Source organism: Maylandia zebra, linkage group LG5 (assembly GCF_041146795.1).
Source record: "Maylandia zebra isolate NMK-2024a linkage group LG5, Mzebra_GT3a, whole genome shotgun sequence".
In the NCBI taxonomy this organism is placed as follows: Eukaryota; Metazoa; Chordata; class Actinopteri; order Cichliformes; family Cichlidae; genus Maylandia; species Maylandia zebra.
The window spans coordinates 12,454,805-12,567,740 of NC_135171.1; the positions used below are offsets into that span (position 1 = coordinate 12,454,805).

General features: G+C 43.5%; 3 protein-coding genes across 12 annotated transcripts; 1 reads left to right on the forward strand and 2 right to left on the reverse strand.

The window, feature by feature from the left end:
* Positions 1–507: 507 nt before the first annotated feature.
* On the reverse strand, positions 508–30,693 carry arhgap46a (Rho GTPase activating protein 46a). 4 transcript variants are annotated; one of them, XM_004571884.6, is made up of 10 exons: positions 30,509–30,693; positions 19,186–19,692; positions 9,646–11,077; positions 6,945–7,587; positions 6,595–6,687; positions 4,506–4,579; positions 4,035–4,234; positions 3,311–3,402; positions 3,048–3,217; positions 508–2,169 (listed from the first exon to the last, which is right to left on the reverse strand). In XM_004571884.6, the coding sequence occupies exons 1-10, from the start codon at positions 30,520–30,522 to the stop codon at positions 1,975–1,977; spliced, it is 3,420 nt and encodes a 1,139-aa protein (XP_004571941.1). In that variant the 5' UTR covers positions 30,523–30,693; the 3' UTR covers positions 508–1,974. The 4 variants fall into 4 exon arrangements, with proteins under 4 accessions (XP_004571941.1, XP_004571940.1, XP_024658148.1 ...); XM_004571883.6 differs by having other exon boundaries at positions 6,921–7,587; positions 30,509–30,692; XM_024802380.2 differs by lacking the exon at positions 30,509–30,693 and adding an exon at positions 19,798–19,881 and having other exon boundaries at positions 6,921–7,587.
* Positions 30,694–32,985: 2,292 nt separating this feature from the next.
* Positions 32,986–79,371, reverse strand: sulf2a (sulfatase 2a). 6 transcript variants are annotated; one of them, XM_076883778.1, is made up of 23 exons: positions 66,077–66,207; positions 57,931–57,996; positions 54,501–54,660; positions 42,789–43,055; positions 41,801–42,040; positions 41,533–41,684; positions 41,018–41,187; positions 39,381–39,531; positions 38,962–39,137; positions 38,719–38,847; positions 38,389–38,445; positions 38,121–38,250; positions 37,522–37,729; positions 36,886–37,141; positions 36,623–36,719; positions 36,432–36,526; positions 36,295–36,354; positions 36,043–36,209; positions 35,711–35,853; positions 35,459–35,567; positions 35,334–35,367; positions 34,762–34,815; positions 32,986–34,395 (listed from the first exon to the last, which is right to left on the reverse strand). In XM_076883778.1, the coding sequence occupies exons 4-23, from the start codon at positions 42,982–42,984 to the stop codon at positions 34,365–34,367; spliced, it is 2,655 nt and encodes an 884-aa protein (XP_076739893.1). In that variant the 5' UTR covers positions 42,985–43,055; positions 54,501–54,660; positions 57,931–57,996; positions 66,077–66,207; the 3' UTR covers positions 32,986–34,364. The 6 variants fall into 6 exon arrangements, with proteins under 6 accessions (XP_076739893.1, XP_076739894.1, XP_004571939.1 ...); XM_076883779.1 differs by lacking the exons at positions 54,501–54,660; positions 66,077–66,207 and adding an exon at positions 79,349–79,371; XM_004571882.3 differs by lacking the exon at positions 54,501–54,660.
* Positions 79,372–108,422: 29,051 nt separating this feature from the next.
* On the forward strand, positions 108,423–109,732 carry id1 (inhibitor of DNA binding 1, HLH protein). 2 transcript variants are annotated; one of them, XM_004571881.5, is made up of 2 exons: positions 108,423–108,900; positions 109,143–109,732. In XM_004571881.5, the coding sequence occupies exons 1-2, from the start codon at positions 108,544–108,546 to the stop codon at positions 109,176–109,178; spliced, it is 393 nt and encodes a 130-aa protein (XP_004571938.1). In that variant the 5' UTR covers positions 108,423–108,543; the 3' UTR covers positions 109,179–109,732. The 2 variants fall into 2 exon arrangements, with proteins under 2 accessions (XP_004571938.1, XP_004571937.1); XM_004571880.5 differs by having other exon boundaries at positions 108,425–108,900; positions 109,140–109,732.
* The last annotated feature ends 3,204 nt before the right edge of the window (positions 109,733–112,936 follow it).

Below are 112,936 nucleotides of genomic sequence, written 5' to 3' on the forward strand. Positions count from 1 at the left end.
TGCTTTCTGTGCAACTTTCACACTCCAATGAAAGCACTCTGCTTTTGTATTTTGCCCAAGGACACTTGGGCACTCAGACTGGAGCACCTAGTGATCAAACCAACAACTTCCTGATTAGCAGATGACCTGCTCTACCTCCTGAGCCACAGCCACCCACATGGTGATAACGGCCCAAGAAAATATCTGGCTTGGGGCCTATCACAGAGTCGTGACCCCTGTGAATGATTCATGGGACATTGTTAACAAACAACAAAAACATTCCTTTGAAAATGGTCAGGTAAAGGATTGGATTGAAAATTAGTGATTTATCATAACCTCTCAAGAAACCCTTTAATACAGGCTGAACTGTACAGTTTTAAGCCACTGCACAGAGGTATCAGAGGACTTTGTTACTTGGTGTTCTTCCACGCTTTTTTACAAACTATTATTACCAGAATAAAGGCAAACTGCCCCAAACCAAAAAAAATCAAAATACAAATAAATTGCACACACTAGGGAATCCAACAGTAATTTTGAACAAATCTTTATTCATGGACAATCATTCCTTATTACGATGAGAAAGTATGCCAACACACATACACGCATGTACAAGGAAAGTGGTTTGAATCATTCCTATGTTCGTAAGATGAGCGGTTACAGCAGAAAAATGATCAGTTAATTACAACACAAAAGTTTTTTTATTGCTCTTTTACAGCAACAGTTAAGCTCAACCATAACCCAGACCATTAGAATACACTTACAGGAAGTTACTACTATTTTACATGTAAAATATTTACATCGACAAAGCCTTAAAGAGGGGCACAAAAAAGCTCAGTTTACATTCTCATAGCACTTGACAGTTAAATCAATATTCAGCGAAAGAGGCTTGTGTTAAGGTTAATCAAATTTTCAGTCTGTGAGAGAGAGAAAGAGAGAGGCCATGTACAGTTCTCACATCGAACACCCGTTTTATAGTAAGACCTGAGCCAAAAAAAAAAAGCATAACATAGGGACCACAAACACAAGAGAACTTGATTCCAATTGAAATTTATCTTACAGATAATAGAGAGTGTATTATCAGTTGAATAACCAGCCTCCCACGTTGTTACAGCGTGAGCTGTAATTAGAATTAACACTCCCGCCTGGCTTAGGCAATCGTTTGAATTTGGAAAAATCAAAGTAGTTCCATGTTTATTTGCTTAGAAAATTGCCACCATCCATTATCAAGAGCTTTCTGCACATCCCTCTAGTTTGTGCTTTGAAATGAAGCCTCTGTAGTCTATCAGAATAATTGCGGTGGAGTGGCTTTATATGCCTCGTAAAATTAAATACGAGGAGACCGGCTATCAGTACGACTACTCAAAACAGCACAGGCAAGCTTATTAACAAGACACCATTACAAGATCTCTTTTACATTTCATATGTTCAATTTTCTGTACATAATAGAAGGCTGTGCCTTTTGTTCACACGCTGACAATCACACACGCACACACGCTTGAATAAAATCAACCAGAGGGGTGGGGAGAGGAGAAAAAAAGGCAGAGCGTTAACACTGCTGCCTTATGTTTTTTTGTGCAAGTAAGGAATTTCTGAAACTAAGTTTGTACTTTGCACAGCCCAGTTGTCCCATGTAACTATAGTTCTACCAATTAGATAAGAAATAAAGGTAAACCCCTTCACATGCAGCGGTTAGAAAATACAGTCATTAAAGTGAACCACTTGTAAGCAGTCACTGTGGATTTTAGTATCAAAATCAGTGAATCCTAAGGTGGTGTGTTCGTCTTTCAGTAAGAAAGCAGGAGAGCACAAGGGCTCAAAGTCCCAGCTAAAGCGGTTTTCGCACTCCTTGTGTTGTAAGAAGTTTAATATCTCACCTCAACAGTTTCCAGTGCGGTCTGAACAGAGAGACAGTATTTTTGCATGCTTCTAATGTATAACTGGACAAGTTTGAGGGCTGATCAGCCCCTGAGGTGCACTCTCTGTGCTTTGCAACCTCTACACCACCCCTTCAATGAAACTGGTGTCCAGGTGAACGATGAGCATTCTCAGGAAGGACATCTCCTTGCGGGTGTTCTCGAAGATGATCCGTGGGTCGTCGGACTGGCATCGGAGGCAGTTGGGAGCCATCACCATGGCCAGGTTGTTCACATCCATCTTGGTAATTGCGACATTGGATGGCTGAGCGAATACCTGGAGATAAAAGTGAAGGAAGGAGAGGAAAAGCAATCAGGAGGTGTGTGAACTGTCTGAACTTAAACCTACAGTCACTTATGCATGAGTCATATTCAATTATTTAAAAAGGTCAAATGCTCAATAGTTTTATTATATAATTACTTTATAAATCAATCAATGAGATTTTTAAGAGTTTACCAACACTCTGTTTTGCTAACTGGTTATTCCAAAGTGGGTCTTTTTCTATTAGCCCTGTGATAGACTGGTGACCTGTTCAGGGTGTACCCTGCCTCTCGCCCTACAGCTGAGATAGGATTCAGCAACTTGTAAATGTGTAGCATTGAACTAAGAGGAATATTTGTTTTTAAATGTATGATCAAGGACAAGCAAACTTGATTAAGAATGTGTAATTCACTGTAAATAATAAAAATGTTTACTATTAGGACGGTAAACAAACACTAGGTATGATTAACACTGTTCAAGAATTTATTCTTTTGTCTTGTTTTTTAATCTGGTGGACTACATTAAAAAGGTCTGCTCATGACAAAGTGCTCTGTAAGACGGCTCAATTAAGTCATCCTACACCTTTTAAGTCAATACTTTGTGTTCATTCTAGTTTTTGATTCATCATTGTTTTTGTTTTGTTCCTTTTACTTCTGCATTGCAGCTCTTTTTGAATGAGTGGTGCTTTCACTTACAGACAACTGTAACCACTCTTAAATGTTTATGTGACGTTCTCCCCCCCCGAGTTTTGTTATTAGTGTAAAGTTCAGTTTTAACTGATCTTTTGTTTTGAACAAAACATGTGTATATATAATCACAATGGTGTTGACTTACTACACCATGACTAAGGACCCTGCGTGACAAGATTATGAATCTGTCAGCTTATTGGTTACCTGCAGGAAGTGGATGAAGTAGCAGAGAACGAGCCGGTTGAGCTCAGGCAGAGATTGCACCACGGCAATGGCCGCCACTGGGTCATCGCAGTTAGTGACGCACTGCTTGTAGAAGTTCATGGGGATGAGGGGTTCTTCCAGCTCCCGATACCATAGCTTCATCAGAGAGGCTGAACGAGACATGACAAGAGATTTTATTTTAATAAAGAAAAACTTCAAGAAGAAAACAATCAAATACTTCAAATTTAAAAATCAGCGCTCACCAGGAACATTGGGGTCAGAGAGGTTCTCTGGAATCCTCCACTGGTCTACTTGGAGCTTCAGTGCATTTACTTCATCAATATCTCCAGGAACCCTGTGGATAAAAAGCAACCCTACAGTTACAACCAGCAGCCACAAGAGGGACCACTACTTCTACTCCGCACATTCTTCATTCCTCACGCACACCCAGTTGGCCTCAAATGTGGCCTGGTGACTCTTGCTTTGTTTGCTGTAGTTGCATGAAACAACACAAAAACAGAATAAGCAATATAACCAAACAACACCCTCCTCAGGAATTTCCCTATGTAGATGTTTCACAGAGAGAGATCTGCGTAAAGTATGTTTAGTGAAAAGCAAACGTTTTCTAAACAAGTCAAGATGCTACAGGATTGCATTTTGCTGGTGAAAACCCTACACAAACACTCGGCTGTGAAGCTCCCACGTGCTTGTAGGCTTAAGCTGTAATGTAAACACATATCATGAAGTATCAAATCAAAACAGTGCTTGTCCTGGGAGTGTTTTTTCTGCTGTCTGTTCTGTGTACTGTGCTCAAGGAGAGAGCGCTGAGAAATACGTGGCTAAAGGAGACCACACACATACGTTTAGATGCACTATACATACAACACAGTGTGCACATTGGTACATAAGATCCCCTTCTAATTTTCAACACTGCACAGTTGCTGCTCGAGTTGAGGCATGTCATTGACTGAGTTGGGTCTGTCTTACCTGAAGATGCCCTCTGTCTGAGCTCCGCCCAGAGCGAGAACGTACTGGGAAAGCTGAACCTGCACCCAGGGCAGTTTCCTGTCTGGGAAGAGTTCACTCTGCCGCTCCATCACCTCCTCCAGAGAACTGCCGAAAAGGGAGGGAGTGACAATAGCCCGTCTGCTGTGGTCGATCTCCTCCAAAGTGGGCTTACGTAGACCCTGGAGGGTGAGAAGGAAGCACAGGGGGAGGATTTACAACCTGGGTATATCAGGGGCCGTGATACTAATGATGGTTGTGTCTGCAGCTGTGCTACAATGACTGGGTCTGTGTTTATGTCTATACCTGTGACTGTAGGCATACCTGTAATTATGTTTCTCTCTGTGACGCTATCTAAGATGATTCACATCAGACCTTTAAAACTGATATGCCTGAACTTTTATCATGTGGAACTGAAACACCTTGATAGCTCTTTTTATTCTTCTAGCGTACCTTTTTGCCACCGGTGATTGCAACCTTCTGCAGCTTCCGGTGGCAGAACTTGGCATAGGTGCTGATGGGGAGGCCTGTGGGAGAAGGAACAATATGTAAACCCCTTAAGCGTCAGGCATTACTGAACACACAAAATAATAAATGATTGAAATTCTTTCCCAAGCTGTTTTTCCCCACTGATGTCACATAGAGTATCAAAGCAGGCACTGGTAATTGGAGAGACTTGTTGACAGTGTGATTCTGGCATATGGGGATTAAAGCAGGCCCGGCTAAACTGTCAGGCTGAGGGAAGATTTACTGCTGCTGAACAAAAGCTCAGAGTCAAGATCCAGCCCACACATCCAATGTTCAGGTGATTCATCAGCACACACAAGACATAAAAGCCTCTGGAGTGAATAAGAAGCACAGAGGCTTCCCGTATGCTACCTGCCCTAAAGCAGGGTCCAGATCTATTCTGGATGAGAAATGCCTAAAAGAAAAAGCTGATTCAAAAAGCACCTGATCTTCCTAGAAATTTTCTACACCTAGAGTTCACGAAAGAATAGAGCGCTGATTGTTCAGTCATTTTTTCAGCTTATAAAAAAAATATATCTACATATTTGTGTAGTGTGATAAATACTTAAACTCTGAAGCTCTAGTGCTGTATTCACACTTCGCTCTATCAAGAACCTTAATCAGGCCCAGACTGGACAAATTTACTGACAATAATTTAAAAAGTAACACTTTCCAGTGCATTCCCAAAAATCCCAAGAGTCTACAGATTTATAGCAAACAGGTGACTCCTATGCAAGTTTGCAACTTCTGCTAATCTGCCCACGTCTGACTATAATTATGTCTAATTAGCGAGATCATACCAATAATTTGCCCTTGATCTTGGCAAAGATTGGCTTTCCCCCCACCCCAAACAGTTCCCAACATTTACAGGAAGAAAAGCAAGAGTGTAGAGCCCCTGCACTGCAGTGAGAAGAAGGGGTTTAAACACTAGCGGTGGTCTATATTTACATCAGACTTGCTGGCATGAAAAACACAACACCCAGGCAACCAAAGCCCGGGAGAAATATGAGCTCATTAAGAGCTTGAGTGTACCGTACCAGGCTGAGAACGGCATGACACCTGTCTACACATAGACTGAAGGGAAACTTAACAACAACAAAAACAGAGTCATTAAAATAAAGAGAAGGCTTATGTCTCGTTTTCGTCATTATTTGCAAAATGCTCCTCCAAGTGCTGGCTGAAAACAGCCCTACTTCTGATCCCAAACGTGTAGATGTTTCCAAGGCCACACTAGGCCAGACCTCAGCTTTAGTTCCCATGTTGGACTCCCACACCTGCTGCTCACAGCTGCTTGTTGAGCTAGTCAAAACACAAAGTGCGTTCCAGCTCTGTAACCCGCCACACAAACAGCAGCTTTCTTCATACTGTTTTTCTGCTTGTTGGCGGTCATCGGGATTCTTTTTGGCCATTAGAGTTACTCAGCGAGGTTCAGTGGGCTTTCTCTTTGACCCATTAGTCAGCTTGAGGTTTTCCAGCGTAAAGCCCTGAGTCAGTGAAGTACAAAGCGTGTAGCCGCTGTTGTTGAAAAGATTGGGTTCCTCTCTGGTGACATCATCACCAGAGCTGGCAGTGTGGGTTGGTCTAATGAGGGCACGTGCTGATGAGTAGCTATCCACTTAAAAGGCCGTCTGACAAACAAGTGGCAGGGAGAGAGAGAGAGAGGCCGCTGATACGAATCACAGTGTGGCCAATTGTGTCCAGGGCCCCATGAAATTCTCATCCTACTGTTTTTCAGCTCAACTCTCTAAGAAGCCATTCATGGTGCCGGCAAGTACATCAGCATGTACTCGACCGACAAACTGCACAGTGCTGCATTTTCCATCCCACTCAGAGTGGTCACTCTGCAGGGACTGATATATTTGATTTGTAATGGCTTGCTCTGCTTGGACTCCAGACATGTTTTAAAGAGAGTAGAAAAACATCTTTAAACTTATTCCCCCGCCCTGTCCAAGAGATAACCATGACCAAGTGGGGAAAACTGTTTCAAAAAGTAATATGTTGGACTGAAAGGGACATAAACAAAAAAAAAATGTACCTTCTTCCTCCTCTGAATTCTGTTTTCGCTTCTTTCTGGACTTTGAATTCTTCTTAAGCTTTAGTTCCTGTTGTTCCAGTATGAATTGGGTCACTACGAAACACACACAATAGCAAAGGTCAAATAAATATCAGTTAGATAAAAACAGAGCCAGTAGTAAGATCACACCTCATCATACTACACTTGATCATTTGGACAAAACAGAAATATAATCCGAATGGGAAATAGAAGGGCAAGGAGGAACACATGAGAACTATTAAAAAAAAAACAGGAACTACTTTAATCAGACAACACAGGGAGGTACAGAAGAAAGAAAGGTGACCCACCCTGCTGCTCAGTCTGAGACTCACATTTCTTGTCGCTGGTTGGCTCCGTGTGTCTCTGTATGTAGCCTTCCAGGTAACAGCGGAACTTTGGGGAGGGGGCAAAGAAGGCCAAGCTGACGGCCATCAGCTCCCAGCCTGCTGCCAAACTTCTGGGGCTGGAGTTGCCTGTGGTTTGTCTCACCAACTGCACGTACAGTTCGTCCCGCAGCCCCGGCATGTCCCAGCACTTGGTAATGATAAGCAGGGCGCAGTGACGGCGGTCGAGACGTGAGGGCCTGTCTCCCATGTAAGCTTGGACGAGCTTGAACATCTCGCAGGCCTCCTTCCTGACAGCGCGATTGCTGGTGATGAGCATGGGCTTTTTGATGGACCCGCGGTTCCAAGACAGCATGTTGGCGATGGAGACCCGGCGCCGGAAGAGTCCCTGTGTGTGCATGTTGAGATGCTTGCTGGCCCAGTCCTCCATGCCAATGTCAGGAGGTGGGGGCTGCCGCAGGGTGGCGTAGGAGAGTTGGTAGGCAGACCCTCCTACTCTTCCACCCGCACCATCACCTCCTTCTGCGTTGTCGTGGTTGGTGGGGCGGTGGGGGCCCAGGGAAGCAGTCCGTCCATCCACCATGCCTTTCTTTCTGCTCTCCAACTGAGCCTGCAGCTCTAGGGTGCTGGCCTGCAGGGAGGACACGAGGTGGACATGGGACAGAGGAAGTAAAGGAGAGAGGATGTGAGGCAAGAGTGCAGCAAATATGCAAACTGTGTGCATGCAGCTGCAGCCTTTGAGAGGCAGGCTGCTTTCTGCCTACTATGCTCGGCTCTGCAGTGCTGGGACTCGAGGGGGGACTGTTGCAGGACTGGCACATTTATTCCCTAATGCCAGCAAAGAACTGAAACAGGAAGAAATCTCCACAAATCCTTATGAACCCTGTCCTGAACAGTAGGTGAGCACGTAGTGGCACCAAAAAACAAACAAAAAAATAATCTTTTTTTAACACTAACCGAGTTACATCTATGCTCTGCACAAGACTTCCCTGTGATCCCTGAGGTTGAGTTCGTGGCCATGTAAATGTGAAAGGAGCACCTTGGCTCTCTTAATACAGGAATCCAGTAACCGACGCATATCCCCCAAACAGCCAAGAACAACACAAACCCTGAGCCAAAATCAAAGCTCAGATTTACTAATGGGACCTAAAAAGCATTGACATGTCTTTAACGAGACCCTGCGGTACTATGGAAGTGATGAGTGCCAGACAAGCTGGGTTTCAGATTTTTGTTTCTCAGTCAAATAAAGCAGGTCTGTGATTTGGCTTTAAAAGGAATCCACTACAGCTTTAAAATAGTACTAGATGAAATGAACAAATTGAATGCTTGATGAAGTAGAGAATACATTTTACTATGTAAAAGACTCATTTTAGTAAATTAAACTGTTTAGTTAACAGACGGATCAGTACAAGGAACAGTGGGAACAGAAAAGGATTGTTTCTGTAAAAATTGTTCCAGTGCATTCTTTGAAAAGAAAAGAACTCTAGCACTACATTTTCTAGAGTAGAGTTTTTGTAATTACACATAACCAGCTATAATCTGTGAGTGACATAACAGCAGGTCTGAAGAACATTCCAGGACAGACTTAGGGGGCCTTGGCTGTTGTCAAGCAGACTATAGCTACAGTGGTACCAATAAGCCGTGGTACCAGTCCGCCTCGTAACTCCTTGCCAAACATGGGCCATATGGGCCACAGTGGCTCTCCTTCCTGACCAAGGGAAGCCATGTCCTGAATCTTTCTGGCCTGGCATGGGCCCCAGATGCCCAAGCACAGAGCTGGCATGTGAGTATACAGTACCTGCAGGGCAGGGCAGATGGACGGTGGTAAGAGGATGACAGCTATTGCTGGGATTGTGGCCATTATTGTCAGTGGTGCTCAGCCTGCTCACTGTCAAATGTCCTGGGGACATTTAGGCACTCAAGACTGGAATGTAAGAGGCATTACTCACAAAATCCTCTAATTTCTTCTCAAAGAAACAGATTAGGCCTATTGTTTTCATCCCAGACGCAACCGCTGCATCAAACATTAATCACTGTGGGTTGCAGAGGCGAACTTAAACGGCTTTATATAGAGATTTTAACATTTACGGATGCATGAGGTGTGTGCCTGTTGATTAGAAGAAGCAGACCTTGGAACTGGCTGCTATGCTACTTACATTAGTCCAAATAGAGGTCAGAAATTTGTTTTTCCATTTTCACAGCAATTTTTTATGGATACCTTTTAATAAGCCATAAGACCTCATAATAAAAAAAAAAACCCAAATTATGTTTAAAAAAAAATATAACTGGACCTAATAGTAAAGAAGAATATTACTGCAAAATATTGTCTGTCACTCACAGCTCTCACAGAACATACAAACTTGATGATATAAAAGCAGCAGCTAAATATTCATTTGACAGTGAAACTGATTTATTTTTCCTCCTAAGATATTGATTCTCGACAAATATCAGTAACCAGCGCTCAAACTGAACAAAGCTTAATCCAAGCACACCTGCTGAGGAAAACAGACCACACAAAAACAGTTGATCTCTTAATCAAACAGGAAAGTATCAAAACACTGGATAAGAGCCCTTATCTTACAATCGTAAGTAGTTGTTTGAAACAAAATAAACTTTTTGCTGTTTGCGTCACTCATTCACCAACCCACCCACAGACCCACAAATACACACAGAAACATAAGGGGGTTACCTGGGAGGGTGGTCCTGGGGTCTCTGGTGACGACAGGCTGGCCTGGCTATTGACACTCAACTCCAAGGTATCCACCTTTTCATAAGTTCTTTTCTGCCTCCCTGGCATTTCCAGAGGAGTCAGGGCTGGGTTGTCACAGGTACTTGCCCCTTTCATTGTCCGGGGGCCTCCAGTGAGGTCCTCTCGAGATGCGCACCTTCCTGCCGACCCCCGTCCCCCTCCTCCTCCGTACCACCTAAGTGAGTCTGCGGGGGAGCGTGTCCGAGCTACAACAACCCTCTCCCCCATCTCTGGATCCAGCCCTGCTCTCACCTCTCTCATTGTGTTGGAGCGACTTACCACCTCCCTCATTTCGGCCATCAACCTCTCATTGAGGGCGCACAGCTCCCCACTGCTGCCTACTGACCCTGGCCTACCTCCTGCACCACCACCGGCTCCCACCCTTCTCCTGCTCTTTCGCCTGAGACTCGGGGAGGGGCCAGTGGAGTAACCAGAGTCTTGATAGTTTGCTGTGGCCTGCGGGGTCGAGGAGGGGAAGTCCTGAGAGGCCTGGCTGCTCTGCCTGCTGTGCCGAGCCTCCATGGCGCGCTGCACAGTGGCCTCCAGGACCCGCCAGCTTTGTTTCTTGTCCAGTGAACTTGGGCCTGGCGTTCCTGGTTCCCTGTCCCTTAACTGACCTCGACCCTGCTGTAAAGAGTGAGTGTGGGGATGTGGATACGGTTGAGGCTGCGTCAATACAGGGTCTTGCCTGGAGGTAGGTGAAGGGGAACGCGTGGGCACAGGAGAGCTGGATAGAAGCCCCTGTTTGGGGTCCACGTTGACCATGTGCTTGATACACTCCAGGCCAGCTGGGCTGTAGTCGGAAGCAGAAGGATTTCTCTTGTGTCTGGACCCTGGATGAGATGAAGCAGGTTGCTGGAGGAGTCTGGGTTTCTGGAGACTATGGGTAGGTGTCAAACGAGACAGAAGTTGTCCATTGTACAAGTGTGCCCCCTCCACCTCCATGTCTGTGGGGGGTTCATCATATATAGGGCACTCCGAAACTGGCTCATCATAGATTGGAGCAGTGCAGCCATAATGGGGAGAGACGGGGCGTGGTGTGCTCGTCTGTGACCTGTGAAGGAGTGGACTGGGATGGCTACTGTCTGACGTCACCAAACAAAAGCTGCCGTTGCTGGCTTTTCTCAGGTGATGGGCCTGACGTGTGTCACCTGTCATTTTGCCGGAAGGGGCTGTTTTATATCCCTGTGCAGAGCTGAACTGTCCCCCTTGGGCCTTGTTGCAGGAGGTGTGGAGGGTGAAGGTATTGGCTTTATTTTGCTGGAGGTTTTGCTGGATTGCTGGGTTGGGCTGGGTGCGGCTCATGCTGTTCACCTTCACCAACATGGCTGCCTTAGAACCAGGTGCTGGCTGCCATCTTTGAGAAGTATCCCTGAAAAGGGGAAAACATGCACACAATGAGATCAGACAAATAATCAAGTCTAAATATAAACCCAAACATCAAGAGGCAGTAAAAATCATGTAATCATATGTATGCAGTCATACAGCCACTGGCTAGGTTTCCTCTACTCTGAAATATTCACTGCTGACAGGGCTGGGGAAAAAAATCTGCAGCAATCCACACATTCTTCTCCAAACATTTCACTGACCTCCAAATACTTAACTCCATTTTTAGTCTGGCAGTCATAATAGCCATGCCAAAGCATGAGAGAATAACTTTAGTGTGTGTTGTAGCTAAAGAGGCTAAAAATAATGACTCTCTGAACATATTTCACTGAAACACATCCATTCCTCCTCACGCTTGTCTCAGATGTCTGGAGAACATAGTAAGTTCAGTTATGTGTAATATTTGATATTTTTAAGGATTGAAAAACATTTGAAACACTAGAAAAGCAACTGTGACCATGGGAAAAGAGGTTGATCTGAGAAAAGTCAGGATTGCAGCAGTGGGCAGATGATATCTTGACTCGGGTTCAAAGTGCAACTTACTTAAAGTTGAACTTGGCTGAGAGGCCAGGCTAACTTATAAACCAATGACCCACTGCTAATCCCAGCAATGTAAAACAATCTGCCATCAATCTGGTCACACTGTTCTGGTCTGCTGCTGCCTCATAATCTTCCACAGTAATCAGGACTTTTCATTCCACAGTTGATCAGAAACTTGCCCTCTTAAACCAGTGAGCGTCTAAAGCCGGCACTGTTGCACATACATGCATGCTTGGACACAGACGGTGCCTGGTCCGAGGAAGTCATGTGTAGCAACACTAAACAAACAAGCTCAGAGTATCTTCTTGCTTAATCAATGTTCAAAGAGGTAAATAAGTTTAAAGGTAGGCAAAGAACACTTACCCTCCTTTCCTTTAATCACTACTTAAGATTCAGCGGGGTAATTGATTACATCAAAGCTAATCGCCTTATGTCCCGGTAAATCCAACACAAACGCAGATCAGTGGAGAGACAAAACCAATGTTCAATGGCTTCCCTTTTCCAAGTGTACTGGGACTCAGAAGAAAGTCTGGCTGTAACGGCAGGAAGAGGACGCAGAGGGAGGAGAGAAAGAGGCAGAGGGACCCCCCCCCTCTCCACCCCACAACTCTGGAACAATACTTAAACGATTCCCCTGAGGTCCTCCAGCCAACGGCAAACTTCCTTTAGTTCTCCTAGCTACAGCTCAGTCCTCTCTCTCTTTAGACCCTGTGCCACCCTCCTCTATAGTGTGAGTCACACCATCTCAGCCTTTTGAATATAAACTTGTTTTCATCTTTGACCAGTCCCACAGACTCACCATGCGTGCAGAGCCTGTAAACAGCTGGGACTCAGCCACCTGGCCCCAGTGTCTGCCCCCCACGACCCAAGCACTGACGGAGGGAACGCCACAAGATCTCTGCATTCCCAAAAACAATCGAGACCCTTTACAGCCTAAATAAAAGACTCACAGACAGACACGTGTGAAGACGAGCTCTGATGGATGAGAATCACCCCACACCACCCAGTGGTGACAAGGTGACAGCTGTAAACATGTGAAACCCCTGTGTGTGCTCTTTGAAACAGTCCGTGTTTTCTCACTCTGGGGGAGGTGACACAAAAATGATTGCCACCTCAGTACGTGACACACAGGTGACGGTTTAGCACTGGTATGCTGTAGCAACACCTCTCACACATGAAACAGAGCTTTTAATCACAACTGGTCTTCGTATATACACCAGTCTAAAACATTAATCTGTCTTCTGTATTCCTTCTGGGAGAGTCACAAACTTAATGAGGATTGACTCTGACATAGTAGTGACCACTACTTCCTGCCTGGGGAGGTTTGGAGAGAGGGTTTCTCCATATACAATACAAACAGGAAATGCCTAATGCAATGTTCACATGCTGTGCCAAGGCCGGAAGAGGGCTTATAAAGACTTTCTAATACGTCTGACTTTATAGATGGAAACCAAATAATCTTTAGACCTAAGCAGCCCTGTACACTTTTCTTTATCTTCATGGTCAAAAGCCAACTTTATGTCAAATAAAATATTACCCTTTACTCCTGTATCCACACATTCAATAAAACACAACAACCTCTGATTAATTCAGCAGCATCCTTTCCCTTGTGGATTAAAACAACTGCCGACAGTTTGTAGAAGTGAACAACTGTCAAGATAAAAATAATAACAACAAAAATAAAAGCGAAACCTATCAGTTCTCTTGGCTAAGCTCTTCTTTCTTTTTTATTTGCCTGCTATTGTTCCACCCAGGCTCAGAAAAGGTGTAGTACATGCATCGTGTGCTGCCCTGGCGCATTATGTTAGATGCCAACAGGGTTCGGTGCGACAACCATCAAGTTCGTGCGGAGGCTCAAACTCCAATAGAAAAGCTGTACAGTGCTTTCCATCTCTGTTTAAAACCCTTAATCTCATTACACAACTCCAGCATTTGCATATCAAAACAGCTCTAGTGAGCTAAAGTATGAATATGACATCTGAACCAAATGAAAGACAAACACAGTAAAATTGTGAGAAACTACAACAGCAACAACTGGCTTAAATGGGAAGACTTTTGCTGGTGATGGCTGAGGGTTGAACAGACCAAGAGAGAATAGTGTGAGCATGTGTAAATGAGAAGGGGTGGGGATTAGTCGTGGGAGAGTGCAGCAAGGGAATGAGCGGGAAGGCTAGAATTCCTCAGGGCTCATTTAGGGGCCTTTGTGGCATTGTGGGGGAGCCTAACACAATGCATGGCTGTGCCATCGTCAGGGAAACGCCTCTGTCAACGACAGCCATTGAGATCAAGAAAGGGGAAGACAACGACCCATCTTCCACCTCTAGTCATTCGGGCTCTTACGTAACACTAAACAGGCCTGGACCTCATTTGAACAACAATCAAAGTTGTTTAAAAAGGGTGTGTTGCCTGCTGGTAGCCTGCTGGTCAGGTGTTTACTGAACATTAGCTGCAGGAGGGGATTATGCACAGCAATTTATCACAGTTGTTAGAAAGACATTATAATCATCATTGGGAGTGTAAGAGCTCTCTAGATTTATTAGAATCTACCAGTGTTTGCAAACAGGGAATTTCCATTTCAGCTACGTCATGGGCACAAAAGATAGCTGCATGCGACGCATGTTAACACATGAATAGCATACTGAATGCATTTGAAAGCCTTTCCATCAGTTAGCATGTGAGACTTACAAGAAGACAGAGATATGTAAAATAACACAAGGTTATTTTATTCTGCCTTTGTGAAAACAACTGCATAATCTGACCTGGGAAACAAATCAGCAAATTTGAATGAGTGAAGCAGCTCTTTTGCCTCCCCCATATACACAGTCCAAGACACCCCTGTCACGTTTCTGAATACTAACATTTGTCCCTGTGATCTTCTGTGCTGCTACGGGAACACAGCTGTCAGGAGATCCATTTCTCTTTTCTTTTAAACATAGACTAACAGTTGTTGGAAAAGCCATCAGCTGAGTCATTTTGCCGGATATGGATTTGGAAGTTCTTATATTCCTCCTGAGAATAGTGGGGGTCTGAAAAGCACGGGTTATTATTAACATTGGCTGGACAGGAAGAGGAAATGAGGTCGCACAGGCCAAGCTTCTGCTACACAAACACCTCGGAGCACAGACCAATGGGATCACTGCGATCTGCGTGGAGGAAGGAAACTAAAAAGACAAAGATTCGCAAAGGACAATGCTGTATCCACTACGTCAGGGTTCAAAGCTCATTCTACGTCCCGCTTGTGAATAGCCCATCATATAAAAAAATAATTAAATTAACACACATGAAGAGCAAAGCTTTAAGCATTTCACTTCCTACAAGATACCTTGAGAGAGCCCAGTTGTCCTGAAACAGCTGAAGTGACGCACGTCCCTACTATGAACCAAGACGCCTACCAGCTGTGTCCATCTGTGGCTCTCGAAGCCTGAACTAATGGGGAGTGCCGGGATAGGTCAAAGGACAACCACTAGATTCGTTCTGAGGGGAAAGTGTAAGGCCAAACCCAAGTAAATTCCAGAGAGACTCGCCCCAGGAATTTGAAAGTATATCTGCGACTCCTTTTCTGAGGAGTCAAATTATAGCACAGCGTGTATGACATTATTAAAACAGCTGCCTGTTCACGCATCTAAACACACACACAGACCCTTTCATAGTCAGTCTCTAACAGTAAAAGATCAGAGTGATAAAATAAAGTACTATAGTGGAAACTCTTTAAGCAAAAAACCCAACAACCCATCTTTGATATTTCAAGTCATCTGAGAATCTGAGATAGTCAGAATTATGCCTCAAGCAGCTCACATGTGCTGCCTTGAGTTCTTTATGAAAACAGTCAAAATATACCATCACAGAACCCGAGAGGAAAGTTAACATAAAGGAAGGCTTCAATGATATCTCAAACAGAGCAAGAGAGACTTTTGTCTGTGTCAGCGAGACACACAAGGCTAGCTCTGTGATTTAGTTCAAGAAAGCCATAAATGTATGGAAAACACAGAAGGAAACCGTAAGAGAACGAGCGTAGAATAAAACTAAACAAGCACCCTGTCGATGCTAACCAGACCAAAGTACAGGATTACAAGTTCAACCTTTTTCCCCACAGTATTACTTTTATGTAGATGTGGGGAAAAAAGAGAGAAAACCTTTATTGTTACAGGCAGACTTACAACACCATCTGCAAAAATCTTTTAAAAAAAAGAGCTTACCACACCACGAGTGTAGAGATGAAACAAGTCTGTCCAGTATGTATGTTGTGGCTACATCCTCACAGTGGCAGGAGATGAAAAGCATAAGGAGCTTCTGCTCTGGCAGTCAACAGGCACACAATGTGTGACTCATTAAAAAACTTAAAAACGTTATCGACCCTATAAGACGTCTCCTCATTTCCTAAATAAACCCACTGGTGATTTCTCCCACATGATTCACTGCCAGTGAGTCACAACTATATGAGGGGAAGCCGGTTGTGCTTTTAGCCTTTTTATGCTTTTGCTTTTGAGTGTGTGGTTAATTTTGAAAAAATCCCTTTCAACAAATTCCCAACACAAAGTGAAAGAGAAATTTAAAGAAAACGTTTCCAGTTCTGTTTTTCACTTCTCATCAGTTCATGGGGAATATTTTTAAAAGTTGGTCCCCTGGCTTCCTGAAAATAAATCAGACTACAAGAAACCCAACATCCCTTTAAGTAAAGTCAGTGCACACTCGTAAAAGCAGCTGTGCCGACTCCTCTTTGATGTGTAGAAGCTTTGGTATAAGCTTGAACATAACTGCGTACACTCTGGTACTCAGATAGAAAATGGCATTTTTCTGCATCTTCACAAATCCAAAGCAAGGAAAGGCGACTTTTAAGTGTCTAATGTCAACGTGACATGCTTTGACTGAATTGCTGGTGCACCGCTATATCATTACAGGGCTAAATGAGAGGGCACATTCAAGTTATTGGGCGTTCTTCTCTAGTCAGCATACCTACACTTCCAGCTCAGAGAAAGCATTCAGTTGACTGAGGGGATAGCGGGGTTTTAAGAGAAAGCCTTTGTTCCTATTAGTGGTCTATTATACACCCCAGGGTGGCACGAGAGGCAAAAGAGTGCTGCGACCCTGATGTGAACCACCTCGGTTCATTTCTGGGTTGTCTGGCTGTCACGTGTCCTCTGCAGACTTATAACATCTTCCCAGCCTCAGCAGGTCTCCTCCATGGAGGGAGCCCACACACATACACTCAGGTCACACACACTTTCTAGAGTCAAATCTCCCACACATGTTACCTGGTTAATGACAGCACAGACCTGCACATGCATTAAACAGCTAAGTGAAATTCAAGACAGATGTTTTAAGCCATCTGGTATATGACACCTTTGTCTGCTGCATCATGAAAAGAGATCAGTTAGTCACGCCTTCCTGGCCATAACTGAAAGTAGTTGGCATGTTTATCTCTGAAGAGCTCGGTACTTCCCAGATGAGCTCTAGACTAAAACACTTTTAAAAAAAAATTCCCATGACATGTGATAAGACTCGGCCAATGAGTAACAAATTGGGCACGCAGGTAGTTAGTTCATGTGCTTTCACTTCCTATGATCACAAACTAAGAAAAATACAGATATGAGCCACACAGTAAGAGGAAACTGTATCTATCAGGCTGGAATAATATTATAGTACAGGGTGTGTTGTTTGAAAACTTTGGAAACTATTTTGAACAGATTTATTAATAGCTTGAAACAAAAGCCCACCAGCAGTGGAAAAACTGGAACAGACCCATCTCTGCAATGTATAGCATTGTTTTCAAAGGTCAGAAGTGAATAAAAACCCTCTGAAAAAGAAGAAAACTATGATGCAAAAACAGACCTAACGCAATGAACGCAATGTCTTAGGAAAGTGACAAGTTGTGACAGGTAGGAGAATGGCAAGAAAGGGAGAAAAAAAAAAAGATGGGTGTTAGATAAACTAGCTAAGCTCAAACTTTGGGTTGCTCGTTTATGGTGAAAAACAATATTCAGATTTGTTCAATATGTGCGCCAACATTTAAAACAATTACCAATCCCTTTCAGAGGTTCATACATTTAATGAGCTTAAAAACATTACTTTTAAGAGCTTATTTCCTCAAACTTGAAAGAAAATTCATATGAAAATAAATGGAAAAAAGTTAAGAGACCAGCAGAGGAGATCTGTGATTGTGGACAGAAGCCACATTGTGAAAATAAATGTGGTACAATAATCACTTTATCTCAATTATCTTGTTTTCAAAATACTTGAAATCCAGGATAAAATTTCATGACATGACTCCAACCCAACTCAAACCACTGTGCCTCCCCCAACTCTTCTTCTCACACATTTCTTCCTGTCATTATTAATAAAGTGCACCGCTAATTGAAGACAAGCATCTCTCAGAGTTTGTTTTTATCCATTTTGAGTTGTCACATTCTACCCTCTTTGTGTCTTTTGTCGTGGTTTCTCATTACCTGCTAAGAGACACAGGCTGGTGAGCACGTGATGGGCCATATGGCTAAGTAGGGTATCAATCCCCAGTGAGCTAAAGACTCCTGATCCTAACTCGGCTGAACACAGCTGGCCAGTGTTTTAAGAAAGACAGAAAGGGTTCTGGGAAAGGTTGAATCACTGGGGCAGAGTGGGACCCTGTGAGGAGTTTTAACACTGCCCACACACAAAAAACAACGGGGCCGCCAGCACTGCCGTTCAGCAGCAGCGCTTAACTAATTAGTTTCCCCACCAGCTTTAATTACTCTTAAAGGGTCAAAGGAGCAAACTCCTGAAGGCAAAAGTATGGCAGAAGCAAAGCCTAGAACCACAGAAACCTGGCAGGGTCAACCTTGTTTACAAGCAGTTCGAATATAGTGGCTCTGCTTGTTATTAACCACAGACAACACTCTCTCACATGCCTCTCATGCATGCACGTAAGAGGCGTTACAGTCTATGATAACCAGGGGCTGAAATTTGTTTTAGGAAAATGAAATGAGGGCTGGGGCAGAGAGGAGCAGAGCGCAGTGGAGCAGGGTGGCGGTGAGCGCACAGAAGGACACTAAGATGGCCTCAGTGGCCATGTGCCAGGGGAAACAGAAGTGGCATGTGTGGAATCCAGCTTGGAGGGAAGAGACGGTGGTTTGGATGAGGCCACAAAGCAAAGCACATGATGGGGTCTCTGAATGACTTACTGTTAGGGCCCGTTCTGCACCAGTAACCCTAGCGTGAGGGGAAATGTCATGCTCTGTAATATAACTGACCATTTTCCCCATTTGGTAGCAATTTGCTGAAATGGCTGAGCATGGTTCACAGGCAATACTATGGAAACATGGGACATATGGAATGTTCAGATAAGTGAGAATGAAAACAAGAAAGCAGTTTGAGTCCAGCCCAAGTGGTCAACAGTCAAAATAATCCTGCAAGTTCTCATAGCATAACCGTTTGAAAGCCTTTACAATTGGGTATGGCACATGCACTGATGGCTATCACATTGCACCACTTTTCTCTAGGTAATATGAGCCGCTAATGATTAAGCACAATTCTCTTTCCAGACATGCTGTAGAAGGCTACTTAAGGTTTAGTCAGGCTTACCTCTGCGGGTCTTTACCACCATCTGTGCTGTGTTCGGTGCTGCTACCATCTCCCTGAGATCTGCTGTCTGCTGCCAGGTCCAGCTCAGGGTTGGCAGTTTCGTCGTTGGACTCCAAGGCTCGAGGGAGAGGGCTGTCCCTGTCCCGCTCAGGTAGAGGGGTGCAACGCCCCTGGCTCCCTACGCTGCTGACACTCCCTGAGGTCCCATGGTGGTGCCTATCCACACCCGCTCCAGGCTGCCTGGCCTCGCTGCATCGTTTCATGGCCTGCAGCTGGGAGAGGGGCACTATATCAGCTCCCTGGGGTCGATGCCAGACTGTGCGGCGTCCTGCGGAGTTGTAGTAGTAGAAGCGGCCACTGTGGGGGTCAAACAACTCCCACCACTGGTTGCCGTCTGCCTGGCGGACAGAAACACCAGGCGGAGGATCCCAGCCGCATTCGCCAGTGGTTAAATTCACATACATGCGCTCACCGGAGCGTGGCTCCAAGATCTCCACCCAATCACAGCTGAAAAGAAAAGAAACAAAAGCACAGAGAGAAAAGCTGTTATTAGATGCTTAAAATGGCAACAGATCACCTACAGGATATGAGGACATATTAGAGGCCACATGCCTGAGTACTAATCAACTCGACAAGCAGTAAACAACTCGCACTGTTTGACAGACGAGAGGCTCGAACCTGCCCACTTGTCCATATGGAGACTGTGTTAATGTCCCTGTTCCCTACATGCATCCATCTGTATGTGTGTGTTAGCGGTGATGTCATCTCTATGCAGTGGAGCGGCAAAAGCGATGGCGCAAATATGTATGTCCCGAGTAAGGAGACAGGTGGACATACTCAGTGAGGCACCAGGCACGGAGTCAGCAGGGCCCAAAGAGAACCATACGCTCCGAGTGCTACTAACGCAAAAACCACAAAGCTCAACTACAATCACAGACTGACAACAGCCAGCTCAGCACAACACACGCAGACAACGAAAACAGAGACAGTGCAGAGAAGAGGGAGGGGGCAGAGGCAGAGAGAGAGAGAGAATCAGAGTAAAAGACAGCCCTGTTTGCATAAAGTAATAAGGCAAAAGGGTACAGATTAAGAGGAAAACAGATTACATATGCAGAGACCCTGAACTGAATTTCAGTGAAATGACAGGACACTACGTTAACGAGTCGGACACTGAAATAGTATTAACATGCTACATTAAGGTTATGTGGTGTAGCTACAGTACCTACATAAAATCAGCGTCTATAAATAAGTCGGACCTTAGCTCGCTGTTTCTATATATCCAGGTCATGCAACTCTTTAGTGAGCTAGTTTATGTCTCCTTTGATCTAGTTCCCCAAAGGAGACCTTAACTGTGTCAGCAAATCCATGTGGGAACAGGAACGCTACAAACAGCCACGAGGAGACCGTTACCAAGGTTCAGCATCACAGTAAACGTCTAGACGAGAGCCAAAGGAAGGACTCAAAATAAACTCACAAGGCGCCCTTTTCTTCTTGTACTGAGCACTTGAGGGTCCTGGCAAGGTTAGGTCTTTTCTATTCTTTAGTGTCCCACCTAACACTAGTCTAGTATCTTTGAGAGCAAAGTATCAGTTGGGGAGGAATTAGTGTCACAACAATCTGGTAGAGGCTTGGATATTTTCCCAGCTTTCTTAGGATAGAAAAGCTTTTCTTCTCCCTGTCACGGTTGTTAGAGGTACGACTCCACCATCCAGGCTACCTGGGATGATCAGAGCAGGCAAGAAGCTTAGCAGGGATAAGACTGCCTACAATGTTCACCAAATATCCACATTTGCTTCAAGGCGCCTGCCAAAACAACCCTGTGTGCAACCCTGTCTCAGAAACAGAGACAGAGGAGCACGGTGCCAGGCAGCTCTGCCACATTTACAATGTCACCCAGTTGGCCGAAACTCACTGGGACGAACAGCTGTTCCCTGTTAACACTGATGTACCTGTTCATCAAGCATAACGTATCAATCACTCTCTTATGTGCTGCCAGAAGGAGCCACAGGCTCTTCATATCTTGATTTAACAACCAGGTAAACATAGAAAGGGCATGGAGAGACTATAGGAGCCTTCCACATACTGTCTTCCCATGTGTCCCAGTGCTTTATGCTGGGAAACCATCTGGTCCAATCCTTCACAGCAGTCAAGCAGCGCTAACCTTAGTCCACTCAACAAGCAGGTTCTATTTATACAGCATTTTAACTCTACCTGAGATCAGAGCAAGCAGAAACTCAAAAAAAGGGAAAAAGACACGACTGTATAGAGCAGGGAACTGACTACAGTGTGTCTCCCCACAACGAGACGCAAGTATTACAAAATTATTTTCTGAGCGATGAGATCCACAACACTTAATGGGCGGGAAGCCTTGCAAATAATGGGGGCATTCAAAGCAGAGGCCAAACAGTCAATACCACCCCACACATACCAGAGCCTTCATCCTTTCACTGCTCCTGTCTGTATTCCAAAAGAGGCGTTCCCAAACCGAGAAACTGATCTTCCCATGCCGCATTCCCTGTTATTCAGTTCGGTGTTTGTCATTATTCTCTGTAAATGGAGTGTTTGGATGCAAATAAACCTATTTCTTACAAACTGCTGAGTTTCAAGTAACATGTTTCAAGTAAGCCGACACGGCATTTTTGTGTGTGTGTGTGTGTGTGTGTGTGTGTGTGTGTGTGTGTGTGTGGGGGGGGGGGGGGGGGGGGGGTTTATCTCCCAGTGTCCCACAGCTGTGATGACGGTGAAGTAACCAGCATGGGATTTTGCATAATGGCCTGCATCCTACACACCCTGACAGGACACGAGGGTTTCATGGTGCACTGTGAACACCATACATGACAAGTTAAGCAGCACGGGGTGTAGCTGTTTCATAAGGACTGTTCCCTCTGGGTAAATAAACAGCAGTTAGAGCTGAGAGCGAGCCTGCTGTGCTCTGTTGACACGACCTGATAAGCAGGAAGAAGGGCCGTGTTCAGGTTTTGAAATCATTTTGGGGAGCACTCAGAAAACAGAGACACAGCCATTACCTGGGTTTGCCTAATACAATGGCACTTTTCTTCAGTGGGACATACCAGGAGTGAGGTCGAAACACTTTGATTTCTCACTAAAATGAATGAAAATGAATATTTATTCACTTGCACCAAAGAAAAACTTTTAAAAAAAATGAATAAAAGTGGACCAACTAACATTAACAGGATCCTCTTTGATACACATTTCTGGTGAAAAGTTGCTTTATGTGGTGCCATGTAAATCAATCTGAGCCTGCACAGCTTTATGTGGTCTTTCTGCAGAAGAAGCAGACAGAAAAGTATAGAGCATGACTCTCCAAACAACTGAGGCAATCTGCCTCACGCTGTAAATGTTCATAAATGGTTTGGAATGCAGTCTGCACAAGCTCAGTGAAGTTTAACTCCAAGAGGAATGTTTTATATTGATCTAAAATTAACTTGTTACACACATGGACCTATGACTAAAGCATACAGCACCCGGTTTACCTCTGGGGAGACTCAATCTAATTGAAGCAGACCTTTATGCCACAGGCCCATGTTATGACTTTGCGCACTCTGTAACCAGGAGTTGACTGCATTCAGTAAACACTTTTTGGTGGGGTTAGATTACAGATTGCAACATAAAGAATAGTGTTCATGGACAGTCTAAGGTGCCTGGAAAGAAAGCGACTGGACCTTTTTACGTTTCTTAAAGACGGTTCACCCCTCATTCAAGAAACTTCTATTCCTCATAAATAGACTTTTTAAACTGCATCGGTTTGCCTCTTCACGTGATGCCCATTGGCAGAAAGTTTTGTGAAAATATATGAAAAATCAAGTATGAAATTCCTCATCCTTTATATTCCGATGTGTGATAACACATTACAAGGTCTCTGTCTCCCATGAGGAGTCTAGGAGGACCTTCAGGAGCCTATGGTTATCCACAGTAACTAAGAATAAAACTTGTCAAAGTGTGAATAAAGACTATGCAAACATAGCCCACCACAGAGACCAAGAGGCCAAACCCGAAACATGAAAACACCTTCTTGACCATCAAGTCGCTCACATTCACATAGTGCCAGTGGCTTTTTTTTTTCTTGAAGGAGAACTACTACATCTATCATCCATCATCCACAATTTACAGTCATCTCCCAAAATAACTAGAACTGAGAGCGGTTTCCCAGAGTTAGGGAAACAACAGAATATAGCTCATGGAATCTGCCCCATTGTTCAAAGGCAGCGCCAAAGTGTAAATGGCACTTTTCCCAGCAGCGGTAAACACAGAGGACTGGACAATGCATTCACTGGAAATGGGGCAGCAAGCAAACCTTGTGTCATTGTGCAGCTTTGGGTTTCAAACAAACTCAAATGCTAGTGTGGTTGTTGATTTCATCAGAAAGATAAACCATATAGAAAGGAGAAAAGATTGTTTTCCCCGGGTGGTGGAGAGTTTAGACTAAGCGTTGTGTCATCAGATAATCTCATAACGACTGAAATGCTGTTTTATGCTTCTGTGCTATTGTGGCATTCCTGATGGAGCGATAGCACACCTTCAGAAACACGGTGCTAAGTGAAGGTTTTAGTGAAATCACTGGTCCATAAACTAGACAAAACTAAGATAACAACCCAGTGAGACAATTATGCTCCCATCTATCACGCTGTACTCTTAAAAGGTAACCGCCAACCTTTTTCAGCAACCAACTATTCTGAGCTGCTGCTGCTCTACTGTTCCTTGTGGACCGAAGCAGGCGGAGCGCTCGCACAGGGCCTGCCATTCATCTAGGAAACCATACCACTCCGGTCACAGCAACAAGTGCCAAGGTCCCCCCTTGCCGGTATATTTACAGAGCTGCTCTTTCCTATTTAGAGACATAAAACATCCTTTCTCCTCAGATACTGGCATAAAAATAAGTCCTCACTCTGCAGAAAGGAAGAAATTCAAAATCACTTGGCTGCACACACCCAAAACTATAAACCTAAGTCTGAAAATGCTGTGAGGTTGGATGAAATGTAAATAAAAATACAACGCAATGATTTGCAAATCTCATGGCCCATATTTTATTCACAACAGACCACAGAAAGCATTAGATATTGAAATCGACACCTTTAAAAAAAAGCATATGAAAAATGCAACACAACTCATTTCAGGATATAAGGACAAAGCCATGTTTAGGACTGTGTTATATCCCTGTCTTGAGAACTGAGGAGACCAGCTGCTGGACATTTGGGAGAGGAAAGATGTCGCATTATCTGATTGAGGCTTCTAGATGCTCAACTGTCCTGGGGTCTTCTTTTGTGTCTGACCTGCACAAACTCATATTTTTCATTTCATAATGTGACAAATGTTTTCAAGTGGTGACAGGTCTGGAGTGCAGGCAGGCCAGTGCAGCACCCAGACTTTTTTACTATGAAGCAGTTGTGTGGGAATAGGTGCAGTGTGCAGTTCAGCATCGCCTTGCTGAAATATGCAGTCTTGCCTGAAAAAGATGTTCATCTAGATGGGATGTTTTTGGCAGATCAGTAAATTGGCCTCGAATATTCTTTACTTCAGAGAAACTCTAAGATGGACATTTTATACCTAATAATGTTAACTGGCAACAGGTTAGTTACAAAATGTTGCTCCAGTTGTTTCCAGTTAGGTATTCAGCTTTTTCCTCCCATCCCATCCAATTCAGAATGAGCCATTTCTGTTCATTTAATTTTTGGGGGTTTATTGTGAATAAAATATGGGTTTATATCATCGCATTCTTTTTTTTTTTATTTACACTTCACAAACACTCCCAAACTATTTCAGAATTGGGTTAGTATTAAACATTTTGCAACTGTGAGAAATCTCTGGTGATTTACTGATACAGAGCAAGCAGAGGCCTGTACCTCAATATAATGCATGGAGGGACCTGCCAAAAGACTTGTTTGATTATGTATAAACCATGTACAAAGTCTATTCAGCAATGCTGCTAGGCAACCTGCTTATCTAAATATTGTAAAACAACAGCAGCGACACGGGCTGACTGCTAAGAGCTTGGCTGGGTTTCCAGTAGCTGTAACTAACAGAGAACGTAACCATAAACCGGGCACGTTGAGTGCTGTACCACTTTCCCCGTATGAAGCAACTTAAACACGTGCAACTACAACAAAACTCAGATCAAACAAATAACCCAAAAACAAACAAACAAAAAAACAACATTATTATCATTTAACGCATCTGACTTTAAGCTTTATCACAAGTATACTGAGTGTCCATTGTTGAAAACTGAGCTGTGGCAAGGTGTACGTGGCTAACCATTGTGGAGGATGTGGGAGCAGACTCCACCCTGGTAACCAGAACAATAACAGGGAGAAGGGAGCGTGCACATGTTTTAGATGACAGAAAAAAATGTCCTGCACCTGTCACTAACACATTCTTTCAGCCTTTTGTTTAACACCTCTCGTTCCTGCCGTGTCACCACAAGTCAGAGGTCAGTAAAACACATGGCACAATTTCTCTGTGTGCACTGAATGTATGTATGTGTGTGTGTGTGTATATATATATATATATATATATATATATATATATATATATATATATATCAACAAGCAAATTGGCAGTTTGTTTGAGAGGAATAGGCTCCTGCAGCCCTCATTAAAGCTAATGCCAAGGTTTAGGATGCTCTTAACTCATCTTATACTCAGACTTTAACTGTGATGTCTTTTATACTGGGGACCCACAGGGCTCCACAGCACCCACCCAGTTCTCTCCTGCGTACTGTGTACAATACCACATCACTCTATAAACCCCAAGTTTATACTATGGCTACTCAGATGATCAAAAGGTTGTGACTTTTAAAATCCTGCTTAGGTTCCAGATCTTCTCTCTGCTCCCCTTTTCCTCCTAAACTTGGCAGCAGTTGTCAGTGTCACTTTCTTACTCGCCGTGTGCTGACATGGGGAAACAAGTTTGGAGGGGTATGTGGGAGTCACCTTTCACAGAGGGACACGTGAGACGCACTGGAGCCGACCTTATACGACTTGACCCGGGAACCAAGGCAGGCCAGGTGCCAATGAGGGGAAGAGAGGTAAAGAACCTTAAGACCAAACAGCGGGGCAGCTAAAGCCTGGCAGAGAGAGGAGACGGCTGGTATGGGAAGATGAAGATAAACAGGGGGTTAGACTCCTGAACGCACCCTATTATTTGATTCACTTCCAAAAAGTCCTGCAAGGGTCAAACAAACTGGGATAGACAGAAGACCTCCCCAAAGAAGTATACAGACCCTTTATACGTGCCTAGGTAAAAGGAGAGTTGCTGATAGTTCCTGTTGCAAAAGTAAAAGTTAGCAAACTGAACAGCAACAGCTGACAACAACCCTAACTTTGCTTTCTTTCTACATTTTTGTAAACAAAAGCAGCACCATTCTGCTTAAAGTGACTTCTCAACCACTATATGTCGTCATCACTCAGCCCGGGTGAGTAAACCTAATTCCAAGAACCTCATTGTCTCGTATCACCTGAGAGCAGACTGCCATTTCTGAGTTACCGCAATGACTCAGGTACAACTGCACAAACCAGACGGTCCAGTTTGGTCTGTGTGCAGCATGATCACCCTGCACGAACTGAGCTGAACATGGGTCTTTTAAAACAGTGGTATTGGGGGAAAAAAGAGCAAAGCTGACAAACAAAAGATGTTGACTGCTTGTAAAACTGGAGGGCACAAACACACTCATCTGACTTAGGAGTCTGAAAAAAAAATGTCTTTTTACCACAGCTGTATACAGCACACAGGCTCTTTGGGAACAGAAAATCAGTAGTACACAGTTGACAAGAAAGTCCCGCAATGACTCAGCTTCATATGCATTACAAAGCCTGTGAAATGCACCCTATTCTGAAGCCTGTAATAGTACAAAACAATGCTGAGTATTGTCGGATCAACAGGCAGACTTCATTCAATTCTTTGTTGCGTCCACACAGGGGATCACAGCCAACGAGTGCTGCGATGAGGCGGAGCTTGAGACATGTATAGGAGATGTGGGGGTGACCTCCTTCAACAGCTGCCCTAATCCATGACTAGAAACGGCTTCCCCTCTCTACTGGCGCTGGATTAGACTGGATCTCACAAGGTCACACAGCCAACCTTCAGCAAGGCCAGTTTTTCCCATGCTGCGTTCCAACTACCAATTTTACATGGCCCCCCAATTCATTCCATATAGATGCCAAAGCATTCACCCCCCTCCACACTGCAACAAACCGATTCTTCATGAGGAACGAGATAAAAAAAAAAAAGCCTACCTCACCACCAGCTCCAGGAGAACATTTTTGTGTTAGCTGTTAAATGTTACTTCAGATACCCTTGCTGAAATCCGCCTACAAGCTAAATGCAGAGAAGCGGCTCTCTGTGATTTCTCTATGGGGAGTATTGTCTTGTCCCACCATCTTGCCACGAATCACCCACGAATGCTGCAGCTCAGCAGAAATGCCGGGAACTTCCGGCCCCCTTACTGCTCTGCTGAACACTCACTGTCTGTCCGAGGTGACACTCAGCCAAAGGGTCAATAAACTCCCTTTCAGAGAGAGCAAGGCCTGCCCAAACACAAGTCCCCGTCCTTCCTAAAAAAAACTTCAGCCCTTCCCTTAGTTCAGGGGTGGGCAACTCCAGGCCTCGAGGGCCGGTGTCCCTGCAGGTTTTAGATGTGTCCTTGAACCAACACAGCGGATTTAAATGGCTAAATTAGCTCCTGCAGTTCTCCAGAGGCCTGGTAACAAACTAATCATGTGATTCAGGTGTGTTGACCCAAGGTGAGATCTAAAACCTGCAGGACACAGGCCCTCGGGGCCTGGAATTGCCCACCCCTGCCTTAGTTGGAGGGTGCTTCTGAGGTCACATAAGACTCTGGACGAGAGCGAACATGTGCAACAGAAGCTGCAGCATCAGGGTGTTTACCACATAGAAGATAGCCTTTCTATCAGCACACCAGCTGTCAGAGTGGGAACAATGGGGTTACTTGTCCAAACACACACACAAAAAAAGAATGACCCTATTACGAGGTAATTGTGCTTAATAACCACAAACATTCATCTCTAAACATTATCTTGTAAAATCATTCAGGGTTATCGATGAATACATATTGTGCATCGGCCCTTTTATATAAAATAAACTCAAGAATTCCACCTGTGCTATCTGGGTGCTGTCAAAACAGCAGTTTTTATTAGTATCTGACCTGCTTGCCTACAACCACCAGCAGCAGCAGTTTGTAACTTCATTTTGGTCTAAGCCCACACCATCCCCCGCGAATCCTCCCCCTGCTGACATGACAAACGAGGCCAGAGTCTAATCCCAGAGCGCAGCTACAGGGTAAGCAAGGGGGTCAGCGAGGAGCCACGCAGGAAAGGAACGTCCGGATTGTCCTCTAGAGGAAGTGAAGGTGCAGACGGTAGACTCTCTAGGATTAGAAATGCAGAGCAGGCCAGTGAAGATGTTAACGCCAGGCCCGCGCAGGCCTGAGGGGAGGAGTGGATTATGATTTAAGAGGCCATCGCTGGGGCTCAACGTGTAGGGAAGGATTAATATTTCACTAACAACAATAGATCTTCAGGTCGTGGCAGATTCTTTGTGTTCAATGTGTTAATTGCACTTTGTGGGTTTCATTTGCACCTTAGCTCACTGACGTTACATAAACTTGTTCACCTCTTTTAACTCTTGAATTTGTGTCATAGACCTAAAAAGTACAACAGGATATTAAGCCACGTAATGATTCTGAGCGACGATGAGCATCTGGTTCAAACCAGTGGATGCCTGCGATTTAAACCTGTCTGTAATCCCCACAGTTCGCAGTGTGAGTGGTTGCTCAGGTACAGATAAATTTGTTTGGACAAATCACCTTAACCTCATTACAAAGTCACTGTGGCAGGCCACAGAGAATCAAAGTCAGGTGAAAAGTGCGTGCTGAGTGTTAAGAGCACTGATCCTCAAGGGATCAGAGAAAGGAAAGGAGTGAAAGCTGGAAATGTGTACGTTGAAGCTAATGAAATCACAGCGATTATTAACAAACCATGACTCATAACATGTCAGTGCAGGACAGGCTTCACTTCCTGTCAACAGGCAAACAAACTTCCCTATTGTCTGTCTGGGATGGACGTCCGGTCTCTTCTTTGCAGAAAGCACAGTTTAGAGTCATCTTGTTGAAGGGGATGTGTTGCTTGTTCTCGATTGTCTGCCCACTGTTGTGAGCTTGCAGAGTAAACACCGAGACAACATCCTCATTTTCAACTCTGGTTCCTACATCTCACAGAAAAAACTCATGAACTATGGAAACTTTGACCAAACGACATCGCTGTCCTCTGTTATAGTATCTCATCTATCTCTTGCAATTTGCTGAGCAGATAGAGAAATTTACACCAACGCCACGCAAATGCAAACACGCAAATGCAAACAAAAGTCATCAGATGAGCACCAGCTGGGCAGGGAGATGGTGAAAACTGCTGCGCCCAGGAAGTCAGGTTGGCATGCCCTGCCAAAATAAACAGCTTTAGGCTATATAAATGACAGCTGACTCGAAAACTTGCTCGTCAGCTACTGTCTAATGGACTGCACTCAACAGCAGATACAGGACGAGGAATTGGACTTTTTACTGCATGTATCACAACACTAAGGAGTTCCCATATGAAAATCTGTAGCCAAAGCAGTAAGTGACTTTAAATAGACCGTGGGGACTAAAGCAAGCAACCGATGAAAGCTAAACAAAGTTTTAATGCACATCTGCAGTGAAAACAGATGGCGAAGAAATTAAGACACGTGGAGCTGAATCTGAGAGCCACAGCAGTAGTAGAAACAGGAGCAACAAATGGACTGTGGAACATTTGCCCTCTTTTTGGGTTACCGGGCTCCTAAAACCACAGCAAAGAGCTAAGCCCGTGAAGCCCATTTGGAGACTAGATAGAATTAAGAAGTAGCCTCCGTCTCCCACCACAGCCACCACACTGCAGCTTCTCCCTACAATTAAAAACTTTGGGCGGATGTGTCAAACCTTTGCCACCTAGCTTCCCATGATAGGCGTTAGCGAGCTACAGTGTAATGTTTTACTTTTAACTCACCGACGATAGATAATAATTAAAATCGAAAATAAAAAAAAAGAATAAGAACATTTCGCGGTTTAAATAATCTGTTAAACTTAGAAGTCACCCCTAACAGACTTTGGTAGATATTTTAAAAAAACGTTTTATTTTCAAAGGTTTTAAAATACCCACAGAGGCTTAAAATAATGTTACTATCCCGCGAGCTGCGGCTCCGGTTCAGCGTCGGCGGCTTCTAAACTTTCTCCACTTCATTTCGCGCCGCTGTGAAATTAAAGAAAGAGTCTGCTTACCTTGTCCCGGCCATGCTCTTCACATTTTAAACGAGGCTCCAGCGAAAGGAACTGTACAGTTGTTGTTGTTGTTTTTTATCTCTTCTTGCTTGTAAGGTTAGTTTTGTGAGCGCACTGAACTGTCCGAGCAGTGAGTAGTACGGGACGGCTCTCCGGTGGCAAATCCCGTACGCAGTCTCCGCCTCTGCACGTGAGTCATAGGTTGCGATGGGGGTCACCCAGTCTGCACCCCCACCCAGTCTGCTCCCCTCCCTCTTCCACGCCACACCACCCATCCTGAAGCCTTTCGACTGGCTTTCTGGAAAAAGCGGCACTTTTTTAAGATAGCCAAAACATTTAAAGGCTCAGCTGGCTCAACAAAGTAAAGTGATAAGATGTTAAAGGTTAGAAGGGGGTTTTTGTGTGCCAACTTACACAGGAACTTCAATTCACTTCATATATTAAGTTAAATAAAACTAAGGCTGCTATTTTTTAACAAATGCGGTCTATTTATTAGAAGGTTTGTTAAGCAAGCAACAGATTTGCATTGCATGACACAGCTGAAATACATTATTCGATTCATATGTGAAAATTCAAGAGTAGTTGTGTCTAATATATAATCTATATTCTCACTGGCTCACCCTTTGACCAGTCCCTCCCACTTTTTTTCTGACTGCTGTGAAGGCATGTCCAGGCAATGCCCTCAGCACAGTCAGCATCGTGCACAACAGAGAGCATGTGCAGAAGAACAGGCGATAGCCAGTACTACTAATTGTTGTTCATTAACTTTTGGCCAGAGAAGCTGTTGCATGCTCTTTTTTAAAGTTACCTGGCTAATTTAGTGCAATACCTCCACCTAGACTCTGGTTTCTTTAGGGCAGGTCTGACTGAAGGGCTTTGCTTGCACAAAGTATCAAAGCGGATAATCCTGTGCTTTCTCTTAAAAAGCAGCGTATTAATGTTTTTGGAAATTGTTAGAATAGAATAGAATAGAATAGTCTTTTATTGCCATTGTTCATCTGGTTATTTAAACTGTGTCTTAAACTACATTTTAAGACAAAGAAAGAATATTGTCTACTTCCACAAATCTATAATAAAATCAAAATATACCGTGGCTATTTTAAAGGCACAGTGTGTAAAATCTTGCCTAGATGTCAGTAGATTGCAAACTGCAGACAACTGAATCCTCTGTGGTGGCTGCCATGAGACAAATAACTCACCCTGCCATTTCTTCAGCCAGGTGTCCACGTCTATACATTGTGGAAGAGCCTGCAAAACTTTGTGAAAGGAGTCTGATAGGAGTCAATGGGTCTGTGAAGCTCACTTATGCCCGATGACAGTGGTGAGTTGTTGAGGATATCCTGAACCTTTCTGTTGGTAAGACTGCTGTTTTCGTTGCTGCTCTAATCAAGTAATCAAGCTGTTTATCAGAGGAAAAGTGAGAATTTTAGGACAGTCAAGCATAAAAGTAGCAAAATGTTAGCTTATAAGCAGCTGTTGTTGTTTAGCTGGGTCTTCTCAGCTGTCCAGAGATGGAAGAGTGGCATGTGTAATCTGTTGAATATGCAATTGTGACAATATCAGGAATAAATAAGCATGTTTATGCTTGTGTTGGTGTTTTAGAGTCTTAACTGCAGTTCAGAAGACGAGGTTTGAGATGAGGAGGAAGAGGATGAAATGGAAATGAGGGAAGAGAGAAAACAGAGAAAACAACAAGACATAATGAGAAAGATGATGAATACACAATGACATACAAATGTTCACATATATGGTTTGAAAGGGAAAGAAGTAACTTATAAGGTGAACGATGTAAATTAGCCAGTGTACAGGCACAAACACCGGGTGTAATGATGGTGTAATGTCTTTTTCGGCCACTGTATTCAAGAGGCTGGGAAACATGGCGGCCTCCACAAAGTGGAGCCTGCTCCTGTGTATTTTTAATGGCTTAATTCCAAGTTGTGTTTAAATCGCAGGCATCCACTGGTTTGAACCTGATGCTGATCATCACTCTGAACCATTACATGGTTTAATATCCTGTGATCTAACACATTATTACACACTAATCAACTTATATTCATGAGCACAATATATTATTTCCTATTAAATGACCTTAAAAAATTACCTAAGTTCACCTTTAAATTTTAGTTTGTTAGTTTGATTAAAGTTGTGCATAAGTGGGCGTGCGTTCATGTTTATTCAGACTGAGATGCCAGCGTGACTGGAAATAACAGAGTTAATTTGACTGTGCCAATCAGAATGCTATGACTATCAATTTAATGATCTCAAGCTGCTGGGATTCCACTGTTGAGATTACATTAAGTACAAACCCTCCTGATGCTACAGTGAAAGGGACATTATTGAGAGCAAATAGGTTACAGCTTCCACATGTCACTGCACTCACCACCATAGGTTGTCCAAAGAAACGGGCAGACAGAGACACCTACTGGACATGAAAACAGTAAATTACTTAACAATTTCAAAATAAAAGCCTGGTCATATTCATGGTCAAACAACACTTTATTCACATTGACTATCAGCACTCTATTAAAAGGAAGTATTGGCTAAAAAAAGAAAAGAAAAGAAGCTAACAAATGCAAGAAGTAAACTTCACATCAATGAGTATTACACTGTTTTGTTTTTCTTCCGGCGCAAAGCATACTGTCCATTAATGTACATGGCACAGCTCTTCACAGTGAACCCTTTAAGTGCTTTTCTGATGTAAATAAGGACAAACATACAAATCTCAATGACAATGACATTTCTCAAGCTACGTTTCTCCCTATAAGTTCATTTTATCAACTCGTATCATACAATGAGGTTGCCTCTCCAGTATTATAAAAAATATTGTAAACATTTATATTAATTGCACAACATACATTCAAATACATACTGTACTGTACAGCAAGATTTCAGACTTGTATTGTTATCTTGTAGCACCATGTATAGCAAACTGAACAAACTATTTGGATACTTCTACAGTGTGATACTGACAATACAAAGGAGTAAAATGGCATTCACAAATGACACATTCTGTTACAGGTCACGTAGTCTGGAGGATTGTATCATTGTGAGATGGTGTTGTTAATTTAGACCTCTTCAAGGGCATAAAGAGACTTTTGTTGAATTCTGTGTATGCATTTAAATCATTGCAGGCAAACTCAGGTCATCTCAGATCGCACAGCTGTGAGGAGGATGACCTGTAGTAACAAAGGACATTCATCGGTGTTAAGAATAACTATAATACAAAAGAGTATGGCGACATGTTTGATGCAGTTGGTTGTTTGTTAAGTCCACTTTACTTCCATGTGCAGACACGTTGGTGCAGAGAAAGAATACAACATATGTCTTAATGTTACTCCAAGTGTGAAATAGTTAGCTAATCCACATGTGCCGCAGAGACATCACAAGGCCATGACGTCATTGTGTAGCAGCAGAAGTGACGTGTTACTCATCATATTTCCACACAGTCTCACATGACATGAAAGAAAGCTGATTAAAGCTGAGACATTGTATATTATCTACAAGCATTAGTGGTATACTGAAAGGCTTGCAGACACCAAACTGTTCCACTTGATTTACAGAATCTTGTTGTTGTTGTTAACAATCCTGACAGCTGGGGGTGGCAAAGTTTGCAAATGGATATGAAATATGTTCCAAAATACATAATTGCTGAGTCTTTAGACTTATTGTAGGCCTTAGTATTTCCTACACCCCGGTAGGAGGCTATGAGGAGCAGCTCCCCCGAAAATGAAACCCAGCTTAGAGTGGTATCCCAGCATATGGTCTATCAAAGTCGAGGTCTTCGGGTTTTCTGCACTCTCCATTCTCCTTCCTTCTCTGGAGGAGGCCGATGCGGTTGGTTGTGGGCTGCAGGTGGTTAACCAACCCACCCTTCCCAAATCTGCCCTCTGTGCAAGAGAAACAATTACTGTAAGTTAAATGCACTGCTTGAGGCATTCACTGGAAACCATGGCTCCAGCTGTGGTCTGTTCCTACCAACACTGCGAGGAAAAGCAGGAAATGACAATAACAGAACAGAAAACGCAACACAATGTGACAATGACATATCTGCATTGCTGTAATGAATTTGAGCCGAGAGAGTGAATGAAAATGGTGCAGCAATGCAATGCAGGGAAATGTAAATACAATTAGTAGAGGAGTACAGAAATACAGTAAATAGGGCACCATGCTGTTAAGTCATCTGACCATGCTAAAAAATCTGGATGGAGATGCTGGCTGAGTACAAAGGAGCAGATGGGTTATGACAAACTCACAGCGATTTGGAGGAGGGCTTCTTCACTTTTGGCCTCTTTCGGCGATGAACTGGCCTGAAGCATGCACAGCACGTATACACGCGCGGGACCAATGCACGTGCATGAAGACAAAACCCACAGGTATACACACACACACACACGCACACACAGACATAGATGCACGCAAGTACACACATGAACACAACCCCGCACACACACACACACACACACACACACACACACACACACACACACACACACACACACACACACACACACACACACACACAATTAGGGTTGATTACAAAAAGGCAGAAGCTGAAAAGCAGCCTTGCATTTTAGCCCTCTTTGGATTTGACTTCTGCATGCTACAATGCTTCAATCACAACAGTGAGGAACCATGGCAGTTCAGAGCTTCCGTTTCAGAGAAACGTGTCTGTATTTTGTTTCCTCAACTCCCTAGATGACTGGCAATGAGCAGAAACATAACCAAAGACTCAGCAGTAACCTCTCTGAATTCATATTATAACTTGAATTCCATCTGTGATGGTTGTGAAAGCAATCAGCTGCAAGCTGTTTAGAGGAAGAGATACCTGTATTCACTGAAGTAGTTTCGCTCCTTTCCTCCTGAAAAGAAGCAGGGGTAGCATTAATCTTAGTTTCAAATGACTGTTGGCGCTACAATATATGATATTTACCACAGAGATCTTTTACTGACCCTTCTCTGGGCTGCACTGCTTATGTCCTTTGCAGCCCCGTAATTCCATAAGTTGTTGATGCATCAAATTCAGAGCGTTGCGGTCAAGGGTGTTGACAGCATTTATCAGCTGCAGGAATGATAAGGACAAAATGTCAGCAAGGACTTTGGAAATTTTGGGAACTATCCCATGTGCACCATGAATCATGTAGTGGGATTATTTTAAACGTATTATTGGTAACTGCCATTCTGTGTGTCTGTTGAAATAAATACCTGGTACGGGTCAGTGTTGAGGTCAAAATACTCCAGGAAGCCCGTAGCAAATTCACAGAACAGGAAATTGTGTGTGTCATTGATGGTCCTGAGGCACCAGTATGTGTTGTTGTTGGCACTGGTGCATGCACAGAATGGACCCACTGAGGATCAGAGGAAGGGGGAGTTTATAAGGAAGGGAGGGGTGAGAGTGGAAAACAAGAGTTTGAAAAACGTGATTCAAAATATTGTTGTCATCATTTCTGCTCAGGAAAATAGTGCCAGAAACAAAGAGGTATGTTCCACCATGATACTCTTTGAACAACTTGCTAAATCCATAGACTATCCCTCACTTGTCCAGAAGGGAGCAGTCTGCCAATGATGGTTGTCATGTGTGAAGCAGGTCAGGCCGGGCATGCTGCACGTGTCGTTGTTCTGAAGCCTCTTGAGGAATTTCCGTAGTTTCTTTCTGCGTTTCTGCTCCTTCTGCAACCACTGAGTCTTCTGCTTTGATGGCATTCTAATAAATACAAAACATACGTCACAACTAGCCTGAGTGAGGAATTCAAAATTACTACACAGTAAACGAGTGTTATACATTTTACCTGAGTGAGAGCATTCGTCCTGCATTAAGTTGGAAAGTCTCCTTATTCGTAGTGAGATAACTGAAAAGACAAAGTCAGCTGTCAGATGTGCTGAATCTCTGTGTTGGTGCTTATCTGTCACCCTTAAATTCTCTCACCTGGGACTGTCGCACTGACATTCCTCTGGTCGCACGTTTTTTAAATGACCTTTGACCTCACGCAAGTTCTTGATTTTTGTCTGCAAGGTTTCGATCTAAAAAGGAAAGTTGCCCCAAATCTAATTAGACACCACAGGCTATAAATAACCTACAATATGTATTAAATATAACAATTAAAAAAGGAACAGTACCTCGTGCTCTATGTGCAATTTGTGGTCTTTCCATGCTTGAAGGGACTTATAGAGGCCTCCATCACATTTAACTGTGTCATTCATAAGAATGGAGCATCTGAAGGGCATAGAAACAATATATATATACATATATATATGTATGTATATGTATATGTATATATACATACACACATATATATATATATTCTAACAGTTGATTTCTGTCTTTTACCTCAGGAACATTACACATTCATGTGGAAAAATGTACACACACACACACGCACCTATATGTGACTTTAATAGCAGCAGGTGTAGCAAGTTTGTTGCTGGTGGTGGGTTTGACAGTCACTTCCATGCCACTGAACTCTTCATTGTCTTCCTCATTCACTCCTCTCCTCCTGTCTCTGGCCCAGCTGCTGTTCCTGGACCCCAGTGGCCAGTAGCCTTTTTCTAGGTCTACAGCATACAGGTCACCGCCCAGCTCAAATGATATAGAGCGGGCCCAACGCTTCCTACTTGTACCCTTACTGGACTTTATCTCTGCAGAAGACGAGACAGATTAATGTAAGACGTGTTTTTGATTCTTTATGTCAGGATAGATGACATAACAGCAACTAAACAGACTGATATAAATCAAAATTCCATGCAAGTTGTATCATATTCTGGGAATCCTTTACAAGCTTCTGCTATTTAATTGGTAATTTGTCTGTTCTATTCTGCCACTTGATGGCAGCACTGACATATCCTTCTGGTCTCATGAATACTTCAACAGCTGGTTATTTTCGCTTGAGATAAATGGCCCCATTTGGAAAGCTTCATAGGCTACTGCAAGGACGATTCAAAGTAAAGAAAAGTTTCTTTCTAAACAAAAGCATCTATTTATAGCAATGACAACAATGTAAGCGACAACAGGAACTGACTCTTTTTGGTGAGAAGCCTCTTCCTCTTCATGATGGATGGTTTGAAGCCGGAATTGCTGCAGTCACAGCTGTCAGAGCTGGATGTGAGAGACAGCTGTGAGGCACCGCTGGCCATCAGAGCCTGCATACGTGGGGCAAAGAGACTAGCCATGCCCTTGCACTTATACAGCCTCAGCTTGCCAGTCGGGTCCTCCACACACTGCCACTTCTGAAAGAAGGCACAGGGAAATATGGATTAACACAGGTCTTTGAGATTTTATAGAGTATAACATAATTTTGACCCAGTCTTTATAGCATGACGATAAAAATCACAGACATCTAAATGAGCACAAGGCATATTCAAGCTGAGCAGTAATAGTAATAATATTAATCTTCTGGGATGAGCCTTTTATGAGTCTTATTCAAACTGGAAAGCTCTTTATACACACGTGCACATGCTCTTCATTTTGGAGGATTAAGAAAAAGACTTTTATGTTCGATGAAACATACAATGACTGCAGATAACTCGGCAGATTGCAACCAGAATGTTAATTATCTCTTAATTTTGTTCTATTCAGACTTCATTAACCTCTCTGTTCGAGATCTTACAGGTCAAGTACCTGTCCTGGCTGCTGGCAGGAGGTCTGGTACTCTTCTTTTTGGCACAGGTCCTTCACCCTCTGATATTTTGGCAGGAAGTTCTCTTCCTGGGCCATTTCCTTTCCATCGGCTCTCTTGTGCGGAGGCTTCCTGAAAGCACAGATAAACAAAAAAACAGAAAATGATTTTTTCTTCAGCCAACCAGACAAGAAGTCTCATGTTGCTACAGGACAATTCCTGGTTTGGGAACAGTTTTCACAAAAGATAATACATTACAAGAAAACATACCCTCTCTCCACGAGGAAAGAATCTCTCCATGTTTTACCCTTCCTGCTCAACTGGAACCTGTAAAATGAGACGTTTTCAGAAATCCTGTTAAACCACTTTGTGATATTTGCACAGGATAAACATGTACTCTATTTTAAATGTCATCCTTGCATGGCACTGAGAAGAAAGTGGTGTTCCATTTTTATGTTTGGATTGCAGATTTCATTATGCCCATGAAATAAACAGAGTTCAACTCTCAACCTTTTTGACACATTCCTGGTATTTTAAATGCTATTCAAAAATACGAAGAACACGAAGATAGTGAGTTTATAAAGTAAAGTAGGTACTCACCTATTGACTGGTCGGTCTGTGTCTAGCAGCTTGAGGATAGACTTGCCGTCCATTTCTGCAGGGATATCAACACCAGCCATGTCCAGCAGAGTTGGTGCCAGGTCAATGTTCAATACTATGTGAGGATTACTGCAGGACAACAAGAACATTTTTTTCTATAGAACTAGATAGAAGAAAATAGTCACAATGGTATTTACCTTTATCCCTATACTGAATGCAAGAGAAAAACAACGAGTCTCTTACACAGCACCTTGCTCCACATTAGGTCCTCGAATGTAGAAGGGTACACGGATATCAAACTCATAAGGCATTGATTTGCCCTTCACAAGACCAAACTGGCCAATATGGTAGCCGTGGTCTGAGGTGTAAATGAGGTACGTGTTGTCCAGTTCACCTGTCTCCACCAACATGTTGTACACCTACGGAGGATATAGTTCATTGAACACTCACACAGTGTGAAAAGTTTTACTTCTGTTTGATAGCTCAAGTCTCTTGTGCCAGATTGTGGGAAAGGAGGATTGAACAATTTACCAAGTGTGTCAGTGAATACATTATACAGTCCCAGTCAGAACAAGCACAGATCTCCCAGGATTTAAGGCTGTCAGATGAGATGTGTGTGTGTGTCTGTGTTTAAGCATATGTCTGTCTGCTTGTCTGAATACCTTCTCCACACTGTCATCCACCGACAGCAGAGTCTGCATCCTCCTGCGCTGAAGCATGTTAGTGAACTGCATGTGGACAGGCTTCATAGGTCCAGTGTAGCGTAGGATCCAGTGCTTGTCTGGGTTAGGGGCATAGTTGTAGCTGGGGGTTCTAAAATGAAAGATAACAACAAAAAAGCTTGAAGCTTGAAATTATGTGGTGTAATAAGCATTTCACTTATACCGATTCTACTTACATTTTAAAGGAGACAGAGTTCTTTTTGTACTAGTCACCGTACATTTGCACAGAGATGTTTCCATATTCTTTAGCTGTAAATTGAATCATAGAACCAAAACGCATGCATTCACAGCAACATTTTCTTCCTGTGCTGGCTAATGTCTCCAATCCTTTTCCCCCAAAGTAGCCAGAAAACTGTTTATGGAATGCTAAAGTGGAGGTTACATAAACCATGTAAAATGCAATCAATAGGTCTGCACACAGTGAGCCCAGTTTGATCAATATTTAACTCCAAGCCATACAGAACTGTATTTGGGAATAAAAACTGCTAAATAGCTAATGAGATCCTAAAAGAAAATACCTTTAATGTTTAAAGTGGATCGATTTGGCTTTTAAGAAATGCTAATGTCCCGAAGCTTATTCTGCAGCGAGAAATCTAATGTACTGTGAAGATGTGTCTGTAATGTGCCAAGGTGAGAAGAAGGTTTACCACTAGAGGAGTGCAGGACTTTTACTGCCTCTCTCTCTTAGTGTGGTTGATAAGGACAGAGGGAGATGGAGTGAGAAAATAGCCAGAGAAGGCTCTCACAGAAAACATCACCCGAGGGAGAGGAAATTTATGGAGAAAGAGCAATTAAAAGTTTGCACAAAGACACTAGGGCTGAATTTTCAGAATATTCTATGTGTTTAAAGCTTGTGTGGCACAGGTTAATGGTGCTGGAGGGATTAGATGAAGCAGCAGGATGGTGTGAGGGGGTAGAAATTGGAGTCTCATTACTGGCCTTGGCTACATCTCTAGAGGCTAATAGCAGCTCTGCCATTAGCTAGCAGCACTAGGCAGCCAGTGAGCACAAAGGGTCAGGAAGAAAAAAATGGAGGTGTTGGGCGTGTCTGTGTGTGTTTGTGTGTGCACATGGCTTCATCATTACCTAAGCTCTATACATACATCATTCCTCTCTTCTTGTACCACTGACAAAATGCTACAAATTAGCAGGTCTCATTACGGTGGTACCACTAATGTGAACAATGCACGAGCCAAATAAACTGGAGCAAAGCATTGGCAGTGGAAGGAAAGGCATCGGCTGCCAACAACATTCTGCAGGCAGAGGAGGATGAGATTGAGTCGAGATTATGGAATTTGTGTCATCCTGGGTCATAGAAGCAGAATGAATGCACAGATGACTCATATGCAAGCAAATAGGTCTGGATGTGAAAATGTAAAAATGTATCTGTGTACTTGTTATCTTTGTCCCCCTGAAACCAAACACGCTTACATCCCATAGGCAAAGCTCCTGTTCAAACAGCTGCCAATTATCTGTGCATGTATTATCACAGATCATCGGAAAACCTGCAACAATCTGCTAACTCGTAACTTGGTCACAGTTTGTTTAGGCAATTTGAAGCTAACTCATTTCCTTACATGTGCTGTGATGCATTGGAGAAAGCGGAGCTGTACTGCGGGGCAGAGTCCTCTGGACCATGTGGAGCAACGTGACTCAGAACCATCAACACAGGCCGGTGAGGGTACAGCCTCTTGGACGTACGGAAGTAGTCGATGCTGTTGTTGGTAATGACATCTGTCAGATAGTCCTGTAAAGTACATGAAATATTATTTATCATGTACTCAGTGAGTGACAGAGGGAGTCAAAGAGCAGAGCACCAGCACTGTGCGAGTCAAAACCAGACGTTACTGATACTGAGTCAGTGGAACTGCTCAATGTTTTAACCCTTCATCTTGTTAAGCTACTTTAAAGTGTAATTTTCATGTGTATTATGTTGCTTAAACTTATTGAATTGTTGTTTTCATTTGAACAAAAGCATCACTTTTCACAAATTTCATTAAATGATTTTGTATCAATCTCAGCACATGCAGGGATAATTATTCTGTAAAGATACATGTATTTTCTTTTTGATGTCAGAAGAGTGCAATAATACCTTTGTGTAGTCGCTGCTGTGCTTCTCCCGTACACCGTTTCTGCAGAGGGTGTAGTTGTAGAAACGTGAGTTTTTCACCAATGCTACCCACTCCTTCCAGCCAGGAGGCACGTAGGAGCCGTTGTACTCATTGAGGTATTTTCCAAAAAAGGCTGAGTGAAGAACAGGTGCGCAGCAAGTTAATGATGTACTCTCTTTCAGGTTTATTTGCAAATTTCATAACTCAATGGGTACGACTGAAGCTCGATTTGGACTCTGCAACGCTCACCTGTCCTGTAGCCTGAGTTGTTGAGGTGGACAGCAAAGGTGTGCGGCTCGTGGTGGGCCTGCCACGAGGGTGAGGAGCAGTTCTCGTTGTTGGTATAGGTATGGTGATTATGCACATATTTTCCCGTCAGGATGGAGGAGCGGGATGGGCAGCACATTGGCGTGGTGGAGAAAGCGTTTGAAAAATGTGTGCCGCCCTTTTCCATGATGTGCCGAGTTTTGTTCATGGCCTGCATAGAGCCTGGGAGGCAACAGGGGGAAAGGGAGAGAAGGGGGGGGGGGGGGGGAGGGGAGGTTGTACGAGGGGACAGGAGGGTAAGAGCAGATTCAAAAGCCAGCAATTGAAATGAAAGGGACCCAGGGGGATGTAAAGCATTCAAGAGGAATGAGGAGTGAGATGTTGAACATAGAGTAAAGAGTGAAAATATAAATATAACCCATGAGGGGGGAAAAACATTATGGATGTGGGAAGATAAAACGAAAGGGGGGAAATAAGATGAGAGAATAAATCTTTTTTTGTAAAGTAACCCATTTGGTCTACTGTGTACTAAAAGCTTTTCAGGCGGATGGTGATTGTTTGGGGAAACAGATGCTTGACCATAAATTCCTGCTTTTCAATGGGAGTTTTCTCACTGGTGATCACAGGAGGACAAAGGATGTCACTGAGGCCATTATGCAGCCACTCCAGCCCAATACGCTGCTAAAAGACTTAAGCGGGTAGGGAGATGGCCAGGGTTTGGCAACCAGACAATGGAAGCCATAGGCCGCCCTCATTTCATGCCAGCGACAGAGGAGCTGGCAAAGGGAACACATGACTTTGAGTGGGCCAGTTGTTATGGTGCCAAGAGGCAGCATTAGGCTGACTTTCCTTTGCTGATGCTGGTGGATACACATGGACAAAATGTCTGTACCCGACAAAGTGAACAGAGATACAGATGCATAATCACACGGTAAACGCACACCACAGAGGATTAATGGAAACATTTTACCCAGTTCTATGTCTTGATCATCAGTGAGAATGAGAATGACGTTGGGTCGGATGTTGCGGATGTGCCGGTCCCTCTGCAAACGACTCCTCAGGCGATATCCGGAAAGATATCCCGAGCTCTCAATCTCTGGGAGAACTCCCACCAGGACAAGAAAGAGAAGGAGAGGGAGAGGGGCGGAGAGCCTCCGCTCTGCCATCACGCCACCTCCTCAGTCACCTCCTTAGTGTTTCTTTCAACACAGAGGAGTCAGCAACTTCCTTACTCAGCCTGAGGAAGAGGACACAGAGGGAAGCTGATGAGAATAAATCATACAAACACACGCACATACACAAAGCTGCACAAGTTAAAAACAGCAGATGCAAGCCTTGCCTGACCATTATGGGGTGCTCTTCCGTACAAATGCACCCGCTTGGGCTGAGCTCAGCTCGTTAATCAATCATTAATGATGCATTGGAGTGGTGTCATTGGCTGATTGTAATGATCTCTGGTGATGAGCACATGGCTGCGAGGCTGGGGCTAATGGGCCTGGGCTGGAGGCCAGCTCGGGCCTCACCTCATCATAACGGGGTTAGGGTGAATGCGAAGAACAGGGGAAGGAGGAGTTGGGTGAAGGAGTGTGAGGCAGAGGTGAAGGAGAGACCGGATGAGAGGAGGGAAATGAAGACAGGGGTCATTGAGCGCAGTGACAACGTGAGGACAAAATATGACTCTAATGAAAATGTTCACCTTAAATCATAAAGTAGACAAGGCACACTACAACAGAAAATCCCCACAGTGTGAAAATGAAAGTAGAAGAATAAATGTGGATATGACACTAAGGTTAATAAAATAGATAAAAACACAAAAACATTGTCTATTTATTGTCATTGTTGCTCAAAAAAATTGAGCACACATTTAACATAACAATTAGAGCCAAGTATGTGTTAAATAGTCTTTTCTCAATTAATCTCTATATGCAGTTTGCCAAAATTACACTTCAGTCCTATTAGCTTTCTAATAACTCCTCCTCATTAACAATACATCCCATTAGAGTTTACCATGGCAACTGTTGGTTATTGTGCCCATGCAAACCCACAGCAGCGGTAACCTGACTTTCTAGTGTAAAAACTCCAGAAACAATGACTGCAAGAACTCACGAAAAATCAACAGTAGAATTGACAAGCGCTACAAGCACTGTAGCTAATTAAGACACATCAGTAAGTGTTCGAGATTTAAGAGTCGTTTTATTTATCTTCATGCAAAAAAAAAACAAAAAACGCTGTATAACGAGGATCACATTTAGTCTCGAAATGAATAAAAACCTTTTTCTTAGAAATAAAGAAATAAATATTTGTTTGTCGTTTTTCCACCTTTGTTTACATCTGAACCTTTCGGAACAAAAATCTGCCTTATAAAATGTAGCGCATTCTCATTTTGATCAAATCCCCAATAAAGTTTAAATAGCATCTAATTTATGATGACACATCAGCAGCTACACACCCCTGTGACCGTAATTAAAAACCGTTTGTAAGCAACAGCAACCCACTGTGATGTTTCGCTGTCGTGAGAAGGTGGGGGTTAGGTATATGTGCTGGGAAGTCCACAATGAGATTGTGACCAGATCAGTCCTGATTCAAAGACAAATACAAAACCAGCACCTTCGTATGTCCTCTGTCTTCCTCCATCGACACACTCATGCAAGCAAATACACACTATGAGTATATCAATACATGATTAAAATGTAGCAGCAGCTGTTTTTGCTCTGCTCTTCTAACCCAGGGCATGCGGTTCTTCCCAGGAGGAGCACATGAGCTCTAACTTGGGGCTCTGTGCTTTTCTGAATTGTCCCTGCTTCCTTCTCATGTTCCCTCCTTGCCTCCATACCTCTTTCATTTCTGCCAGTGTATGAAAAGAAGGCACCAGCAACGAGGGAAATCATAATAAGGGGGGGGGGGGGAAAGAAACCTGCTGAAAGGACACACATTTAACCAACGCTGTCTGCATTCAGTAGTGCAAACCTCATCACCAAAATCATTTCCAGGACATCTAAAGAGAATAAAGAAGAGATTCAGTATGTTGAAAAATTAAAATCATCCTCTGCCTACTGGCTCCTCTTTCAGGGCGGCTTGTGGTGTAGTAGGTACAATGCTTGCCTTTGATAGTTGTTTATCTGTTTAAAAAGCTGATGTGGGCAAAAGCCATCAGGGAAGGCTACGAAATATAGTCCTGACTTGCAAGAAAACATCCAGTTAGATTTTTCACGCTGCTCTATCAATAGCCAAGTATGTAAATGTTGTGTTATTGTCATGCTATGGTGGTGGATATTTCCTGACATTACTCCCATGAGGCTTCCTCCTTTGCCCCGATACTGAGAACTAATTGGATTTTCAGGCTTTTATCAGCTTTAACCGACACACACGGTTCTTTCTTTCCAGCTTGCTCTCCCTCTGTCTGTCTTTTATCTGCTCGTATTGTTTATCTCTTCGGGTGGTAGATGCTACATGAAACCCAAAGAAAAAGCAGACGCAACCATAACCTCCAAACAGACAGAAGACATTGCACCTTGAAGACGTGTGGAAAAAACAGATGGACGACAGTTAAGGAACAGCAGTTGTCAGCCAAGCTGCTCTCAGTCTCCAACAACATGACCGTGTTGGCTTATACGCATTCATAATGCGAGGCAGGCCATGTTGTGTCTGTAAACTGCAGTGATTTAGAGCTCGTTTTCCTGACAGAGATCTGCCCACATCAGCTCTTTGTACTAAGTGAGCTGCAAAACAACAATGCTGATTCAGCCCGATAAGACAGAATGAAAGAAGAAATTTTGCCATTTAGACAGAAGCACAAGACAACTTGAGTAAATATAACTCTCAGCAAAACTCATTAAAGGCTGGGGGCTTGCAGAGGAAGGCTGTGGGAGTAAGCTAGCAGAATATGAGATCATAGGGAATAAGCTTCTAAAAGCATGTATAAAGAACAAGGATCATCTAAGGTTATACTAATGCCAAGCGATGCCTGAAAGTCAGAGCACAGAGGGAAAGTTTTGCTCTTCAGTCATTCGCTTGTAAAGAGGCTTTAAGAGACAGCAGCACTGCATCACCAGATAAAAACTTAATGCCACGCATCTTTTATTGATAAGACTGAATTATAAATGTAGTGACAACAGAGCCGGCCATGTCATAGCATGGGCATGATGGTAAGACGGTAGCAAGAGTGGAGGGACAAAAACAGAAACCGGATCGGCAGGCAGATATGTTACACTGCCCGGCAACTCACATCTGTACTTTACTAGGTCTGTCACAGTTCAAGTGAGGCAGGGTGGAAGCTGGGAGAGTACTTGATAAATCTTCCAAAGACTTTGCAGAGGCGTTAATGTACTTTTCCCCTATAAATAAAACACCTTGGGCTTTGAAACAGGCACAAAGTATGATTCATCCAATCTGCGATCCCCCGAGAAGGCACAAAACACAGACAGAATATGAGAAAACTGAGAAAAAAAAGACATTTATTACATATTGAAGGAGGACGAGCCATGGCGTACACTTGCAATTTAATCAGCTGTGCTCATAATGGCAATAAAATATGGAGGCGAAAGCCCACAAGCTTAAAGTCAGGCTCCTGGTTTCTTTATCACCAATGTTCTTAGACAGAGAAAGATTGAGGGAAAAAAGACTGTGCGAGGCAGGGGGAAAAAAATTCTAGGCATATAGTCTGGAGAGAACAAAGCACGAGCACTTCCACTGCAGACAGATCTTCACAAAACGCGAAAACTAGATTCATAGGCCAAGGCTGCCATATAAAACAGAGCAGAATAAAACAGGATGTGTCGCAGAGAACCGCCATATTGTCCTCTGCCTCGTTCTTGACAGAGGAATTTGCCATCTACGGTGCTGAAAAACATAAAGGAAGTGGCCAGGAATGTTTAAATAGACACATCCATTGCTGAATGTGGCCCGCTGAAACACTATCAAGCCAATCCCTTTGGTCATAATTGAGCCTGGCAGGGCTTTGCTAATGTGTGACTTTGTTCCCACTGGCCTGCCTAGCTCTGAACAGAATGTGCAAAATCTCCAAGGACCCTTGCATTTACCAACAAAAGTTGGTATTCAGATGCTAATTCTGCAACGGCATGCATCTACGTGAGAGTAACATTCTCTCAGGGAAGTTTGCATTTGTGTGCGTGCGTGCACGAGGGCGTGCGTGCCAGTGGAAGGAGGGGATTGTGATTCTCAATACAGTATGGAATGTTTTTTTCATGATAATAAGAAGCCACGGTCCGTCTCCTTAATCTATTATTCTCTGCAAATCTCTGTTCCACCACCAGATTTGGGAAAATTTTTTATTTTGAGGTATTGGTGGAGCTACAGCAACTGACTTTTGTGGAATTTGATGGCAGCACAATCAATCTGTAAAAGAAGTACTGATATATCACGTCATCTTTCAAGTTGATATGCTGACCTGGGCTTATTTAGAAATCTAGCAGCATTACAATTCTTATGCTTACGATCACTTTATCAGTGTAGGTTCAACACCCACACCCCTTTCTCTATGCATTCAAATCGGCTGTTTTCACATGCAGTCTTAATATATTATTCTTATTATTACAAAACACTGTAGACACCCAACCGTGCAAATGTAGCTAATAAGGCTAAGGTAAGATTTTGGTCATGAAAATTAAACTTGTACAGTTAAAGGTGTTATTTGGTATATGACTTTCAGAACTACTGGAGACCGAAATAAACAAGTGCGTGAGCCAGTTTAAAGTCCATTGAAATGTCTTAATGAACTGTCATTAACTCCACTGCTCAACTATTTGTAAGTGAAACTTCGTGTGTGTGGCTTCATCCGCATGTTAAAGCGATGCGTTCACGCAATCAGATGGGTCACTTTCACGTTAATGTTCCTTCCTTTATTCAGTGACAGTGATGGAGAGAGCTATTTGCGTCTTTGTCTTGTGCTGTCTTGTGTATATCCATCTATTAATGTGACAGCATGCAGTTCAGACTTGTGCCATTAACAGATAAGTAAATGTTCCTAGTGCTGAACTACTAAATAGGTCATCGCAACTTTTGCGGAAAAGTGATAGGGTGCTCATTCAGACACGAAGCCAACACTTTGGAACGTGATCGGATTAATGTGAAGGAGTGTTTGCCTTCTCTGCTCCCCTTTATGAAACACATTGAGGGTGACTGAGGGGATATACATGGTGAATCAGAGAGCAAGGGAAATGAGAAGAAAAAACAAAAACAGTGGGTTAGATGAAATTAGGTACATAACAGAATGCTTCAGTTGTTTTCTGCAGCCATTAGCTGAAGGCTCTGGGCTGCACTCGCCTCTTTCTAAATGTAGATACAATGATTTCATAGCGAGAGAACAGCTAAAACCCACAGAACAGCTAAGCAAGCAACGCACAAATGGAGAATGTTGCTCAGCTAAATTGTTCCATATCAAAGTGTTTGCTGCTCATGTTTAAAACCCTGTATATAGATCCTTTGTCAAGCTGAGACTAATCGTGGTATCAGACTCTCATAATTCATTCTATAAGACAGAATGCTGCTTTCCCCTGTCAGCTGTTTTATGTCTCTATGAACTCTGATTTGACAGTAAAAGTAAAAATGTGGATTTTACGCAGTTACAACTTGTTGTCATTTTTTTGGAGCAGAAGGTCTTGACTCTTGATTCCCCCGTAGCACAGCTGTGTGACCCCAGACAATCTTTTTCCAACACTGACCTCCAAACTAACAACTGATACCGATGCAATGACATCCAAAAACAATGCCTCTTTACTATGACAGAATCCATCACTGGTCAAAACTCTCAGTGCTTCGCTAATAACCCTGAAATCATATTCAATAACTCTCCAGCAGCTCCTTGGTTTAAAATAGAGCCCACACATTCTTCTGATGAATGTGCCTTTACTTCCTAATACGGTAACTAACTTTAACCGTTGAGAATGACAAGAGATAATGCAGAGGCTGATCCTATTCACTGAGAAGATTTAATTTAGATTTCCCTCAGGTTCCGATAAGCTCGGCACACTGCAGACATTTTAAGATGACAGTCAGAACCTGCACAGCAATTTTCTGTTTGAATACGCAGACACAAAAGACCAGTGGTTAGACTTTAAAAGTGAGAAAATTTGATTTCTGCAGCGATGAAGTGACCCAAGTGTGAAATATTTCTTTCTGCACTTAAACTGTTTGTCTTCAGATTTGTGTTTCTTCTCTTGTTAACACATAATATTCTCCCCTCACCTTTAATGCCATGTGGAATGTGCTGCCCAAATGGTGAAATATGAATGTGTGTAATTTTAGCACTTAACACATCATTAATCCTGCAGTGAGTCTGCTGCTCCAGGGGAAGAGGTGAAGTGGTGATGTGCTCTGTCTGGAAATCTCTCTCTCTGCCTCACACTCACTAACAAGCGTTTTCTTTATAGAAAACATATCGAATGCTATACAAGTACAATAACTATATTTGTAGATAAATGTGGATAAATAAACAGTTTTCTTATAGTGTTTTAGGACAACCTCACTGGTTTACACAGACCTCTGATATCAACCCAAATCCAAGGCCTTCAGGAGAACTCGGTACAGGGTTGGGTTGAATATCAGAAGCAACACATTAAGAAAGAGTTCTTGGATTTCCTCCCCAAATTTGGAGCAACATGCACTTCACTTCCTGTATTCTGGTGAATTGCATTTTTTCTACATCTGTTTATGGTGTAAATTAAGAGATGCAGAAAAAACACACATATAAAGCAAAACTGAAAAAAAATCGAAGAGCAGGTGACAGTTCGGCACATACTAAAATATAACACAATGAAACTCTCAGGCATTCTGCATCATTTTCAAATAATTATTCCCCAATTTTCTCACTAATTATCAACAAACTTTTCTCATTAAAAAATTATGGCTGCTGAGTAAACACAGACATGATTCACACCGCTGTCCACTGTTGTCTTCGCCCATTTCCAGTAAGGATGCAACTAATTTAATAGTGTTTAAAACAAACTGACTGTATGACAAAAGCACACAGAAAATATCCAAAATTGGACACAATGGACAAATTAAATATTGGTCATACAAACATTGCATACATATTTAAAAGTCATCTTAAAACCATTAATCACTTCAATAATCGCATTTTTAACTACTGAAATGTGTGCCACCTCCCACTGTGTACAAAATAAAGTCAGATTAGTTTGCCGAGTCAGGCTAATGCTATGAGCCCTGGCAACCTTTCCTGCACACCTTGCACAACCCTGTGCAGAAAGTAGCTACACATCCTGTGTAACACAACATTAGTTGTGCAGTTATATGTAGTTTTATTCTGACACATCTAACAAACAGCTGCTCAATTTCTGCATCCAAGTTTTACAGAACCACGCTGGTTCATGCAGCTTTCACCTGGTTACTTTCCACCTTGCTTTTCACAACTTCCCCTCACACAGAGACAGTGAAGCAGTGCTATAAATGCTACAGCCAAAAGGATACATTTCATTGTACATTAACAAAACAAGAATAAAATACTTTGTAAGAAAATGTTTCTATCACTTACTTTTTCCTTCTTCGTGGTGATCGTCCAGCCTGAGCGTGCACAAAGTGAGACACTGTGTAGCTGCTAACTGAGATAACACCACTGTGAGTGTGTCAGAGATAATTATCTTTACCTCACAACCTTCCGTGGTTGTATAAATGCATAATTCAGATTTGGGGAATTAAAAAAACAAACAAGGAAATAAACTGAACAAAAAAGACCCCAGACCTATTGCTGAGGGAGAAAAGCCCCACCTGTGTCGGAGTCGTTCGTAAATTCTCCTTTTTTTCATGTTTTTACAGCAGTGTTGGGGGTAGTGGAGTAAATATTAGAGTTTTTGGGTCTTTTCAGAAAGCTACATCTATGTAAGTTGCGCTTTATCAGTGACCTCATGCTCATGCCAGGTTATCAAACCTCCTGGAAAGTCTTCACAGAGGGAACGTAGATGCTGGAGGTAGCTAATTACTCCCCATGCTTGCAGAAGGAGACATCGAACAGCTTTATCTGGTTGCCACGCTGTGATGTTTAAATTTTGGCCCTAAGTAAAAGTTACATAAATGTAGGGTAACAAACAAAGATGGCAATAAATTATAAATGCAAAAAAACCTGCCCTCAGTAGTCATTTTCTGGTAGTCACGCTATACTCTGACTTCCTCACAAAGCTAAAGCACCCAGACAGACACAAGGAAAAAAAATCATCGCCATACCTCCATAATCCACAGGGCCCATTATCTTTTAAATGGTTTCAATGCGTGAGGGAGAAAGTGATGGGAAGGTGGGTGAATAGTTTGCTGGAAAAAAATAAGAGGGTGGAGGAGAGAGAGAGGAAGACGAAAGAGAGCGAGGTAGAAAAAGAGACTGTATGATGTTGTCAGTTCAGACAAAAAGCCCAGTCATGATGTGTTCTCGCCAGAGAACAAAGAGCTCTGACAGACTCGGCTCTGTTGACTATAAAAGTACACACAACGTCTCACACGCGCACACACATACTGAGCGGTAGACACACAAACACACCCACACTGTGTGTATCAGACTTCAAACTTCTCTTTCCAATGAGGGGACATAAAAGAGGAAAACAACAGTTAGGCTAATTATCTCTGAATCTGGAGGAAATGAACAGAATCATATTGTTGTATTGTTCTCAAAGGCATTACAGGGACATCACAGATCTACCTTTTGGTCTCCTCGGGGTTTATCAAACTAAATCAGTGAAGATCTTCCCCATAATGGACTCAGCCACACCACAAATAAAAACCTACTGCAGTGAGGATTTCTTTATTAACCAGATTCACTCTTGAACTCTTAAGATGCTACTTTTCACTTTGATTCACACATGTCCACTTTGCGCTTTGTTTCCAGCAGCAACCGGGTGGCATGTAAGGCTAGCGTGGTGGTCTGCAGGATTTTTTGAGGGGCTCCAGTCAGGGACCATTTCAGGGTCACGGCACTTACCCCTCCTCTCATGCACCCCTGCGGTACGCTCCATGAGAGCCCAAAGAGAACACGGAGGTGTTAGAGAAAACACAAACAGAGCCACGATTGTCCCTGACTTGAGTTCAACCCCCCACGGCCCCACCTCCAGGGACTTAAGATTGAGAGAATGAGCAACTGTCAATGGTGTTTTGCAAATACGTAGCTTTTTTCACTTCAGATGGGTTTATTCAGATGTCTGAGGGAAAATCGCCCTGCTTTGCAGTCTCTGAGTGTCCTTGCCTTTCCTGTCCTATTCAGGTTTGTATATGAGAAAGCCATTTGTGATGCATCCGAAAGAGCGGCTCAGTTGCTAGCTCCTTTGACATGGGGGTTGACAGCTGAAACAAGTGAGCACGCTGGTGGACAGGGCAGCCCGCTGAGTGATGACTGTTTCTTATTGGCACTTATTGACCAGTGGCAAAGCCCCCCTACAGTGTGTCACATCTCAGCTAAATGGATAACGGACAAATCAGCTGGGGGCCATTGTTCCACCAACCTAAATACCTCACTGAGACTTCAGAGCAGCCAAATGACTTCTGTATGACATTGTGTAACTGCTGCAGCATTGAAAAATCTAACATCAATCCACAACGTGGTCTGCTAAGAATTGCATAATACGAAAAGGCTTGATGAGAACAATATTGAGATTCCCACAGTGATAATTATCTGCTGAAAGTTTGTTGCTGTTATTTTTCTAAATAAGGTTGTGCGCCTTTGGTTTATGAGTTGCACACATCTTGTTCCACTGGACTCACAGGTTTTAAGCTGTCATCTGTTGTCTTTTAATTACATGCCATTCCTCTCCTATTATCAAATTAGCAGCGGCAGTGGGGACTTCTCCCTCTCCTTATGGCCCAGACTTAATGATGATTACGGACAATATCAGTTTCAACTTTCAGTAAACAACTGTCGGCCACCCGCTGAATAAATTAAAGACAGCTCAGATAAATCAATACGCTAGTAGGAAGTTACAGTTGAGCTGCTGCTGAAGTAATCACTTCTGTAGACTTGCCAATCTTTTACTTAACGGATAAACAATGGTTCTTAACTATTCAAAGAGGCCCTACACAGCATGGGGATGGCCAGGACCGGTGAGCATGGTGAGGACCATCTTATCTGGAGTTAAGCACACCCTTGGGACTTTGAGAGGCAACAAATGCTTCTTTACTTCTTCACTCCTCCCATTCTCTGTCCTTACCCCCCCACCTTTGCTAGCTGGCTTTCTCCTGGCCCTTTTGTCAGTGGATTACTGGCTTATCCCTCCCTCTCCTATCGGAACCACACAGGGGGTTAGGACTAGAGCACAGAGGGGAGATTTCCACACAATGATCTGAATTACAGAGGCTTTCTATGTATGGTCACTTATATTCCCCCCATTTGCTCTACTTGGAAATCACCACAGAGTGCCATTCATTGCTTATGGTTTTCCCAGCAGGAATCTTAGGCTACATGCCCAAACCCGGAATGTTTTTCCTCTGTAACAACACAGTTCACAGAGTGTGTCTTTTTAAGCAAACTCTTTGTTTTTGGTTCAGTTTAAATGCAAACATCTGTGTCTGTCTGTGTAAACATCAGCTTTGGTAACACAGAAAATACTCATGCATTGCAAACAAACAAGCCACGGTTGAGACCGCAGTGTGTGTAACTCCACACTCTCTACACACACAGTCTATATCATCCCTCTATACTGCGAGAGAGCGCAGGCCGTCTCCTCCTCTACAGGTCGGCATCCATCTCTCTCCATCTCTTCCTCGGGACAGCTGCCCAGACAGCCCATCTGTCTGTCCTGACCTGTGTTTGGGACCATGGGGGGAGCCTAAGTGGCCCACAAAGGGGGTCTCTGGCATGGTGCCCACCCAGTAATGACAGTTAAGCTGCCAGCGACTTGCCTAACAGCTTTGGAGGTCCCTTTGTGGTGCTACAGTATTGATATTGTATTGGGTTGCAAAGGGCTTGGCAGCCTTTTAATGAGAGCTCAGATTGATCAGGCAGGAGTGGGTCTCTCTTTACTGTGGATAATGCTCATCAGCTGTCCCTGCAGGCCTGACTTTCCTGTGATTTGAATTACTGACTGAAAAAACCAGACACACACATCCTTACATGTGTGAACAAATATTAGTAAGTAAGAGCAGAAAGAAGGTTAATATTAAATATTCATAATTACAGTTATCTTTGGGGGTTTTCACAATTGATTGAACCGAATTCATCATTGTCTCCTTGTGCTTTGGATCCATATGTTTCATTTTATGTCCAATCAATATGCAGTGAAAGAAAGCTGCTTGAGTGCACTTGGCCAAAGCTAATAACCTTCAAACCTGTTGCTTTAAAAATCCGGACGATTTGTAATTAAGTTATTCTGAAGAAAAAAAAAATGTTGTTGCATTTCAAATACGGCAATAATGCACTAAAGTTTGATGAAATTATTCAAACTTGAAAGTTACTTGCAAAACAAAAAGGTTTTTTTTCATATATATGAATCCCCCCCCCCACACACACACACAATTATAATATCAATAAAAAAACAAGAATAGTTAAATAAATTTTAAGGTAATATATACTTTTTAAAATATATTCTGACTCATGGTGACACACAGACATACACACTTGCCCAATCAAAGGTAAAAAAAAAAAGATTCAGAGAGCCAGAAAGGTGTTTAAACCACCTGCCTGTCAGCTTCTACAATATCACTTCCCTTTTCCATCCCTCATCCTCCTCTTTACCTGCCTCCACAGGCGAAATTCAAGGTCAAAGCAGAGGCCTCTGGAACTCGACTAGTTCCTATTAGGCCTCCATTAGACCCCTGTCAGAAAGGCAGCCGACTGTCGCCCTCCTGTAGTGTGATCATGACCCCCACTCTGCCTCTGGAACCTCTCCTGGGATCTGCAGCAGGGAAGTAACAGGATGGGGGAAGAATAGAAACCCTGCTCAGAGGACATCGTGGTTATTTCACAGTGGCCTTTACTCCTGAAGCAGCCAAGGGACCAATCCAGAGCTGGGCTGGCAACCGATCATACTGAAACAGGATGTGAAAAGAAATTTAAATTCCTAATTGGAAATTGTATATATTCTGTTGATAACCTCTTCAAAATACTCTACACTTGTTTAATTGCAACCTGCTGACTTTTTCTCTTGGGTGATTTCTCTGTTTTATCCCACTTTCTTCAATCAGGCATCAATTAACAGCGCTGGGATGGAGTTCATCAACCTTGTGTCGCAAAAAGAGTGCAGCGCACGACCCCGTTTTACTAAAGGCGTAATTACTGCACCATTACCTCACTGTGACCGCTGCACCCACACAAAACCTCATAACGCCTTCCTATCAGCTTAGACAGAACATAAAGCACCAGACAGGATAGGAGATATGCCCAGTTTTTCAACCATGAAGCGATTAATAGGCACCTATACCCTTTTACTGTGGTTCACACTGAGCAAAAAGGTCAATCACATTCATGAGAAAAATGCTGTAAATGAATGTCTGCATTTAATGAACATCATATGGCATTAAGATCACTGTAACCCTCTCTTGTGCAGTCAGAAATCATTAAAAATAGATGGGGAGCAAAGCCAATTCATGGTGTACATAAAATGGCCAGTAAATTCATAGGGTAAGCCGACAGGAGAGGCACAGGGACGCTGCATTTCTTTCACATAAAGAGTGGAGAAACGCACTGTTTTACTGCTGTAGAAATTCAGTTTAGGCGTTCCTATAGTGTAGTGCTTTACACATTTACTTACCAAACAAAGGATCCATGGTTCAATTCTAGAAGGAGACGTCTTGTTCAAAAAAAGTCTGTAAAATCAAACATGTGAAGCTACCTGCTGTGGCAAGCCTTTGTGGATAAGGGAGCACCTGAAAGAAATTTGATTCCTACACTAGAGTGTAAGAGACAAGACTTCAAACAGAACCACCAACACCTATCCAGCATTTATCACAGACTGGTGATGAGATACTCGGTGTCATCGTGTGTTTTGTAAGCTCCTTTTTAAACACAGCTGTGATTAATATCTATTAAAGCAATTATCTTAAGGGCAGGAAACTGGGGATGGGGAAAAAAGAAGAGGGCCCTTTGTGGAACTTTGCATTCAGCTGAATGCGCCTTTCAGCACCATCGCCCCAGATTGCTTAAGTTAGATGAGAGGTTATGCAAGTGGGCTAAAGAGATTTTTTTCAAGCGTGGACCTACACACACACACACACACACACACACTTTTGTCACAGGCAGCAACTTCCTTAAAAATAAAAAGTGGGCTCCCAGCTAGCTGATGGAAGCTGACAAACAGCAAAAGAATGAGCTGCCTCTGTTTTTACTATAAAGCTTGGCCGGAGTGCCGAGTGGCCTCAGTGTGTGTGGGGCCGCAGGTTGGCACACTCACAGGAGGCTTTATTGGGGTGCCGTCCTGAGCGTCAGGCAGCATGCCCGATGTTGACAAAGCCTGGTATCGCCTGCTGTCAGCCCATTCTGTGTGCACCCGGCGGAAAGAATCAATTAGGCCGTGGTCACAACAGAGCACTTTAATATTTGACTTTTAATCAGTGGGCAGAAGGCAGGATGGTGCATGGAAGCAAGCCGGGAGTTTCTGTCTTGCTGATGTGGAAAATGAGGGTCAGGAAACTGCTCCAAGACCCCTGCTGTGTGCATCAAATATCCTAGGCTGGATGTAAGAAACCTGCACCCACCACTGGCTAATCCAAAGCGGTTAGGGAAAAATATCCTTTTGTCACTCACACGATATCAAAAGCACCTTATGCAATCAGCTGCAAGGAATAGTGGAGATATATCAAACAACTTTGTTCATAAACAACCAGAACTCTGCGGAAAGGACACTGGTTTAAGAGGGGAGGCTGAATTGATGAGGTCTTCATTCAGCGAATGAACTGTACCTTTGAAGAGTTTCTCTAGCAGACTTTTGGTTTTTATCCGGCACTGACTGCCGAAGGCTCTCTCTACCAGGAAGAAGAGGAGGAAGAAAGAGAGAGGTGAATGCTGTCCTCAAACTAGGGGTTTGAAGTGGAGATCAGTCCTCAAACAGAATATTTTAGCAAAGGCACATCATTCACCTGTCTGCTCTTGCTAGTGTCACAGAAACAGAAGCTATATCAGAGCTGAGCTGCCTTAAATCGTCTGTCAATACAAGTTTCATAATGAGGCATATTGTCTTCACAAACAAAACAGTAAACTATTGCATGTATATTAGGAGCCCTTTGTAGCAGTTGTTTGTTAACCAGAAAGGAGAACTGCCCTGCATACTGATGTTTTTGCAAGTGGTAATGAGACAGCTGTACACAGCTGTGCAAATAATATACCCACATGTACAGAGAGCAGTTTCTTCTGCAGCTATCCAACTGATCACACAGAATGACTCTGATCATAGCAGCAGCACGACTATGTTACTGGAAATCAGGACAAAGTAACAGTGACACATCTAACAACTAATTTAAAGCATAAAATGTGTCCAGTCCTATCATTACTTCTTTAGATAATACATTAATCTAACCCAAAGCTACAGGGGGTGAAGGTGATTCTTCATAAAAAGTCTACACTTTATAACCAGCTCATTAGTCTCACCTCACCCAACACTCTACAGCATTCATTTCACTCTTTTTTTCCTATTCATAACTACCAATTTCTATTGACGAGGGTGCATCTGCTGTGGCCAGCAACCAAAACACCCACAGATTTCTTTCATCATGATGTCCCTCTCTGCAGAAGCAATAACAACCGTGCCTTTATTTGTGCAGAACCAAGTGGTAATCACTGGCATTCAGATCAAATGAGCTGATGTGATTAAGGGACTGGCTGAAGCAACGTGGTGTCTTTGGAAGAGATGATTTCATCCCCATTGTAGGAAATAAAGTGTTGACACTAACCGTAACCTGCAGTTTTCTCAGGAATAAGGAGAATCCACAGTAACGGGAAAAAGTAATAAGTCAGTCCCTGACTTATTTCTGAAGATGAAGGTGTGATACCCAAAAAGTACAAAATCAGATAACCAGAAAAGACCAAATCTGTGTGATTTGATTTCATGAAGAAACGTAAAGACATGCACTGATCCACATCTTTAGAAACCTATCTGTGGAAACGCGACAAAACTCCATCCACGGGGATGTTAACAGATGGAAAATTCTCTTTGAGAGGTGAACATCCTTACCTTCTTTTCTAAACAAGCTGCCAAAGATGTTCTCTCCCACAGAAATCAGCCTCTCACTGCCAAATCCTGTAAGCAAACACAAAGTCCAGAGTGGTTGAATACTTGGAACATATATTACTTCAGTTTAGAAGCTCAAACAAAGCCGGATTATTCCATATTGTTGCAACTGCATTATTTTTTTTAACAAATATTTTTTTAATGCTTGACCCCAGCTTGATTTGTTCCGCTCCACCCTAAAAAATGCCATTAAGTACTCTGTCTAGATGCCACTCTGAAATGTTACTCTTCTTTCACACATAGCCCAATGACTGAGAACATCTGGTGTACACACGGTATTCAAACAAGATAGTCCATGTATGATGGATGTTGTGACGCCTGAGGAAGCAGGCAATAGTTCAGGAGGTGGTTTAATTAGACCTGTACCAGAATATAAATGATCTGATTTTAACATAATTACCTCTTACTCTCTGGGACATTTTTAGCAATAGTGATAACAACCCGTTTGCCTTCATAACACTATGAAATTGCTGCTAAATTTCAGCCAGGCAAACAATACTAGGTGTCAGAAGCAGTGGAGCTACAGAAAAATAGCTTTTTTCACCCTCCTCTTTCCATCAAGCTGCCATCTAACACTATCTACATGTCTCCAAATGTCTCCAGTTGTGATCTTGTAAGCTGCAAGGCCTTGTTTGGTGTCTGTCTGTGAAGACATGCTGACAGGAACGGAGCTGTCTGATCCCTGTTCTGATTGGACAGGTGTCAGTGTCCAGCATGTAAACATCTGAGGCAAGCCAAAACCAACTTCGACATCTCCATAACACTCTGTGAAATCTTTGATGAGGTGTCTTGCACACGCACAGTGGTGATGTGCATATGCACGTGCACACACACGCACACACACAAAACCCTAGCCATTTGGTATGTGAAGCATAGCTAAGAATATGCTGGAAAGCCCACTGTCATCTCGCTGCCAAGGCACGTCTCTGACCCCAGCTGCTCTCTGCCCAAGCCAGCACTCCTAGCCACTCATGGGCATCAAAGAGAGGTGAGTCTGTGCACCTGTGCCTGTTTATCTGTCCATCTAAAAATGTGTAGTAGTCATACAAGTAACCGGAATAGGCATTTAAAGCTAAGCATTTCAGTGATGTGACAACACAAAACATCTGAGACATTATTTATTTTGACAGGATTTTATGTGGCGAAAAATGATATCCACATACATTCGCAGAACTCAGCAGACACAGCAGGCTGCAAATGGCAAAAGTGATTTTCCTTCTTTCTCAATCCCTGAGATAAAGAAGTGACAGATTTAATAAAAAGTAAGCAGAGAGGGAGATGAGGGAAGGAGGGGATTGGAACAGGCCAAGGGTGACAAGGAAGCACGACAAGCGTGGCAACTGAGAGAAAATGTGACACCTGGCCTTGTCCTTGATGTGAATAAGAGAATGATACATCAAAACGTGACACGGCAGAAAGATGGCTATTACCCAGGCAATGGCAAGATGAAGAGGAAGGGACTATTTTTAGCAGTGGAGTAAAAATACACCAGGGGTTCACTTAATATTCCTTTCTGTGAAGAGAATTTCAGGTTCTTGCCAGTTTTACACCAAAACAGTAATGACATTTTGAAGCAAATATTGACAAATATAAGCTACGAGCTGACTTCATCCTCCAGATAAGCTGGAATGAGCTGTCTTTTTACAGTGATCCTGATCACGTTTGACTGTGAGAGCAAATAACTGGAAGCCTGAGGCAATGTTTTTTTGATTAGTTGCGTTCTTCATTGGAGAGGCGACTGATTGATGTCAGTGGACTGAAACTTCAGTTCTGGCTCCATTGATCCCTTACCCTCACTCCTATCTCTTCTCCAATTAAGAGTTCACAAAGCCACCACTTCTAATGAATACCACCTTCCTGCCAACATCTTAATGTTGCATTCACAGCGCTGTCTGCTTCCTCACTCCAATTGTGGTTAATGTACAATCACTTGAGCGATAATGACAGAATTGATCTAGAGGTGTGATGAGGTAGATTTGTAGGGGACGGGAGGGGTGGGGGAGGATCAAGGTTAGTTAAGAAATCCCACAGTTCTTTAAACAAGCCTCAGGCAGACAGTGCAAATCTTTGTACATCACTTGGAATCAATTGCTTCACCAGCAGCCAGATTTTAAGGATTAGAACGAATTGAGCTACTTTGGGATGTAGAAATCTGGGATGTGTCTGGGTGTCAGGCGAGGAAGATCAAAAGATTCATTAGATGAGAATTAGATCAAACACACTCAAAGTTGTGAGGACAGACGTGGAGGAGTGTGTAAGAGTGAGAGTAGTCGACATGAGAGAAATAGAAATCCAGACGCACAAGCCAAAAAGCTGTCTGACTCTGAATCTATTTAATTGCCAGGTACATACTGATACAAAGAATCTGCCGGCCTGCCTGCCTTTCTCACTCCAGAGCTGTTGGCACATCAATCTCTTGATCTGCCACCTTGGGGTGAAGCCAGAAAAAAACACTTCAGTCACAGGTCAGTTGTGCCCCAGTGCACCCGGGCTTAAATCTGTAATCCCAGTGCTTTGGTGGAGTGAGAAAATCCAATTTCAGAGATCTGTAATTCCATAAACCTTATTTGGCACAACAATGACTGCTACACCCTGAGGGAGAGGCACGAGGGAGGGGTGAGGGTGCGCAACGAGGTGGGAAACTGCAGTTGTGACTTAAACACAGGGATGGAGAGAGGGCGAAGAACACAGAAACTGAGATTAAGGTAGAGCTAGAGTGTAGCAAATCAGGGAAATGAAGAAGACAGAAGCGTTCGGGCTCAGCTGAACTTCTGATAAGTTACCATGACCAGGTACAACATGATGAAATGGATGATGCTTTGAAATTTGCTGGGTAAAATTTTCAACTTTCAGTATTTCCATTTGGAATCTTCACTGCTGCTGAACTCATTGTTCCTGATTTAACAAAGACTTAAAGAATATCCCACATTTGTCATAGCTTTTTGTTTCATTTTCTCTCTCTTTAAAATTTATTAATTTTTTCTTTGCTTTAAATCATATTTGAGCCTTTGTCAAACGAGATCACACAGCGCTCATTATGCCTATCAGCACTCTGATCAGTTCAATCTATTATTTTGTAATGTACTGGAGTTCAAAGTAACACTACACTGTAATCATATTTTATCTGTCTGCAAGACATTATATTTCCTAAGAAGAGCAATCACATTATAATTATGAATCTAACAATTTTGTCCCTACTTGCATTACTTAGGTTCTTTAATTATCACAGTAATGGGAGATAGAAAAAACCCCAAATGTGTCTTGTGAATAATCCATGATTTAAGTCCATGTGGGACACAGGAACATCATAATAGACCCATCAGCTGAGAAATGGAGATATGCACATCAAAACTGTTGCACAAAAAGAAAAAAAATGTGCACAGGACAGAAGCAACTATCCATTTCTGTGAACAGGACATCAAAAGCCAACAAGCTCCTGGAGTGGATGCAACATGCTAACACAACTCTATTAACAAAAACTGAGCGTATTCTGCTCCCAACCAAGCATCCAAAGCTTGCTTTTTTAATCAACAGCTGTGTCACCTTTTTAAAAAAAATTTTTTTTATAAATGACCAATAATGTGTAATACACCATTAATCCAGCACTGGTAGCCATGACTGGCTTGGCAGAGCTGAATGGGAAGCGACCATAATGACAAGGAGAGAGCAGCCTGCAGCAGTGACAGTGGAGCCTTTGGGCAAAGAAAAAACTGGAGATACCAAGAAAAAGTTTCCTAAAGAAAATCCAAATAAACCTTCAGAGGAAGAGTGGGAGTCTAAAATATTGATCGACTGTGAGGCATGTGTCCTGAGCACATGCCGACAGTGCCTGAACAGGGCAGGAGGGTTTGAGAGATGTTTTGTACAGTATATATAAATTCCAGATGAGAAAATAATATATTTTAGTCGGTTTGGGTCGGTGTGTCCTACCATCATCTCTGCATCCTGTATTCATTTAATCATAACATCAATGGGCCATTTAGTCTGCTGTTATCTGAGTGCTCTCATTGATTGTTTGCCTAAATTCAGGAGAGTGGGGTGTGTCTGTTTGTTTTGTCTTACTAATGGACATCATCTCAGCACACACCTCAGAGCAAAGCTGAGAGCAGGCAGCAGAGGAGCCACAGCTATAGAAAACAGAAGCACATGCTTGGATGAGAGGAATATACATCAGAGATTGATCAATAAAAAAAACTCTTCAATGCCTCAATGCCATTCACGAAGGACGCAGGTGGAGAAAATGCAGATGAAAGCAATTACGACAATAATTACATCTGCGCTGATAAGATTTCGCTTCTCAGACAGAAAAAAAGAGGTGAGAAAAATGGCTTTGAACTTGAGTCAGATATTGGCTGTGTTCTGAAATCTCCCAATCACTGCTCTTAGCAACCGCAGTTAATTCTGTCATAAATTATTCACAACTGTAACAAAACTGTTGCAAAAGGCCACAGATAACCCCGGGATTTAAAAGCTGATTAGAGGAGCAGATTGCGGTGCACGGATTTAATACAAAATTCACAGATATAAGAGGGCTTTAGTGACATCGCTGCTGTTTGATATTGCAAGTGAGAAGGGGCCTCCAGCCGCTGTCTCTCCTGAGACAGATAGGCCAGTGAAGCCTGTACTCTGTGGCCAGCAGGGTATAATTACATTTCCCCGTGGGGGCACCTCCGCCGCAGCAGCTCAGCCATATAGAGGGAAGAGATTGAAATCTGATTGCATTCGCACACAATAGTCGAATGGCTTTCCACACATAAACAGTGGGAATTGCATCTGCACACAGCGCACACTTATCCGACGCGACACAGGCACAAACACGGAGAAAGAACTACACCGATGTACTTCACCAGCGTGCTCCTATCAGTCCTGGGCTGTGCTTCTTTCTCATTGTGCTTCCAGAGAGGAGTGTCTGAGATGCTTCATTCAAGGAGTCCTTCTGCCTTTCTTCCATTTTAGCTGAGAGGAGCAGAAGCTCTCAGATTTACATACTGATCTCCTGGTGCCGCCTCAGCAGGACCTGCTAACAGCAGCTTATAGACACAGATGAACAGGGATTCACGTGGCCACTACTTATTGTCTGGATAAAGAGGGTTTCTGTGCTCTTCAGTGAGAAGTACAACCCTAGATTGCTGGTTAAAACTTGAAAACATATTTCCTATAAAACATGAAGCAGTGTTTTACTTAAAAATCTCTGAATACAGTCGTATACACCCAACATATTCATTAAGCCCAATATATAATTAATGCCACAGCCGATATATCACAAGGTCTAACGTGGCGGTATACGTTAGGTTTTTGTTTTCCCACCCCCTCCTTTCTGCCTCTTTTCAGTGGACTATGTTATGTTTAAACAGCCAATTGCCAAGATTTGCCATTAATTAGTCATTCTAAAAGAAATGCTGAGTGCACAAGTAGAGGCTATAGAATAACAACAATGTTTAACCGCAAATTCTGCAAAAGTCTGAATTTACTATGGCTGCCCTGTGGTTTACACAACCAAAACAGGAGGAGAAGCTCTTTTGTTCTCCTCAGTATCTATTGGTAGCTTACCCCAGGTAGCTGAATTGCTGGATGATGCAACCACAACAGTAGCTGTGACAACTGTACCTGACAATAGAAAATGAGCCCCATTCCTCCGTCGGGAGAGATAAAAAGAAAATAAAAAGAGAAGAAGGTGGCGAGTGTTAGGGACCAAAAACAAGAGCAAACCTCGGGCCGGCATGCATTTTTTTTAACAAGAGATTTAAACAGGAAATTTATATGGTATTATTTCTACTATATCAGTAAGTAACACAGTCTGTTTAGTTATTAGGCTTAAACAAGTGTGTTATTCAGTGTTGTGTTTCTAACAGTGGCACTGAGGAGGATTGTGGGGGAAGTTTCTATTGTCACTTTAATGGCAGCCCAGTGAGTTTATCTGTCATTCTAAGTGAAGATATGCCTAAAAACAAAGGGACCGGGAACATTTTAGCTAGACTGTGTAGGAAATGTAAGGGGCCAGGAAATGGAGCAGGTGAAGTAAACCATCGCATGCAGAGGGTTGAATGAAGCTAATGGGTGACATTAGCTTTACGACCCTCTAATCTAACCACCCTGTGTATAACCACAAAAGGTCAAGGTGGCAATAAAAAGAGCAGACACCAGCGCTGCTCCAGTCGCCCGTGGGCCCTCAGAGCCCATCCTGCAGTGTCACCTTGGCTGCTGTCACCGATATCTGCCACCTGTCACCACTCTGCCCCCGTGCCCAGGGATGAGGCTGTGCTGACAATAGGTTTGTCGATAGCACTTCCTCCCCAGAGTGAAGATGGGGGAACGTGTCCTCTGTTTTCATCAACAGCTTGAGTCAAGCGTGTGGGATTAACATACAATACATATTCATGCTGCTGTCTCACTTTGACACTAGACTCACATCGCTAGTTCTCCTGCACATTTTCAAGCCATTTTTACAAATGGCGTGTCAAGAACCCCATTTTTGCCGGGAGCCCCACATGGCCTCTTATGTATTCACAACACAGCCGCTGCAAACAACATCAACAGGTCTCAAGGTCGTCACTCCCACTGATTGTGCCTGTGTTTTTGTGTGTGTGTGTGTGTGGAATTCATGTGTCTAAGAAAGAGTGTGTGAACAAAAGAACAAAACTAAGAGGAAAATGGCTGATGGTTGACGGAGTGCTCTGCATGTGCTGGGTGTGCATGAGCACAAATTTTGCACTGAACGTGCAATCGCTGCATGTCTGCAATTAAGTCAGCACAAATAAGCGACTGTAATTTCACATCCCATTACATTAGTGAGTGTAACCCTGCAATTACTGCTTAGTGTGTGCAAACATAAATATGAACAAAACATCATGTAGGTGTGTGCATGTGTACGAGAGTAAGTGTATAGCATAAAGATGGAGTCTTAAAATGTCCGAGGATTAGCCGACAGGTAGACTAAATGGGAGCATCCTCCTTCAGTCCACTGGCATGTTAGTGAGAAAAGAGGCCAGTTGTTGTGGGGGTTAGAGCTTCCATGGCAGAGTGCATTGTGATAAATAATGAATGCTTTAAGAACAGATCTCTGAAGCTCCTTTACTTTCCGTCCATTCCTCCATCTTTGCGTTTGTTCACCCCATATCACTACAAAGAACACGGGACGTTCAGCAGTCTCTGTCATTAATATTGCAGCCACTAGGTCATCCCCTGACTCTGTTGCTCTTAACCATCACCACTTGGTGGTGACACAGCCTTTTGACCCATAAAGACGTTAAAACAGTGATACGAGTACATTCACAGGGACCAGACTAAAGCTGTGCAGGTTCTTACAGGAGTGGCAGCGGCTGCATTTAACGAAATGGCGATTCAAGATTGAAGGAGTCCGTTTGCAAATTGAGGTTTACTCAGTGTAAAGCATTCAAAATTGGACTGGTCTTTTCTTGGGAAAAAGTTCAGATTTTCACTCTAATTTTACACCACACAGTATTCAGCAACAGTCAGGATTATATTTGGCTGAGTAAATACAAAGCAACGAAAGCATTTCTCAAAACTGGGAAATATGAGGACAAAGAGAAGTTTATAAATAGGATGTAACACCAAGACAGACGAAATAACAGTAAAAGCTGCACTGACTTGTTTCAGTGGATAAAGTAGACACTTGCAGATTCTCAGCACAGCTGCTGTTAAAGCTGCTTTTCGGTGGCATATTATAAGGCATGCTGAAACATGAAAAACACTTATAGAGACAATCGCTTAAAAACCAAATTAAAGCCCCCAAACTACCAACTTGTTCCACCAAATAAACAGCAGCTTATCCCCTTACTGCTCCGATTCAAAGCCAGATACTCCAGTGCATCCGATGAACAGTCCCATCTCTCTTACCACAATAAGCAGTGCCGTTAGCGACTCCACGCATAAATCTCAGAGGCGAACAGAATGGATCAGAGCATTCAAGTGTAAACTAGGGCAAAGCTCCAGCACTGTACCTTCTAGATACGCTACTCTGAAAGCAAGTCCTGTGGAGGAACAAGCAATCACATACTGAGGGATACACATGCTGTCCCCAGTCATCTATGACAAATGCACACACAGGCACAGATAAAAATGCACACACCTGTTTGGCCAGTCAAGTACCATCCAGCTTCGTCTGGTCCGGTCAGATCGGGTCCGCTGTACTAGCAGAGCGAGGAGATCGTCTCACCCCACACACAGCCCGGTGCAGACAGCTCACTGTTATAGATGCACTGACAAGTGAAAGGAGGGAGGCGTGGTTTCACATGAGATAAATAAAAGAGGGAGGGAAAAAGGGAGGAGAGAGGCTCCCTCAATCTACAATTCAATTTCACCCTCGCTCCCTTTCTCAGCAGCATTTTTGTCCACTTCTTTTGGAATATTGTTGTTGTTATTCGAGCACGTCTTTTCCGTCTTCCTACCTGGCTGTTACCCATTAGTTTTAGCTGTGCTTCTGCTCTCTTTCTTCCTGTTGGGTCTGATTCACAGGGCAGTAATGTTTGTGGGCATTGTGTGTGTGTGCATATATATCTGTGTGTGTGTGCCTGCGTGCGCGCATCCACGCAAGACAGTGAACCAGGGCAGCTCCGGCCATCTGTTGGAGCCTGGGAGCTTCACCTATTCACAGTCTCATAAAGGCAGAGGCACACAGAGGAAAAAGAGAGAAAAGAATGGGAGGGAACAGAGGATCAATCTTAGTGCCGCAGGGTTGAGGAGGAAAAGGCACAGCCTGGCACACACACCATATCTATCAGACTGGCACCTCTGAGGAGAGCTGGCGTGGGCACGCCTGCTCACTGGGTCGAAGCAGCACAGGGGATTTGGCTCGCAGTGCATGGGCATGCAGATAGAAAAGAAACCCACACCACAATCAATTTATATACAAGCACACAGAAGGGATACATGGGAGAGTTCACACACTCAGAAATCCTCCAAACTGATTCTCTTTTTGACAAAACAAACAGGATCAATCAAGATGGATAATCCTACAAGCTCACAGAGACAAGGAGATGGAGGGCTGGGGATAATTCTAACAACCCGCACCGAAAGTCTGCCCCGAGTCCTTCCATCACAGCAGAGCTAAAGCAGGCGTTTTCCTGCTCAGTTGAAGCCTGGTATTTCTCCTGAGTGCCGGTGTCACTTCCTATCCCTGACCAGGAAAGAGAGGTGCAGCGGAGGGTGGCAGAGGGTGGAGGCATTCATCATTGTCTCCACCAGCCATCCCATGATGGATGCGCCTGTTTATCCCTCTCTGCAGGTTATTTAGATGCAGTCACAGCCAGAAAGATTAGTGATGGAAAACCTCTGCACCTCTTTGCCTCCCCTCCCAAACCATCTAATCAATAACACTCTTATCAATTATCTGCATTTTGAGGTATTTCTCCATGGAAATTTGAAGCAGTGAGAGAAAGAGAGATTAATTGTCCACCCCCTCCTAGCGTTTTCAATTACATCGTCTGCAATGGATCATCTATCTGTCACTTTGTCATACTTAGGCTATTTGTGTCGCTGCAAAGAGATGAAACCGTGTTGTTTTGGAAAAATAATAAATAAATAAATCAAACAGTATTTTTCTGGCCATGACTGTCCTTTTGGAGATGAAGAACAAGCAATTTAGAGCAAGGGATTTGCATGCCATTTGAGGATGAAGAAAATTATGTTTCCTGCTTCCACATAAGATTCATTCAACACTAATCCTGATTAAAAAACACATTCAAAAGCATTGTCACACAAGCCAATTGGAAGCATAAGCCCTTTGTAAAAATGGATTAGGCTGCTCTAATATTTTTCATAATAATCTTAAAACAAAATATACTTCTGTAAAATTATTTATTTCTTCAATATATGCATATGAGATTATGTCTGCGACTCTGGGACTGCTTACATAAAGGAGCCATCTAGCTGTTCTTACATGCCAAATTACAAACAATGCCCCAGAGATAGCCATGTTTTTCCTGAACGGTGCAGACATGCCAACACAGCAGCCCAGTGACGCCACTTCAGCACATGCTTAATTGATGCCCACTCTCCGTCTCTGCTGCCTCCTCTCACGCACTCTTAAGCTGTGCCATCCTACCAACTTGTAACTTCATGCAAATCAACAGACATGTAAACCATGAATATCGTGGATAATGCACAGACAGAGTAAATTCTCTATCTAAACAAAGGTGACTTTTTTCAGCCCAACTGCATTCGAAGAAAGTTCCACAGAGGCGAGGAAGAAAAGACACGGAAAGAAATGGAAAGACTAAAATACGATGCGAAGGAAGACAATAAATGTCTTTATGCTGACACAGAGAAAATTCAGCACAGGAAGGGTCCAGACAGCGGGGAACACGTTTTACATTTCTGTTTTCTGCTTCATTTGACACAAAGTGGGAAAGGCCTTGTGCACAACCTTTGCATGATAAGGTGGGGCAGGTGCATAAATAAAAATGAATGATTTCACTTCTGATAGAACAAAAAGACAGCTCTCTTCTATCATGCTGAGATCTTGTCCTTGGCTGTGAGTGTGCTTTTACAAATGAGCTCGTTTCCTTTCTGCACTGTGTGCGCCAGGCTGATAAAAATATTCCCTGTCAGCTGGCTACATGACGAGGGGAGGACTCGGTGCAAATGAAACAGACCCTCTTACTACCTTCTCTTCACCGGCGCTCTCTATCTTTGAGAGCTCTACTCCTATTATTTTCTTGGTAAGGGCCACTTGGTTCGAGGCTGACTTCTCTTCACCACCACTATCACCCTGGCCTTTGTGCATTTATGGAAGGCGGCCGGGCCGGATGGAGTGCTGGGCCGGGTGCTAAAAGACTGTGCTGCGGACCTGGCGGACGTCTTCACCTCTATATATAACACCTCGTTGTCCTGTTCACTGGTACCATCCTGTTTCAAAGCAGCAACCATCGTTCCCATCCCAAAACAGTCAAATGTCACATGTCTGAACGATTTCAGACCTGTGGCACTCACCCCCATTCCCGCCAAATGCCTGGAGAGACTGGTCATTAAACACATCAGAGCTGCTTTTCCACCATCCCTGGACTCGCACCAGTTTGCATACAGGGAGAACCGGTCAACCGAGGATGCGATCGCCACAGTGCTGCACACATTACTGAAGCACTTGGAACACAGGAACACCTATGCACGGCTCCTCTTTGTAGACTACAGCTCGGCTTTTAATACCATCCGGCCATACAAACTCCGTCCCAAACTCCACCAACTGGGACTTAACTCCTCTCTGTGCAACTGGATTGTGGACTTCCTCACTAACCGTAGACAGAGTGTCAGAGTGGGTAAGAACACCTCTTCCACCCTTGTGGTCAACACCGGTGCCCCTCAGGGGTGTGTTCTGAGCCCTCTGCTATACACTCTCTTCACCCATGACTGTATTTCCTCCTGCGCGTCCAATCTCATTGTTAAGTTTGCAGATGACACTACAGTGCTCGGACTTATATCCAACAATGATGAGACAAACTATAGGACAGAGGTGCAACAACTAGAGTCATGGTGCCACGACAATAACTTGGTCTTAAACACCAAAAAGACCAAGGAGATCATTGTAGATTTCCGGAAGAGGGGTCATAACAACCATCTGCCTCTCTTCATTGGCAGTGAGGCGGTGGAGAGGGTGAGCAGTTTTAAATTCTTGGGGGTAACTGTGACCGAGGACCTGTCCTGGGGCAACCATATCACCTCAGTTGTACGGAAGGCCCAACAGCGCCTCTACTACCTGAGGAGACTGTGGAGCGCACACATTCCCAGATCTCTGATGTTGAACTTCTACAACTGTGCCATCAGCAGCGTTCTGACGTATGGATTTCTAGTGTGGTTCCCCAGCTGCACCAAGGCCGATCAGCAAGCACTCCAGCGGGTGGTGAAAGAAGCTGGCAGAATTATTGGAACAAGTCTGCCAGAGATCAGTAATATCTTCCCCACTCGCTGTCTGAGGAGGGTGCACAGTATCCTGCGGGACCAACATCACCCTGCGCGCCACCTTTTCCATCTGCTGCCCTCAGGGAGAAGGTACAGGTCTATACAGGCCAGAACATCCAGACTGGCCAACAGCCTGTATCCACAGGCTGTGAGGCTCCTGAACTCTCTGCCCCCCTCTCACGGACAATAACCATATCCAACTTCTTAATAGCAATGAACTGGTCTGCATTGGTGCATCATATCTTTATTCTCTTCCCCCTCCTGCCCCCCCCCCCCCCTCTTTCTTAAATAGATAACTATCATATCTGATATCATATCTCACAGTACAATAATATTGAATGGGTTGCATTGTTGTATTTTGTCATGTTTCTCAGGTCTTTGTCTGAATTTCTACGAACATTATTGCTAAGGATTGTCTTATTGCATTGGAGTCACACTGGGTTAAATATGTACACTTGGGTTTTAAGGGGTATTTATTATTTTCTTCTTTTTTTTGGGTTGTATGGAAGCCCCAAACGCAATTTCATTGTTCTTGACAATGACAATAAATAAATAAATACTAAATACTAAATACTAAATTTATGAATCCCTGGTTGATCTGAGGGTGTGTGAGTTTACAAGTAGGTCCTGTGCATTGAGACAGCACTACATCACCACAGCCACATTATGATGAGAAACAGAAAGAAAACAGCGAGAAAAAGAAGAGAAGAACCCAGGAGCTGACTACATGGGGACTTCAGGACACAAGATTGACAGAACTGAGCATGAGAGAAGTTCTCCTAAAAAACAAAATAAAAAAACACGACTGCAGGTATAATAGTAAACCTCCGAGCACACAGCTTCAGAGGCAGGGAACCAAATTACCCAGTCTATCATCCTCCTAAGCTTGCATAGGCTTAAACATAATAATAATCCTAAAAATACAAGACCTTGAAAGAAACACTGTGCACACACATCAGAGCATTAAACATATGTATGACCAGGGGCTAACTCTTTTAACTTACTGCAAATACAAATAGTGTAAAGAATCACATTCTGCAGCTGTGCTCATTGCTCCCGGATGTTTCCTCGGTGCATGTTTCTGTGGCACAGAAGGTCGTCACAACAGCAGAATAGATTAGCTGACTTAGCCCTACATCATTACATCCCTCCATGCCACACATCGCCCTGTCATGTCCAATGTAATTTCCTCTTATTTATTTCATCCTTCCCGTCACTGCCACATCACACGCTCCCACTGAAAATATAAATAGTTCATAAGTCTGTTATGAGCGGCCATTGTTTTCTAGTGCCGAGTTCCATACCCTGAGGTGATGTTATAATTCATTTATGAATGTCCCACAAATCTGAATGGTACAATTAAAAAGAACAGAGGCTTCAGCAAAGTCCTCAGTGCAGATTTTAAATTTAATTGCTAAGCGTTTGGTTATTTCACACTGAAGAAAGTCTGAATAAGACCAACTAAATGCTCTGCAATAAAATATAAAATCTACAAGAGAACAACTGTGGGAAAGCCTTTGTCTCCCTTTGTTCGACAAGAACTACAGATTTCATTCTAGTTTTTAGGTCGTACACAGAACTCTCAAAACGTCAAGGACAAATAACAACAAACACAGACACACAAAGGAAAGCAAAAGTTAAAAAAAATGGTGTCCTGGTTGAACAGGTTTGATTATCCGTGTAGACATGGAAAACACTGGGATTTATCTAGTTACCAACAATATAAGATATGCCTTTGTCTGACAGTTCAAAATATTCTGGAAAAGACTGTCGTACCTAAGCAGTAGCTTGACAGCCGTGCCGCACTGCTTCTATCGTTCTTGTTAGTACAAAACAGTACACGATTTGTTGATCTGCCAAAACAGTGTGCTGTCAACATTACTACATGGTGTACTAACACATAGTAATTAGAATTGGGACACCCCGCCAGGCTTGCTAACTGAGCCCATGTTATGTGATCATCAGCCAGCAGGGGGAGGCGAACTCAGGGCTTCATGGAATAAATCTTCCGCTGTGCATCAAGAGTATAAAAGAACCCAAATGCATTACTTGAAGGTGGGAAAAGCAACTGAACTGATTGAAAATGCTCAAATGGTGCTTATGCTAAAACTGAATCCCCACTTTTCCATATTCCTCGTGTACCTGCATAATGTTTTTTTTTCACTCATAAACCCATGTTTATATAATTAAGGAAACAGAAAGTCAAAAACTGTGCATGTCTCTTTCTTTATGTGATACTCTATATTTTCACTGGCTATTTGGTGTTTGTGTGCGACAGGCATTGGCAGCAGTGAGTCAACAAACTAAACATACGTTTGAATGATTCATTTTCTTTGCCAGTATGACTATAGGCAGCGTTGTCAGGTATATGTACTCCATTTTGCTCTAAATGTTTAAGCACAGAGCTTTCAGTTTCTACTATATTATGTTTTTAACCTCTTCATATTTTTCCCATAGTACAGTTTAGCTGCCCGTACACAGCAAAATCTCCAGTGTTAAATTAACACTAGAGAGTGTCTATATGGGTCCACACCTCTGAGTGTTAAATACAACACTGTTGAGTGTTAAATTAACACTTTTGACAGTGTTATATGTTTAAAAGTACTGAGCAGTGCTGATTTTCTAACACTGGAAAATAACTCAAAATGTTAGAAATATTCCAATGTTAGAAAATCAGCACTGCTCAGTGTTAGTCTTTGTTAATCTTCAAAACTGACTAGGTTACTTTTAAACATATAACACTGTCAAAAGTGTTAATTTAACACTCAACAGTGTTGTATTTAACACTCAGAGGTGTGGACCCATATAGACACTCTCTAGTGTTAATTTAACACTGGAGATTTTGCTGTGTACATTTATCAATGTTTGAAATCAGTCAGATGCTGCCAACACCATCCTTCTCGTGTGAAAGTGCAGGGGAAACTTGTTGACTTAGTGAAATGATGACCAGTATGGTGTGACTGCTTATCCTGACTGCAGATGTTGCGGTAAGTGAATCCCGTTTTTATTTTTAATTTTCATTTATTGGCTGTTATAAATGCAGATACTGACATCTGCACAGCATCAATGCGGTTAGCTCGTTAGCGTCAGCACCGTCCAGCCCCACGCACGGGGCAATCCGCGCTAACTCGCCAACGGAGATTTGCCACATTATTGCGGTTAGGGCGTGAATGTCATTTTAACTAGATTAACGCTGACAGCACTAGTTTTAATATGGGGATACGGCATCTGTTCTTGCTCATGAAGATATCGCCAGAATATAGCAGACAAGGATGATTAGTGGTGAAGGCTGAGCCCTTTCAAGGGATTTGGTGGGAGGCAAACAATGAAGGCAAATACACTCTGGCAACCAGGCAGGAGGCCAGAAGTAAAGATGAAGACACTATAGGATCCAGGCAGGAGGCCAACAGAAGAGATGGAACCACTCTGAAGGCCATGCAGGTGGCCTACTGAGAAGGCCAGACCTCAAAGGTGGGTGAACTCTGGACCAGAGTACTACTAGACAGACACATGTTCCCCAGCTAGGAGTTCAGCCAACTCTACAGGAAGAATAGGTGAAGGCTATGGCAAATGTTAGGTCAGTCGCGTCAGCAGATATTTATACATTTATGAAACCTTGACATTACTGAACCACCTTTTCTAGTGTGTGCTCTCTTCAAAATGGGCCCCCAGAGTTCAGACTCCTGAGAACAACTGGAATCAGGCATGAGGTTTGCAATTATAGGGAGTGGTCGAGGTAGGAGGTTAGAAGTCCCAATTGCTAACATACTCAGGATCTAGAAGTGACAGGTGGCTCACCAGTTAGTGACTAGCTACCTGGGGAACTTGAGCAGGGTGGTGTGGAAACAGAGCCAGCTTAACCATCTGGATTGTTTCAGAAACTAGATCAGCCATTGGGAAGAAGCAGGGACAGGCAACAGGCTGGAAGTTGGTGCAGGCAGCAGGCTACTGGGCCACTAGCTAGCCAAGTCAGGAGGAGGCTTGAGGATGTTTTTTTTACTACTAGGCACATGATAATCTTAGCTTGAAGACTACTAGAAGACTTGCCAGCGCTTCCCTGCTTACAAAAATAAATCAATTCCACTATATTATGGATGAATAAGTCCATAGGTCCACGGTTAAGCATGGACCTGTGGACTTATTTATGCTACAGTTTAACCAGAGGACATTGCTTACTCAACTTTTTTGAACTTTTCAGAAAAGAAAAAAGATTTAGGATGTGGAAACAGAAACAAAAGTCTGAAAGAGAATACACATTTACACAGTGAGACAAAAACAAAACTAACAACAACAGCAAGTGGAAGGTGAAAACACAAAAAATCCAAAAACACCTGACAGGAAGAAACAAGGAATACAAAATGAAAATGGTTCCAGTGGTTGACTACTGACAGTACAAAGATGATCCAGCAACAAGGGGGGGATCAGCAAGTGGTATATAAACAGAGAACCCTGGTGGGAAAATAAAGACAGCAAGCACAACAGAATGACATGAATGAAGGCGAGCGCTTCCAAACAACACACACAAACATGACACATCTTTGGAATCCAAAGTTTGGTTTTGCAAATCTCAACCTTTGAAACTATTTGTGGCATAATTACTACATGCATGTAGATATGCTGAAGGAATCCATTACCTTTGCATTAGAAACAGGCTTTTGGAAGTAACCAAATTGAAGCTGAGAAATAAATACAAATCCTGAGTGGAAGAGCTCGCTTGTAGAGAATCATTAGGTTTCTTTCCATAATATTGTAGAGTCTTTGTTCTTTAGTGTCTTGTGACCTGAGAAAACTGGTATGGTGAACTTGTGATATATAAATAAAAATGAACGGAAATAAATTGGAAATTTTATGATGAAGGAAAAAGCCAAAAAACGCAAAACAACCCTCCCACAAACAAATCGAAGCTAACTTAAAGACTCCAGGCCTTTAAACACCTCGAGTGTTTATAGGTTCACAGTAAAGGAAAGTGTTGCAAAAAGTGGACGACAGATTTTCTCATTCATGTGTACAGAAGCAAACACTAAGCTACACATTTCGTTCCCATCCGTGAATGTGCAGCAGCAGCGCAGCGGTTAGGGAACTGTTAGCAGACTGTGGGCTCCACAGATCAAAGAGTGGCCCCCCGTCGTGGTCTGCGGTCCCAAGGAACACAAGCCGACATGGACCACAGCCAGCATTCACATCTCCAGCTAATTAACAGAAACCTCTTTGACGCTGTGTTATTTGCATTCCTAATGTACAGCACTCAGAGCAATATCTGCCACACATATTAAATATGAAGTGCTTGTGGGTTTGTCTAACAAGGCACCCCAGTGTTTTTAGCACAAATACATTTGTAATCACTTTAAAATGATGTGAGGGCGGCTACACAGAGGAGCTGAATTACTAAGAAATGGGTGAATTTTACAATATAATTAAATGAACATTTTTTATGAACTTGCTCGCTACATATTCTCAGATCTTTATTTGGAGACACATCGCATCACAAAGCCACTCTACTTGCACACCTGTTGTAACACAAAACAATGCGTACACTCAGTCACACGGGACTCTCACCGTTTGCTGAAATTTCAAGTGCCTTGAAGTATCCTTGTAATCTGTGCACTCACCGTAGTGGAAGAATGGCCTGAATTATAAAGCCGGCAGCTTTAAATGGCTATGATTAGCAAGCAGGCGTGTTGGGTGTCTTCAATGGTTAATTACTTGTTTGCACCAGAGTAGACCTCACATCTTTTTTGTATGGCTCTCTGTGTGTGCAAACAAACACTGGCTGGCGTGCAATAAGGAGCTGTCAGGGTGTGGGGAAGGGCTTGGTGTAAGGACTCACATCACAAGGCAAGGGCAACACTGCTGGGAGCTTTCTGCTAATGTGTGAGTATGTTTATTACTTTTTTATAGCACTAAATGTTTCAAAATCATTAGAAAAACTTCTGCGCGCTCTTCTTCAAGAGGCTAATTTGGGCTCTGATGTTCTCTTTGTGGTTTCGATTTTGCAGTTATGTAACTGTACGGGTTATGGTTAAAAGCCCTCACTGCCTGTGTTTACATGAGCACACATCTAACAGCAGAGACAAATGGGAATTGAGCTGCAGCATTCTCGCAGCATATGGACCATTTGCTGCCAGCTAGCTACGGCAGAATGACACCTGTACAGCACACTGCGATAACACAGCCGCCGTCATCTCCTTTCGTTGTGCCCTGAAAAAGAAATGTTTGGCATACATCCTTTTCTTATCACCGCCCTCTGGCCACTGCTCCACTGCTGCCCTAAAACAGCCCTGTAAGCAGACTAAAGACAAGTGGGAGGATGAAGTAGCACCTTTCTCTCCCCCATGAGAAATGAAATGATGAATTGTGTAAAATCTTATTTGGCACCTAATATTAAAAGTCGAAGATTAAGCCAGCAAAGCAAAATGCAGAAAAGAGCTGATGTAGACAGAGCAGAGGAGGGCCCATTAGAGGAACGCTCCTGTCTGTCCTTCTGTCCAGCTGGGTGACACCTCGCCCCTTAATGAGCTGTCTGAAGTCAAACAGGAGAAATACCAACACAATAAATTACCAGCCTCATCCCTCCCTGTTTGCCTTCACTCAGATATGGCTGAGTAATCGTACTATCTGGACCTGAATCGTCCAGAATGAGATTCTGTCAAATCACATTCTACAATCCACAGGGCCATTTGCATAACTACATTTGATGTTTCCAGCAATACTGGTGACATGTTTTTCTTCAGTTAATTAGATTTTGGAATTACTTTTCCGAAAGGGAAAAGAAAAATATTGCCATTTGGAAGTGACAAGATAAAATTGTGTATATGGATAATTGCATGGCAGTGTTGGAATTAGAGCTGGAGAGAGAAGGTATTTTTGCAGTTGTGAGCTAATACTCTATTCCAATTTCAGTCTGTTTAGCATGCACGCTCTGAACTGTTCCCTCTGACACGGCAAACCTCATTAAGATAGAGCAAAGTAATTCACTTGAGAACGAGAGCTAATTCTTCATATCTTTTTTTTTTCTTCTTAGAGATATAGAGACAAACTAGAATTTTTAGTGAGTACACACACTTGAAGGTAGCGCTCTCTCCTCAGCTCTTATCACAACACATTTACCACAGATCAAAGAGAAAAGGGAGAAGACGCAACCTTCAGCTACATTTGAACCGGTGCTGGTAGAAACAGAGCAGACTGAGCCCTTGTATGTCGAGCTTACTCTGGAAAAAACTGTCAAATAGAATGGACGTCTGAGCTGCATGAGACCAGTCTATGTGTGCATCTATTCCTGCTAATAAAGCACAGCTAACCTTTAGGAAGCACATGTGGAGGAGAAGGCAGGAGAGCAAATGGATAAGAGGAATAGGTGCAAGAGAGAAAGAAGGAGTGAGAGAAAAGAAAGGGACAATGCTGGGCCTGCAATGGGCAGACATCCATTAACCAAGCGCTCAGCATGGGATATGGCATTTACCAAGAACAGCCAAATGCCATGGCAATTAATCAGGGCCTTGAATGCCAGCTGTATCAATACCCCTTGTAGCCTTATGTGCAGGAGTGCAACACACACACACACCTGAAAAAGAGCTACATATATATTTTCTGTGTTTTCATGAGAAAGAAAACTGTGTAGATTTAGTGCTGTGGCTTGTCTCTAACCTTAATATTATCTCAAACTAGGACACACACGGAGAAATGGAATGAATACATCACTTACACAATCACAGTGAAAGGCCTGGGAGATGGCACACATTTTACTCTGCAGGGAGTTGCAAATTGCTTTTGAATAACCAAGGTCTAATTGACAGGAAAAGAATACGCTGTCACTTCGCTGGTGCGACTGTCATTAACACATTTTTCATTTTGTACATGCTCCAAGGCATTATTGTTTTGTTGGCCCCCAATCCTTCCCTGGTGCAGTGAATATGTTTTAAAATGGTTGTGAGCAGAATGTTAGCAACACAACACTCCCCGAGGGGAACAAAACACAAGAACAATCGGCTCATTAGAAGCAGAAACACTTCAAACTACAATATGGCTGGAATACACTCAGAGGAGAGACAAAGTCAGCGAGGGAAGAGCACAGATGGATGGATAGGAGGGACAGGGGGAGATAAAGGCACACCAGCAGAGGAGCAGAAACATTATGTTCGACACACAGAGAGCTTAGTGTGCACAAGAGAAATCTACCGTTGCGGTGAGGACGACTCCCGAACGGGAAGAGATTTGGGAGGGAGGTCTTATAATTAGATTACAGTAATCCAGTTAAGTGCTACCTGTTATACTGCATGTTTATACTGAGTTTAATATAAAGCAGTAATCACTTTATGCTCTCTGGAAGGTACTCAAAGGTATTTTCATATGGAAATGAGAATTTAGATAGCGAAAGCATGCTCTTTGAAGCAGTCTATCTCAAGTCTACACAAGTATTTAGCTCGTAGTAACAATGAAAGACAAGACCTTTGTTTGATTTACTATAGCAGAAAAAAGCAGAGCAGCTATTGGAGACTCTTTTCTTTTATCCCAGCGAGTCATAACAATGCGTCAGTGCGCCAGCACGAACAATATCAGAAATCTTTAACTGAAACAGCTAAAAAGAGTTTAGACCTATTAGTTCCTATCCATGCTGCACACAAACTCTGCTGGGGTTTTTGAGCATGTAGGTCACACTGGAGAAGTATCAAGATAAAGTATCCTTAAAATAGAATTGTCACCATTCGTTCCAGTCAAGCTGCAGTTTACATCTATGTTTCTACAGACTTGTGTAGAGAGGACCGTCAAAGGCTTTAGGGTCTAATTAGGTGGGAAACTTGAACATCATCTCCCTTTCTGTTCCTAAGTTATGATGCTGAAAATTATGTTTTATCGACAACGTTAAAATGTCTAATTAGCTCATCCATGAGTCCAGTTGAATGTTTATGCCAGAAAAAACAAGCTATACATGTTCATATGGAAGCATGAATGTCAGGCTACTACTCTCACACGTACAAAAGAAAGGGAGAATGCACAGAAATGTGATGATCCAGCTTCATTGGAAAAAGAAAAAAAAAAACAACCAAAAAAAGACTAAATTTAAAAACCTCGTCGTCAAATTGCAGTTAGGTTATCTTGCAATATTTTCAAATCACATCATATACTTTGACATTAGCGAGCCACTACAGTTTTAAGAAGAAAAACATAATGTACAGTCACTGTACTTCAGCCAGGTACACACTGAGACACTGCCTGTTTAACTGAGTGTTTGCACTTGAAGAATTACCTCTACCCTCTTTATAGTCAGTTGTAATTACAAGCTGGTGTGAAGATAGTCCCTAAAGTGATACCAAAGATTTATACTTTAACACTCCAAAAGGGGACCAGTACTCATTAGAAATCTTACAAAATATTGCTTAAGCACATCAGCTTCTCTGAGGATCTGAATTCTTCCCCTTGCAACCAATAGCTGTAATCTGGGCTTCCCTACCTTTTGAATGATTCCATCTGCCAGCCTTGTTTCTCCCCTGTGAAGACCTCTGTCATGCAGAGCTTCTTCTCTTTAACAAGTGTGCCTATAAAAAGAATAACAGTATAATTCAGAGCTTTTTGAAGGACCTTACTGTGACAGCTGCACTGAGACATGGATGTCCCAGATACCCCAAACAACTGTCCGAGCCATATCGCTGACCTGAGTCTGGGTTCTGTGTGAAAGGGAGGGACAGATGGAGAAAGGCTGGGAGAAACAGTGGGAGTATTTGACAGACACCAGCCTGTCTCTTAACATGCTAGATGTCTTGCAGCAATATAGAGGGAGGCTGAAACAGTTCTCGGGGTCTCTAATGTTTTGTTCAGAGTTTAGAGTTGGCTAATATTTTCCGGGACACATCATTTATAATTCATTCAGTTTATTGAATCTCTCAAACATCACTCGCAGTCTATTAATATCACATTCACAGCTTGATGAAAGTGTTCTCCTGCATGACATAACTGCAAACACAAGCGGTTTGCGTTCATTGTTTGTTAGTCTGACAAAGATAAGATTTATAGACCAGCAGCAGGCAAACACTGGCTCCAAGGGCAAGTATGGCCATCGAATAAAAGCTGATGATCTCGCTGTTGTGCATCGTGACTGTGTATATGACTTGCATTAAACCCAAAACAGGTTGCTGTTTTGGGTTTAATGTTTTCCTCCTTGGTGGAGGAATAACAGCATCTTATTTTAATTAATGCATAAATGAAACAGTTCACTGACTGCTGAGTCTGGTAACCTATTAACTGCTTTTTAAGTCTCCTAGTGCAACACAAAGTGCGTCTATGAGTTGTTTTACTAAATAAACACAAAATTGGTGACTCATGCAGCTGAAAAAAGGAAAAAAAAACCTTCCCTCAGATACAAGCCTAAAAGATCACTTTCATGTGATTTATTCCTAAAACAAAGCAAAACAAAACAAGCTAAAGCACTCATTGCTGAGAAAGCACGACCACTTCTTTAGGCATACATGCAGCTGGGATGAAGCATAATCTAAATATGAATTTAGCTTTAAAAACATGAGCAGTTTATTAGGGAGACAACGGGGATTCATGATATGGTTATGGCAAAAAATCTAAATCAAAATCAAAAGCATACTTTTCGTTGGCTTCTTATATATTTAGTATATTTATTTTCTCCTACAAATACACTACATTGACATACCTAACGGTCACATCCTCACTGCCCGGTGTTGTCGACCTGACGTGGGCTAGCATTATCTTGCAGCGACCTCTACCGACTATTCGTATTAAAGCGTCGCCGTCGAGTAAAGTGTGGACTAGCTAAGTGTTGAGCGCGGTTATGAGTGGATAACTGTTCGACACACTGCACACTGAGCAGTTCGCTGCATGTTTGCTGTCAGGATCTCTTGACACGTCGTGTTTAGATACCCACCTGACACACAAGATGGCGCCACCAGCTTTAGTGTGCTACTTTCACAACAGGCAGGCAGGCAGGAGTCGCTGTGGTGTACTTTCACCTGGCAGGACTGACTGAAAGGCATCAAATTATCTGCGTATTTCTTAAAAAATAAAATAAAATAATCAAAACTGTAGCTGGCTGCGGGGGTGAACTCCAGATTTGAGGTGTGTGGGATAATCTAGCATACTAACTTAATCCCTTCACATCACCCTTTTCCAAATGCATCCTCCATCCTCCTCCGTCTACATGAACCCCAGCACAGTTTCCTTATCCTTTAAATGTTTTCAATTAAATGCTTCAAATGCCATTTTCTGTGCATTAAGATAACAAAATGTCACAGAACAAAACAACACACACGCTCTTAATGTTTAACATTAGGAGCGTGTGGCACATGAAGCATATTGATGACAGGGGAGGAGGGGGGGCAAGGAGCCTTTAGCATTTCAGGCAAGTCAGGGAAATCCTTCAGCTGTTTTCCTGATCAGCAGTGCTGAGCTGGATCGCTATAGAGACCTAAGCAGCTCATCTGTTACCTCATAGTTGTGCTGTCACTGGAGAATAATCTCCTACCTCTTTTCATGATTTATAAAAACTGGAATAAGTCACACAAAATATGAGTGAACTCAGCTAAAAAGGCTGAAACATGACATCAACATCTGACATCTATTGCCCTGGAGGCCTGAGTGTGTGTGTGTGTGTGTGTGTGTGTGTGTGTGTGTGTGTGTGTGTGTGTGTGTGTGTGTGTGTGTGTGTGTGTGTGTGTGGAGGGTACGGGGACAATATGCTTGGATTACACAAGCTCATCCAAGAGCCATGGGAGAGAAGGAGAGAGAGGGGTGCAGCAATAACCTGTGGATCACTTCTCCCTGAGTCAACATCAAGACTCTCTGTTTATTTTTCATTATTTCCCAGAGGCACTGAGCTCCTGGAAGAGAGGCCTCATACGCACTAACAACATCTCATCCGAACTGGAGCCTCTATCTTAACGGCCCTATTTTTAGCGTTGAAAACTGCTGCAACTCTGAGGAGAAAATGACAGCTTTTCTCTTTGTGTTAGCTGCCGTTTTTCTCACAGATATAACAAAGGTTTTGCAGATATAACAACAGGCTGCACCCCGGGAGACGAGCCTATCATCTGTTTAAGTATCGCTCTGAGAATTGTTTTTGTTTTTAGCAATAGAGCTGTTATTACAGTGAGTCTGACACAGGTGAAATTACCACGAGTGAAGAGAGAGACGCGGTTACTGCAGAGAGCAGATCATTCAGGACGCCATAACACAGCCGTAAAATAGCCCTGTTAAAGCAGTGTGTTACAAACCGAGTTAACACAACCACCGCAGCACCTTTAGCAGTCACTGTGGCTGACTGGTTTGGCAAATGGTGCCACACATGCGCAAAAAAAGATCAGTCAGATTTTCTACAATAACCTGTTCTGACATGAACACTATGGAGTTTTACAGTAACAAGTCACTTATCACTGAGAGTGTTCTGGTCCGCTTCTAACCTGACAGGGCATGAATGCTAACATTTTCGTTTTGAGCTAATTCCCACAGTCAGTTCCAGGAGGACCTTTGGTCACGTGTGTCAAGTGAATTTATTTTTTACATGACTGTATTCAGGAACCAGGTCTGTAGAAGGTCGGTATTTACATAAAAAAATTTAATTTAATTTTTTAAATGTCATTTTAGTCATCACAAAAAAGCAGTCAGACAACAGAAGCACTTTCACTTTGAAGTATTGTCTTGTTGTTGTTTGCTTTGACGAAATTTCATGTCATTTGAGGACTAGCGAACCTGAAATGATACGCTTGGTTATTGCATTAGCATTAAAGGCTAAAAGATGACGATGCTACAGTATCCAGACAAATCAGTGGCAGTGCACGTTGTACAGAAAGAAACGTACATTTCTTTTCATTTTAAGCCAGTGAAAAGTCAACCTCTGTGATGAGTGTGAGAAATTAGCTCAGTGTTACCCAACAGCATTGAAAAGCATTAGTCAAGCTAGCCGCTAGCTGTTGGGTATGAACAAGCTAGTGTTCATACCCAACAGCAGAAACCAGGAGTGTGATGTAAACAGCAGCTGTGCGTATTGTTCCTTATGATTGTTTGAATTTGATTGTGTGATTTAGCATTTTATGAACTCTTAGTATTAAATATTAATATTCATCTGTTCAATTTGCAGATCAAGGAAGCAGTTCTCACCCATTACTGGTGTATAACTGCGTTTCTTCGCACCTCCATTTCTAAAGATATCACCCCTCGCCACATTATTCATGCAGCACTTTTCACCTTCTGCTTCATTCTGATTGCTTTCCTTATACCTGACTTCGTCACCAGGCAGAATGTTTTCTAAGCCAGAGGATAACAAGCTAAGCCTGTGTTTGCCTCATTGTCAGAGCACAAACACTGCTAATACCAGTCCGGGTGCACTGCCATTGCTGCTGGGCCTCTCCCAGTGGGGCGTTGGGTAGACTTGTGTTGACAGTGGTGTTACTCTGGAAAGCCTGATGATTCACACACAGCGTTGTGCCAATCTGCGGGTCTCAACACACCAGCAGCGCATACGCCTCGCAGGCCAGCCGGTGGCTGATTGCGCAACGACAGGACGCCAAAGACTTTCTTTAGTTGAGCAGGCTCACGACTAGAAAACAAAATCCAGTGGCTCTTTTTCTTGGCCACACACACATGCATTTATTGTGCAATATGCAATTCTCACTAGGACAGTATGAATCAGCACTTACTGGAGGACTAACCAAATAAATTTAGCTGCCTCTCAGCCTGCTCGACAGTAAATCTCTTGGCATTTAAGCCTATTTATGGCTGTCAGTGGGTAAAAGAATGGACGTCAGCAGTGTTTTCACCACTGTGACGGTTTTCGGTTAGGTCAAAAGTCAATAGGGCTTTAGGGCATCAGCGGAGAGCAAATGTTGTTATCGCATCAGCCAGAGTTAGCTTGCCACTTTTTTAAGAGCTGTATTTAGAGCTGTATCTCTCTTTGAGAGCAGCAATTGTGTCTGCTCAGCTTTTTTTTCACGCTTGACACTCAAGCCCCTTGGCCCTCAGCGCAGTTGAGAGCCATGCCGACAGTTAGCACCTGTAATCTGAATAGCTGAGGTCACCTTTAGCACTTGGGACTACTTGTCCTCTTTGTCTTTCACATAAAGTCCCTCCCTCTCTTGTATCTGGTGTCTTTCTTTCTTCTCTCACCCTCTTTATCTGTCTTGTGACAGATAAAAAAAAATAAAACAAGAATAAGAGTGGGAACTGGAGCTGATACAGGTGGTGAGAAGATGTGCGAGGTTCACCCCGAGTGAAACGTGAGAGAAGACCATTCAGATAGACCAGGGAAACTATTTTTCTCTAATGGCTTCCAGAGAAGGCAAACACCAACTAGTGCTGTCCAGATGTAATCTGTAGTCGCTGCTTTCTCGGCTTTTTTCGAAAATGAATATATTACCTTGTTTTACCAAAGTAGCTGGATAATTTGTTCCATTTCAGGGGGAGGGAGAGGAAGGCAGGCGACAGTCAGGCGAGCAGCCGCACAGGTTCAGGCCTTGTTGGAGAGTATCACGTAGCTGCCTTTTATGACCTGCTTAACACCAGAGAGTTGAACACAGCCGCGTGTTGTGGAGTATATGACATGGTGTGAATGCAGCAGAGGTGAAACATGTAATAATCATTTTTTGAAAAAAGCTCACGTTCGTGTGTATAAAAGTAACAAGGCTACATGGAAAGAGAGCGAGAGGTTTGTGTTTGTCTGCAGTAAATTACACTGACGCCTGCTTCTCTGGATCCAATGAAAGAAATTGTTTTTGCTACAGCTTTCCACTGTTTAAAAGGGAAACACTATTGTGACTGTGCTCACATGCCAAGGGAAAACCCTGATGCACGCTGTTTACTGGATACACAATTCTAAGATTTCAGACAGACGCTTTTGGGCAGAATAGGTCATTTGCATAACAGCGTGTGTTTGCCTCAACTACCCTCTGTCTCTCAAGACCATCACAAATTGCCAAACAGTATTTATCTTATGTATATAAGAGCTCCCCCCATCATGTAATGTGAGATAACACATATGTCTCTGTTTAAAAGCCAATGAGTGTTCCCTAATGGGATGTGTGAGAACGCTGTAAGAAAAAGAAGCAGAAGCTTTATGTTTTTATGTGTGTGAGTCTAAGCCAGGAGAGGATAGGTGGTGAATATAAATGCAGGAGAAGAGGTGTGGGTGTTTATGGTTGAAAGAAAGAGGTTGAGGAAGAAAGGATAAAGGAGAGTCAGCAGAACAAGGAACATTTGTCCTGACAGAAACCAACAGGAGCCACCATTCAAACACGGCCGTCTGTGAGTGTGTGCGTGTCATGTTTATCACTGCTGTTTATTATGTATGTCGGAGCCAATATGTTTATATGACTCCACTTTGGCTCAGGACACTGATCCTCAATTCCTTGAAAGATCACTGGAAGGTCCCTCTGTGGACACTTGGCTCCAGCTTTTCAGAGGGAGAGGAATAACAATTGCCTCTGTGATATCTTCCACATGCACTCTGTGACGCTTTGCTCTTTTTTTGTCTGGCTATTTTGTGCCTCATCAGGCATGCTGGAGGTTGAGCGGGAGGGAAGAAGAAGAAGAGAGAGAGAAAAGGGTAAAGGAAAGTGAGTGGGAGACCGGAAAAAGTGAGAGCCGATCCTGAGTTTCAGCGGAGAGTCGGCAGCTACGCAAACAGTGGATAAAGTTTGGGTTGGGGAGGGCGAGTGTGAGTTGGGGAGAGCGCCGAGCAGCTGAGGGAGAAAGGATGGATGGATGGATGTGGAGAGAGAAGAAGGGAGAGAGCGAGGCGCTCGGCAGAGCCACTCAGTCTAGACTCCAGATGTGCAGGCAGCAGCAGTGTGGCTGTTTTGGCCCCCACCAGGCTGCTCTGGGAGTATCCCCGGCACATGTCCCCACGCCGCCTGTAAATCACCCCAGCCAGGCCTCAGGCAACACTGCAGCCACAAAACCCCTCCGCCCGGACCCCCAAAACGGGCTGGCCAGCGACAGACAGACGCCGATGAGCCCACTGTGCCGCATTATTCCTGTAATAGTTTCCCTCGCTGCCTATGCGAGATAGAGAGGGCTCCAAGTTTGAAGCGTTACCACCCTTTTCCATGCGCACCTTTTTGCTCTTTCATTTTTATGTGCATGTTTGCATGTGTGTGTAGGTGTTCCCCTAAGCACAGATGATGCCCACCAATACACAGCTGATTATAGATCAGAGAGGAATGCAGCTCTGTGTCATAAATGCTCTCGTCTCCCCTCATTTAGCCCCACCACAACTTGTCTGCTCGCTCTGCTCCCTAGTCTCACTGGCACCAGGGTATTCCTTCAATAGCACATAGCTTCCCATACTTCACATCCACTCCAACATCCACAGAGTGCGTTCACACAATTACAGATTCCTGCTGGATGGAAGTGTGTGTGTAATCCTTTCCCATCAGCGCTCAACACATAATTAGATGTTGGACTGGGAGGCCCAGCCCATATATAGTAAGCAATGCAGACCACAAACATGCAGTTAAATCCAGATTTCTTATTGTACTCTGTCAGGCCAGAATGAGCTATTTTAAAGGAGAAACAAAGTCTTTCAGTGGGTCACCGGGCGGCGTTTATAACATCCAAGTCCAGGCGAGCAGGAACACAGCAGGAGAAGGAGGCCTGTGTGTGTGTGTGTGTGTGTGTGTGTGTGTGTGTGTGTGTGTGTGTGTGTGTGTGTGTGTGTGTGTGTGTGTGTGTGTGTGTGTTTCCAAACCAATCCTGAGCTATTGTGCAAAGTGCTGAAGTCAACACTCAGCTGTTCAAACAGGTAGCATGGGAACACTGGAGCAGTGTTTAAGTTGATCAGGATCCTCTGAACAAACAGGTGAGCTAAAGAAAAAAATGTGGAGGATAGTGAATACATCTGTGCGTGTGTGTGTGTGTGTTTGTTTGTGTACACTCAGCCGTGACTGAGGCCATGTGAAAAGAGACCGTTTCCCCTCCTGTCCACTGTGTGTGTGTATGGGTGTGTGTGAACAGGTGAGCAGCCACTATTTTGTGTCCAACCAGTGGCAAGTGAAACACACAAATACACCTATTTACACACTACTCTCATGCAAACAAATCCCTACTGATCCTCTTCAACATAACACTGCGCACTCATGGTGAGATTCCAGGAGTGGCAGTGCTCACACGCTCTTTTCCTGGGAGAGAGGAAGATACACATCACTCCAGCATGTGTGAGTCTATGCGCTTGCACTTTATGGTTGTTCAAACGTCTTGACTGAGTTGTTCATCGTTACTGGGATACAGAGTTAGGCGTCCCAGCATCGAGGGGCCAGAGTTTGAATAAGAAGCTGCAGGAAACAGCAGCTGACAGCGCGTGGAGTTCTCAAACATCTAAGGTTAACTAGACTTTAACCTCTGCGCCGTTGGATGAGAAAGCTGCTAAAACACAGCAAGGACCTCCGGCTGCACTGTCATCAGAAGCTCAGGCCTCATTAAACTATGAAGTGTGCAAGACTCAAACATATCAAGACGGTGAGAGTGATGGTGCTATGTATGCTGCCCCAAACAGCCACAGAGATCAATTTAGAGTTAATACCAATGCTTAAGTAACTTTCAACACTTCACCTGTTACAGTGTTCACCATTTATATTTGCTGCAAAGTCTTAGTTACCAATAACTAAGGCAAACAATCAAAGACTCAGAGAAATGTTAAGGGCTAAATCAAATGGTAATTAATGGGAATTTATACTGCAAAAGTCTAGTCATATTTACCTCTCCAAGTTTATATTCACACATATGTCGACTTATTCTATGCACACATTGGCTACTGCACACACTGACACATGGATGGATGCATCATGGGCAGTCTGGAGTTCAGTATGTTTTACATTTGACATGCAAACTGAAGGAGCCAACTTTGATTACTGGATGACCAGCTGTACCTCCTGAGCTACAGCCACTCCCAGTGAATTCATGGTTCCAAGCAAGAAGCAATCTCCAAGGCTGAGAAACAAAGATGAACTTGGTTCTGCCAAAGGTTTCTTCCTGTTTAAAGGGAGTTTTCCCTTTCCACTGTTGCCAAGTCCATGTTCAAAGATGGTCGTTCGATTGTTGGGGTTTGTTAGGATCTGTTATTGTAGGGTCTTTACCTTATAATAAAAAGCACCTGGTTCTGTGATTTGGCACTATATGAATTGAATTGAATTGTTAGCTGCGTCTGTGTAGGGACACAACTTGTGAACCCAGCTCTCTACTGTTACCATACAACTTACAGAGGCAGAAGGTTGGTCCAAGGTTTATGTAATTACACTTTAGCTAGTAGTAGTTGACTTTCCAGAGGTTATATTTTTAAATAACATCATAGTTTCCATAACACACCAGAATTACCTGTTTCAATGATCAGTTGACTACTCACGACAGTGTGAGTTTAACCAACGACTCGCAATTATTCAGTGACTTTTAAAGCATTTAACTTGTGGTTTTGAGGAAAGTTTCTGAGAATGGCAGACACATCTTGAAAGCCTGCTAACTATTCTCAACAGCCTTCATTTTATACCACAAGAGGGCCACCTATACCATCTCACATCCTCTTGGGGTCCACAACAGATAGGAGTCTGTGTGTCAGTGTGTATTTACATGAGTGTCAGTTAGCATGCATGCATGAGCAGTCCTGAGATGGGGGGATTGCAGGAGACAAGGCAGTCAGTCAGAGGGCTTTGGGCTCACCTAGTTAATTAGTAACAGGGCCTAGGCCACAAACAAGCCAGCAGCAGCCGCCTGGCTAGCAGTCATCATGTGAAACGGCTGGAGGGGTGAACATCTCCCTGACGCAGCAGATAGAGCTGTTCAAAGAGCTTATCTCAGGCAGCCTGGCCTCGACTTATCTGATCTGACCCCAGCTCATGCGCCTCCTGTTGTACTATGTTTCATTTGGTGTACCACGAGAAGGTCACTCCATACATTTAAGGGCGTTGCGTGTGTTGGAATCTGGTTATATAGTTAAATGCTTGGGTTGGATGTCAACCAAGCCGACGTGAGGTCACCAACAGTTGTAACACAGTAAAATGAAAGGGGGCAGGGTAAGGAGCTGCATATCAAATCAGCCAAAGGTAATGTTACTGTTACGACGCAATCTGAAATCGCTTAAGCATACATTCGCACAGTGATTTATGAAGTGATTTATGGGAATGTTACTCAGGCAAGCTCTGTGGCCTGAGTGGGAGTGTGTCGCTGTTTTAAGTGCTCAAAGTTGTACAAGAGAAATCTGGAGTTAACGCAGAGCGGTTTTAACTAAATGTGAGGGAAAAAAGAAATCAACAGCAAGTAATAAAGACAAATAAAGAACTTTCCTCCTGACTAATATAGATAAATAAATATTCTGCATTATTTATCTTTATTAGGCTGCTGGTGTTGCTGAGTCTTTGTTTTTGTTTTCCCCACAAATCTGGAAAGTAATCAGTAATCTGTTCAAAATTACATTCTTCAAACAGCCCCCTGAGCTCAGCGTGAGTGTGTACTCATCCTGCAGGTGATCGTTTATTTTCTATTATATGCTAATAAGCAGTGTTGCATCTTTCAAATGAGCCACTGCACAGTAATTACATACCCACTCTAAGCTTTTCTCTCTTGGCACCGGCTGGCTGTGGGCAGGGACGAACAATTCAGGCACAATTTAGCTACAATGCTGCAGTAATTGTTGTTGCCCACTGTCTCCCCCAGGGGTGACCCCTCACTTCCCGAAACACAAACACATGGAGATACAGATGCACACACTCACACACATTAGCACACAATGTTGACACAGCTTCAGCAGGGACAACCCCCCCCCCCACCACCACCCCACTCTACACCATGACAACACCCCCCCCCCCCCCCCCCCAACTCTCCTCTTCCCCCTCTTTTGCCTTCTTGATCCCTCATCCCACCGTCCCTCCCTGCACATGCACTCACACACACACACACACATCCACACACACACACTGCTGTTTGGTGGAGATCAGAAGCCCAGCTCAGAGGCCCCACACCTGGGCATGTTTGCGGAGGAAGCGGGCCCTGGGCGGGCTGCGCTCCATGCGCCTGTCGACTGGCTCCACCAAGTCTGGCCAGCTGTGCTCCTGGCCTGGCCTCGCGCTGTGGGGGCTGTGCAGCTGGGAAAGGCATGTTTCCCAAAAGAGGAGAAAAAAAGGACAGGGAGGGGAGGAGGGAGAGAGAGGACACAGAGAAGAGAGAAAGAGAGGGAAAAAAGGGGCTTTAGGTTATTTCGAGCTCATTACACATTCATCCCTGAGCTCTTCTAAAGCATCTCCTTTTATATAGAGAAAAAAAATTCAGGGCTAAGCTGGTTAATACCTTGGAAGTGCTGAGTTAATGATTAGATTTTTCTTATGGAATTACCAGCCAAGTTTCTATGATTTGAAGCAATCAATAGAAAACTTACACGCAAAGAATGATCTTGGCTCTCTTTTGTTGCAAAGACTGTAGTATTTGTTGACATATTCTCATGAACAAAGATGACTCATATGAAGGATTCCTTGCCTTTTTCCTCCAGAATATTAGGCCAAGTACTAACACTATATATTTTGAAGAATAACGCCATCATTTTTCTAGACTTAAACATTTTTTTTTGACAAAATGCAACTGTTATCAGTGTTTTATTGCAGTTTAATGAAATAAAGCATTTAATTTAAATGGAATCTGAATCCTAGATTTTGTTATTTGGCAGATATTCCAGCGGGATGTTACGCGTGGTGGATACAGTACACGCACTATAAACTTTCAGCAGTTTAAAGAGCTGACAAACAAGCTGTTGCAGCCTTTGCTGTTTTAGATGTCACTTCTTCCTGTGTGTGTACTTAGCCTGCTGCCATGTGGAGCTCCTCAAGGGCGACCTAGCCCAGCAGTAGCCTCAGGAAGTGAGGGATGTGTGAAGAGTCTGCAGTGTTTTCCTGTCACTCAGCACTCTAGGGAACAGCCGACCAAGCTGGGCCGGGCTAAGCCTGGAGGACCAGGGCCAGCGCACTGCAGAGCTCGGGGTTCCCCTTGGAATATGCCCAGAGCACAGGTCTCGTCTCGGGCAGGAGACACTGCCCTGCCCACCCTCATTCCCATGATCCTTTAGTGCTAGAAACTACATCACATAAATGAGGATTGATTGAGAATAACCACACCTATTGTTGTTTTTGTTGTTTAAACCAGAAAATACCAGAGTTTTTGTATTAATTGTCCTCTTTTTGCTCTACTGGCATAGTTCAGATTCTGGACTCTCATCTTATCTGTGTAAGATGTTAACCAAGGACTTTTGAACCTTAAGTGGCTGCACTCATCAATAAGTATCCCTTGGGCTTGTTTGACTACGCATTGAGTGTTCAGGTGAAACAACACTTGTTATCCAGTCCAACTATTTATTGCCCCTGCCCAGTCCTTCCCCTCAGCAAACCTCAAACATACAAGAGCCTCTGTGCAAACATAGAGGAGGAATACACTAAATCCCATTTGTCCTTGCTGCAAGACATAGTGTCTGCTGAGACACGGTGGGTCTGCAAGGAGCCACATCAATCCAGTTCAAAGGCGATTCTCACAGTTTGGCCTCTATGCAGAAGGATGACATACTGCTTCTTAGTCCCTACTCCCTGCGGTCCTCTGGCCTGATCCTGGGCCTGCCATCCTGCTGTCACCAAGTGGCCTCGGCGGCCAGATGGACGTACAGAGAGGAAGCAGCATAAGGTGGACATATGCTTGTGAAAAAAGGAAGGTGCTGTGACAGGAAGTTTATTTGTTCCCTTTGCTGGTAACATATGACCTCCAAAGATAAAAATGTTGCATTGCATGTATTGATTAAAAGGTGATGTTTCGCAGGATTGGGATACACCTAGAGCTCAGACAGAAAGGCATGAAACATCAAACTACTGCCTGTTTCTGACTGTAAGCCTGCACTTGCTCACCTACTGAGTCCTCCTTCTTGCGGGCTGCCTGTGCACTGTCCTGTCTGCTCCACGACAGAAGCCTGTTCATAGGTTTGGCGTACCGACTAGAGCCAGTCTCTGCTCGCTACCCGGGCCTGCAGACCTACACCCACTACATTCCTCCACTCGCAGCCAGAGGGGAGGGAGAGGTGCTAGATGAGGATAACATCAGTGCTAATGGACGGGACAACCTGGTGTGATATTGTAGGATATTTTCTCCAGATCAGCAGGTATAAACTGTTTCTTGTGCCTGGGTCTGAGATCATATGGCTGCATGATATCTGTTAGGTTAATTTAGCAGTAATGCTGGCCTACCTAGGGTTTCTCTCTTAGAAGAATATCTATCTCTGGGGAATCAAATTCGCTTTGCATTTGAATCAAAATAAACCTGCAGCCTAGCAGAGTAAATGGAAAAACAGTACAGGGGGGAAGCTCTGGAGACACAGAAAGAAAGATAGAAAAAAATCCCTGACAAAGGCAGAAAGAGAGAATTATCTCCCCAGCTGTCTGTGCATCAGGAAGTTTCTCCCAGAGAGTCAGCTCTGGCCGGCCTGATCACAGAGGCAGCACAGGAAGTCCCACAAAAAGCAAAGGAAGTGAGCACCAGCTCCAGGAAGTGATTTTTTTGCAGCTTCGGCTCCACGAAGTCTGGATCCTGAAGGGAGGGAGGAGGGAGGAGGAAGGGAGTCAGCCCAGCTGAACACCACAGTGTGAGAGAGTGGAGGGAAAGAGAGGGAAAGACGCATAGAGGGAGGGAGGGAGAGGCAGATTAAGGCGTAGTGACGGCAGTGACAGCTGTCTCAATGCCGCCAGCTGTGTGTCATTTACTGAGTGCTTATAAAAATGAGCCTGGCACCAGGGAGTGATGTTCCCAATGCAGTGGCGCCAGGCGCTCCGCTTCAAATGACATTGGGTGCCACCACCGACTTCCTCTCAACCTACACATGTATACACGCAGAGAAATGAAAGAGCCCAAAAAGCTCAATTCAGCACAAGTAAATACAGGCTGCAAGAGGCATGCTTTCAGCTGCTGCTTCTTCTGCAATCTACTCCAGTCGACAATAGAAAACTGTTTCCACAAAGCGTCTAATTACACAATGCTGGGATCCAACAGTACCGGAGCAAACACACAGTACATCAGGACAAACAGATTAGTGGCTCCAGTAACAACATCTCCATCGTACCCCAGTCTCTCTCTCTCTGTCTTTCTGCCTTTCTCACACAAACACAAACACACACACACACACACACACACACACACACACACACACACACACACACACACACACACACACACACACACACACACACACACACACACACACACCTGTGTTCACACGTTTTTTGACTAAGCCCAGTGTTTTGCATGTAAATAGAGTGTGTCTCTGTGCTGAGGAGGTGCTAACTTCCTCTGTGTTGCACCTGGACCAACTGCTTATCTGCATAAAGAGAGAGTGAGTAAAGTAGAGCTGTAAGGATGGAGAGAGAGCGATAGGAAAAGAGATGGAAAACACTGTAGGCGTTAAAAGGTTAAAAGCTGGTAACTCTTAAAGCAGCTAACTCTACGCTGTTCCTTTTGAAAAAGGGTGTTTGTTAGGACAGGAGTCTGGCCTATGAAGTAAAGAGGAATGTTTAAATGTAATCAGCTGATAATGCAATGATACTCTTAGACAGCTATTATCACTTTGATACAAATAAAAGCCAATCTGGTTTTCTGAGAAATCGCACGTCACTATGCTGAAGCGTTTAAGGGCTTATCAGTGACAGCATTTCTATCTGGCCGCAAGTGGCAACTTCACTGCAGCTGGAAAATTAAGTCTCTAGACCAGAGAGAGTAAAAATGCTTTTATGCTCTCATTTTTGCTGGTTGTCCACCTATTGATTTTTGGAACCTGCTGCTGCAGCTAGGTTGAAGACAACAATCAAATTCTACCACAGTTTTAATGATCTATCAGCGCAGTAGATCAGAGATTCACATATTATACAGATGGAAATGCTGCAACAGTTTAAAAAAAGATTACTTTCTGAGAAAAATTATGCAATTTCTTTGGCTCGGGTTTTGACTTCTCCTACATCAGCACTGATGTGGCTGTATCATCTAAGTATCATTCAGGAAAATACTGTACCTGCTCCTTAATGGCAAGCATAAATATGACCTTACCAGTGGCAAGGCACGACGAACACCTTGTATTAAAGGCCCCAGTATACTATATATATATATATATATATATATATATATATATATATATATATATATATATATATATATATATATATATATATATATGGGCTATATGGGCTATATGGGCTATATATGGCAGAAAGAACAATGTGGACATGATGTTAATCTGATATTAAATTTGTCTGACAGCTGGCTGAAGTAGCTGTAGGTGCTGGCGATCAAAAAGTCTGTGTTTCAGTTTTGGTGAAGTTTGTATGTTAGCAGAGGCAGGGGGTAGTGCAGTACACATGCCAATTTACAGTACTTAAATAGTATTTTCAGGGATCTTTGTTTTGAGTATTTCTTTTTCTGATTTTTTTTTAAACCTGTACTCCTTATATTTTGAAAACAGCCTCTTTATTTTAGATTTAAGATATTTGAGGGGAGTTATTATTTCACACCTTGAAACATCACACCGATTTAAACGTAAATGGAAGGAACAGCGTAGACAAAGAGATAAAAGAGCCAAAAATGTGTGCTTGCTAGCTAACAGTAGAGTTGTTATACCTCTGAGGAAAAGTGAGATGTTCCCTCTCACAGATGGAGGAAGATGTAAGAAAGACAAAAGAAGAGAGGAAGAAGATGAGTTATTTTAAAAGGACTGGTCAGTGACATTTGAAAACTAGAAATCTACACTCAACAGATATTCGAGCTACACACGATGTCTTGGTGAAGTTTAGTTTCATTTTAAAAATACACTTATTTACTTGCTTACTTCGAGAGTAGCAGATGTCACATTCAATCTAAGGTGTTGATGCTGATTCGACTGACCCACTGAATTTTCCCTTTGTGCTATCGTTATGCGGAGTGTTGGAACTCAGCCATGATAGCTAGCATCTGCTCATAGAAGCTAGTTTCCCTTGTAACAAGAAGTCGCCACAGCATGTAGCTCTGCAGGTTAGACGTGGCAGATTTTTATGCCAGATTCCCATCCTGATGTAACCCCAAAGGTATTTGTGCTTTCCGCTGGAAATGCACCAACAACCTTTCGCTTGTTAAGCAAATGTGTAAACCACTACATATAACACCTGCTTATATCGTGCTGAATAGCTTTGCTAAATCCACAAAGAGCTGTAGCACTGCTCAGCTGATCACAACCTATATACAAAATGTGCTTCTGCTCAAAATTATTGTGACTTATTTATGTGATTGTTTTCCTCACGGTGCCAAATCCCATTTTAACCCTATACTATTTTTCTGCTTAGGTACGGAGGTAATATTAGGTTATAGGTTTTTTAAATGAATATTATGTTATTACTATATTAATATGACATTAGTTTCGGTCTGCTAGTTTGCAGCTGGTAGCAATGTCCTCCAAAGAGCTGTTTTTTACTTTTACACCTTAAGTGCATTTCAGAGCCAGTACTTTTTCAGTTTTACTTAAGTAAAAGTAGACTATTTTTTTAAATACACGTACTGTGTACTTCCATTTAAGTGGTACATTATTTGGGCACCTCCTTATATTACTTAGAACTATTTGCCAGGTACCTGTTTGTGTAGCTAGGTTAGCTTGCTAGCGTTGAAAGCTAATGCTATTGTGCTGCTCATGAAAGGTATCAGCTAATAGGTTAGCTGATAGCTTAGCACTCCAGCTTCATGTATGTCCATATATGGTTATAAGTCTTTAAAATTAGACTTCACAAAACATCACTATGGCCATCTTTTATATAAAGTATATGGCTGCTTTATCTGGACTTATTCTGTATCTGTAAAATGCACTGTTTCCCCTTGTCTTATCCAAACTTTTCTACTTCCATTTGCTGAAAAGTAAATCTTAGCTAACTTACATTTAATGACTACTGCAGCATTCATTTCTTTAAATTCCTGACTTCTTCCTTAAAACTTTGAATTCCCTTTGGCTCAACTGTCACCTATTTTGAGCGCAGAATATTTTTTATCTGCTTCTGTGTCATAAACATGCGGTCAGTCTTGAAACCACATCTCAGTGTGTGTCCTCTGAAGTCTTTTCAAATTTCACTAAACCCTTATTCATAAAAAGCCAAAATAATGAAGTGCATATAACAAGAAGGAATAGCCCAACAATTCACAAACTTGGATAATTTGAAGTTGTGATGTTTTGAAGCAACCAGTGCGACCAACAGTATCTTTGTGTCCTCCTGCATGTCCTTTACCTCTGATCTCATTTATTTTTCCCTGATAAATGATAAAGCAGAAAGCCATATGGTCTGGGTTTGTTATCAAGGGCTATCAGGACCTTACAAACAGTATCTAGAGCCTCATCAAGGTCAGACTTCAGTTCATCCAACAACTCTTCAGGCACACAACTGTATTTCAGATGGGACACTGTCATCTTGGAATCAGCATGGACACACAGTCATAACATTTGGGTTGGAGTCTTCCAACAGACATAATTCAGCACAGCTTTAAAAGCAAAAGCTGATAATATCCAAAATGGCTGTTGTCATCATACTTGAGAGAGTGAGTACCCTGGCTTGGGGCCATCCAGCTCACTGCTCTATATTTGGTCATTTCTCCTGAGTTTCAGTGACTTCACCAATGCAGTTTTAGTCCAGGCACATGTGTTGTTTCAGTCTCATTTTCAGTAAACTCTGTGATCACCTTGCCTTTGCGTTCCACAGGCCTTTCACTGGGAGCACAAAGAGAGAAAGGGGCATTAGTCTACGAGAAAAGCCCAGCTTTGGCTTCTTAAAGAAAGCAGAGGTTTAGCTCTTTCACTTCCACTGCATTGTTATGCTAAGGCCCAGCTTGGGAATAGTGGACTATTAGCATCTGAAGAAGAGCCAACATCTGAGGGAAACATGTCTTTAAGGCCCCAAAGAAAAGAATCCATGCTGTCTCTCCTTCTCATTTTCTCATTCTCCATCTCACTCACTTGCTCCTTGACTCAACTCTCTTTCCTCGCCTTTCGGAGGCCCATTCTCTTTTCTTTCACTTTCTCCTGCTGGCACTTTTGGCGCGAAGAGGGATAAAAACATGTGTGTGTGGGTGGGTAGAGAGGGGGATTAAGAAGTAAAAACTTTCATGAAACAATACAAATGGCTTCTTAGAGATACCACATATCAAATGCTACCTGTCAGCGCTCATGTTACAAGCAAACAAGCATTTAATTGATGATAGTCCGGAATCTATTTGCTAGATAAAAATAAGCTATCATCCTCCAAACTGATGTATCAATGACAAGCAGCTTTACGTAGAGATTATACCAGAAACCTTTATTTTCTTAGGTAAATAGAAAGATTAAGTAAAATAGAAATGTTCAAATAAATGGGCAAAGTAAACAATAAAGAGATGACAAATGCTACTCGTCAACACTCGTGTATTAAGCAAACAGATATTTGATACCCAGCGGTCATGCTTTCACAGGTTACTATCTGAGAAGCATTTGATAAATTCTCTGTATTTGTACTTTCCATGATGTCACCTTATATTTCCCCTAAAACTATTACATTACAGCATTTCCAGTAAATCAGGAGTTCAGTGTATGATTGAGGGCTGCACAAAAACAATGTTGTGGCATACTGGAGTTGTGGCGTTTTTTTGTACGTAATTGTTATTTTTGTGCTTTTAATCACTGGTGAGGCAGTATTCTTGACACTAGCTGCGTTTTGGTAATATTAGGTAATGTTAGGAAGGATTAGTCTCCTATGACGACTATTGTTATATAAGTTACAAAGAAATTCACCCTTCTGAACTGCAATGTCACAGTAATTCTGTCTCACACAAAATGCAACACGACAAGTCACCAAGGGCCACCACTGGCCTTAGACTAATGTTCATGCATACTGGCATGCCACGAATACCTCAACCATGACCTTGGTTCATTTTTACATGACAGATAAAATGCCCCTGAAGTGGCCAGCAAGTTGTGCAATCCCACAATATCTCATAGTGAACAGTCACTGAGGATAGTAAGGTTAACAAGCTATCGTTAACAATAATAGCTCTATCATTAGCATTGTTTGCAATGAGCAAATAGCATTCCTTCTCCATCCCACAGCACCTTTCTTAGCTGTTTTTGTCTTTTCAAATATGAAAATATTCGGTATCTGTAAGCCATTTTGGGGTTTGAGCCCGTCAAGAATTTTAATAGATGATGGTTTGGAGTGGATGTTGTTTGTGTTCCCACATGCACAGCTTATCCACACTTGAGGCAGTTTTCTGTATATCTGTCAGGTAGTTTGGCCAAACAGAGCAGATTCTCTATTAAAGATGCTCATGCTTTTCTGAAACCACATGCGGGAGTGTTCCCTTTGCAAAGCACTCTAAGGGTCACCGTGTTCTTTGATATAATGCTTTTGATTAGGACGATACTGAGAGGAATTTGGAACTTTCCCGTGTTGGCAGGATGCTGATGTTCCTCAGTTATGTGCCTGCTAAAGAACAGCACTGGATGTGCAGTTTGTGACCGGCTGTGGTGAAATAAATGTAACTGAGAGCAAGAACAGGGCTCTATAATGACACTGACAAATGACTTCCATTTAATTTTTACTTATGTAATGCTTGATACCAGATGAGCTTCAGTGTCAGCACCATGGCCAATTTGGTGCACTCAATCACGGCATCCCTGCTGTGTTTGTACTGTGTAAACAAACTTATTAGCCTTTAGCGCTAAATCTGGCTTCTTAAAAGTTTTTTTTCTTTTTATTAATATGCACTCAAATGTAAAGAAACAAGGATTTCATTTTTAAAATAATATAATTTAAAAAGAAAAACTTAATTAATGGCTAACCAGAGGACTGTTCATCAAATATATTTGAGGCCCTGGGCTCAAGCGCATTACCATGCAGTGACATCAAAGTTCTGACAAAATCAAGCCACGCAGAATCCAAGTCTCACGTGAGCGCAGCCTTAATCTGTGCGGAACAATCATGTTACCTGGATAACTGAACATGGTATTATCGCAAATTCCAAGTGTGAAAGCAGCTTTGCTTTTTCCACTGCTATGAACTCGAGTTTGTTGTAAACAGCAGTCTGAACATTGGCTGTTTTGCTCATGCAGAGCTGGAGCAGGTCAGGGGGGCAGCTGTGGGATGAATCACAGCCCCAGCACACACGTCATCCTGGGTGGGAGTCCACAGACGTTTCCCTGGATCGCAACTGGACATGGATCGAATCCTAGTATAAGTGAGAGCACTAGTGCAAAGATAAACATGTAACGCGAACAAAAAGCAGGAAGTGAAACCTAGAAACGCTGAGTAACTCTGGTGTCACAAGGTGAGAAATCGCTGCTAGCACCTGGCTGTTGACACCTCAAGGCAGCAGAGGTAAGCTGAGTGAATAACAGCAACACCATCACACTGTGAAGCTCACTGTAAGATAAACACATGACTCTGAAAGACGTTTTTATGTCGAACCGTTCTAGCTGACTCAAGCCTGAGTGAAATACGGAGCCATTCGGGGAAGAGAAGAGTGACTAAGACATGCACCTGCCTCTGTGTCAGGACAACACCGCCAGCAAACTGACAGGAGAGAAGGGGGCGAGAAGGCTCCGTGGAAAAAAAAAAGAAGAAGAAGGAATTTCCAAGGACATGGAAGATGTTGTGAAATCATATTGAACATGTGGCCCGCACAGCTGCAGAGGGAGTGAATCGCTTCATGTGTAACAGCATGAATCACCAATAGAGTTCCTCAGAAGTCAGATCACACTTTCAGCTCTCTCTCTCTCTCCCTCTGTTTTCCATACCTTGCCTTCTTCATCGCAGGTGCAAGGGGTGAAGTAAGCTGCCTAGATTGTCCACATGTGCTATATAAGATCATCTAAGCTCACACATGTGTACAAACACACACACAAAGAGATATATAAATACCCCCCCCCCCCACACACACACATCAGTGATCACAATGAACAATGCCGGAGCCATCCACAGTCTCTTCATCAGCATGAGATCATGTGGCACGTATAACACATTGCTCACACACTTCCTCCTCCCAGCTCTCCTGCCCCCACTACACTATAACACAGGTGGCCATCTGCGGGAGCCGGATCAGCATTCCTGCTCTGTTGTTAAGTGACATCTCCTCTAAAGAAGAGTCCTCATCCTCATCCAGGAAAATCAGATGACTCACGAGGCTATTTAACTCGGATGGATCGCACTGGGGGTTTTCTCGCACTGCTAATTTAAATCGAATTCTTATGGGAGATTGTTTGGGACTCCCACTGCACATTAATGCAGCTCTATCGGTAGTAGTAATGCTCGGATACATGATTAGGAGCATGTTGACCGCTACAGCTCGCTAAAGGCCTGGTTGCGGCAGAGTTTCAGACAAATTATTCATGTAAATGAACTTATCGGGCCATCTTGCCGTTGGAGAGCTGCGCCCGGCTTGCTCCATAAACCTCTCATTTTAATCCACTGTTCAACAGAAATCATAGCTATGAGACAAAAGAAATAATATGAATATATATTTTTGGAAAAAATCTGTTTAAAATAACCCACCAGCCTTAAAGGGGATTTTATGATTTTTACAAAACGTCAAATCTTTTGCCAATCATCAAATAATGAAACTTTATGAAATGTTTTGTGTGTGAGAAGAAAATGAGAAGAAAAGAGGGAAAAATTGTCAACCCAGATTGGCACGTTGTAGATGACAAACAGCCTTAATAGTGATCGCTCAGAGGCAAACTCCCCTGTAAGCTTGAATGATAAGCGGTGGGTGTCTGATTAGGAGCCCCCTCCAAAAAGTGAAGAGGCTGCCGACATCTCTATCAGTCAAAGCGCTGGCTTCTGATGCTAAATTGACAGCTTTAGAATGTGTCTTTAATGCTAATTCAGTGGCTAAATACACCCAGATCTGGGCTAGCTGTAATGCTCCGTGGGGCAGTAGTGTCATCCAGGGTCCCGGAGGACTGCCCAGTGCTGCTCTGTGTGGTCCTGCCCCCCCTCACCAGAAGAAAGTAGAGGCTGAGGCCTCTGGGCCTCTCTCTTCTCCTTGTCCTCCCTTGATATCAGAAGTGCTGGAATGGAGGAGTAGTTTTGGGAGTGGAGGGATGTGTGTGTGTATGTGTGTGGGGGACTGGGTCTCCCTAGTTGCCAAGCGAACACCATATGGGCAGCTCACTGGTGTTACTGGGGGCCCGGGGCAGTTCCCAGAATTCACATGATAATGAAGCCCAGGGCCATTCAGAGTGCTGGCCTAAAGCTGGGGCTAAGAGCTTTTGATAGCCCCCAGCAGCCTGCAGGCCTGCCCACCCCAGGCCCAGCCAGCTTTCCTGCCAGGCACAAACCACCTGTTTGATTTTCCCAGGGCCCTGCCACAGCGGATGGAGAGAAGAGAAAGAGGGAGAGCAGGGAAGAGGAGGGGAGGGGCAGCAAAGGAATGTCTCCCTCTTATTTTGCCACTGAGTGTGTACTTCCCATTCACTTCCTCTTTATAATCCTCCGGCCCTCCCCTCTCACGTGCACACGCACACATACATACACGCCGCTGCATAAACACAGGCGTGCACGCGACTATAACCTAGATGCACATATGCACACACCCCTGCTGACCCCCGCACACAGACTCTTTCCTCTTTTGTTAAACTCTCTGAAACAATCCCAGGGAGAAGAATGAGGTTTAAAAGTAGGGCACCTTCTGCTGCATCAAAGATTCTCACAAGCAAATTCCTGGACCAGGGCCCCGGGTGAAAAGCAGGGCGCTTGTCTTAGCTGCGTGGTTTTCAGCGCTACGTGGGAACCAGAGGAGGATCTTCACCGGGCAGCCGGTGGGGACGGGATGACTGGCAGTGGAAGCACCCAACAGAGCCAGGGGTGGATGAGGGGGGGATAAGTGGGTGATGCACACACGGGTACATGAGGGGACACTCGATGAGAGGATGGGAACTGGGAAAGAGGAATGACGCTTATGTCACTTGGGGGTGGGGGTTCGATGTATGTTTAAAGATGGCTGCATTCCTTTATCATGAGAATTGCTGGCCAGTGCGTGGCAATAACACCAGGACAGACATGGCAGATGGCGTTGGCCTCTGTTGCTGAAGCTACAGCACATGCAAAGAGTGACTCTAGCCTTATCAGCCTCAGTCAAAGAGGCTGATTTTTAGGTCAGTTTAATTTGGCTATGGGGCTAACAAATGACATTTGCATATAACATGCTGAATGCATGCTTTCTTCTCTGGCCAACTCCAAAGTCGGAACACTTCCTGTTGAGAAATCATGTGATGCAATCGCAGTAGCAAAACACAGGCATGTACTAGGAGCACAGGTGTGCAGGTGTGACGCTGTGTACTCTGCGGCCACTTCTTGTTCACGGTGTGAAGGCGGGGCAGCGTTCCTACAGTTTAACCTGAAATGCTGGCTTGCTGGGGGCTAAACACCTGCGTTCACAGGGTGCCAGAGAAGGTGGGGGGTAGAGGAGGAGGAGGTGGAGGAGGAAGAGGCACACCCGAGCAGCTTGCATTCACCCTTACCTAACAGGGTCTCTGGTTACTGTAGTCCCCTGGCTGAGCTTTTTCTTTTAACACATTATTCAGGTCATGTGCACAAGGGACATCTGCATAGAAAACACTACAATGACCCCACACTGTGGCTCCACTGTGACAAGAAAACACACACCTACACCTGTTGCACCTGCGCTGCCTTCTGGAGGTTGCATGAAAAGATTCCCACACCCAAAGAAATTGACTTCCTCCCACTAGTGCTCCTTCTATACAGCTTTGATAAATAGAAACAACAAACAGGAGGGGAAACTCGAGCAGGCTCAAATCACATATGAGCTAGGGGAGACTGCTAAGGTGGGACTTTGGTGTCAAGAGCGTCAGGGAGCAAGAAACAAAAACTCCCCGAGGCCCAAATAACTTGATTATAACCGCTCCACAATCAAAACAAAAGTGGCAGGCCCAATCTGTTCACTGTCAATGGCGGCTCTCATTTGTCAAGCCCATCCAAGAGGTTGGTTCTCAGGCGACTCGCACAATGCTCAGTGACAAATAGGAGGGCTCTCCTTTTAGCCCTGCCTGCCACAGGGAAGCCCATCTGAAGTATTAATCTTTTGGTGGAAGAGTGGAGGAGAGAGCTCAGCCTGGCCCAGCCATTGTCCCCAGGTCTGGGCCCTCTGAATGGGGCTTTGTCAGCTCCCCAGCTGCCACTGTCCATGCTCCATCGTTGGGCTTTGGCTCCCATGTCCCCTGGCCGTGCTGACTGGACGCCTCTGTGCAGCTGTGGGGATGTGCACGTTTGTGTGTCTGTGTGTGTGTGTGTGGGATGAAGAGAGAGGTCAGGTGACGAGCCATTTGTCTCACAACACACAGAGACACACACACAAATATGTGGCTTAACATAAGGCCTTGCTTGTCATTTCAAAGGGATGCATTCAGTTACCATGGAATCTTAAAAACAACAGAATGAGTTCCCATCTTCTCTTGAGTTCAGGAGCAGCTTGTGTTCTCACATGGCAAAAATACATACTTTGCAAACTACAACAAATGCATCACTTTTGATTTCACTCTAAGGGTAAATTATGCATTTGCAGACAATATGCATTTCAACAGGGATGTCCCAGGTAAAATTAGGTAACGCTGGACATGTGAGCGCAGGCAGAAGCTCTTATTTATTGTTCTCCATCTCCTGCCTGCAGCAGGGGGCAGCTAGCCAGCAGCAATCAGGCCTGTCCCCCATAGGCATCTTGTGGCAACCAGCTGAGAACAGCTGGCTTCCCCTTCTGCTACTAGCGGACCTGGACTCTGCTGGAAGTCCTGGAAAGGAGAGGGGCTTGTAAGAGCTGACAAAAAGCCAGTATTCACACACAGACAGGTTGTGCTAATGAAGAGGCCTCATTAGGCTGCATTTACAGTGTCTATAGAGGTGTGTTTGCTGTTCAGTCCAAGAAGGCAGAATCTCTTCAGGCTGTGTTTAGAGTTTTACTACAGCCTCAATATAAAGTTTGTGTTAAAACATCCAAAATGGCACCTGTGTGATGTCAAACCGAAAGAAGTAGGGGGAGGGCTGAGGGGAAATACTTGCTAGGCGGACGGAGGGTTGGTGGGTGATGGGGATGACCACTGAACGGAAAAGGGACTCTGGTGTTATTAGATTTGCAACAAGCTGTAACACTGTCTCTCATTGTGTATCCCTCCACCCCGGCCCTCCCCCGAACCCCTAGCCGTAGAGAAGACTCCCAGTCCTCCCACCCGACCTCTGAACACCCACTCCTCCCCACAACACACGCACTCCCAGCTAAAGCTCGCTCTCCAGGCAATTGCCACTGGAGTGGAAAGTATTCCAGAGCACAATGCCTATGCTCTCAATGGGTGCTTTAGCATGCCACCAGTGCGCTGTCACCAGCAGATGGGGAGCTAATTAGAAACCATTAAAGGGCTTTGATAGTGTGTGTGGGAACCAGGCGGAGGGAGATGGCCACAGGGGTGTAAAAGGAGGGGGTGAGCTTTGGGTCCGGTGAACGCACACATACACATGAACACAACTGAGAGAAACAGATATAGAGGGACCAAGCTGTCCCAATGATTCCTCTCAGGCCAAGGACGCTGAGCAGAGGACACCTGGGTGGGGGGAACTTCAAGGATCTCCACAAGGTTCAGCTGCACACCAACTATCAGATGGAGATAGCATTCCTGTAACCTGCCCCTGCCTTTCAGGGAAGGGCGTCCATCCACCCACCCAGTCTGCTCCCTGCACACAGGAAAAACACCCAACAGGCGGTGAGGCTCCAGCCGGTCTGCACTTTTTGATGACACATCTGTGAACTGGGACTCCCACAGGAAGTGAGTCCTAACCACTGGTCCTCAGTCATTACACAGGCTGGGCTTGCCAGGGAGGTGCCAGGCCACGCCGGGGCACACGAGGATGTAAGGAAACACACCCACAGAAGGTGTGACGCACTATGTTTAAAAAACACAACTAAAAATCTCACACAGATCAGCACAAACTTTCTTCATTCTTGTGTTGAATGTGAGGAACTTGAGGTGCCATGGGTCATCAATCAATCATCCGAGGATAGACGTGACATTGTGGTGCGGTACCACAAGTTTTATACCTGACACCACACTTCCCCCCAACCCCGCTTCTCCCTGTCCCATATGAGCCTCTCCACACACCTGCACACAGGTGTGATCATTATCAAGCAAACAGGAAGAGCCTGACTGGGAACTGGAAACTAATCCCACAGCTGCGAGGAGTGGCATGTGCATTTGTGTGTGTATTTGTGTGTGCTTGTATATGTTAGTGAAAATTGTTGAAAACTTAAAAAGTGACACTCGCTTTTCATAATCAAATTCCACCCTGTTTCTTTTCGACAGCGTATTTGGAGAATCATACCAAAGTTAAAATCCTCTGTCCAAGAAAGCATAATTGTGCTTTGGTCACTTTCATGTTTCAGGAAGTAGTACGAGGGCTACTTATTGTCCTTGCAGCAATAATAACAGCAGCAAAAGTGTCAAAGCATTACTGGAATGTCCTATTTCCTCCCAGTGAATTCCTGCACCAACTTTTGTCCCCCACCCACCCATGCGGCTTCCTGCAGTGTGCTTTTATAGATCTGTTTGCCGTAGCGATAAAGAGGGCGTATTAGCTAATATGTTTCCCCTCCACCGAATGGAACAACTTATCTAGGAAAAAAAAGCTACCAGAAAAGTGTTTGTGTGCTGGCATAAATGCTGCAAAGATACACCGTGTCCTTGAAAGAAAAATACCAGCGCTTCTTTTTGCCGTTTGATGACGTGCGATGTTGCAAGAGCACTGACACAAACAGTAGCCTGTCAAAAATAAAAAGTTAAAACACAGAGCCATAATCAGCTCACATATAAAGAGTCCACGGGGAAATGAATTCTGTGTCAGTGATGAAGGAGGGAAGGGGAGCGGGGAGAGAAAGAGAGGGCACTGCCATTCTGTCAGTTAAAATCAGGAGCTGTTTCACTTTTCTTTCCCCTCCTCTGCCTCTTCTCTCTGTCTTCTCTCTCTCGCTCCCCTCGCCTTGATGTGCTGTAAACAGGCTAAAAAGGGCCCAGCTGTGTGGAGTTATTGTTGGTGTCAGTAGGAAGTGCTGATAGCTTTTGCAGCTGAACAAAAGCTGGATGAGGGGAGTGGAGGGGCGCTCCAGACACTGTGGCTCCAGCCTAGATTCTCTCCCACAATCCCTGCACCGCACTCCCATTGTTCTGCCCACCCGGCCTTCCCTCCACCCTGTCAGCTGCGACCTAGGACAGAGGGCAAGAAAAAAAAAAAGGGAAAAGAAAAGACAAGAAAGTAAAGAAGAAAAAAGTTTTTACAGGCTACTGCAACAGCTAGAAGAAACAGCCGGTGGTAGTTAAGTTTGTTATACTGGCGTTATCTCTGGTATGGCACAACATCTGTGCAGATATAAGCAGCGGCTATAAATGGCATTTATATTAAAATGTGAAGAGAGCAAGCTATTTATAATTTCTTCCTCCTGCAAAAGGAATGATGCAAAGCTAAGAGTTCAGTCAGTCAGCGCAAATATCAAAATATACATTATTATTTTTATGCATATGCATTAAAACAACAATTACTGCAATTGCAAACATGGGCAGTGAAAGTTGTTGTTAGAAATATATTGCACGGTATTATACAGATACTTGTGCAACTTTACTGCTTACTGTTCACTTTATTCGTGCATTACATTAATGCGTTAGCTAGTTTTAATACCCATGCACAGCACTTTCTCTTAAGTTTTTCTTTTTCTTTTTTTACATATTCTACACATTCCTGCACTGGACTGTAAAACTTTTCACAAAGGGAAACCATTTATATAATGTTTTCATTATGCATCTGTTTCTACTCCTACATATTTCTTGCAGTACTTGCTTTTACTTTCTGTTTCACGGGGATTGTTATGCAAATACCAAGGCAAATTATTTCCACTTTAAAACTTAGTTGAAAAAAAAACTGGTTTGGATTGTTTCAGAACTTTACCTGACGTGCTCAGTTTTCACACCAGCTAAACTTAAAACTTTATGCCTCATGTATTAAACACTGTATAAAACGTATTATTCCATTAATAAATCAACAGTAAGATATTATGTAACAATATGACGCTTAGAGCGGCCATTCTATTTGCTTAATGGCACAAATTTCCCTTTATCAGCTTTTTTTATTTCAGATTTTCTGCATTATTTGCACGACAATAGCAGACAGGGAAAAGAAATGCGTTTGATGCATGATGCATTCATACCGGTTCTCACTAACACGGTGGTCACCGGAATTCCTGCACATGTAATAAAATGCATGCATTTTTTTAAAATAGTAACGTAGTGAATGTCGGTCGTTTCAAGGAATGCTACAGCTAGTTTGTGTCCTAACTCCTTTGTAGCTCCGGCTGACAGCAGCTGCTCTGCAGGTGCGCGGGGCGGTAATCTCATCCCGCTGCTTTAAGGTGATAAATGAACGACAAAAGCTCCGGAGCCGGTTTGTTCTCAGGGATCCGCGCGCCACGCAGGTGAATGGAGGAGTGCCGGAGTGCGCGCTCTCTTGTTTAACGTCTCCATGGAGACCGCCCGAGCGGCGCCAGGCTGACAGGCGTCAAGGCTCGGATGAATGGGTGACGTCACCGCAGTGGCGCCTGCCAGTCTGCTCGGGCTTGTTTGGACAATCTGGGGGGAAGATTCGGAACAGAGCGATGCGATCTGAGTGCGCGCGCGCACACACACCCAGATACACGCACACAAGGCTGAGCGCACACTGCAGAAACATGTGAAGGAATCCGTGAAGCCGATGCTCACACTGGTCTTCCTTCAACGCTGAGAGCCTGGAAAAAGAGACCGTGCTCGTCCAAAGAAGTGCCGTTTGTGAGTATAAAGAAAGCTTTGAGTGAAGAGAGCGAGGATTTTAGGAGCGTGTTTTTCCCCAAATCGGTCAACACTGTGACATCGAATAGTAATAAGCAAATGATCGAGAAAATTGAATAAACCGCTTAACTGTTCAGACGCTGCATTCCACGCAAATCACGTAAATCTAAAAGAAAAAATGAAACCCTAATACACTTTTAGAAAAGGTTACTCCTTCCCAGAACTCCTTCCCAAATAAGTTCTTTAAACTTTTACTGTACTATTGTCATCCACATCTGCAGTGGCATCAACAATTGTGAAAAGGCACTGTGGTAGCCCAATTATCATTAGCCATTCATTCCATTCATCCCGTCCCACACGCATTCTCACAGCGCATACCCAACCATTCACCACCCTTTGACTGTCCCCAGGCAATCTACACCTGCAGAGTCCCCAAGCCGTGGACAGCTGGATTCCCACATATTACCCATAAAAGACACACATTTGTTTCCATTTGTAACGCCATCCCTCAAACAGATTGTAAATCCCGATAACCAGCCGAGCGCTGTCACTGGCTGAGAGAGAAGTTTTGAACCGCCCCCATCAATACAAACGCAGCTGTCCCATTGGCCGTCCTCCTTCAAACCGGACGATTCGGCTCCGCCCCTGGCGTCTACTTTCTTATAAGGCCGGGGAGGTTTGCCCATGTGGATGTTGCGAACTGTCAACATTGCGTTGCTATCAGTCCTGAAAAAGGAGACCAACCCAATAACTCTTCTTTCTCTTCATTTTTGGAAGCTACACTAATCAAGATGAAGGTTGTCGGATCTACCTGTGCCCTGAAGAGCAAAGGCGAGGACGTGGTGCGCTGCCTGTCCGATCAGAGTCTGACCATCTCCAAGTGCAAGATCCCGCTGCTGGACGAGCAGATGAGCGTATTCCTCCAGGACATGAACAGCTGCTACAGCAAACTGAAGGAGCTCGTGCCCACTCTGCCCACAAACAAGAAGGCTAGCAAAGTGGAGATCTTGCAGCACGTCATTGACTACATCTGGGACCTGCAGGTCGAACTGGACGAGCCGGAGAAGAGCCGCCAGCACACCGTCAGCAGCGTGCCCCGCACGCCGCTTACCACCCTGAACGCGGAGCTCGCCAGCATCTCAGTGGAGGTAAATTTCTCGCCACTCATACTGAATGAATCAGGGAATGGGCAATAGTCCAAACAGAGCTGCATGCATTCAGATAAAAACATGTATATAAGTGTCGGTGCGCGTGCGTAAAGTTTGCAAGCCCGTGCGTAAAAACTCAATTTGCGCATGGATAACAACTCGTGTGCTTTGCTAAAAAAATATATATATTTATGTATATATACCTGCGTTGTACTAATCAACCTACTTTCTTCTTCCAGCAGAACGGATGCTCAGATGACAGGATCATGTGTCGTTAAGAGCTCTTGGAGCATCGCCCCATCACATCACATCAACCACAGCGAGGGGATGAACAAGGCTACTTAATGTGACTTCTCGAACCGCATCAAGAATTACAACCGTGAACTGTGTATGGACGTTTCGTACTCCCAGTGTTAGATAACAAGTTGTGTGGACATTCTGCGGCGACGAGCCTCTCTTTTGTCGCTTAACGGTTCTCGATTTATAAGAGGGTCACGGGACGAGAGGAAGATGAACAGAGAGTGTCCAGATATAGACTGGGTTAGCCAGGGGACCAAGAGAAGTTCAGCGCAACCGGCATCGCCCGTTGCTTGCAGAGTTTCTAAAGAAAGCTAACGTTTCTGTTACTGCTCTTTGTATTTTGTGTAAACCATGTAGAGGATTCAACATTTTTTGTAAAAGATTTAAAAAGAAAAAAAAGTTAATTTCTCAGATTCCTGAGCGACAAACTGTATTGTATATTACAATGCCACAATATGTGAAGATATTGTTTTCTTACAATGTACATTATTTGGTGTTTTTATTAAAACAAGATCATTATTTTTGAACAAGATCCCTCTGTGTCACTGTGTCTGTGTGCGGGAGTGAGAAGGTATCTGACTCACGTGCTATACCTGGGGAGGTTTCGTTGCTGGGAGCTGTAACTGTGAAAAATAACACTGCATGGTGATTACGCTATGATGACCTTTAAAGCCTTATTAGGATTCCAATAAATCACACAAGTACACTCATATATTCTTATTTAGGAGAGCGTAAACTATTTGTCACAGAAAAGTGCTACACCTACTTTCAAGTAAAGTTAAAAACCAAAGCTGGTGGTAAACCTACTGGTTCACAGCCAGTTTAATTGGTAATTTGACTCACTAAAAGCCATTAAAGTATCACATTACAAGAGGAAGTCACACGTTAAATCTACACATTTAAATATCCTTACAGATACGGTCTTGACATAAACTTTAAATTAAAACCACGCATTAGTGACACATGTTCTGTCGAAGGTTTTCATTTATTCCCCCAACATCTGTCGAATTCTGTGGCAAAGATAAGCCCATTGATCAGCAAATAAAATCAAATAAAAACAAAAGGCTTTTCTTCACTACATAAAACATCCATTTAAATATGGTGTTTCAATATGTTCTCGTGTAAATCAGCAGTCGAAAAAATAAAAATCTGCCGGCACCGAAGGAGTTAAATGGCTTTGGCGAGGCGATTCGTTATAAGATTTATTCTGTCTCCCTGGTGCAATGTTTTTCCCATTTCCCTGCGGTGCGATGCGCACAGCTGCAGCCCCGGCGTGGCCAGTGTGTGATTGTGTTTGTGTGATAGCTTTGTGCCAAGGGCAGGGGAGGGCGGCGGGGCCCAGACTGAGCGGCGCCTCGGCACACCTGGGGAAGTTCAGGTTAAATAGCTCCACATTCCTCAACACACAGCTGATTGAAACATTAACAAACAGTAATCCACAGGCCAGGCCGCAGATGGGCCGGGAAACACGCCAACACCGAGAGAGAGAGAGAGAGAGAGAGAGAGGGAGAGACAGAGAGTTTGTCGGATAGAGATTCCCACAGTACAGTCGTATGCCATAAGTTTGCTATATATACTTAAAAGAGGAAAGAAAACAAGGGGGAAAAACAACTACACTGTTTTAGTTCTAGGAGAAGCTTCCACGAGTGGACTTATTTAACACTTTTTTCATCATTTATGATATTACTGAGCAGTTAAACTGTTAAACATATGTAACATTATCTCTGGGCCGGGCAGCCTCTATAAGAAGTTTGTACTTTTTTTTTTAATTACAGTTAAATCCAGTCGGGACTTTGTCGAGGATTTTGGCCTCAGTCTTAATAACAATGATCATTTTAATCCCAGAGTCAATAAACATAAATTATCATCAAACCCCTGCCTCCAACTCCCCCACTCTATTGTCCTCTGGCGAGCATGAAAAACATTGCAAGTCTTGATTATCCGCTGTGTACGTGTGTCAAGGATGATAGAGGAAGACAACAGCGCCATCGTGTGGCAATCTTAACACATATCACATTTACACAGTATGGCGTGTTTTTAGAGACGAAGGAGCTTACTGTACTGCGATAAATGAACTTTACTCGATTGTTGCCCTTTTCCATTATACCTTTGCTTTTGACTTACTGCTCAACTGATTCCACACCTGTGATCTTTAATTGAAAACATGTAAACATGACTAATTATAGAATCAAAAACAAAGGATCACCAAGTCTTGCAAGAATCAGTAATAAAATATAAGGATGCAGATCAGAACTACTCACTCTTACTTTGTTTATGAACATATTACAGTGCATTAGCAGAAATGAAACGTTTTGCTCAGTTACTGCAGATAAGGGGAAATTACAGGCCGTTTTCCACTTACACTCCAGTTACTGGTTTCTTTTCAGTAATACTTTAAATATAGCAGTATTTTCCTGTGGCTTAGTGTCTTAATGTTTCAGTTGTGGACAAGATGATAACAATTTAACCAAAGAGTCATCTCCCATCTAAACCTCCCAGGTGTTTTGATTCAAAAACAACTTTTAGACCCAAAGAAAAAGCAGGCATTTCATTTCTACATATATATATATATACAGTGGGGCAAAAAAGTATTTAGTCAGCCACCGATTGTGCAAGTTCCCCCACTTAAAATGATGACAGAGGTCAGTAATTTGCACCAGAGGTACACTTCAACTGTGAGAGACAGAATGTGAAAAAAAAATCCATGAATCCACATGGTAGGATTTGTAAAGAATTTATTCGTAAATCAGGGTGGAAAATAAGTATTTGGTCACCTCAAACAAGGAAAATCTCTGGCTCTCACAGACCTGTAACGTCTTCTGTAAGAAGCTTTTCTGTCCCCCACTCGTTACCTGTATGAATGGCACCTGTTTGAACTCATCATCTGTATAAAAGACACCTGTCCACAGCCTCAAACAGTCAGACTCCAAACTCTGCCATGGCCAAGACCAAAGAGCTTTCGAAGGACACCAGGAAAAGTATTGTAGACCTGCACCAGACTGGGAAGAGTGAATCTACAATAGGCAAGCAGCTTGGTGTGAAAAAATCAACTGTGGGAGCAATCATCAGAAAATGGAAGACATACAAGACCACTGATAATCTCCCTCGATCTGGGGCTCCACGCAAGATCTCATCCCGTGGGGTCAAAATGATCATGAGAACGGTGAGCAAAGATCCCAGAACCACACGGGGGGACCTGGTGAATGACCTGCAGAGAGCTGGGACCAAAGTAACAAAGGTCACCATCAGTAACACACTACAACGGCAGGGAATCAAATCCCGCAGTGCCAGACGTGTTCCGCTGCTGAAGCCAGTGCATGTCCAGGCCCGTCTGAAGTTTGCCAGAGAGCACATGGATGATACAGCAGAGGATTGGGAGAATGTCATGTGGTCAGATGAAACCAAAGTAGAACCTTTTGGTATAAACTCAACTCGTCGTGTTTGGAGGAAGAAGAATACTGAGTTGCATCCCAAGAACACCATACCTACTGTGAAGCATGGGGGTGGAAACATCATGCTATGGGGCTGTTTTCCTGCCAAGGGGACAGGACGACTGATCCGTGTTAAGGACAGAATGAATGGGGCCATGTATCGTGAGATTTTGAGCCAAAACCTCCTTCCATCAGTGAGAACTTTGAAGATGAAACGAGGCTGGGTCTTCCAACATGACAATGATCCAAAACACACCGCCCGGGCAACAAAGGAGTGGCTCCGTAAGAAGCATTTGAAAGTCCTG

Bases quoted from the DNA above. Each gene is read 5' to 3' on its own strand.
- arhgap46a (XM_004571883.6), bottom strand. The intron at 7,588-9,645 runs GTAACCCCCTTA...TCCTCCCTGCAG, and splicing joins CCCCAGGACCACCCTCCCAG to GCCAGCACCCTAGAGCTGCA. The intron at 4,235-4,505 runs GTACGCTAGAAG...CTCACCCTCCAG, and splicing joins CAATCACCGGTGGCAAAAAG to GGTCTACGTAAGCCCACTTT.
- sulf2a (XM_076883779.1), bottom strand. From the start codon at position 42,984: ATGGCAGAGCGGAGGCTCTCCGCCCCTCTCCCTCTCCTTCTCTTTCTT. The intron at 42,041-42,788 runs GTAAAATGTTTC...GTTGCCTCCCAG, and splicing joins TGATCAAGACATAGAACTGG to GCTCTATGCAGGCCATGAAC. The intron at 39,138-39,380 runs GTATTCAGACAA...TATCCTCCGTAG, and splicing joins TGGATGACAGTGTGGAGAAG to GTGTACAACATGTTGGTGGA.
- id1 (XM_004571880.5), top strand. From the start codon at position 108,544: ATGAAGGTTGTCGGATCTACCTGTGCCCTGAAGAGCAAAGGCGAGGAC. The intron at 108,901-109,139 runs GTAAATTTCTCG...TTCTTCTTCCAG, and splicing joins TCGCCAGCATCTCAGTGGAG to CAGAACGGATGCTCAGATGA.